Source organism: Dysidea avara, chromosome 8 (assembly GCF_963678975.1).
Source record: "Dysidea avara chromosome 8, odDysAvar1.4, whole genome shotgun sequence".
NCBI lineage: Eukaryota > Metazoa > Porifera > Demospongiae > Dictyoceratida > Dysideidae > Dysidea > Dysidea avara.
Genome location: NC_089279.1, coordinates 11,570,513 through 11,714,691, shown reverse-complemented (window position 1 = coordinate 11,714,691; position 144,179 = coordinate 11,570,513). Strand labels below are relative to the sequence as shown.

The 144,179-nt window shown below is 37.5% G+C and overlaps 13 protein-coding genes across 21 annotated transcripts in view; 3 read left to right on the top strand and 10 right to left on the bottom strand.

Annotated features, from left to right (window-relative positions):
- The window catches only part of LOC136263435 (uncharacterized), a 6,829-nt gene extending 5,176 nt beyond the window's left edge, over positions 1-1,653 (bottom strand). For 2 of the 4 annotated variants that reach the window (XM_066057946.1, XM_066057949.1), the window contains exon 1: positions 1,545-1,653. The gene's annotated coding sequence lies outside the window, so the exon portion shown is untranslated. Of the gene's footprint in view, positions 1-1,446 lie in introns of all 4 variants that reach the window. The other 2 variants (XM_066057948.1, XM_066057947.1) reach the window with 2 other exon arrangements.
- Positions 1-48,101, bottom strand: part of LOC136263440 (uncharacterized) — a 70,823-nt gene extending 22,722 nt beyond the window's left edge. Inside the window, exon 1 of the mRNA XM_066057962.1 lies at positions 48,095-48,101. The gene's annotated coding sequence lies outside the window, so the exon portion shown is untranslated. The remainder of the gene's footprint in view (positions 1-48,094) is intronic.
- LOC136263436 (protein NLRC3-like) lies at positions 4,449-8,036 on the bottom strand. 3 transcript variants are annotated; one of them, XM_066057954.1, is made up of 4 exons: positions 7,919-8,036; positions 7,014-7,123; positions 6,863-6,958; positions 4,449-6,805 (listed from the first exon to the last, which is right to left on the bottom strand). In XM_066057954.1, exon 4 carries the CDS (start codon positions 6,765-6,767, stop codon positions 4,515-4,517), a length of 2,253 nt encoding a protein of 750 aa, XP_065914026.1. In that variant the 5' UTR covers positions 6,768-6,805; positions 6,863-6,958; positions 7,014-7,123; positions 7,919-8,036; the 3' UTR covers positions 4,449-4,514. The 3 variants fall into 3 exon arrangements, with proteins under 3 accessions (XP_065914026.1, XP_065914025.1, XP_065914024.1); XM_066057953.1 differs by having other exon boundaries at positions 6,863-7,136; XM_066057952.1 differs by having other exon boundaries at positions 6,863-7,123; positions 7,919-8,030.
- Positions 9,759-17,564, bottom strand: LOC136264394 (uncharacterized). The gene is made up of 2 exons (XM_066059122.1): positions 17,491-17,564; positions 9,759-13,821 (listed from the first exon to the last, which is right to left on the bottom strand). Exon 2 carries the CDS (start codon positions 13,817-13,819, stop codon positions 9,881-9,883), a length of 3,939 nt encoding a protein of 1,312 aa, XP_065915194.1. The 5' UTR covers positions 13,820-13,821; positions 17,491-17,564; the 3' UTR covers positions 9,759-9,880.
- Positions 19,714-25,431, bottom strand: LOC136264124 (uncharacterized). The gene is made up of 2 exons (XM_066058819.1): positions 25,296-25,431; positions 19,714-23,829 (listed from the first exon to the last, which is right to left on the bottom strand). The coding sequence occupies exon 2, from the start codon at positions 23,825-23,827 to the stop codon at positions 19,880-19,882; it is 3,948 nt and encodes a 1,315-aa protein (XP_065914891.1). The 5' UTR covers positions 23,828-23,829; positions 25,296-25,431; the 3' UTR covers positions 19,714-19,879.
- Positions 28,837-35,842, bottom strand: LOC136263433 (uncharacterized). Its single transcript, XM_066057945.1, has 2 exons — positions 35,718-35,842; positions 28,837-32,977 (listed from the first exon to the last, which is right to left on the bottom strand). Exon 2 carries the CDS (start codon positions 32,971-32,973, stop codon positions 29,044-29,046), a length of 3,930 nt encoding a protein of 1,309 aa, XP_065914017.1. The 5' UTR covers positions 32,974-32,977; positions 35,718-35,842; the 3' UTR covers positions 28,837-29,043.
- Positions 35,827-52,670, top strand: LOC136263437 (pyruvate dehydrogenase phosphatase regulatory subunit, mitochondrial-like). The gene is made up of 19 exons (XM_066057955.1): positions 35,827-36,084; positions 38,413-38,546; positions 38,599-38,680; positions 38,739-38,820; positions 38,989-39,070; positions 39,235-39,356; positions 39,425-39,445; positions 39,492-39,564; positions 45,927-46,103; positions 46,576-46,700; positions 47,269-47,402; positions 47,608-47,724; positions 49,377-49,474; positions 49,524-49,651; positions 49,768-49,910; positions 49,962-50,163; positions 50,209-50,298; positions 51,468-51,647; positions 52,118-52,670. The coding sequence occupies exons 1-19, from the start codon at positions 35,888-35,890 to the stop codon at positions 52,475-52,477; spliced, it is 2,547 nt and encodes an 848-aa protein (XP_065914027.1). The 5' UTR covers positions 35,827-35,887; the 3' UTR covers positions 52,478-52,670.
- Positions 52,671-57,571: 4,901 nt separating this feature from the next.
- LOC136264218 (protein NLRC3-like) lies at positions 57,572-64,727 on the top strand. Its single transcript, XM_066058929.1, has 4 exons — positions 57,572-57,711; positions 61,648-61,713; positions 61,764-62,051; positions 62,111-64,727. The coding sequence occupies exons 2-4, from the start codon at positions 61,659-61,661 to the stop codon at positions 64,426-64,428; spliced, it is 2,661 nt and encodes an 886-aa protein (XP_065915001.1). The 5' UTR covers positions 57,572-57,711; positions 61,648-61,658; the 3' UTR covers positions 64,429-64,727.
- A 1,270-nt stretch (positions 64,728-65,997) lies between these two features.
- On the bottom strand, positions 65,998-72,813 carry LOC136264601 (uncharacterized). Of its 2 annotated transcripts, none has more exons than XM_066059373.1 (2): positions 72,727-72,813; positions 65,998-70,037 (listed from the first exon to the last, which is right to left on the bottom strand). In XM_066059373.1, exon 2 carries the CDS (start codon positions 70,033-70,035, stop codon positions 66,109-66,111), a length of 3,927 nt encoding a protein of 1,308 aa, XP_065915445.1. In that variant the 5' UTR covers positions 70,036-70,037; positions 72,727-72,813; the 3' UTR covers positions 65,998-66,108. The 2 variants fall into 2 exon arrangements, with proteins under 2 accessions (XP_065915445.1, XP_065915446.1); XM_066059374.1 differs by having other exon boundaries at positions 72,744-72,796.
- An 890-nt stretch (positions 72,814-73,703) lies between these two features.
- Positions 73,704-82,080, bottom strand: LOC136264155 (uncharacterized). The gene is made up of 2 exons (XM_066058860.1): positions 81,961-82,080; positions 73,704-77,733 (listed from the first exon to the last, which is right to left on the bottom strand). The coding sequence occupies exon 2, from the start codon at positions 77,729-77,731 to the stop codon at positions 73,805-73,807; it is 3,927 nt and encodes a 1,308-aa protein (XP_065914932.1). The 5' UTR covers positions 77,732-77,733; positions 81,961-82,080; the 3' UTR covers positions 73,704-73,804.
- A 1,564-nt stretch (positions 82,081-83,644) lies between these two features.
- On the bottom strand, positions 83,645-101,917 carry LOC136264461 (uncharacterized). 3 transcript variants are annotated; one of them, XM_066059209.1, is made up of 2 exons: positions 101,819-101,917; positions 83,645-87,666 (listed from the first exon to the last, which is right to left on the bottom strand). In XM_066059209.1, exon 2 carries the CDS (start codon positions 87,659-87,661, stop codon positions 83,801-83,803), a length of 3,861 nt encoding a protein of 1,286 aa, XP_065915281.1. In that variant the 5' UTR covers positions 87,662-87,666; positions 101,819-101,917; the 3' UTR covers positions 83,645-83,800. The 3 variants fall into 3 exon arrangements, 2 of the variants coding, with proteins under 2 accessions (XP_065915281.1, XP_065915280.1); XM_066059208.1 differs by lacking the exon at positions 101,819-101,917 and adding an exon at positions 93,272-93,337; XR_010705132.1 differs by lacking the exon at positions 83,645-87,666 and adding an exon at positions 96,111-96,353.
- An 11,073-nt stretch (positions 101,918-112,990) lies between these two features.
- Positions 112,991-114,617, top strand: LOC136264397 (uncharacterized). Its single transcript, XM_066059125.1, has 2 exons — positions 112,991-113,015; positions 113,069-114,617. Exon 2 carries the CDS (start codon positions 113,079-113,081, stop codon positions 114,051-114,053), a length of 975 nt encoding a protein of 324 aa, XP_065915197.1. The 5' UTR covers positions 112,991-113,015; positions 113,069-113,078; the 3' UTR covers positions 114,054-114,617.
- A 12,104-nt stretch (positions 114,618-126,721) lies between these two features.
- LOC136264041 (uncharacterized) lies at positions 126,722-135,671 on the bottom strand. The gene is made up of 2 exons (XM_066058722.1): positions 135,555-135,671; positions 126,722-130,850 (listed from the first exon to the last, which is right to left on the bottom strand). The coding sequence occupies exon 2, from the start codon at positions 130,846-130,848 to the stop codon at positions 126,976-126,978; it is 3,873 nt and encodes a 1,290-aa protein (XP_065914794.1). The 5' UTR covers positions 130,849-130,850; positions 135,555-135,671; the 3' UTR covers positions 126,722-126,975.
- Between the last annotated feature and the right edge of the window lie 8,508 nt (positions 135,672-144,179).

Genomic DNA, 144,179 nt, shown 5'->3' with positions numbered 1-144,179 from the left:
TTGGGGTCAGCAGTGTGGAACATTAAATCCAGAAACTTATACTGCACCACCATTTATGAAGTACATTCCATGTCAGTTTGCATTATGTGCATGAAATATAATTTATGTCTGTACACATGTACAGTATGTATGTATCTTGAATATAAATGTGGTGGCTAGATGTCAGTATTGTACTACTTTTATCACTATCATACTCACTTTGAATTAAAAACAAACAGTTAGTGCATAATATAGCAGTGTCTAATTTCCTATTATGCTACTTCAGTATATAGTTACCTATAGTATAGCTAACCATACACTCACTTGTCAAATTTTATGTCAACAATGTCTCACACATGATGCATCATAATGATAGCCAGAAAGAGAAAAAAAATCTAAACATGGCTATACCATAATACAACTGTTGTGTTCAGAAGTAGTGCTAGCACATACGCACACTTTAGGTATAAGTTGAATTTCTGAATTGCTACAATCCTGTATATACAATATTTATAAGACTGTGAGTAACCTGAGGTTGCATGCATCACATGTAGAAGTATATGCTGCCTGATCACAGTAAATAAAGTTCTATGGGACTGTATGCATAGATAAGTGTGCATGTGTTAGTGTGCGTAGGCCTTCTGGCCTTATGGTCCTGATAACTGAACACATAGCCTAGCTGTTAGTTATTGGTAGTTAAACTAAAGGATAGTCTCATGTTCTTTTCTTCTTTTGTCATCGGGTCAGGAAGAAAAGGGTAAAAGCTGTGTTCTGATACTGAATGAGGATGAACACCTGTACCTATTACTGTGAAGTAGTGTTTATTCTAGGGCTGTTGATGTTTCCCCCTCTAAAATCTTAGACTCATCCCCTAAAAATTTTGGGTAACTACTACATCATACAAGCTTGTGTATAAAATGGCACACAAAACTATCAGAAATGCCCTCAGATTCAATCTCAGAATAATTAATATGTAAAAATTTCCTAAGCTAAAAATGCAAACACAACCTTAAAATGCTCTACTTTCAGAGTATCAGATCATAAAATCTATCACATATATGACTAACAAAAATTCCCACACGTACACTGTAGTGTATTTTAATTTGCTAGTACATGTCTTGTGATGTCATACAATTATTGTTAATTCAACAGATTCAACATATGCAGTGAATAGAATAATAGTGTACATGAGGTACACATGATTGTCCTAGATACTATTTTACATCATTTTGTTATAATTACTCCACTCATGCATCAAGCTCTAGAATCTAGCTGGCTCAGATGACCCAATCACAAAAATCGCAACACGATACAGCCTTAAATGACTAGATAACTAGTTTGGAAACTATACATAGTTGTGAACTTGGGCAACTGTAGCAATTATATAGGTCACCCCCTAAATTCCTCAAAGGAGAAATCCTAGAATAAATACAGCCGTGAGGTAAAATCAATTAATTAACGCCGTACCAATCAAGCAGTAGCTCAGTGACGCCAATAGCAAACAATCAGTAAGCTGTTAGTATTGAGCTGTGTACGTATACACGATACAGCTACGTAAATTTTACCCCAAACTTGGTGAATTTTCACACGATCATCTTATCAATTTCTTTACTACAGTTGCGGTTACCTCATTTAGTCTCGCGTGGCTCTTCGCACGGCGCTTATCGATTAGAGATTATAAGCGCCTGATCTCGCAACAGGCGCTTATAATCTCTAATCAATAAGCGCCGTGCGGAGAGTAAGCCCTCGCACGTGCTCGTTATATGACATCATAGGCTTATTAAGTCTATCATGTTGTTGGCTAAACTACTGCATGATGGTGACATAAGGAGTCACAGTGGAGCAAATCTAGGTGCTTTTCCATGCAAACTACCCAGAGTATAGGAGCTCCTTCTTTGCATCACCCCACACTGGCCCACAGTTGATCATTTTAAAAGTGCTGTTGATAAATCAATAAAATGTTTTGAGCTTTACATGAGCTCCACAAAGAATTGCCATATTAAATATAACAGAATTGCATCCATGAAAGTGGTGGTAACAAATGTTTGCATTATCAGCTACACAACGAAAATAATTGCTTTGATCAGTTGTTGTTGTTGAGTATGTTTTGTTACCTCCAGACAGTGATATAGACTACCACAGAAATTTCCAGCAATTACATCATTTGTAGATACAGAAGTATGTATTATACGGTATTTCCTAGAACCGCCACTGCTTTGTGGCATAATTTTATATGGCTACTATTATATTATATATAGGTGAAATCTCATACATAAATGATTAAATTAATAGTATATAGTGTACAATACTTGAATTGGGACCATATGATTTATACATGGCTGACATTGCATTGCTGCATGAATCAGTAAAAAATTAATGTCTTGACAATGTATATTAAATAGCAACGTATACAGTATACAGTATACCAATAACAGTAACATCAAAGACTCAGACTTACTTATGAGCTTGTATATGTATCTAATTACAAAGATTATATACACATATGGCTACTGTAAAAGTGGGATATTTAGGGTGACTCCACTAGTGTACTGCATATCTTACAGCTAGGTTTTTAAAAATGACAGCCTACAGTATTATTCATAATTTAGGAAACATGCTGGTGTATGTTTTCAATACTTCCTCTGATTAATATTGTTACTAAAAAGTATTGTTCTACAACTAAGATGAGAAATGGTTAGAGTCAAAGTGGCCTAGCATTTAGGAGCAGTGGGAGGGAGTTTCCAAGGATTTCAGGAAAATTGAAATTTAGATTTCTAAGTTTGGCAGCACAAAGTATAAGCTCAAGTGAGCAATAACAGCACGACATTTTATAGTAGCCTACACTCATTCTGCAAGGAAGGATCTAGGCATGAACCCTCTTATCAGAATTTAAAGATTGAGACATTTTTATTAAACTGAGAATGATGCTTGGGAACAATGTGGTGCATAATCTCAGTCACCATCAGAAGGGAAATATATACAATTTTGAATCATTCAAGTGACCAAGGTCTCTGGGGTGCATCCCAAATCAGTAACTCAATACTATAGTTATACTGAATTTAAGGACAATTTTGAGAGCTATAATAGAACTAATTAAGAAACTGGGTAAACTTAGGCTCTCAGATATGGAATAGCCATCACTAAATTATGTAAGAATTTTTTGATTGTTGCATATGTGTACCTTTGGAGGTTTAAACCTGAGAGCATGCATTGTAAGGAATTTCTAACCTGGGAAAATTTTACATATATAGCTAAAACACTCGGAGATTGAAATCTGAAGGCACTTTTGATAGTTTTGTGTGCTATTTTAAAACAAGTTTAACCTAAGTATAGCGTATAACGTAGTCACTTACAATTTTTAAGGGGTGAGTTTGAGATTTTAGGGAAAGTCCCCCCCCCCCCAACGGCCCTAGAATAAACACTGCCATGTGGGCCAATTTTGAGCATTGCCATGTGCACAGTATAATTTATGGAAGTTGCAGTGCAGTGAACTGACCATACACATTTCACTTCATTCAATCATGTGTTACTTTTGTATTATACATTATGTAATTAGTGTTAACTCTTGGCACATTTAAGGTTGGTCACTGAGTGCAGTCTATGATGTCCAAAGTATACATGCACTCAATTTATTTTGAATGAATGGCTAAAGCAGCAGTCCAGTTGAAGTATGCTAGAAGCCCAGTGTGTGTGTTTGTGTGTGTGTGTGTGTGTTTGTGTGTGTGTGTGTGTGTTTGTGTGTGTGTGTGTGTGTGTGTTGTGCAACCACAGCTGCATAGCTCCACCCTCCAGACCGTGTAGATAAGTATAGATAAAGGAACCCCATGCATGCATGCAGCATATAGGGAACAATGAACTACTGGAAATTCCCCACTCTTATCCCCACACTAGATTACAAATGATATATACGTGCATTTATTTCAATTTAATGTTATTATTACATGATAAGGGATACTATACCAACTGAGGGTTTGGCTGCATGGCGATAGTGAGGACCTCAACTGTGCAGGAGTCAATGTCTTAATAAAAGTTTTACCTCACAATCTGCTACATTTTCGTAGTCATTAGGTATACAAACACAGTGGAAAAGCTCATTTGAAGTGTTTGGTGCAAGACTGCAAGGGAAACAAACACATCTGATGAAGGAAATGATCTGTTACATATGGTGTTGTGTTAGGTTATGCCCTCAACTCATGACCATATATAATAGAGATACCAGTTTTTCATTAGCTACACAAAACATGTATCATATCTCTATGCAGTGGGATTGTTTCTTCTCATTAGTTACCAAAAATATTAATATATTTAATCATCACAGGAGCTCATATTAACCACAAAGCCTGCATACACAGGCAGCATGCACAGTTAATTAATCAGCTAAGTATGTGAACTTTTATTAATTTTACTATAATCAACTGCAGGTAGAACTTTAACAATGTAACAGTATAGTAATTGTATGAGTACACAGCTTATATTATAGCCATACTGGTATATGTTTCTTAAAAAAAAATCTTAGTTGGTACATGTAAGTGAAATTACAATAAGTGAATTGTTAGCTTCTCTTCTACTCCTTGATTTCTGCGCTTTGTGTTTATTTCTTGTTCTATTGATCTAATCTTGTGCTTAACTGCTAAACGGTAACTGGGAATGTACAGTTCTTGTAAGGTATTGTTACCCCTCAGGGCTTGTAGTATAGTCACTATAGCTTCTCCACTAATGGGATTGCCCCACATCCACAGCTCTATAAGTGACTTGTTCATAGTTAGAGCTGTGGTAATTTCGCTGACCACATCATCAGTAATGGCATTATTGTTGATGGTGAGTCCCTTCAACTTTTTGGCATTCTTCACTGCAGTAAATAGTAATTTTGCTCCATTGGAAGACAATAAAGTGTCCCTCATGTTTAGTAGTGCTAGCATAGTGGAAGGATGGGTCAACATAGTGTAGAGCTCTCTATTCTCCCCAACTGTGTGGTTACCACTAATCAGTACCTCTCCTACTTTGCAGCTGAGGACAATATCACTGATGTAGGAGGAGGATGTTCTGGTAAGGCCATTGTAGCCCAACCACAGCTTGGTAATGGTGATGTTACTATGATTGAGGTATTTATGAATAATGTGAAGGCCACGATCTTGAAGATAGCAGCTGCGTAAGTTTAGTTCCAGCCACTGCTTGTTGGAAGAGGATGTAAGGAAAAGTGACACACAGTCAAGATCAGTAGCTGATAGACTATTGCTATGAAGATTAACCTTTTTTCTGCTAAAAATAGCTGCCTCTTCGATGGATTTACACATTATGTAGTCTTCTGCCTCCTTGAAGCATTGGTAAAGTCGGAGAGATTTTAACTCGTCACGGAGGAATTTGTTGGAAATGATCTTATCTTCTCCACCTGACAGGAACTTCTTAAAAGGATATCGCTGTCCCTTTGTAAGCGTGACATAAATGGCAAACATGTTTGTGTGAAGACTACTCCAGAACTGCTCATGAAGGAGATGAAGCTCTTCATCTGGTTGAAGGCTAGTTATAATATAGTGAGCTGCTAGGTATTCTTGGATGGTGAGGTGAAGAAAGTTGAATGTCATTGTTTTCCCTGTAAAATCAAAATGTTGTACAGCTTGTAATAGACCAAAGCCATTAATAGCTTCAGGGGTAGCTATGACATCTGGGCAAGCTGCTTCAATGTCTTCAGATGTAAATACTAGTTTGTTGCTGTTAAGGGCCTCAAGTGAAAGCTTGGCCAGTTGCTGAACTATTTTCTTGTATGGCTCTGGAAGGGTTGTAAGATTGGTTATGTTGTTTTTGAGTGGATGACCAGTTTTTGCAAGATGTCGACAGATGGTAAGACAGATGAAATAATTACATAGTTCGGTTGAATTCTTTGGAAGAGGAAGTCCATTTTTGTGTAAGAATAAAATGACAACCATGTTAAATGGAACAAAACACAGGCTATTTATTGTCATGTGATGCTGAAGATATTGGGTGAGCTCTTCAATTTTGTATGGTTGTCTTTTAAGAGCCTGTTTTATAAACTGTTCTCTTTCTTTTTCAGTGAAACCTAAGATGTCTACTTTGATACTTGCCCTTTCACGAAGACTTACTGAGGCATGTGGACGAGATGACACCACTAAGCCACAAAGAGGTAAAGTTGTTCGTTTAATAATACCAGCAATTAAACTGCTCTTTTTTAGATGCTCTGGGAATTCATCATAACCATCAAAAAGAAAAGTTACATCTTTACCGCCATTTGCAAGAAGAAAATCACTGCAAGTCATAGCAATTTCTGTAGCCTTTTCTTTTGTATCTCCTTTGCAGAATAACTTCAAAAGATCATGGACTGATGTTACTTTCCAAATGTTAGGATCTCGCAGACAAACCAGTAACACTATTTTAAACATTGTTAACATTATTTTCTTCCCCCACTGCAATGCAATGTGTTTCAGTAAAACAGATTTACCTATGCCAGGTGCGCCTTCAATTAATACAAACTTTTGGCCATCACTTCTTTCCAATGGGGTTAGAATTTCTTTGACTTCTTTAGTTACACTGCTGGTATTGAGGACATGTTGTAATATTTCACGATTATCTAGCTTATTATAGTGTTTAGAAGCCAACTGACCACTAGCTAGTGAGTCAATGTCACCTGTTTGAATTAGTTTGGCCATTTCACTGTCTTGTTCTTTAGTACGTTGTTCTTGATGTTGGATGAGAAGTAGTGGTGTGTATTCCTTCGGTTGATCTGGTGGCCATGTGTCTTCATCAACACTGTCTTGTGCATGCACGTTCATCATGGCCACCCTATTGGACAATAAGGAGACTGCCTCAGTTCCTATAGAATAAACAGCAACCAACTGCTAATCTGGAGTACACTATATAATGCAGTCACCTTTCTCCGCAGCTTGATCGTTGGACACAGCTGGTGAATGGATAACACTTAGTAACTTATTCCAACTAGCAGAGTGATCCACTTCAAGCCACTCTTCTAACATGGCATTACAACATGAAACAGCTTTATGATAGTTGTCATGTTCTATGACCTTCAGTTTTTCTTTAGATAGACCCAGTAGTGCTCCTATTACTTTCCAGTCTGTAGCATATTGTGGAGTGATATTTTCGTAGAGGTCCTTCAGTAGAGGAGTACTGGTAGCTATAGTGAATAACTGTGTCACTTATAAATACATTCGTCAAATAACACCCATGCACGCATTTAATAATGATGTAATTTTATGTACCTATTAATGGCATCCCCCCCTGCATATATGTTGGGCAATGGTAGGGATTTGTCATAATTTAATAGGTAGGACATTGTGGGGGATTTGTATTCATCAACACAGTATCTAAAATATTTAATTTTTATAGCATGCATTGTGAATACCACATACCTATGAATATGAGTATGCCAATAGCTATTTTTACATGGACTCACTGTGCTTTCTTTGTAAACTATGAATAATGACTCTAGCCCAGTTTTATAGTGAATTTGTATGTTTTCAGTATGCTGGCATGGATTGTACCTCTGTTTATGGAAATTTTCCCAGGGTGGGGAATATGCGGATGTTGTATGGGGATTTGTCATGAAAATGATGTCCCACTATATGGAGAATTGTGCACAAACAAGTTGGGAAAGCACACACACACACACACACGCACACACAGAGGTTGACGTATCCCCACTGGTGGGGGGTGTTATCGATAGGTACAGTTTAGATAACATTTGTAGCTAACTAATCATTTGTAAATAGCTAATTGTACATTATGTTCCCCGGCCCTTGTAATTATTCCCCACTTCCTTTGTAATTTTCTTCCCCCTGGGCATAATCAGTAAGCACTGCCAGCCCAGTAATATAATAATAAATAAATAGCTAGATAGTACTGAGGAAATACGTATATAGATAAAGCCGTTGGTTCTCTTTTTATGAAGTGGCCGGCTATACCCACGTACCATATTCTGCTGTTCTAAACTGTTCTAGTCCCTGAATACTCTGGTCCATACTGATGTCACAGATTACAGCAACTTCTGAAACTGCACTAATCGCAACGCGCCCCTCTGTATAATCTACCTACACATGCTATACGCTGTAAAGCCATGTACCACTTTGTTTACAATTTGAAACCACAACTGATCATGAATTGATTAGTCGCGATCGTAAATTTCGCGTAACATATTAGTACGTAGCTAACACTGGTGCCAGCATACTACCCATTCACACCCACTTTTTCACGAGCCATGAGCATACCCATTGCACCTTTTCAATGGTTATTTCACTAGCCTTAGCATAACTACAACCCTTTAGCTCAGTAGAAAAACCATGAACTGATAGCTGTATTTTTGCACAATGTTCATGAGTCTGCTGGCAGTATAGCTAGCTACTCAGGTCTTCTACTACAACAAATGCACCAATTTTGGCTGAGCAAGTTCTTCATGTATAAATCTGTCAAAGATCTGACATGTTTTTATAAATCCGGTTAAGGAAAGATCTTGGGAAAGACTGATGTAGGCAGTGTTTAGAACACAGTTTGATTGATACTATATATAGATTGAGTAGGTTGACTAATATAATTATGTATAAGTTATACAGAGCAAAAGAAGAATGCTGAAAGTGCGGAGTACTGGGATGTATGCATACAAGGCAGGTCAAAACCATGATCATGATAGTTTGTATTGCCGGGTCCATGTCCATGTGTGTAGTAGCTACTTTTGATCATTTCAAGCGTTGCATTCCTATTATTATGCTGATGATACTAACACTTTCATTAGAAATAGTGAAGACTTGAAGCTGGCTAGCTAGCCCTTAAAAGTAGCAGTGTGAAATTTCATACTGACAAAAGTAATTATAGCTTTAAATTTTTTAACACTTTACTGAGGTTTTAGTAACTTGATAATGAGACCATAACACTAGCATAGTTAGAGAGTGGTATTCTGGCTATAGTGGTATTCTGGTAGTGGTATTACCACTACCAGAATACCACTATTTACTGTATTCTTGCTACATAGCTAAGCTAAGTGGGGATTCGCCAACTTGCAAGAGTCAGTACTGGGACACAAATGTATAATGATTGAACCATCATTAAAGACAAAAAAATGCATGCAATAAACCATAATAAGCATGTATAAGCCCTTGGGAAACACACAGGACCTCAAAAAGGTAACAGTGCATGTTGGTCTCAGACACCCACTCCACAAGGTTAGAATACCAAAATGAGGACTGGACTACTAAATTCCTACATCATGCTGTATGTTAGTGCATCTTAACCTAATCCTTTATCTCTTTCTCTACCAGGGCCTTTGTTCATGATGCCTATTATATGACATTTATTATGTCATGATCATTCAATCAATGTGCATATGCAAACCTTAATTAGCTGGTGAAAACTGTTGTATAAATTTATAGATTCAATGCAGCAGAGGCTCTAGACTCCAGGCTACTTGGCAAGGGAGGATTTAGGGGAAGCTGGAGAAAAAGTATTAAGCTCTTTTTCTTGGGGTATCCTGTTTAAACTTGTATATATGAAATTGAACATTCCATATCCACCTAACTGTGTTCATTGATACAATCAATCCTTTAACCAAACCTGAAATTATAGTGAGCTACAGTAGAAAGCTTATTATTGTAAGTCTGTAATGCAGAACTATGTCAAATTCAATACAATTTATGCCATCTTACTAATTTTATGACTTATGCAACTGGGCCTCCCATCCATGAACACACTGCTCTAAAGTCACATAGTTTCAATAGATATTACTATACTGATATGTTCTAGTATCTTGCAGCAAATTGATATCAAGGAGATACTTGCAAGGTATACAACAAACAAGATTGTACAAGGCATTACTTAATATGTATGCATACATTATAGTATCAAAGATTTAGCCATGTTGGAAGACACCAAACAATCCAGTCAATTACATCTGTTCAAGTAAAGATTCCCGAAACCTTTCACTTTTAGGGATCGTTTCAAGCTCTACATAGGTATGGCCACTGGTGTAATGGAAGAGCTCAACTTTATCACTAGCTGTTGAAGTTATGAAATCAAGTTTCTCACCATGTTTCTTCATTTTCTTCTGAAACATATCAGTCAAGTAAATATTCCATCGAGTATGCCTTGTAATGTGATAAATATGGTAAACTACCACTATGCAGAACAATGCAAAACTAAGATAACCAAGAACTTTAACAACGATGTTAACTTTGTCATAACTATCAGTACTGGGGTAAAGGTACAATGTTACTGTTGCAAGGAGAAGAAATATTCCCATAAAGATTATGTCAAGAGAGTTGGTTAATTTACCTTTGAAAGGATGGAACGATGCTTGTACTATGGTGTAGAATCCCACAACAGTAATGCTTGACAACAACAATGCTTCTCTATAGGAGAAAATAATGGCTTCCATTCCAGAGAGGTAAAGCAACAGTAGTGCTCGTAATCCAAACCAATATCGATATTTGACTTTGTAAGGTGCAAAGTAGCAATCGAGTATAGGAAAGAAGTAACTCAACCTCCTTGATCTTAGCACTACACTTGGAAAAGTGAAACAAATGACAAAAGGAATAATGAAAACTAGAAGGAAGAATACTGCTATTACAAACAACGCAATATGGCCACCTGTGAAGTACTCCACATTAGGATCTGGTTGCCACACATATATGGATCCATGTTCAGAGGATGGCATTGTGTCAAATGCAAATACACTTATGGTAGTACGTAGCAACTTTGAGTATGACAGCAAAATCAGAGTGGCTAGAACTGGCAATGCTGAATAGGATGATAATTTGCGAGCACGAACGTAATATTTTCCCATGTAAATTATTATCAACATCAAAAGCCACAAGTACAGTGGAAACACAAATTGTAGTCCTGTTTTGACAAGTTGTGACATTCCATCATAAAAACATATTTCAAATCCCAGGTCCAGATTGATTAATGAAATAAACACTCGCAAAAATGAAAAGCTCGAAATCTGTGTGTTAAAAAATAATTGTTCATTTATGCTCATAACATTACAGAAGAATACCAATCCATTGATCATTCCAAGTGTGACAGTAAACTTCAATGCAAACAATATCAACACCAGTACAATTCCCAGAATAGCATACAATACTATTGTGGCTAGCCAAGCATTATCACATTTCTTACATGTATCAGAACCAAATACTCTACTAAAACCATCTTCACATCCACCACACACTCTTCCTGAATGATGGTTGGTACAAAGTACATCTTCTTCACTGAGATCAAAAGTTATCAATTTATCATGACAGTACGTAGGTGAACATATCCTAGCATATTGTAAGTCATTATCAATCACTGATAGCCAAGCTCGGCTACGATGACGAATGATGTTGCCAGTTGTAGCATCGCACTCAAACCGTCCATCAGTTTTTGCAGCAAAAAAATCATCACAAATGCATCCAAAAGACTCATTGTTGAATGGAAAAAGCTTAAATCCTACTGAACAAGTGCTGAAATTAAAGTCTATTCTTAAACTGTACTGCTGATCAGACAATGATATTTCCAGAGTACCATTATTAGGAATTTTAGGGTATCTTCCATAGACAACAAAATCTGCATTAGTGCATGTCTTGTTTACAACAGAAAAAGGTCTTACATCTTGACCATCGCCTAATATCAACTGCCCATCAACTACATTTGTGTGATAGACTCTACCATAGAGTGTTCTTGAATGTCCTATCGAACCGACAACATCTAAACTGACAATTGAGATATTAAAAGATCTTCCAGGAACTACTGGTTTGTTCAGATGTAGTCGTTGATTCTTTAAGCAGGCAGCAATGTTATAGTTAGAATTATCATCACAAATACATGGTATGTATGCTAAAACAAACAGGTGATCATCAACGCTACCAACTGGATAAAAGTCAAAAACATTACGATACACAGAAATACGTGTATCATCCACCACAGGTGTATGTATTCCCAAATTAATCTGGGTCAGCGTATCTGGATACCATGAACAGACATAGAAAACGTTGGCAAAAATTGACTGTAAGGAAGTTCGAGTCACAGCATAGTTGTTGGCAAAGCTAATACTAACGTTAAGACGTCTAATATCATTGAGACTAAATATTGCACTAGAATTGCCAATGAACTGAATAGGACAGATATCTTCAGTTTGAACGTTGGTATTAGAGAAAAGAACATCAATAGCCCCACCAGCTGTTGTGGCAAAGTTGTGCTCAAACCACAGCATAGATCCGGTGTTAATATAGACGACAGTGTCAAGTAATCGTAGTGCACCACCATACTTAGCTTCATTGTGTTCAAACATTGCTCTACCTGACATTATGATACCGGAATTATGTCCATAAATCACTGATGGTTGATTACCAGTAAAGTTACATTGCCGATCGCACTTGAAAAAAGCCTGGCAATTTTCAAATGAGAATACTCCTGTAACAACACGGCTGGTACCGTAATTGAGGATGGCTCCTGGTGACAGTTTGTTGTCAATCGCATTAACATCTACAATGTCAAACCGAATTCCACCGCTTACTTCAGATTCTAGTGACACACGAAATTCAGACAGTTGTGTGTAGATGGCAGAACCAGCATCAGCTTCATTCTCAATAAAATTGCACTGTTCAATCCTTATTACTATTGTTATATAATCTGGAGAGATTTTCTCCACGTGCATAGCTGCTCCTCTGGTGCCACCTAATCTTGTGAAGTTGCAGTGCAGCACAGTCAACATTTCTACATTGGTAGATTCTGTAATAGGTAGGTCGGGTAAATTAATTCCTCCCCTTATTACCAAATAATGAAAAACAATTCCACCTCTGCGGCTTAGGCTGATAAAGGTATCTTCATCAAAGGAAGGTAATACTCTGTTGTTATCATCAAATAAGCAATTTTCAAATCTAGTACTACTTAGTATAGTTCGTACGGTAGTTATCGACACAGTACCAGAATACGATCCATTGTTATTATAAAAAATAGTGTTATCTATGTCAGTAGCCACCTCAAAGTTACTCTGTAGATAATACAAAGCAATACAGCCTGCTCCAATAGCTGGAATTGGTCCATGAAAGTATGCAGTATCAATAAGGTCTGATAGTATTTGAAGTTCACCAGGAGGGACAATGTTCTTATTGTTTCTACAAGTGCAACTGCTTATTTTAAAATCAGAGTTTTTACTAAAGCCAGGAAAATCAGTGAAAAGAATCAACAGTCCACTACCAGAACAACTAAAGTCGGCACCATCTTTGTTATAGTCATAATTTACACACTTAGGATCATTTTCAAAGGTAGTATCTTCAATTTGTAGTCGTGATAATCTCACTGTTCCATGAGCATTCCAAGTCACGACAATATATCCCAAGTTGTTTCTTGCTATCAAGTTATCCAAAGTTATGTTGCTTGAGTTATACAGCATTACTGTAAATCTAGATCCTCTTCCAAAGTAACTAACAGGTAACAAACTTATAAAAGAGGCATTTATTCGATCATCAATGATGCCACCACAACTTAGAAATATAATGTTCTTGATAGTGAGGTTTTGCATATTTCTGAATAATACATTAAAGGAATGGCTACTGTTACATCTAATAATTGTATCCTCAGGTGAATTACCCACGCCAATAATTGCTACATTATTCTTGTCTGAAACTGTACATAAATCTTGCCTTTGAAGTGTATAGTTGCCAGGCGAGAGATACAGGGTTGTGTTAGATGAAATGCAATAACATAGGAAAAAGTCTAATGGTTTCCTGGGGCAGTTTCCCTCAGTGATTTCTTCCCCAGGATATATTGTAATGCTGACACCAGCAACTGCTACCAGCAGATAACAACAGATTACAGCCCATCTGGTGACCTGAATATCCATCTCTGTGGGAAAAAGCATTTGATGTTATCACATAACATAATGCTAAATTATAAATACGTATATAGCTTTAGAGAGTAAATCTGAGTTTGCAGTATACAAACATTTACTTGTAAAAAGCAGGGTTTGCTTTTGCAAAGTTAAATGCCAGGAGATTAAGTATAATTTTCACTGTCTAGGAACAGTGTACCACTAGACTGTGTCATCTTACGTGTACTGTTTATTGGCATGTGGACCCTTTTGCCAGCTGTTAAGCTCAACTTTGGTATGCACCAATAGTTGAATTTGATGTACAAAGCATAGGATGTCACAATGTATTGAAGGAAAAACAAACATAAAAGGTTCTACTAGTTAGTGATGTAGATATGGCCACTATTTAATGATATTCTGTTTTTTCATTAGCGCCAGCATGTATTTTTACTGCCGCACGTATTTCACCATTATTAAAGATTTTACCATTATTTCATCTGATTAACCAAATATTGAGGATGTGTAGTTTAGTTTTCAAGATTGCTACACTCACACAGTAGCTACCTTGCGTATTGTAGCCAAGAGAATGTGAAAGATCGGTGCAATGAAGTTTACAAGTAAGTTGATCCTCGAGTGTAGCTGATCACGTGATGAATATGTAAATAGGATAGGTGCCAAACTAGCTATGTTGAGTTAGCCAAGTTAGCAGATTGCCTGTTATGCAGAGAGTATCAGGCCCTTGGAGAGTATAGAGGTATTAAAATAAGTCTAACTAGCTATGTTGTGGCAAGTAATGGATAATGGTAATGACCAGCCTGCCCGCACTCTACATTTGCAATTTTCTGATGAAAAACAGAAAATCACCAAATAGTGGCCTAAGGAGAAGTATACTAGAATAAGAATAATTTGTGTAGTTGACATAAAGTGTACAACATACTGTAATAATATATGACAATTTCTGTGCTTTCCTTTACATTCCAAACCTACACCCAATGTAGGCATATATGCAAATGTTTTATGGCAGAGTAGGTGTGTCCTGTCACACTGGTTATTGTAAGCAGGAAATTATTGGTGCATGGCATATAACGCATATATGTGACCCTAGAGCTAATTAAAATGTTTTCTCCTTAGGTCAAGTCTCCACATTACTAAAGGAAAACGTACGAAGGAGAATTTCCATATGCACTGTAAATATGCAAAATTAATCTTGCATGCAGGATTTTTGCAGGTGAACCTTTACACTGGTTATTCCATTCTAGATATGCGAACAACTATTCTGTTACCATGTAGATGTTAAAACAGTCGTGTTTCTACAGATCAGCTGTGGGTGTGCACCTGGTTCCTGAAATTGCATGTACGTATGTTCTAATCTACCTATACCCTTGTCCGTACACACCCAGGTGAACAAAACTATTTAATAAAGGCAGCCAGTACATGAGAAAGACTGAATGCAATAGCATAGTATACTTTGTAAGGACAGTCAAATACTCTAATACAACAATCAAAATGCACTGGCTTATACAGCATTAAAAGTGTGTTTGTATAAGGTGGCTCAGAAAAGTTTTTGTATGGCCTTATCATGGCTTTATTAAATACCCAATTATCATGTCCTTTAGTTCAAATAATTTGCTATCCTGTTAATGTCATACAAAGATTTGAAGTGGTTTATAAAAATAATTACCACTACAAGCCAGAAAACCTTCCACACAAATGAAATCTTACGCTTCTACTTATCCATTCAAAATTTGACAGTTGTACCTTGAGAAACTAGCTGATCATTGCAGAGCTTGCAACAATGTTTTCATTAAATTGCTGTGATGACCCGAGTTATGTAACATTACTTACACAAGATAGGAACTTGTGGTCAACCACAGTAATAATTATCAATAAGCTGCACTGCTAAGTGATGGCTTCATTATGCAACATTGTTGAGATTGTACGAAAAGTATTCTGAGCCTTTTTACAGAAAAAAGGTCACTACTGAGGCATGGAAATGTGCAACCTGTATACATATCTAACAAGTAAGTACACAAAATATTTGGAATTTTCAACTAGAGTAGGGACCATAGCACATCGATAAAAAGTACTGAAACAAGCTGGAGTAGTGCACACGTGATATTAAAATACAGTAAAACAATAAGAAGTGTTATATTACTGTGCTCAAGATATACTATAATGGAAATGCACTATAGGGATAATTATATATGACATTTCTTATTGTTTTACTGTGATTCAATATCATGGACTACTCCAACTTGTTTCAGTACTTTTTATTGATGTGCTATGGTCCCTACTCTAGTTGAAAATTCCAAAAAAATTTGTGTACTTGTTTATTAACTTTTTTTGTAAAATAAAATTATTATGATTAAGCGTAACGGATACTTCACTTTTCAGATGATAATTCATAGCTGGGGTGTGCAGCACCATTTCTTTCTTTTGCTGCGGTATGCGTAGGTTCTCAGGCTGAAGCGACGTCAAATAGTGAAAAAATCAAGCCCATAGCCTTAGCCATTATCAAGTTACGCTTGTCTGAAGGTATCAGTCAGTCAGTCAGTCAGTCAGTCACTAGAAAATTCCATTTTCCGTAGCAACTTGTTGAAAGCGTTGCAGAAGGCTTGTTTGGGCTTGGTTTTACCTAACCAATACTGCTTTATCGTCGTCAGTGAATAGTGGGGCTGGTTTTTGGGTGAAATTATTCATGGGCCATGCCTACACCTTTGTGGTCCCTACTATACAGTACTATGATAAATGGAATGTGAAGGATAGGACATCTGCTGTGCAACCAGAAAAGAGAAATTTTAAAGCTGCACTATGAATATGATCACTATTATAGTGACTAAGATGATCATGCGACCCTTGACCAGACAGACCCTATCGAGCTGCATTAGTACCACTCCTATACAGTACATGGTGCTGTCAGACCTTCAGTGCTGGTCGCTGTAAAGTGTTAGTAGTAATAATAATAATAATACCACCAAAATCCATAATTGTACTGTAAAATTTTTTACCATATAAGCACTTCAATTAACAAAGGATCAATGCTAAAGCCATAGCAAGAAATTTACAAGGCAATAGGGAGATGGCGAAGTAAAGGAGGATGAAACAGCAACAAGGTATTGCTATACTGTAAGTTTCCGAAAATGAACATCTCATCAGTATATTAACACTGTCCAAACTGTATACCATGAACCAAGGATGAGTTATATAATGTGATGAAAATGTTTCAGAAGGCAGGCAAACAGTCTGTGCCGGCATTGAATAGTGCTTGCTTCAAACTAGTGTGTTGTTGTGTTAAGAGATTACATGTTTCGAGCCCCCTCGACATGTATTCATTGAAATGTGTTTATAATGGCCACCTATGCTAACTAGCAAAAAGCAGCCACACTTGCAACTTCATTGGGTATTAGCTATAGTGCTTGTGCGGATTGCCCCACCCACTAAAGTGGTATTTGTTTCTTATTAGTGAATACCTTAATCGATCAATTTATCTGTACCGAAAACCTGACGATTCTGTAAGCTTAAAAAAAATTGCCAATTCATCAATTATATTTAGCCAACATGGACTAGCTTGCATGTAGTTACAAATAGAATCACGGATACTACTCATCATAGAAACCAACGCAGCTGAACAATCACCGTAAGTTACTCTATACTGTGACATCAAACACAAGTAGACTATATATATATTAAGTGCAATAACTCACTGTCTCAGCACAACTTCAAGAGAGACGGACAAGGACTTTATTAACGCTGCTGTCACGTGTTGTAAAATCACGTGTTTGCCCTGTGTACTTAGCAGAATTGGCCCGCCCTTTTATCGAAGGAAAGGGCGTCGCTAGAGTTCCTTCGTAGTCACAAAATATAGAATGGCTCCAGCTACCCCTCGTTATACGTTATAGTTACTGCCAGCTAATAGCTATGCAGGTAGCTAACTTCTGACAGTGTGAAGGCAGTGCTCTGTTCAGTCAGTTTTGTCTTCTTGCAGGCCCCTCATTGCCTGGGCCCTCAATGGAAGGTATATTATATAATAGCGAAACTTTAAAGTACTGTGTACAATCACATGGTAGCTATGTACATGCACTTTTTCATAATGCACCTATCAATGTCATCCCCCCACCCCGGGTAGGGTGGGGGAATACAGGGGATTTGACAAAGTCTAGTGTCAAATTCCTCAGTACAGGGGCTAAGAAGCTTGTCAAAACCCCACTATGTCCCCACCTCGAAAGAGAGGCTTCTATAGGGGATTTGATTTACCTGTTAAAATAGTTTTTGGTTCAGCAAACTGCTGCTGTCAAAAGCCAGGGGTGGGGGAAGTGTAGATGTCAAATCCCCAGTAGGTGTATGGGGACCCTCCGGGGATGGGGCTTGACATTGATAGGTGCATAATGATGAAATCTCAATTATTAAGGCCAACAATTGTAAATTGTTTGTTTCCCATCCTAGTCAGGCGCAGTTATATTTAAATTTATTATAACATTGTTAAAATCTATTATTTAATATTAAAGGGAGCCCATTAACTCCTGATTGCCTTTACTCTCAGATTTAGCAGAGATGTAAGATTTGGTGTGATTTCACTGGGATTCATCAAGATTCAAATCTCATAGAAGGTTAGATTAGAAGTGTTGCAGACCCCTCATTTTCTCTGAGCATGCATGCAGCCACCAAATTTTGAAGGCTTTTATAGAGTTTGCTGGCTAGTTGTATCATGCTTATGGTCATAGCACTAATTTAGCCATCAACTGCAACAGTACGAATTTTCCATACGTATGTTCCACACACATTAGTAACAGATTGTCAGATGAGTGGGACTCCTGTTCATTGATGTATCTCGTTCACCAATGGCTACTTGAAGAGATAATCCGGCCTGAGGTTAGAATGGATTCAAACTACGTAGTTGTCCATGTTTTTTGGCACTAAACAGAGACTCACTACCTTTCCAATAATACGCCATGTGCTCACACTAGCAATTATAAATAAAAATAATTAGATCATGTGACTATCAAATGTAATAATAAATTTGCATGCGGCTCTAAAATTACTATGCAGGCGGGTGACAGGAAACAAGGAATCTACAATTGGTGGCCTAATCTTGAACACATGTACAATCTGACACTGTTCCTAATAAGACTTTACAAGCTGATGAGCTAAACATCCTGACAATTGTTTTTGCACTTTGATTGGTCTAGTGTTTCAATTTGAGAGATTTCACTGTGCCAAGTTACATTGCCCTTTGTAATGTTTTGGTGATAGCCAGAGTTACTGTGTTACTATGCTGAGAATGGAGTTTATATCAAGGGACGTATAGTATTGAAGGGCCGCTGGTTCAATTTAAGTCAGGTGATAACTACTGTCCTCATGAGCTGATTTGAGATGCTCCATGCCTTCTTTCTCTCACTGCACATGCATGCGTATGATTGTCTGTATTTTGTTGAGTACACTCAGGTGTCAATCACTCTGTATCTAAAAAGCCTGGATTTAGTTCTGGCAGAGTTGGGCAGAGTCTCAGTTTTTCACGGATGAATGCAGCCCTGATTTATCCAGCACAAGCCAGGAATGGGCAGTCCATCAAGCCAACCAAGGAAACAAAATATAGTAACAACAAACCAAATAAATATTATACTTTTGCCATCTGGTCATGGCCAGCTGCAGTCTGGCAAAGTATGTATGTTTACTTAATCTCTCTGGTTTGGACCATTTGGTCATATGCATGTAATCATAATCCTGTATGTGTATACCAGTCAGTGCAACTGTCATCATGATCATGTGTGGTGATGGTACATAGTGGCCATATGGTGTGCAGAACTGCACATACACATCTACTATGTATATACAAGCTATTGTTGCTGCTGTTACTATTTCTGCTTTTATTAGTTTATTTATAGATTACTATATTCAGCTCAAGTATACAAGTTTGTAGGTATAACAAAGACATTGTAATCATTTTTATACACACTTTTATAATTGAATACAAAAAGGAAAAACAATAAATAGAAAACATGAAAATTAATAGCAAAGGTAAGAATATTATAAATCACTAATTTCAGCACACAATCAATTACATATATATAATAGCACATAATTTGACTTGAGAAGTTACATTTGTTCAAGTAACGATTCACGAAATCGTGCATGCGGAGGAATACTCTCAAGCTTTCTATAGTTGTGGTCCCGTTGAGAAATATCTGACTGAGAACTATTTTGTGATGACAGGAAGTGATACGGCACACTAGAGTTGTTTACTTCATTCCAAATGATATCAGTCAAATACATGTTCCAGCGAGTATGCCTAGTGATGTGATAAGAATGATACAAAACTATCAGGCAGAAAAACACAAAGCTCAAAGAGCCAAGAACTTTAACAACAATACTGACTTCATCATAGCCTTCTGTACTGGGATAAAGGTATAAAGTTACTGTAGCAAGGAGGAGGAAAATACTCATGAATATTAAGTCAAGAAAATTAATCAGTTTGTCTTTGAAAGGATGAAAAGATGCTTGCACTATGGTAAAACATCCAACAATAGCAATGCTTGATAACAAAAATGTTTCTTTATACGTGAAAATTATTGCTTCCATTCCAGAGAGGAAAAGCAGCAATAAAGCTCGTAATCCAAACCAATATCGATACTTGACTTTGTAAGGTGCAAAGTAGCAATCGAATATTGGGAAAAAGTAACTCAGCCGTTTTGACCTCAATATTATGCTCGGAAAAATGAAGAAAATGACAAAAGGAATGATGAAAACTAGAAGAAAAAATGTTCCAACTAGAAACAACACAATATGGCCACCTGTGAAGTACTCCACAGTAGGATCTGGTTGCCACGCAACAATAGATCCATATTCAGATGACTGGATTCTGTCAAATGCAAAAACACTTATGGTAGAGCGTAGCAGCTTTGAATATGCAAGCAAGATTAGTGTGGATAGTACTGGCACGGCTGAATAGGACGATAGCTTATGGGCACGGAAATAAAATTTCCCCGTATAGATTATTATCAGCATCAATAGCCACAGATACACTGGGAACACAAACTGCAATCCAGTTTTAACAAGTTGAGACATTCCATCATAAAAGCATATTTCAAATCCTAAGTCTAAGTTGATTAATGAAATAAACACTCTTAAAAATGAAAACCTTGAAATTTCAGTGTTAAAAAATAGTTGTTCATTCATACTCATAACATTACAGAAGAATATTAATCCGTTGATGGTTCCTAGCGTGACATTAAAATTAAACAAGAACAATATCACCACTAATACAACTCCCAGAATGGCATACAACACTATTGTGGCTAGCCAAGCATTATCACATTTCTTACAAGTATCAGAACCAAATACTCTACTAAAACCATCTTCACATCCACCACACACTCTTCCCGAATGATGGTTGGTACAAAGTACATCTAGATCTTCTTCACTAAGGCTAAATGATATCAAATCTTCATTACAGAAGGTAGGTGAACATATCCTAGCATATTGTAAGTCTCCACCAACTACTGATAACCAAGCTCGGCGACGATGACGAGTAATATTTCCAGTTGTAGTATCACACTCAAACCGTCCATCAGTTTTTGTATCAAAAAAGTCATCACAAACACATCCATATGCAAATGATTCATTACCTAGCTTAAACCCAACCGAACAATTGCTAAATTTGAAATTTATCCATAAACTACGGTGATGTTCATTCGTTAGAGATATTTCCAGGGTTCCATTATTAGGGATTTCAGGATTCTGCCCATAGACAACAAAATCTACATTAGTGCATGTCTTATTCACACTGTATGTAAAGAAACTTCTTCTATTCTGGCCATCACCTAAGATCAACTGTTTTTCAATTACATTTCTGTGATAGACTCTGCTATAAAGAGTTGATGAATACCCTACTGAGCCGACCACATCTAAACTGACAATGGAGATATTAAATGATCTTCCAGGAACTACTGGTTTGTTCAGATTCACTTGCTGTTCATTTAGGCAGCTAGTTACATTATACTGCAAAGCTTCATCACAAGGACATGGTACATATGCCAGTATAAACAAGTGGTTATTGGCACTATCATTGGGATAAAAGTCAAACACACGTCGGTATACTGAATCTCTCGTTCCATTAATAACTGGAGTGTGTATTCCCAGGTCAATCTGGGTCAGTGTATCAGGATACCATGAACAGACATAGAAAACATTGGAAAATATCGACTGCAAAGAAGTTTGAGTAAAAGCATAGTTATCAGAAAAGCCAATGCTGACATTGAGTTTGTCAAGATTTTCAACATCAAATATTGCTGATGAATTACCAATAAATTGAATAGGACAAACATCTTCAGTTTGAACATTTGTGTTTGTAAAGTGGATATTAATAGCACCACCAAATGAAGTGGCAATGTTGTGCTTGAACCACAGCTTGGATCCAGCATGAATATAGACAATGGTGTCATGTAACCAAACGGCACCTCCATAAATAGCTTTATTGTGTTCAAACACTGCCCTACCTGATATAACTACTCCAGCATTATGTCCATAAATCACTGATGGTTGATTATCAGTAAATTTACACTGATGGTTGCACTGGAAGTAAGCTTGACAATTTTCAAATGAAAACACTCCCCTAAAAACACCGCTGGCACCATAGTTGAGATTAGCACCTGAAGATATCTTGTTATTTACTGCATTGACATCAATTAGATTAAATTGAATTCCTCTACTACCCTCATATTGCAATGATACACGAAATTCTGACAGTTTTGAGTAAATGGCTGAACCTACATCAGCTTCATTCTCAACAAAATTGACCTGTTCAACCCTTACAACTATTGTTATATAATCTGGAGAGATTTTCTCAATGTGCATAGCTGCTCCTCTAGTACCACCCAACTTTGTGAAATTACAACGTGTAAGTGTTATCATTTCAAGTTCAGTAAAGTGGGTAGTAGGTAAATCTGGTAAATTAATTGATACTCCTCCTCTAAGTACTAAATAGTGAAACACGATACCACCTCTTCGGTACAAACTAGAAAACTCATCTTCCACGAATGATAGTGATATTCTGTTATTGTCTTCAAATAAGCAATTTTCAAATCTGAAGATGTTTTCTACGGTGTGAATAACAGCGATAGCTACGCTAGCTGAATACGATCCATTGTTGTTGTAAAATAAGGTGTTATTTACTGTCGTTGTAACAGCGTAAGTAGTCTGTACACTAAATACAGCAATACCACCTGCTCCAATTGGTGGGATTGGACCATGATAGTATGCAGTATCAACAAGAAATGACAACTTTTTGTGTTCATTAGTAGGAATACTGTTTCTATTATTCCTAAATACACAGCCATCGATTATGAAATTACAACTTTCATTGTAAGTACCAAAATCAGAATAAATCAACAACAGACCACTTCCAGAGCAACTGAAATCAGCACTGTTACTATTATAGTCATAATTTGCACAATTAGGATCATTTTCAAATGTTGTGTTTTCAATGTACACTTGTGATAACCTCACTGTTCCATGGGTATTCCATCCCAAAAAGCCGTAACCTAGGCTGTGCTGCATAATCAACTTTTCAATAGTTACATTACTTGAATTGACTACCATCAAGACATACCTAGATCCTCTTCCAAAGTAACTAACAGGCACCAGTCTAACATATGTTTCATTGATGGAAGCATCGATGAGACCTCCACAGCCTATTATGCGAATATTTCCGATTGTAATATTATGTGTGTTTAAGAACAGCATATTGAATGGACCTCCATCACACCTAATTGTTGTATCACTGGGAGAATTACCTGTGCCAATGATCGCAATATTTTTCTTGCCCACAGTCATACACAAATCTTGGCTGTGGAAGGTGTAATCACCAGGTGAGAGATAAACTGTCACGTTAGAAGAAAGACAGTGACACAAGAAAGCATCTAGCTTTTGTGAACAATTTCCTTGTGTTATGTCTTCATCAGGATACACAGTGATACAAGTAACACTGACAATCATTATGAGCAAGTAGCAACAGATCATAGCTCTTTGAAAATCACAAATCTCCATCCCTGTGAAAAGACAGAAAACATAATGATAAAAAGAATCCAGTAAATGCTCAAAGGATTATTAAGGTGATTACTATCACAACTTTGTAATTACTATAACATCACAGCTACGAACTTATTCTTTATTTGATGGCTTCAAGATATTTACAGTATTTGTGTAACCCACGAAGTATTGTTTCACAGGAACTATTACACAATATTCTGTAATCTCTTGCTATATCCATCCCAAAAATCACCAACCCTGTTATGAATGCTCCTCTTAAAGTAACCGACCTACTCCAGAAGAGCACTTTTAGTAAGGATTAAAGTAGACTATTCTACAGAGGTTATGCATGGCCATAGACTTTATAGGAAAACTGCATTTCTTCAAGAGGTATACAGAACTAAAGCAGCTGACACTTCATATCAAGAACATTGGGATCACTCCATATCACCCACAGCGTAATGATATGGTGGAGTATATGAAATCCTAAACCCACTGCAATGTGGGTACTGGGAGCAACACACTTAAATTTGCATGGAATACCTACAATATATAGTGTTTACTTTCTACTACTGGCTACTTCCTTTTCTATTTAATGATTACCCTTGGGTGGCAAACTCATTTACCTATAGGCTATAGTTAAAAAGTACTGCCATACTTACATAGCATGAAGGGGATGTTGAGAGGCTAATGAAGCACGATGTAAAGCCAAGTGCTGTGACACCCCCCCTCAGTAAATGCATAGAGCAATCCAATGCATGAAATAGGTACTCACATGATCGAAATTCAAATCGAAACAAATCTCCATGAAATCGCTTTCAATTCTGAAAAGGAACCTTACAGCACGCTCCTCTTGTAAATATTTGTGTTGATTGCGTGGTCTGGGCCAGTGCAGGTGAGTCGTATGCTGTGATGTGGCATCATAGGGAGAGTCTTAGACTAAGAAAGATGCGACCATTTGAGTATGGTGCTTGGTTGGTATCCAGGTGATTTGTAGATCAGCTCACTCTTGAGTGCAACTTTAATTCCTTCGTATTAGCTGTCTATGTGTATAAGATAATATTAGCTAGTGCAATACCTTGTAGCTACTGTCTAATACATGCCATGCAGTCAACGTCTTGAAAAATTGAGCAATGTGTGTAACAGCCATCATCGGTCTGCAATTTCTTGGTCTTATAAACAGGTGGGTGCATTATACAGGTGGACACACAACTTGGGTATACATGACTTTATACTTCGGAAATGGCCGGATAGGTCTTTATAATACAAATCATGGCGTAGGTTACCAGCTAACTGGCTACATGATGGGTATATTCTCGAGGAATATTCTTCATCAACTAACATACACAAATAGCTACAATATACCATACAAGGTGCATGACGGGGCGAATTTATACTGAGGCCGGCAACCTTGGTCAGTCATCAGGGCGTTAAATATAACCTGTACTGATATGCCTATTTATAAAACTATAATGTTATAGTCTACCTTTTAGCACTCAGTAGTAGCTATAATAATCGTCTTTAAAACGGTAGTAGCCGAGGTAGTAGCAGTCTTACTGAACAGATGTCATAGTTTGGCTTTACCCTAGGTTTTGACAGACCCCCCCCCGCATCACGCTGCCGGAAATGGAGACTCAGAGTGAGACCTACAAGAAGCCTATTATAGTCTGGCGCCGCCCGCCCGCCCACCCATTTTTGCCTTGGCCCTACATCAAGTGGAGGATATAGCTAAACCCCAGGAATGGCCCCAGTAGGTCAGAATCAACTATGAAGGAAAAATTGATTTACACATTAAGTTGGATCAAAGGAAACATGTGGCCATATCATATAAAACCGCAAGCACAGCAAAATTAAAGTCATACACCCTCATTGTAGTTCTTTATGAAGTCAGATGCCTCATGTCATAAACATGTTATCAACACCTCAATTTAAGTTAGCAGTTGTGCGTATTGAAGTCAAGTGCTTGGGATAAAAGCCAGTTAAACCACACCTGCACTTGCTAGATATCTGTTATCAACATGCACCCAGAGTTCAAAATAACAGGTGGCTGTTGGCCATTCTCAGTACAATTTAGGCAAACTGCCATGCAAAATTGACTTTGGGTGGCTGCATTTACTGTACATTACAATACTGGTGCTCAGCGCTCAGTAAATAACTTGACAGTTAAAAAAATCGGCCACTCAATTTTCAACTCTTATTTTGACCTTTGAACACCTTGGCCTCTTGACCTAGCTCGGGTTGATAATAATGATATCCTACTCGTGGTGGGGCTTAACTATAACAAGATATTCTGCAAAAGTGGTGATTAATTGATTGATTGATTGTTTAAACTCCACGATCAAGAGCAAACTTCATCAGCACGAGAATTTAGCTACTAAGTTTTTATGCTAGAATCAATTTTAAAGTAAGGTCAAGCAATCAAATTGATCCCGGTGGCAAGTGTATATATCATGTGGTTAGGCTTGTACCGGCAAGCAGAGCTAATAGGCCATCAAGCATTTATATAATATGCCAGAATCGATTTCCCGTTACTTCAAGAACAGAAGTGACTTTACCACTATTATTTTGAATGAAAACTGAATGTGTATGGGCAGTATGGCGCTTGTTTCAAATGGAGGCAGGGGTCTGGGCCTTAAACATGTTTACATTTCACTAGATAACTGAAAAGCATTGCAAAAGTTGAACTGAAATCCGCTAGCATATTTGTATATATGAATATTTGGAATGGCTTGTCAAAAGTACCACTAACTAGAGAGTGGATTACTCCCTAAAAATTAACCTTGCAGGATGTTTAGCACAACTGGTGAGATCTAGCGTAGAGGTAGAGAAGAAGGGGTTCGATTAATGAGGTACTTGGCTGTATTTCTATTTTAACAACTTTAGTTTCAAGTTCAGCCTTGGCCACCTCTCAGTGATTCTTCTACTTTCTTCTATAGCTAGAATAATCAGGGTGTGTGGGATGGGGTGCTATAATTACCCAAGTACTTCCTAACCATGCCCTTATTCAGTAATAATTGAGATTGACACTAAATGCAATTTTGACTCAAAATCATTGTAACCCACACAGTACAGAAGGCTGCATGTCAACTGGATACACATACACACAGCTAAGTCATGTTAACACACTGACAGTAGTGCATGAATCATGAATGTCTGCAGTCTACAATTAGATGAAATCACTATAATAATTATTGTATGTTGACTGCAATTGCATGACATTTCAATTCAAGTGTGCATGGCTTTAAGTTTTAGCCAGTTTCTGTGGGAAACCTGTTGAATTTTGGTAAGCTGTGCAGAATCAGCTGTGAAAGCTTCTGGATTTAATATTTTAGGTGTATGAATGTATTTATTCTTCATGCTTTACATGTGTAATCAGCATAGGGCTGGAATGGTCATGGGCTTCAGTATCTTAATACTCCCTAGTGTTATTTAATGATCAAGTGTTCACAGTTGGTACCCATACAAATGTGATATATTTATACAGTGGCAGATCTAGGATTTTTAAAAGGGGGTTTCTGGAAGTTGGTATAGCTGAATAAGGTATCTGATGACATTTCTCCAGAACATTTTAAGATTTAGAAGTTCTGAGATTGGATTTTAGGCTACTTTTAGTTAGCAATTACAATAAATCCAATGCTTTAAACTGTAAATACTATAGCTAACTATAGGGAAAAGATGGTGACTATAAACTGTAGCTTTAATTGCTCTATTAGAGTATCTCGATTGTTTTTAATACAGTGGGAGATGAAAAGTGAAGTGTTGCTGAGGGTTTAATAGTTATAAATGGTGTCAGTTAAGTGCAGCTGCATGCATGCTACTGAAATACTGTGGTATATAGTTGTTTGATATGACAAATTGTCAGTACAACAATGTTAATGTATTTAGACTTCCACTAAGCTAAATTCAAAGGACCCATCCAGATCCGCCACTGTTATACAGGCCACCATATATATGATACTAATAAGCATTTTACAACTTTATTTTCTCAGTAACAGCTGATATGCACACTGTATTTAGTTAAGCACATACGTAGATGTTCTAACAAACAAAATTTGCCAAAAAAACTCCACAGCCTTCATGATGTCATGTGAGCTGGCAAAATGAATCATATAACTAATGGAGTACAAATACTGATTACCACAATAGTATTCATTATGGCTATTTGTTTAACTCCATGCAATCAGCTAAACCATTCTTCCTTGTAGAGTGGTAACAACGCAGTCATACAGTCACACAAAAACAAGACATTTAGGCACTAAAAAGTACAAAACCAGTGACAATTACACAAAATTAGGTAATTAATTACAAAAAACAACCATTACAAATCAAATCACAAATCATTAAGTAAATAAGATGGTAATTATGATGGAATTGTGTTTGTTGATTGACTGAAAAGTGCATAGTATAGCATTCCACCAATGGGAAGCTCAAACACGAAAGTGTTTTTGAGAGGCGAAATCTTTCAAAGTTAGCAAAAATAATCTTCTAGGTAGTACAAAACTATAGTTACACAAAAGTAGGTTATTTAGGCTTACAAAGAACAGTATACAAAAGATGCTTAAAAGTGACATGGCGAGGTACACTCAATATATTACACTGCTTGAAGTTTCTTAGTTTACTACAGTGGTATATCCCCAGTATATGGAACAGTTAATTATTTGTTATTTTAGTAGTTTTCTAGTAAACCCGCATTCACTGATGTTTTACTGAAAGCTTAAAACTTAGTAAAACAATATGTTCCATATACTTAAAGTTACTGATATTTTACTATAAGTATAACTGGGTATAACTACAGTAAAGCAGCTTAATAAATTAGTAAACTAAGAACCGATCAAGCAGTGTTAAGCGGAATCAAGCTCCAAAAGAAAATACTATTAACAAAAAGAGAACACATATGAATTTATTGAGGACTGGTGAATGACATGCAGCAATTAAATTTAATTGGAGGGGACAATGGAATGTATTTAGAGTGTTGGTATTGACAATACATGTAACACTTTACACAATTCCTCCGATTAAATGTTCTTGGTATAGAATAATCTGTTTACATTATGCTATTATATTATTTAAACATTATTACATTAGCAACATTAATTTTAATGTGTTAAACATATAAACAAGAAACAACATAATTATACCTATATGTATCATGCAGCATAGTAATTATATAGTTACAACTGTAGTATAAGACTTTTAGTAAAGCATAAACAACAACGATAAAACCATGAACAAATTTACATCTGTTCAAGTAGTGACTCCTGAAATCGTTCTTTCTGAGGAAAAGTCTCAAGCTTTCTGTAATTATGGTCCCCATATTCATAAAGACCAGAATCAGAACCACTTCGTGTTGGCAAAAACTTAAATTGATCCCGGCGTTTGTTTACTTTCTTCCAAAAGAGATCGGTTAAATGAATGTTCCAACGAGTATGCCTGGTGATGTGATAAACATGATATGCAGCAATTGTGCAGAACAACACAAAGCTAAGATAACCAAGAACTTTAACAACAATGTTAACTTTGTCAAAGCTATCAGTAGTGGGGTAAAGATATAATGTCACTGTTGCAAGGAGGAGGAAAATTCCCATAAACATTATATCAAGAGCATTTATTAGTTTGTCTTTGAAAGGATGAATAGATGCTTGCACTATGGTAAAAAATCCAACAACAGCAATGCTCGACAACAACAATGCTTCTCTATAAGAGAAAATGATGGCTTCCATTCCAGACAGATAAAGCAACAGTAGTGCTCGTAATCCAAACCAATATCGATATTTGACCTTGTAAGGTGCAAAGTAACAATCGAGTATAGGAAAGAAGTAACTCAACCTCCTTGATCTTAGCGCTAAACTTGGAAAAGTGAAACAAATGACAAAAGGAATAATGAAAACTAGAAGGAAGAATACTGCTATTACAAACAACGCAATATGGCCACCTGTGAAGTACTCCACATTAGGATCTGGTTGCCACACATATATGGATCCATGTTCAGATGATGGCATTGTGTCAGATGCAAATACACTTATGGTAGTACGTAGCAACTTTGAGTATGACAGCAAAATCAGAGTGGCTAGAACTGGCAGTGCTGAATGGGTTGATAGTTTGAGAGTACGAAAATAAAATTTTCCCATGTAAATTATAATCAGCATCAACAGCCATAGGTATACTGGAAACACAAACTGCAGCCCAGTTTTAGCTAGTTCAGTCATTCCATCATAAAAACATATTTCAAATCCCAAGTCCAAATTGATTAAAGAAATAAATACTCTTAAAAATGAAAATCTTGAAATCTCAATGTTAAAAAATAGTTGTTCATTGATGCTAATGACATTACAGAAGAATATTAATCCATTGATGGTTCCTAATGTGACACTAAATTTAAATGCAAACAATATCAATACCAGCACAGTTCCCAGAATGGCATACAGTACTATTGTGGCTAGCCAAGCATTATCACATTTCTTACATGTATCAGAACCAAATACTCTACTAAAACCATCTTCACATCCACCACACACTCTTCCCGAATGATGGTTGTTACAAAGTACATCTTCTTCACCGAGATCAAAAGTTATCAACCTGTCATGGCAGTATGTGGGTGAACATATCCTAGCATATTGTAAGTCTCCATTGATTACTGATAACCAAGCTTGACTGCGGTGACGAATAATGTTGCCAGTTGTAGCATCACACTCAAACCGTCCATCAGTTTTTGTATCAAAAAAGTCATCACAGATACACCCAAAAGTTTCATTAGTGAATGGATGTAGCTTAAACCCTACTGAACAGGTGCTAAAGTTAAATTTTACTTTTAAACTGTACCGTTGATTTGTCAAGGATATTTCAAGGGTTCCATTATTAGGAATTTCAGGGTACCGCCCAAAGACAACAAAATCTGCATTTGTGCACGTCTTATTCACATTGTATGTGGAGAAAGGTCTTACATTTTGACCATCACCTAATACCAACTGCTCATCTGCCACACTATTGTGATAGACTCTGCTGTATAGTGACTGTGAATATCCTATTGAACCAACCACATCTAAACTGACAACGGAGATATTAAAAGATCTTCCAGGAACTACTGGTTTGTTAAGATTCACTTGTTGGTCCCTAAGGCAGGCAGTTGTATTGTAGGTTGAAGTTTCATCACAAACACAAAAAATGTATCCCAGTATAAACAAATGGCTGTTGACACTACCAATGGGATAAAAGTCAAACACATGCCGGTATACTGAATCTCTCGTTCCATTAATAACTGGAGTGTGTATTCCCAGGTCAATCTGGGTTAGTGTATCAGGATACCATGAACAGACATAGAAAACGTTGGCATTAATTGACTGCAAAGAAGTTTGTGTCACAGCATGGTTTTCAGAAAAGCCAATACTAACATTAAGTTTGTGAAGATCTTCAAGTTCAAATATTGCTGAAGAATTACCAGTGAATTGTATAGGGCAGATGTCTTCAGTTTGAACATTAGTGTTTGAAAAATTAATATCAATAGCACCAGCAGCTGCAGTAGCAAAGTTATTTTCGAACCACAACACAGATCCAGTGTGAACATAGACAACAGTGTCAAGCAATCGAAGCGCACCTCCATAATTAGCTTCGTTAAGTTCAAACACTGCTCTACCTGACATTATGATACCAGAATTACGTCCATAAATCACTGATGGTTGATTACCAGTAAAATTACATGCACTACTGCACTGGAAATGCGCTTGACAATTTTCAAATGAAAATACTCCTGTGATAACACGGTCAGTGCTGTAATCAAGATTAGTACCTGGTGATAGCTTATTGTGTAATGCATTAACATCAACTAGGTCATACCGTATTCCTCCATTAATTTCAGATTCTAAAGATGCACGAAACTCAGACAGTTGTGTATAAATAGCTGAGCCTGAATCTCCTTCATTTTCAATAAAATTGCATTGTTCAATTCTTATTACAATTGTTATATAATCTGGAGAGATTTTCTCAATGTACAGAGCTGCTCCTCTAGTACCACCCAACCTTGTGAAATTACAACGTGTCATTGTTATCATGTTGATGTCAGTAAATTCAGTTATAGGCAAATCAGGTAAGTTAATTCCGCCCCTTACAACTAAATAATGAAATACGATTCCACCTCTTCGGTACAAACTAGATACAGCATCTTCTACAAACGTAGATGATATTCTATTATTGTCATCAAACAAGCAGTTTTCAAACTTAGTGCTACCAGATATGGTTCGTACAGTAGCTATAGCAACACTAGCTGAATATGATCCATTGTTGTTATAAAATATAGTGTTACTTACTGTTGTTGTAGCAAGGAAATAAGTCTGCAGATAGTACAAGGCAATACCACCTGCTCCTATTGGTGGGACTGGACCATGATAGTATGCAGTATCAACAAGAACTGATAATTTTTTATGTTCATTAGCAGGAACACTGTTTTTATTATTCCTAAATACACAGCCATCGACTATGAAATTACAACTTTCATTATAAGTACCAAAATCAGAATAAAGCAACAATAAACCACTTCCAGAGCAACTGAAATCAGCACTGTTACTATTATAGTCATAATTTGTACAGTTGGGATCATTTTCAAATGTTGTGTTTTCAATATACACCTGTGATAACCTCACTGTTCCATGGGTATTCCATCCCAAAAAGCCGTAACCTAGGCTGTGCTGCATAATCAACTTTTCAATAGTTACATTACTTGAATTGACTACCATCAAGACATACCTAGATCCTCTTCCAAAGTAACTAACAGGCACCAGTCTAACATATGTTTCATTGATGGAAGCATCGATGAGACCTCCACAACCTATTATGCGAATATTTCTGATTGTAATATTATGTGTGTTTAAGAACAGCATATTGAATGGACCTCCATCACACCTAATCGTTGTATCACTGGGAGAATTACCTGTGCCAATGATTGCAATATTTCTCTTTCCCACCATCATACACAAATCTTGGCTGTGGAAGGTGTAATCACCAGGTGAGAGATAAACTGTCATGTTAGAAGAAAGACAGTGACACAAGAAAGCGTCTAGCTTTTGTGAACAATTTCCTTGTGTTATGTCTTCATCAGGATACACAGTGATACAAGTAACACTGAAAATCATTATCAAAAAGTAAAAACAGGTTATAACTGTTTGAATCATCATGTCTCTGAAATAAAAGAACATAACAACTATAAATATTAAAGTACTTAACAATATGATATTAGTACAGTTAGCAGACAGTATTGCATGTAATAATAGTAAAAGCAAATTTTGGGCTGGATGCTTGTCATGGAAAAGTTGGTTTGGAAAATTATCCAACTCAAGTCGGACCATTTTTAGATGCCAAAAAGGTCTGGCCAGGCCAAAATTAGTGTATGATTTAGTGTCTAGACTAGCAAAATAAGTGTTGATACATGCCAAACTACAGTATGTAAGAGCAGAGAGGTAGATGTTCATATAATTTGTCAGCCAGCAGTGATACAGGCATACAGATAAAATAATAATGCATGCACATTTCACAAAGCCATATTGAAGGGTTTATGCCTGAGAGATTTTTTTTACTAGCTCTTGGGTGGTATTACATTACATGCACCGTGTTGCTACAACTACAAGCATTACGTAGTAATAATATATATATTTACTTTTTAAATGTGATTGTTCTATTCTATAAGAGTGCTTGACTGTACTTAGAGTATTATGTTGTAGGTCATGCTTACTCTCTGTTTCCACTAGCCATATGACTAAATCACTGTCTCATATCATAGGAACTAATGTACCATTTAAAATGCACTCATGTGGTATTATAAAGCTACTCTATTTCCATCCCATAACATGAACCAAACATGTTGCCTGCTGGTAGCTAGCTTTACTCTGTAGCCGTTATTTAGTTACTCTGACCGATATTGGCTAGCTGGACTAAATTTGGTTGCCAAAATGGTCCTGAAATGGACCAATTTTGGTTGATCCAACCAGATCATTTCTTTGCAAATTTTTTTATTACATGCCCACAAAATTCAAACACACATTGTATTGTGCAATAATAAATTATAAACAAGCCTACATGTAACGTATTGTGTATGCTATGGATATTATTGGCATGTGATTATAGGGCATTTTATCTGCAAGATCAAGCAACCTAAAATTGACTGTAATTGTATACTTCACATAACCTATAGATGCATCATCATAATGGTATAGTGGAATGCAATTGCTTGTCTAGGAAATGTGCCGTAAAAGGTAAGCATTAAGTCACATGTGTGAGTTATAAACCACAATTATGCAGGCCACACAAATACCAATCTAATGTATGATTTAGCAGAAGTTTTGCTAAGCATGCATACATCAGTAACTATATATGGGAGAAAATCAAGTGGCTAGCAGGCTGTCATCAATCTAGTTATTCACTATATTATACATACAAGTCACTTGATTGGACAAGAAGCTGCTGTTAGCCTATAGCCATCTGTAATTAGATGCATGGCTTGGTTAATTAAAAGTACCGTCTAATTATGGTGGTTGCAGGGTTCCATACAATGGGACGACATAGTCACAAAAATGTAGCTTTCCTTAAGGAAATACCTGGAGATTCCCAACTTCAAAGCTATACAGAGATCACTTAGCTCTCACACTCAAGCTATTCTTGGGATGGGAAAATTACTGCCTGAAACTCACTTTTCTCCAATCATCAGAGATATAAACATATTAATTTCAGACAGCTACTGTATTTTAGTTTTCTCATCAGCCATGTGTGCATGGTCACACTTTCCCACCTAGCACTGCTCCTACATGGTTCATTCTATAGCTATTAGTATAACTATGATAATTTAGCCTACATATAGCATTAGCTGGTAATTTTAAAGAAATTTCAACGTGGAAATTCAGCTCTGAGAATAAGTGTTACACTGTGCATCATTCACACAGATAGTTTTCACATTTGCATGCAAACTGCTAACATCAGAAAATCTAATAGAAAACTGGATCAGTGATCCCTGCAGTTACCTAAAGGCACACAGGGTCCTATAGTCACTAAACCAAACACTGCTAGCTATACAAATAATTTATGCTTAATTTCCTTTGATGTCTGGAGGCTTAATGAGGTTAGCACCTAAAATAGAAACCCACGTACAGCGGGTTACTAACTAGTTAGTCTGTCTAGCTTGTGGTTGTTTACTATATTCATTAAGCAAAAATCTGCAAAGCCAAAATTGAAATTGCCTTACTGTGTTAGCTACTTTCAGGTATCATTGGCTCTGATGCACTATTGTTACAGTGTATATAATGCTGATGAATGTTGAATCTATAGCAGTCAGTTTGCCACTTTCTTTACCTGCTATGATCAGGGAAATTTTCTAAACTACTGGGAATGAGCCGTCAAGGTTTTTATGCTATTTAGAGCCCCTCAGTAGATGTGGGCTCAGCTAACCACAGTTAATTTATACCTTGGCTACACTATAAAACTTAGTCTCTTCCTTATAAATAAGGGGGCCCACTACACCTGTAAGCTTATAAGAAAACAAAGCTTGACCCGTCAACCTGTTGACTTAAGGTTCACCTTCTGCATAATCGAGCTACTTCGATAGCTACTGCTGGAACAGTAACAGTTTGTCCTGTGCACCTCATTCTATATGCAAAATGATCTGTGCCATGCTCAGAGGTTGTACCGTGTTTGATACTAACATATCCAACTACTATAGCCCCACCCATCCTGTCTTTTGAAAAGTGTAAGCAACACAGCAATGCTCTGAACTACAGTATATCCGACTGCACTGTATCGTCGAAAATGAGAGCGATAGAGGTTCATCTATGCATTTGGGTTGAAGTTCTACTGGCAACGCATACAGTGACCCTGGCCTAGCAGTGACCGGGTATGGGAACCTGTTTAATGCATTAAACACAAAACGTTATACCTTTGCACTCAATCGTCTTTACCAAACGGTGTAGCAATCGTCTGAGACCAACGTGTTCCAAACAGTTGTTTGTGATCTCGCATGTAGAACTTGCTTTTTAACAGGAAGGTCACGTGCCGGTGCTGATTATTTCGACCTTTTCGTAGTCGTCCGCGGGACAGCTCTCATAGATGCTGGCTACTGTGATTAGACGTTTTCCGTACGCCTATAGTACTATTGGAACAACACAACTGACCAGGCGGCAGTACGGATCCTGTCCAGATCAATGCCAAGTTGTTGTGTGTGGAGGTGGAATCATCGGCTGTTCTGTAGCTTATCATTTGGCAAAACTAGGATGGACTGACGTGGTAGTTTTGGAACAAGGAAGGTGTGTATATGTGTAGTTGTGTACTGTAGAAAACAGAATTATTATGCGGTAGTGCATGTAGTGTGCTGGCTACTTGTCAGTACATATCGTACAGTATGGTGGCATGCTTCACCTAAAGGCTCGTGGAATTAACACAACAGTCTTAACTGAGTGGTGGAACTACACCAGTACATACTTCATTCCTCCAGAGCTTTTAGGGTGTACACATACTACATTATGTATTTACATCCGGCTGGCAGCACATAGACTACCAGTCTTACGTGATAATTTATTTCCATCCCAAGTTCCATCCATAAACGACAGTCCATAACCACATGGTAATAGAATTCATGCCTGTAGTGAGGATCACGAAGATTTGTGTTCTTTCACAATAAGCTCCTTTTAAAATTAGTAACTAAGAAAGTTGAATTCTGAGTCAATTAATGATAGCTATATTAGGCTCCGCAATCTGAAAAATCAACTTTCACAAATCGATCTCCCTACCATTGTGGGATGTTCATTGTAGTATCCCATTGCTAGATCCACCATGAAACCGGAGGCATGGTTGTTGTCTTCACAGAACTATCGATTTTAGTATTTCGTGAGATGCAAAAATTATTTTTTAAATTTCGGGCTCCACACAAAGAACAGGATAGAACTTGCTGCTTAGCTAGATATTATCTAGAGTTAATGTAGTTAAAAAGTATGCACAGTAATAAGCAAATGATTCACTGGGTTCCCGGCACAGGGTTGCTTTATCTCAAAAAGCAGAAAACGAAACACGAACTTTCGAATTCAAACTGCCCTACCAGCCAAGACGAGATAAGCCAACTCTTCCTCATAGTGATGTGATAAGGTTGGATGCATAGTCTGTCTATGCTGTTAGTTTGGAAAGGATCTGAGACTTCTCACCATCTGGGTGAAGAACGTCAAAATTTTCGCGCGTCATTTCAAGGGATTCTCTCAATAGTACCAAAGTGCTTTCCGGTACTTCTGATGCCACACTGGTCACTTAATTTTGTTTAGAATGATGATAAATGATGGTTCAAAACGTTTGGTAGTAGTAGTAGTTGGTGTTTCTGTGATTTCATATGATGCAGTATACCAGCAGCTCACCAGGAGCTCCACCCAGCTCTAATAAAAAATGAAAGATTTTGTGCATTTTTCGGTTTGTTTTTGGATGTTTTGCAGCATAATGGTGATGTAGGGTGATCTAGTGAAGATTTGAAGCTGCTGTGGAGCGTGAGAGGTGAAGTCAAATTTGGACAATTTTGCTGCCTCCCTTGATGCATAGCTTAGAGTGAGGCGTGGAAGCTGTGGATGAAATAATAATTGACAACCACTGTTACCAAACGTTCAGGGACATCTTTTGCCATAGTTTTAGTCTATAATTGATGATTGTTGTGGCTGCAGAAGCGCTGGAAATGGGTAGAATTCGCAACACAATTCTTTGATGCTGCAAAAAAATTTTACGCTCGTCACCCAGATGGTGAGAAGTCTCAGATCTTTTCTAAACTAACAGCATAGACAGACTATGCACCCAACCGTATTGAAACACTATGAGGAAGAGTTGGCTTCTCTTGCCCTGGGTGGTAGGGCAGTTTGAATTCGAAACTTCTTATTTCTTTGTCTGTTTTTTCAAAGAAAGCAACCCTGTGCTGGGCACCCAGCAAACCATTTACTTATTTCTGTGCGTAGTTTTCAACTATAGCAACTCTGGATACAATTTGGCTAAGTAGCAAGTTTCATCCAGTCCTTTGTGTGGAGCACGAAATTTTAAAAATAAATCTTGCATCTTGTGAGATACTGAAAATGATATTTCTGTGAAGACAACAATCGTGCCTCCGGTTTCATGGTGGATCAAGCAATGGGGTACTACAATGAACATCCCACAATGGTAGGGGGATTGATTTGTAGAAGTTGATTTTTTGGATTGCGGACCCTAGCTATATCTAGCTAAAAGCTTGCTCACATGCACAGGTGTGGTTCTATGGGGTTTTTGCCAGTTTCCAGTTTTTAAGATTAAAAGATCAATATAGGTCTACTCTAATAGAAAAGTCGGAGTAATCTAAAGCCAAAATTACTAAAAACGATTATTTATTGCACAATTCACAGTTAGGTTTTAGTGCTCAAATTTCATGAATTTCCCAAAATTGGTTCTCCCACATCTTCAAACCTCTAAAATAATTATCATGTTATTGATCTTAAATATCATTAGGGCTTCTCATGACAGTGCACAAAGTTGATTCCTTAGCTAAATACATTAATTACATACACAACCACAATTCCTGCAAAATGAATTGTTTGTGTGCAGTCTCGTGGACTGAATAGTTAATGTATTATCTGTAGTGTCAGTGGAGGCACGACGTGGCATGCCTCTGGACTGTTTGGACAGCTGAAGGGAACAGAGAATGAAACAAAATCTGTGTCATATACAATACAACTTGTTAGTAAATTAGAACAAGAAACTGATCTGACAACAGGTAAGTAAGTTCAAGTGGAAAATTGACTGCTTGTGATATTTCTTTGTAATAGGTTTTAAGCAGTGTGGTAGTATTTTATTAGCAAGGACAAAAGGTCGGATGACCTTATTGAAACGAGCTGGTGTTGCTGCTAGGTATGTCAGCTTATTTCATGCCATTTTAGTGGTGTAGTAATCATACACCCATATATAGTGCATTTGGTCTTGAAACTCACGTACTCTCACCAAACGAATGTTATGAGAAGTGGCCAATTATGAAGTATGATGATCTAGAGGTTTGTTTGAGTCTATCAGTTTCAGTCATGTTAGCATAGAAGCCTTTATGGCATTCGAGAAATCTTTTTCAATGTTGTATTGCATGTTTAGCTAGATGAGAGCAAACTAAATAACCAGTGTAGTATATGAGTTATAACAATGGACTATATTGTATTCTTATTGTATAGGGAGGTCTATGGGTTCCTAGTGATGGTACAATCAATCCAAGTGATCTATGTCAGGCCTTGGTAAAAGGAGCTACCCTAAATGGTAAACCCGCTATGTGAATACTACCGGATTAGTTACATGTTGATGTTATGCATCCATAGTAAATATAGTTCCCTGATACTCATACTCAAATGTTTAGCAGGTATTTAGTATTCCTGGTACATACCATAACTGTCAGGCTGTTATTATGATATATGTCACTATAGGAGTGAAGATAGTAGAGAAGGTGACTGTTGATAAAGTGTTGGTCAGTAATGATAAAGTGTGTGGTGTGAGGACTAACCAGGGAGATGTGAAGTGTGAAGTGTTTGTCAACTGTGCTGGACAGGTATGTGGTTGACTCTTGTGCTACTAATAAATTTACCATTTTTTGACTCTGTATGCTTTGTCTGATAGTGGGCAAGAGATTTAGGGAAGGTTAGTGAACATGAAACAATATTTGCATGTGATACCCCCATCATAGCAATCAAATCCTCAAGTTAACATACCACTTCATTCTGCTGAACATTACTATCTGGTATCTAAACCCTTTGAAGGTTAGTCACTTTGAAATAGATTAACTACACATAATTAACAAACAGTGTGTAAATAAATACATAATATGTATATGGCCATGGGCTTGTGCATCAGTGTGTGTGTGTGTTGTGTGTGTGTGTGTGTGCATGTGTTGTGTGTGTGTATGTGTTGTGTGTGTGTGTGTGTGTGTGTGTGTGTGTGTGTGTGTGTGTGTGTGTGTGTGTGTGTGTGTGTGTGTGTGTGTGTGTGTGTGCATGTGTTGTGTGTGTGTGTGTGTGTGTGTGTTGTGTGTGTGTGTGTGTGTGTGTGTGTGTGTGTGTGTGTGTGTGTGTGTGTGTGTGTGTGTGTGTGCATGTGTTGTGTGTGTGTGCACATGTGCATACAGTACTGCTCAAATGTAACGTCATCTCATGAGAGTGTGAGTGATAAAACTCTCTAATTAAAGGGCGTGGCACATATTTCGCTCTCGAGTATTCATCCCAAACGAAATGGGATGAATACTCGTAAGCAAGATAGGTGCCATGCCCTTTAATTAGATAGTTTTTCAATCACTCGCACTCTCGTGAGACGATATTACATTTGAGCGGTACCATACATGTGCACATGTGTGCATGCATGCGTTTGTATGAGAGGTAATACACAGTTATGGACGTTATTCCAAAGTTGCAACTGGCTTTCAAAGTGTGTCATTTGTGTGTTGCATAATTGAGTCACAAGATAAAATATTAGAGTGCCATCTTAATAAAGTACACGTACTTCACGGTGATCTTAGGATAGTAGAATTAGCTTGTGATTTTGTTCCAGTGGTGAGGCGACTACATAAGGCAGCTGTCTCATATAAAACAAGACAATGATATGGTATGAAGTACTGCAGAAAATGGAGATCTAAATAGAATAATCACACTGATCTTCTTAACTCTAATAGAGCAGTCATGAATGCCTCGTGTACATTTTGGCATTTCCTTGTGTTCCACATGATGTACATCTTTTCATGGCACACATAGATTTACTACTGGCTTTAACCCTTAAACCCGCATAATCCAGAAAACTGGATTTGATAAAAAAACAAATCAAAAAATGCACAATACTTTTGCCAATTTACATAGGTGGTTACAAAAAGGCATATCTCATGAAGTGTTCATCCGATTGCTTAGAAACACAGATTTTAATAATTGGCAAAGAGTAAGCTATCTAATTGTCTATAAACTTTCAACATGCAACAAAGAACTCACCCACTACGACGTGCTGAATCTTTTTGTGTCCTTTCGTCTTCATATCGTCATTGTGCTAGACTTAATCACGTGATGTCTATATATTTACTGAATCGCCATCACGTGATAACCAACGTGACACCAAGAACAAGTCAATACGATGAAGTACAGCTGAGTTATGGCCATTTGTACATCGCTATGTGAAGAAGGAAAATGGAGGGATTGTTCTTTTGCTCTTTTAAAGTGAAGTGGAAAGCTCTATAACAGCTGCGGGTTTAAGGGTTAATGGTACAGGTGTATGTATATGGTGCTTTGCAAGGATAGTGACTCTTGCTAAATCTATATGTAAGTGTGGATATGTGGTAATTTTCTGATCCAAAATTTCTATCTTTAAAGCTCTAAAACCATTAATGAATCCACACATGCTTCAAAATCTATAAGCTGTCGCAAGCAAAATGTCTATAGCTTGGCATACTTTGCGAGACGTACTTAATTATCTAATCAAAAACAGCCAAGCTGTAAAAAAAGGTGCGGCCCCCATAAAGGCCATGGTGAAAAAAGATGTGAAATCCAAGGTGGCGGCCAAGAAATGGCTGTGATGGTAGGTTAATGGTTACATTTTAATAACAACAATTCAGGTGAATTTGGTGCCAAGACCAAGCGGCACAAAATTCACCTGAATTGCTGTTATTAAAATGTAACCATTAACCTACCATCACAGCCATTTCTTGGCCGCCACCTTGGATTTCACATCTTCTTTCACCATGGCCTTTATGGGGGCCGCACCTTTTTTTACAGCTTGGCTGTTTTTGATTAGATATCACTTCTTTTTGTATTTGTATACTGCAAAGCCGGCCTATGGCTGGCTTTGGGGCTTTTTTAACCCATGTGTTTTTTCTTTACTACAGGAAGAAGAAAAGAACTTAAAGAAGAATTTTAGTACTTCAATTATTTTTGATTTTATTAGTAATTATACAAATTATATACGTATATTTATTACATGCTAATTATTCCCCACAGGATTTTTTTTACAGCTGATCTCTCTACTGGGTGACTTGAAATGTAGCTGAACTATATACAGGATGGTTTCTTTGTAGCTGAACTCTCTGTAACAGGTGATTTGTTTGCAGCTAAACTCCCTACATGGTGGTGTCTTTATAGCCGAACTCTCTACATGATGGTTTCTTTGTAGCTGAACTCTCTATAAGGTGACTTCGTCTAGCTGAACTCTCTACAGGGTGATTTTTTTGTAGCTGAACTCTCTGCAGGGTGATTTGTTTGCAGCTGAACTCTCTACATGATGGTTTCTTTGTAGCTGAACTCTCTACAAGGTGACTTCGTCCAGTTGATCTCTCTACGGGGTGATTTGTTTCTAGCTGAACTCTCTACAGGTGAATTGTTTGCAGCTAAACTCTCTACATGGTGGTTTCTTTGTAGCTGAACTCTCTACAAGGTAACTTCTTCTCTACAGGGTGATTTGTTGTAGTTGAATTCTCTACTGGGTGGTTTGTATGAGGCTGAACTCTCTACATGGCGGTTTCTTTGTAGCTGAACTCTCTACAGAGTGATTTGTTTGCAGCTGAACTCTCTACATGATGGTTTCTTTGTAACTGAACACTCTACAAGGTGACTTCTTCTAGCATGATCTTTCTACAGGATGAATTGTTGTAGCTGAACTATCTACAAGGTAACTTCTTCTAGCTGATCTCTATACAGGGTGATTTGTTTGTAGTTGAATTCTGTACAGGTGGTTTCTTTGTAGCTGAACTCTGTACATGATGGTTTCTTTGTAGCTAAACTCTTTACAAGGTGACTTCTTCTAGCTGAACTCTCTACGGGGTAATTTCTTTGTAGCTGAACTCTCTATTATGATGGTTTCTTTGTAAATGAACTCTCTACAAGGTGAATTCTTCTACCTGATCTCTCTACAGGGTGATTTGTTTGTAACTGAACTCTGTACAAGTGCGTTTTTGTGGGTGATCTCACTGCAGGTTGATTTGTTTGTAGCTGAACTCACTAAAGGGTGATTTTGCTTGTAGCTGAACTCCTTGCATTGTATCTAGTTTCTAGCTGATCTCTCTACAGGGTGATTTGTTTGTAGCTGATCTCTCTACAAGTTGATTTGTGTGTAGCTGATCTCTCTGCAGGTTGATTAATTTGCAGCCGATCTCTCTACAAGGTAATTTGTTTGTAGCTGAACTGTCTATAAAGTGATTTATTTGTAGCTGATCTCTCTGCAGGTTGATTTGTTTTAGCTGAACTCTCTACAGGGTGATTTACTTGTAGCTGAACTCCTTACATTGTGAGTAGTTTCTAGCTGATCTCTCTACAGGGTGATTTGTTTGTAGCTGATCTCTCTACAAGTTGATTTGTGTGTAGCTGATCTTTCTACTGGTTGATTTGTTTGTAGCCGATCTCTCTACTGGGTAATTTGTTTGTAGCTGAACTCTGTACAAGGTGCTTTTTTGTAGGTGATCTCACTGCAGGTTGATTTGTTTGTAGCTGAACTCACTAAAGGGTGATTTGCTTGTAGCTGAACTCCTTACATTGTGTCCAGTTTCTAGCTGATCTCTCTACAGAGTGATTTGTTTGTAGCTGAACTCTCTATAAGGTGATTTATTTGTAGCTGAACTCCTTACATTGTGTGTAGTTTCTAGCTGATCTCTCTACAGGGTGATTTGTTTGTAATTGATCTCTCTATAAGTTGATTTGTGTGTAGCTGATCTCTCTGCAGGTTGATTTGTTTGTAGCCGATCTCTCTATAGGGTAATTTGTTTGTAGCTGAACTCTCTATAAGGTGATTTGTTTGTAGTTGATCTCTCTGCAGGTTGATTTGTTTTAGCTGAACTCTCTACAGGCTGATTTGTTTGTAGCCGATCTCTCTACAGGGTAATTTGTTTGTAGCTGAACTCTCTACAAGTTGATTTGTGTGTAGCTGATCTCTCTGCAGGTTGATTTGTTTGTAGCCGATCTCTCTACAGGGCAATTTGTTTGTAGCTGATCTCTCTACAGGGTGATTTTTTTGTAGCTGACCTCTCTTCAGGGTGATTTGTTTCTAGCTGATCTCTCTACAGGGTGATTTTTTGTAGCTGACCTCTCTTCAGGGTGATTTGTTTCTAGCGGATTGCTCTACAGGTTGATTTGTTTGTAGATGAACTCTCTACAGGGTAATTTGCTTGTAGCTGAACTCCTTACTTTGTGTCTAGTTTGTAGCTGATCTCTCTACAGGGTGATTTGTTTGTAGCTGAACTCCTTACATTGTGTGTAGTTTCTAGCTGATCTCTCTACAGGGTGATTTGTTTGTAGCTGATCTCTCTACAAGTTGATTTGTGTGTATATAGCTGATCTCTCTGCAGGTTGATTTGTTTGTAGCCGATCTCTCTACAGGTAATCTGTTTGTAGCTGAACTCTCTATAAGGTGATTTGTTTGTAGCTGATCTCTCTACAGGTTGATTTGTTTTAGCTGAACTCTCTACAGGGTGATTGCTTGTAGCTGAATTCCTTACATTGTGTCTAGTTTCTAGCTGATGTCTCTACAGGGTGATTTTTTGTAGCTGAACTCTCTTCAGGGTGGTTTGTTTCTAGCTGATCTCTCTACAGGTAGATTTGTGTTGATTTGTTCATTGCTGATCGCTCTAAAGGTAATTGATTTGTTGCAGTTGAACACCCTGCAAAGTGATTTGTTTGTAGCTGATCACTCTAAAGGGTAATTTGTTTGTAGCTGAACTCTCTCCACAGTGACTTGTGTGTAGCTGAATTCTGTGTAACTGAATTCTCTAGAGAGTGACTTAATTGTAGCTGAATTCTCTACACAGTGCATGACTTGTTTATAGCTGAACTTTCTTCAGTGTGACTTGTAATGTTCTGAATCTCTATACTGGTATATTTGCTTAACTCTCCACATGGTGACTGTCTTCTTGCTGAACTGTCTATAAGATTAACTGTTTGCAGCTGAACTTCCTACAGAATAACTTGTGATGTAATAAAATTCTATAATGGAGTAAATAAATTAGCCGAATGCTCTATTAGGGTGACTGTTCTATTAGAGTATCTCGATCTCGCATTTGCTACACGAAGTTGGCTTTCGAATCATAACTCAGTGGTTTGTAATCTGATTCTTCTGTACTACTGCAAGGACTTTCTATGAAGATTATTCCAGATATACACCGATTTTCAGCTCATTGCTCCAAGCGGTTTGCCTAGTAGGCGTGAAAACTAATACTTTTTTTATTCATAAAAATCGATCGCGTAATTGTGACACAGGTTGGGTTTTGTGTCATATCTCCGTGGTCTTTATCTCGATTCCTTTCAAACCACCAAAAGGCACTCCTACGATGGTTACTCCATCTACATAGCAATTTTCAACTCATTCCATGAAGCGGTTTACCCTGTAGGCGTGACAACAAATCGATCTTGTTTTACGCGAATAATTGGTCATAACTCCTGAACCATTCATCGGATTTGTACCAAATTTGATGTTAGGATTCGCCTTTGGACTCCCTTTCTGTGTGCCAAATTTCAAGGCGATCGGAGTACGCGTTTGCTTGTTATAGCAATTTTTGCAAGTGTGCGAAAAGACGAAGAAGAAGAAGAAAAAAAAAACGAAGAAAAAAAAACGAAACTTTGGCAGCTCGTATCTCGGAAATGGCTGGAGCGATTTCCTTCAAATTTGGAATGTAGACTCCCTTGGCTGGCGGGCAACTGTGTAGCAAATTTGGTTCCAATCAGATAAGTGATCACCGAGATACAAAGGTGTGAAAATGACGTTTTCGTTCTTCCTGTCAATATACTCACGGTGTGGCACGCCGGCTTCTTGGGCCGCACGACACACTACCGTGTGTCTTGATCACGGTGTGGCGCGCCGGCTTCTTGGGCCGCACGACACACTACCGTGTGTCTTGATCATGAAGAAGTGATCAAGACAAACACTCTTTATGCATTTATATTTTAACCAGAGAGGTAGCTACCCAGTAAAAGTATGTATGCAATACGTGTACTAGCCCATTCACATTTTAAATAAAATCAATTCTCTAAATACATATGTAATCTAAGTTCAATGCCTGGACATATAGTTTGACACTTCAAATTGGGCAGTGAGTCATTAATATTGTACTAGCAAATAATATCAATGGTGGCAGGTTGTACATCATCAATGGCTGTGGTGTTTTTAGATCCAGTTAGCAATATGTTGCCAGTATTAAGAGACCAAGATGGATGTGTCTACTTCCGAGAGTGGAGTGGAGGAATAATGGCTGGAGGATTTGAACCAGTCTGTAAACCAATCTTCACTGATGGAGTCCCTACTCCATTTGAGTACCAACTGCTTCCTGATGACTGGAATCATTTTCGTAAGTTGAATAAATATTAACTATTAGTAGTATGACTATTCAATAGCAATATATACCACACTTAAATTGCTCCAAAGAAATAATATATAGTATATTAATGTGATATTGCAGTTCTTTTAGTAGTGTGGGATGTACAACATAAGCTATAAAATTCCATGAAACAGTATGAAGGATGATGAGATGCATGACGTCCATTCATTTGTATATATGGAGTTTTGGTTATAACTACCACATTGGGAATTGAACTTTAAAGCGTTGGACATGATAGCCAAGGCTGAGATTCATTGTATTTCAATTGTATGCATTCACAAAACAATAGGTACCTTTTTTGTGAGGCTGCTGTGAATACAGAATTTTAGAATCTGGATATTTGATTGTCTCAATGCAAAATTTTGTTGAATACCGAAACAAATTATGTGTTTAATAGTCTTTGCTTATGTCATACAACTATACTGGATGTTTATCACTACAGAACCACTGATGGATCAAATGTTACATAGAGTACCAGCTCTAGGGAAGGCTGAGATAAGACAGATGGTTAATGGACCAGAGTCCTTCACTCCTGATGGTTTGCCCTTCCTAGGAGAAGCTCCCGAGGTAATAATCTAACTTGTAATCAATGTTGTCTATTGGCTTATTATGGCTTTGTTTGTCAGGTGCTCACAGATCTATCAACAAAATGTTTAAATCTTTGTTATACCTAAGAATGAAATGAAGGGCTCTGGTCATAAAATGCTATTGATGTATCTAGAGTAGATGGCGATTGAAAATTATAAGGGCAGTATCTCATGAAAAATAAGCACCTTTAAATTTTTTAACACTGATATAAAGCACATGAATAAATTTTTAGTGGGCGACATTGTTTACGCATTTATTGCCCAAGTCTTGCCAGTGATAGGAAATCCACAGCGGATGTTTTGTGGTATTGACAAGTATAGTAGTAATATCTTGCATTGTACCATATCAGTTAATTCTAATTCACTCATAGTGAAGTGTTAACAATTTGTTTTGCAGAATCAAAAGACTTCAGCCTATAGAGAATGCCCTGAGACTATTATGTAGACATTGCTATAAGGCATTTAATTGCCTTTTTAATTGGAGCCTTTCAATTTGATTATGTACACATGTATATCTGCCTGCAAATTATTCTACCATTTCAATATAGGTGAAAAACTACTATGTTGCAGCTGGATTTAGTTCTTTTGGACTAACAAATGCTTCAGGTGCTGGTCAAGCTTTATCTGAATGGATAGTTCATGGACACCCTCCCTGTGATTTTCACCACTTTGACATTACTCGGTGTGTAAAACATACTGCAATAACCTACTGTGGTAGTGGGATCTCTCTAAGAGGAATTTCTGAATCTCATTTTTCTTCTGTGTAGTAAGAAATAAGGATTGACCCAAAATGTCTGATAGCGAGCTAAGATTAATATGTTAATTATCACAACATTTAAAAGTGCATTGGTGCAATCATAAAGTTGTATTGTGATGACATCTTGCAGCATTGGATCTCATGACATGAGCAAACGGTTTTTGTATGACCGTACTCTGGAGATGGTAGGAAAGAAATATGCAATAGTGTGGCCTAAAATGGAGTTCTCTAATGCCAGAAATGTTAGGTGAGTCATGTACTGTCTTCATTTGGGTGATATTTATTGAAACTAAATACACATTTGGTGTTTTATTCTTAATATATCTCTCTAGCTGTAGTATATATATATATGTGTGTGTGTGTACGTGCGTGCGTGCGTGCGTGCGTGCGTGCGTGCGTGCGTGCGTGCATGGGTGGGTGGGTGTGTGTGATCGGATTTGACAAAACCAAGCTTCCACTCACATCCAATTGTTGTTGACTTTAACTGCTTGTAACTTGACAACTCAGTATGCTATTGACCTGCAATTTTGATACTGTACTTTCAGTGCATTATGCAATAACAGGTCAAAATTTGAAATTGATACCTTACTTCTACATTATTAAATTATGGTCCTTTAAATATTCACAAATCTGGATGTGAGTGGAAGCCTGGTTTTGTCAAATCCACACACACACACACACACACACACACACACACACACACACACACACACACACACACACACACACACACACACACACACACACACACACACACACACACACACACACACACACACACACACACACACACACACACACACACACACAGACACACACACACAGACACACAGACACACACAGACACACACACACACACACACACACACACACACACACACAGACACACACACACACACAGACACAGACACACACACACAGACACACACACAGACACAGACACACACACACACACACACACACAGACACAGACACACACACACACACACACACACAGACACACACACAGACACAGACACACACACAGACACACACACAGACACACACACACAGACACACAGACACACACACAGACACACACACACACACACACACAGACACACACACACACACACACAGACACACACACAGACACACACACAGACACACACACAGACAGACACACACACACAGACACAGACACACACACAGACACACACACAGACACACACTCACAGACACACACACAGACACACACACAGACACACACAGACACACAGACACACACACACATATAGTAGGGTTGGAACGAATGTACAAATACATCATCCGAAGCTTCTTTTCAAAATGTTACCAAAGCTTCGAAGGTTTGTTGCAAATGTCATGTCAACTATTAATGACCACAATTGATGGTTCTTAGGGTGTACGTACACCATAGTACATAGCTCCAGTATAACCATTGTTTAAACTATAATTACATCAAAAAATATGTAAATGGCAGCTTCCACAAGGAGTGATAATACTTGTACAACTGGTTTAACATGTTGGTATCCATGGTAACGAAGCTTTGGTGGGGTAAACAGCATCCGAATGTTATGGGACCGAACGAAGCTTCGAACTATTTGTCTCAACCCTAATATATATATATAGACCCTTTGCAGGTGAGCTGTTGCCATAGCAACATCCACCATTTTGGAGTACAACCTGTTTTACAACCAGGGGAGAGCGTACATTTAACCTGGTTGACCTTTGCTGTGGAATGCAGCTCTACTTCCTGGGTATTGTTTTACTCTTATAGAAAGCAACGCTATCAGGGGTTGTACTCCAAGATGGCGAATGTTGCTATGGTAGCAGCTCACCTGCAAAGGGTCTATACGTATGTAGTACATCATGCATAATAATAGACTGTTTGTATTGCAGGTGTTCTCCTTTGCACTCAACACTTGACAAAGCTGGTGCTAGTTGGGAAGCCAGAATGGGATGGGAACGACCCAGCTGGTTCACAAGATCACCAGATGGTTAGTAGTAACTTGTACAGGCCATTGTTGTGATGTAAATGCTCTACAGAGTCTCGAGAATTTGTGGGGACGTTTGGTAAACCAAACTGGTTTGATAATGTGTGTGAGGAGCATACAAAGTGTAGGAATGAAGTGTGTGTGTTTGATATGACCTCATTTGCCAAGTTTGAAGTGGAAGTAAGCAAATCAATGTGAAATGTGTCTAGTAATAAAACGCACTCTAGTGACTTCAAATACCCTAATAGAACAGTCACATGTATGATTATTATGTAGACTTCTTACCACACATACAGGGTGATGGTGTAGTGGAGAGTATGCAGATGTTATGTGCTAATAATGTTGATGTACCAGTGGGTAAGATAGTGTACACTGGTATGTTGAATGAGAGAGGTGGATATGAGACTGATTGTACTGTCACCAGAACTGCACCTAACAAGTGAGATAATAGTCTTTGTCTTGTACAACCAATAATATTATTGTTGTACAGATACTTTGTAGTGGGTCCAGCAGCTCAAGCCACACATGTTGCATCGTGGATCAGTAAACACTTACCATCCTCAGTGCAACTAAGAGATGTGACCAGTCAGTATACAGTACTTGCTGTGATGGGGCCTCACTCCAGAAAGTTACTGAAACGAGTCACTTCTCATCCTCTTGATAATGACAATTTTCCCTTTGGAACATCACAGGTGGTTAATGTTATGTATTCAATACTTTATGTTGATGTGTTATAGGTAATTGAGATTGGATATGTACCATCAGTGAGAGCATCTCGTGTATCATATGTTGGTGAACTGGGATGGGAACTGTATGTACTAAATGAGGTGAAGATACTTACTACAGTGCAGTTCCTTACATATAACTACAATTACAGTATATCCCAGTGCGTATGGTTGTATCAAAGCACCTTTCTGGGTTATAACTCCCAAATAGCAAGCATGGGGTGTTTAACAACATAACTAACACCAGCTATATCAGATATAGCATTCCTATTTGCTGATGAAATACTGTATTGTTATTCCATGCAGTCATCCTTCGCTTTGCCTTGGGGCTTGTGTGTAATAACAATGATTACACTTTTAACAGAATTTATACCATTGAAAACAGTAATTTATGTACGACATTAGGCTGTCTTAATACAATTATTAATTTGAATACTGCCATGTTTGTATGTACCTGGCTGAGCGAAAACCAGTTGTTTTTGCAAAATCATATTTTGCTATAAAAATGTATTGAAATAAACTAGGTAAAAATATGCTTGCTAAAAAAATTGTGTTTTATCACTTTGGTGCGCACTGAAACAAAGCTTAAATCAATACAACCTATATACCATTAGATTCACTTGGTTATGGAGAGTAACACAATCTTTGTTTCGTGAGCATGTTTATACAACAAAAGGAATGTAAGTTATGGGTGCTTACTGATTTGCAATGTGGTAAGAATAAAATTTATATGTTGGAATGGCCTTCTTGCTTGTCCACAAGGAGGAGTACAAGAACAGAGCATAGTTTTGTTAGTTTAAAAATTGCTGTTCCAACTGTTTAGCACTCTAAATCCAAGACTATTTGCCATAAAAGGTTGAAACTTTAACCGTCCACTCCCTTGTTACCATAGATACCACAGAAGCAATACATGGAATTCAAGGAATGTGCAAAAACAACTGAATTTTGATTAGCCAGTCACATATCAGTTACTGTATAGACTAAATATTTTGAGGGGGAAATTTTTTGCTGATTTTGCAGTTTTGGGGTTACCAGTAAAAATTTTATCCTCGAATATTTAGGCATCCATATATAACACATTTTGGGAGTGTTTGCAAATTCGCGAAAATTTTAATTTTGGCAACATTGCTCAACCTCAAAAAAATTGCCCCTCGAAATATATACTTAGGTATGTTTCTGTCCCTCAAAAAGTACACCCATTGTGTTGGGTGGTTACTTGATAGTGTTGGCTCATTGGAGCCGCATTTGTTATTGTAATTCTTCCGTTACAGTATTCCTATGGACTATACAACAAGTTGTTCAGTGTTAATGGTATCCATCCACACAATGGTGGTTTTTATGCTATTGATAGCCTCAGAATTGAGAAAGCCTATCGTCACTGGGGAGGTGAAGTGGACACAGCAACTACTCCATGGGAGGCTGGACTAGGATTTACTGTAGATATGAAAAAGGTAAAAAGAGTATACATGACGGAAAACCGTTGATCTATGCACATAAATAGATTGTGAGATATGTGATTTCAATAGCTTGGGAAGGTCAAAAGCTTCACGTTTGAACTTTTCACTATATAAATGCATAGTGTTTATCTCACTTTAATCCATAGTAAGCTATTGATATAACCATGACTTTGAGTACCATTTTCACGACGGTATCTGTAACACAAGCACAGATAAACTGGCCAGTGGCAGCCAGAGTGAATCAGTGGTGCAAGTGTGTAGTGTATTAGTTTGACTATCCATTCATAGTAAAAAGTGGTGTGTGCGTAGATTGACAATTAGGTCACACATGTACATATAGTAATGTTCATACAGTACATATAGATACACCCGAAGCATTCATGTTTGCTCCATCTACCCTTGTGCCATGATGTAATATGTGCTGAATTTCTAAATGTAGAGTCACAGTCCTGTTTATTTCACAGAACCATTTTATTGGCAAACAAGGACTAATTGAGCAAGAGCAAAATGGTATTAAGAGTCGTGTTGCTGTTTTCACTTTACAAGAATATGACATGGACAATCTCATGTGGGGTGGTGAGGCCATTGTGAGAAATGACAAGATTGTTGGCTACCTCACTTCAGCTGCATATGGCTATAGTATTGGTAGACCTGTAGGAATGGGACTGGTCAGAAATCCAGGGAGTAATGGAGAACTTCTCCCAGTCACTAGAGATTACATACTAAATGCTAACTATCAGATCAACATTGCTGGTGTACTGTATCCAGCAAATGTCAGTCTATCAGCTCCTTATGATCCCAAGTCACTACGTGTACATATGTAATATACAAAATTACACAAATTCTATAGATTCAAAATTTACTGCATGCATGTATACATTATGTATACATGTTAATATATTTTGGTGATGTTGTAAAGGTAATTGCAATGCTTTTCTAGGCATGCACATTTATTTATTTATTTATTTATTTATGTATTTATTTATTTTATTAAGGGTTTTTAGTGCAAGAAGGTACAAGGTGAGCAACAGCAGTGTAGTTGAATGAAATCCAAATGGTGAACTGGAATACACAGCAAATATAGTTTTCTATGTAAATTGAGGTTCACTGCATGGGGTAAGAATAACCATCCCTGATTTTAAGTAGCATAGTATATCTTGAATTTTCTTAAAATTAAAAGACGGTCTTAAAAATTAGAGTGTACAAGGAGTATTTGTGTCACTCTAAATTTAAGCGTAGAATTTCTATAGGAATCTGAGGAATGCAATTAACCATACAATAATTATCATCATAATTAATGTAATTGCTTTAGACCATACGAACACTTATGTTATAACCAACTAACCTGTTGTTCTTCACTGAAACAGTGTTAGCAAAATGTATTTAAAACCTGATCAACATAATTATTAAGTGTAACATTACATTGTGAATGTGGGATTAATGTTTACTAAATAAGAGCACTTTTTTATAAATAGATGCAAATTGCTAGTAGCTAGCTTAAACACTAAGAAATATACGTAAGATTATTTGCTAGGTTAAATGCTTGTAATAAGAAGTATGTGCTTTAATAATTATGTTTAAAAAGTGCTTATAAAATTAGAAGTGAGGTTTACACTTAGAGTAATTGTACTGAAATTAGGTTGATAAATTCTAAACAGTTTTTGCTGTGTATAAATGGATTTTTGGACTAGAATACATTTTTATAACAATGGGAGCAGGTAAATTGATTCACATTTTATGTGCATTTTAAAATCAAGTGATATCTTGAATATGTAGTACACATTTTCACATCTGGCTTACACATAGAAGCCAGTAGAAGAGTGTAATAAGCTAAAGAGCTATTGGGGCTATTTGGGCTGAAACTCTAATATTGTGTACACTTTGGAATCTCAGCTCTTTTACCCGGTAAGATTGCGGTGCTCTAATACAAGTAGAAGGAAAAATTAGGAATTTTAAGCTGGATTAGGGATCAAAAAACAAAAAAGCAGGGAAACAAGGGAACAGCTGAAAGTTGTGAAACAAGGGAGGTTGCCTATACCTGCAGATATACTAGTGGACATCTAATCCCTACTCTTCAGTCTATAACCATGACTGAATTAGGGATTACATGTCCACTAGTATATCTGCAGGTATAGGCAACCTCCCTTGTTTCACAACTTTCAGTTGTCTCCTTGTTTCCTGCTTTTTTTGTTTTTTGATCCCTAATCCAGCTTAAAATTCCTAATTTTCCTTCTGCTCGTTTGCTTACTTTTTATAATAACACAATTATGACTGCAACTGCAGCTTTGTCACAGTGCAAGGAAGGTTTAAGAGAGGATGTTATCCATATGCCTAGATCTTTCTCAAAAGTAAGCAGAAAGTGGTCACATGGCCAAAAAAAAATCCTACATTGGACAGCGTATTTAAAAAATCATTGTATGTTAGGGTGATCTAAGACACAATTCTCAACTTAATAGTGAGGTGACGAAACTCCAAATTAAAGAGACTTGAATAACATGCAAGAATGGAATGGAATCTGGTTACTGAACCTTAAGGTTACGGTATAGTCACGGGTAATCATTCAAAATTTTGAATGCCTATCGATACTTTTTGAGAAGCACATAAAACCAGTCTAGCAGCGTGAAAAATTTTAAATGAAGGCGAAGCCTTTCATATTTAATGTTTTTATGTAGCTACAGTGTAGTTTGAGGCAGGTGGAACACTACAATTTGTTGTAGTAACACAAGTAAGCCAGCCCGTACATTGCTCAGCTCCAGCTGTCACTACCATGTTTTTCTGCTTAGTTTAAAGCAGGTTTTGTAATTTGTTCTGCCCACGCATTTTAAACTATTCCGTAACCTTAACTTAGAGAAGTGAAAAGTGATGCATATAGGTAAAAGCTCAGGTGCAAATTATCATGTGTACAATGGAAACTTTGGGGTCTACACAATCTAGCACTTGTTTGCTTTATTTGAAAGGTCACTTCATGTGAAAATCTCCAGAAACAACAAAGAGAAACGTATTCTTATTTTTGAGTGGAAACCTTACAAGCTGGATGCCCTCATGGATGCCAGCTACTCCACACTAATTTTTTTGGGTACACTTTCATTATTTTATAAAATTAAAGGGATCATAGATAGTACAGGGCAGCAGAGTGCTATCGTGCCCTCTACTATCTATGGAACCGATTCTCACAATTCTATATAGTAGTCCAAAGTCAGTTAGGGTTTGGGTTCAGTAATCCAAATTAGGGTTTGGGTTCAGCTTTGCCTCCTTAATATAGGCTGGATCATTGTTTTATATTGTCTTGCATTTAAAATAGCCAAAAATTCAGGATGCTGGCAGCTAGCAGCGGTAGCTAGCACAGTGGGTAGAATTTTGATGACTTGTGAAAAGTAGAAGCTATACAATGAAGAGCCACTAGAATGATTACCACCTGTCGTGGTTTGTCTTATGATCAATTTCACTATCTAAATTTACCAGTACCGAAGGCTCAGAGGAGATCTACTACTTTTGTACCAAATGATCAACAATTTCTATAGCATAAATATAGAGAACTTTTTAGCATTCTCCACATTCCAACAACAAGAGGACACAACATAAATTATTCAAGCCACATACAAATTGCTTATCAAGATCATCCTTTTTTTCAGTTAGAGTGATTAACGATTGGAATTCTTTACTCCAATCAGTGTTGATTAGCAAAACCCTTAGGGGTAACACGCTAATGTACAATTACATTATTAAGTAAATAAATATGACCTAAATGTGTCTGTGTCAATCTCATGAAGATCAGGATAGGATAATTAGGAATTCAATGGTTGTCTTGGGGAAAAAGGAGTTTTGATAGATTTCTATTCTTGATTGGTAGTGAGAAAATTTTAATTGGTGGTTAGCTAAAGGATGGAGACGGCAAGTAGTGGTGCGGAACAATAAGTAGATTATTTACTAATTTAAATAAAAGGATTAGTCTATTATTTTGTGTCGATCTTGTAGAGTTTGCCAATGTAACTGATGTAGGATTGCAGTAATAGCTACTGTAGTGGTGGTCTCTTCACCATGGGTTGTTTGTGACAAACCGTGCAGCTCTGTGTTGATTGCATTGTGATGGTAAGGGTCCCAGATGGAGGAACAGTAATCAAGCATTAGTAAAACCAATTGTTTATAGCTATGCTCACGAAGATGTCTAGGAAGGTTGTACATATTACCTTTAAGGAATCCCAGTGTGCGATTGGCTTTGTGGCAGAGTGTTTCAATGTGAGGATGCCAGGATAGTTTGTGATCTAGTGTTATACCTAAATATGGAGTGTTGAGAAACAATATTTAGTGTGGTGCCGTTCATGGTGTATTCATAAGTACTTAGCTATGGTTGTACTCGAAGAATGCTACACTTGGAGACGTTGAATTCCATATGCCAGTCTCTAGCCCAAACTGTTAGATTACTGAGATCTTGCTGAAGAATATCATGGTCCTGTGGTGTGTGTATCACTTTATAAACTAAGCAATCATCAGCAAAGAGATGTATCTGGTTCTGGATGTTATCATTGATATCATTTATGTATAGGAGAAAAAGAATTGGTCCCAGCACAGATCCTTGAGGCACGCCTGGGGTGACTTTACAAGGTGTTGAATGCGTACCTTCAACTACAACTTCCTGGGAGCGATTATGTAAAAACGATTGAAGCTAGTTTAATAAACAGCCTCTTATTCTAGTTTGTGGATAAGGTGGTGGTGAGATACTTTGTCAAAAGCTTTGGCAAAGTCTAGAATTGCAGCATCAATTTGTAGTGAATGATCAATAGTGATTGACTCCAACTCCGGAACTCCCCTAATCAATTAAAGATCTGCTGGACAGACACTATAATAAAATAATTATAAAGACTATAGCCAATGATTATATTACAGGTTTTTGCAATTGAATTCGTCGCCTTTGCAATTGAATTCGTCCCGTTTGCAACTGAATTCGTCCCGTTTGCAATTGAATTCGTCGGTATTGCAATTGAATTCGTCCCGTTTGCAATTGAATTCGTCGGTTTTGCAGTTGAATTAGTCGGTTTTGCAATAGAATTCGTCGCGTTTGCATTACAATTCGTCATAAACAAAACGGCTCCAAGAAACCAACCCGTTCATTAAGAGATGAACTATTTATGCCTTGGAGAGTTACACTTGAGACACTAGAAGGTAATTGAAGCTGGTAGTACGCGAAGCTGATAGCTGTCTGACAAGTTAATTAGCTTGCTCGCGAGTGACCACACCCATCGCGAATGGCGTAGTAGAGTTTGGAATGTTGTTGGAGAGGCTGTAGAGGAAGAATTATTGCCTTATAAAGAGTTGTTTACTACTGTTGTACTTGAACAAGTACTTGTAGCAGCTGCTACATCATGTTTTCATGTTTGTTCCAGCTGCCATTCTTGTTATGGACGAATTTAACTGCAAAAGCGACGAATTCAATTGCAAAAGCGACGAATTCAATTGCAAACGGGACGAATTCAATTGCAAAACCGACGAATTCAATTGCAAACGGGACGAATTCAATTGCAAACGGGACGAATTCAATTGCAAACGGGACGAATTCAATTGCAAAAGCGACGAACTCAATTGCAAACGGGACGAATTCAATTGCAAAGTCGCCGAATTCAATTGCAAAAACCTGTAAATGTTAGTCTGGCGCCGCCCGCCCCTTCGCAAAACCTTAAATCGGCGGGCGGCGCCATACTAATTAAATGTATGATTTTTGATGGGTATAGCTACTTAATTGTGTGTACGATTTGGATGTACATACTGGCTACGCCTCTATCCATTACAAATAGTGAGATCGAACTCAGAATATTTTTTAGTTTTTTTTCCACGTTTTAAGTCAAAAAGTGTGCCACCCAAAAATACGCCAAACCACTTGGATCACGTGAATTCCGATATTTAATTAGAGTCGAGGCCTTCGAGCGAGTTGGAATGCACTGCTAGAGGAATTAAGCTACTGAAACAGAAAAAAAAAAAGAACAAAGACATAGCCCACTAGGGCGCCTTGATTGTAGTCCTCCCGACAACCAACACCCAGTAAAGCCGGCTAGACTGAGAACAGGTGAGCTATTATTTCCATTAATTTCATATGTGGGTGGGCAATATAGTCCGGTGATCAATTTAATTATAGACGTTGTTGCTTCTGTTCCAGTCACGTGCAGAAAGCTAAAGGGGACCCCCTCCCCCACTAACCACAACTTGGGCCGCGCTTAATACCAGACTGATCCGCTATGCCATACTGCTGCCAGCTAAGGTTGTACCAGAACTGTTTGATACCAACAGCTGGCTAATAGCTTATTCATGAGCATACCTAGCATGAGTAAGGTCAGACTGAAACTTGAAGCTGTGGAAAGTGTTATGGTTACCAAAACTCATATTGCGCAGCTTTCACTATTCATGAGGCTGATAATGTCCACAGGAATGATGTATGAATATTGTTTGGCTATACAGTAGAGTATGTTTTCTATCCTTATTGGCAGTCACCTTGTTGTATTGTGGAACCTGTATTCGTCACCTTTGCAATAGACTTTGTCCCGTTTGCAGTAGAGTTCATCACTTTTGCAGTTCAAATTGCACCAGAATAACAAACTCACCAGTGGAATGTGCCTTTTTGGGTTCTGACGAGTGTGTGCCCTCTGCACATTGTCTTTCCTTTTATCTTCAATCAGGCTGGTCATCAACTTCCTCATGCAACGAAACCATATATCCAGGTGTTAATTTTCCATATTAAGACTTTCTTTGAGCAGCATATTTAGATGCCACAAAATTATTTTAAGCGCTTACACTATTGTAAAAGATACTAGATGCCCAGTAGATGCCTGCAACTTCACGATAGGTTTGAGATCACACCCATTAATGATCTTGGTTGATTGGTAACAATTGAGTGCAAAGACCACACTTGTTAACAATCTATTTACTCGAACATGATGACCACACCTCTTATTGGTTTAGCTGTATTTATAATAATAACACAGTGAAAATAAGGAATAGTGACCATGCCTCAGTCTTGGTAGGCTAGAGGCTGACTTGAGATACTCTAATACAGCAGTCAGTGTAATAGAACAGTCATACTTGTACAGCTATAGCGAGGATCCACTGTATAGCTATATGCTGTAACAAAAAAACAAAAACAAAAACTGAACAAACTTAAAAAATATTTTAAAAATGAAGTAAGATAAAAGGTAGTGAAACAAGAGATGATTGATGGTATTACAGCATAGCTTGGTAGAAAAATTACTACTTTGGCATTCAACAAAATAGTTGTTACAACATGCCAATGTAGGGATTTTCTCACAGAGCTATGCTATCATTTATCTCTTGTTTCACTACTGTAACATTTTATTGCTTGAATCCCTACTTTATTTTTAATTAATATTTTTAAAATATACTAGTTCAAAATTACGCCAGAATTGATAGGTGTGTATTCTTAATTTACATTCAGTGATGAATCTAAAATGTTAATTAATACAATTAAGCATGAAGTTACTGTTTTGTACAGTTGCTTCTTTAGGGGTATCCAATTGTAGCAGTAAGTTGACTTATGCATACATTTAGGTACATTGTAAGCCTACATTGTAGTACCTAAAATACTTTATGGGCCTCAGCCTGTATCCATTACTCTCTTAACCAAAAGTTGTGTTCTATGGGGTAGTCATGAGGTGTGTGTCCTAAAGTTGTGATGTATGGGGTAGTCATGAGGCATGTGTACGTATGGGCCTTTGTAAGGCCATACCTATTTGAAAAGTTGCTGCAAGTTTTTATCGGGCCAGTACTCGAAGAAGGAAGACTCAAATCAATTAAAACTATATACCATCTTATTCGCCTGTTCATGGGGAGTTCGAAAATCTTTGTTTCGCTTCTCAACCTCCAACAGTATGCGTGTCACGTGTGTTTGTTTATGATGCAGTAAACGTAAACAAAATTGTCATCATTTCTTCTACCAAACCGCGTTCACATCCATATGTGCAAGTATCTACAGGGCTAATACTATACCTTGGCTGATGTACTGATCCATGGTGAATGTTTTAAACCAAATTGTAATGTTGTAGACTAATCCAAACGGAAGTTATGGCTGAGAATGTAAGCGCCTGTAGTTTATTTTCAATATAGTCACTGTACAAATCGATTATCTTGCTCTTCCTACTGTCTAGCACTATAATTCCAAAACTACACACCACAGAAGGCTTAAACTTTGGTGGTCCATTACTTGGACACTGCAAATATTGCTGAGTGAATAAAAAAATTTTTTAATAGTGCGAACAAGTCAGGTTTTTGCTGAGACAGTCACACATTTCCTTCATAATGAGGGCGTGGCACTGGCCTAGATGGATGTCAATATATATATATCTATTGCTAGGACTTATAGTTTAGTGTGCTCTTCCTTGGGGTTTTACTCCTCATTAGCTTTATGAGATCAAACGTAGAAAAACTGACTGTTCTATTAGAGTATCATGATCATTTTGAAACAATTAGAAATTGAATTCTACGTTCATGTGACCTTAATATCTTAGTAAAATTGGGTTGGTCAATAACTATTTAAGTAGGCATGGCCTAAGATTGGAAATTCTAATTTGTGAATATTGAGTGAATTCTGATCCAAACACAAACAGTAATTATTAGCCAATGCTCAATAATAACTGAGTCATTTAAAAATTCATACTTTTCTTATAAGAAGCTTGTTAATAGATTCCATTTGTGTGACTATTTTACTGGAGTACAATTGACTGCTCTATTAGAGTATTTCAACCTTACCACAGATTTTTCCCTTGTAACCAATTGTGGACATGTTTACTCTTGTTACTCCTCAGAATAGAGGCTTGCACGTATGGCGACATGGACTAGCAATGGTTGCTAGGCGGCAATGCTTTGAGACAACTTTCTATGGTGCACATTGGGTCAGTGTGAAAGTAAATAACATTTATTCACTAAGAGCTGGATATAGTGACACTGGGAAGCAGGGCTAGGTTCGAAATGGAATTCCTCAACGTTGGCTCTGTGAAATAGGTGGCTAATTACATTATTCATCAATTCTAACTTCTTCACTGATTCTATAATGAGCTCAGTATTATTCATTCAACAACTCGATACTTGATCACTTCACTATAGACCATCGTGAATAGTGAGAAGGCACTTTTCAGTCACAAAATTGACCCAAAACATGGCTAACAATTGTGGTTGCTTACCAATTATGATGAATTATGTGACTGTGATATATGCCTGAAAAAGTTGATGTTTTGCTACTTCTAAAAACCAGGTGCCATGCAGCCAGCTATAGCCTCAACATTGTATAAAATAATGTTAAATACTGTGCTAATAATTAAAGGTTTTTGTTTTGTAATAATGCATGCAGAATAATCAAAATTAATTGTTGTAATTTTGTATTTCAAAATTAGTGAATCATTTGTAATTCTCTAATTACATTGCTAGGCACTGCTTGAACAAATCACTTTAAACAACATAGTATGCACAAAAGTATATTATATCTTCTCAATCTTTATAGTTTGTCTACCGTGCTTTTCCCCATAATTCTCTTGACAAAGCTACAAGACTGCCCTGCATTTTTGTTCGTGTAAGTATGGGACCCGCCCCTTACGTGCAGGCTGCTACCGTTTAATGGTTTTGCTCATGTGGGTGCATACAGATGAACATAGGTAGATAAGTACATGCACACACCACACACACACACGTGTGTGCGTGCACACACGCATGCATGCATGCACGCACACACACACTTTTTGGAAAATGGTCACTCACATGGTTTAAAAATGAAATGTGAAAATTGATGTTCTTAGGCTGTACACACTGTTCTATAGCCATTTTTTTCTATTGTCATAGTTTGAAATTTGGTGTGCCTCTCTAACTAAGTCTATAAACACAAATTTTGAAGGGAGTTTCTGGAAACCACTATCTACAATTTTGTACAGCACAGGTGTTGTATGATTATATTATATGTAATACTATACATACAGATTCTATAGTCTTTTTATTGTATGATTAGACCAAAGAACCATGTCAACTAAACAGTCTAAACTTTACTCTACTGTTATACCAGATGGAAAACAAAGTAAGTCTTGACATCTTTGAATTATGGTTCATGCACACAACCATTAACAGAGGGTGATACTCCAGACTGGCGTGATCTACATCACAATGTTGTGTCACAGTATGCAGTTCACTGGGAGGCTATTGGAGCTGAACTAGGACTGGAACACTATCACATTGCCAACATCTCTAAGGATCATCACAACAGGGCTGAAGATGGATGTGCTGCAATGTTGATGAAATGGCTACAGATGGGCAACTCACCAACATGGGGTAGATTGGATAGTGCCATTAGTAGAATTGTAAGAGGAAAAGTCTTATCAACTGCAGCTAGCATAAAAAGTAGCAGAGTGACGACAGGTGTGTACATATGTATAATTATATGATATTGGCTTTTATTTCATTCTTTTTAACCGTAGGAATTAAAGTAGACAGCAAACTTTCTGCTGATCTCAAAGAACGCTATGTTACTACTAGGTTCAGTGTGGAAAATGATGCTTGGCCACCAGAGCAGCCTAAAGAGTATACAACACTTGCTTTAATTCACCATAAAAACCAGCCCACGCAAAAACAAGTCATTGCCTTGGCTAAAGCAAAAGGAGCTGGTAAGGTTGAAAGCATCATTGCAGCCACTGGGGGTCAACCTTTTCCTAGTGGTTCAAATGAGGCAAAAGCTCTCGCTGAATGTTTTAAAGAAAGCAAAAGTACACGTAATATCGCAGATATCCTTGTCCCGTTGGATGACCCAAATGAGAAATTACCTAGAACTATATTAATAGAAGGTGCCCCTGGTTTAGGGAAAACGGTCTTGTTGAAGCAAATAGCTTACGAATGGGCGCAAAGCAAACAGTTGATTAAAAGCCAATTTGTTTTTCTATTACTGCTTAGAGACCCAACTGTACAAGCAATGTCCTCAATCACTGATCTTGTTCGGTACTTTTACATGCAATCAGAAATCTGCAAGATATGTGTGGACCTCATATCAGAAGCAAATGGAAGAAATGTCACCTTTTTGCTTGATGGCTATGATGAACTTCCTATGCAAGAAAGAAAGTATAGTTTCATATCTAAAATAATCAATCACGAAATATTGCCTTTTTCTGCTGTAGTAATCTCATCTCGTCCACATGCTTCTACTAGTCTTCGAAACAATTCTCTTTGTCAAGTTGACATCTTAGGCTTCTCTCCAGATGACCAGTTGATGTTCTTTAAAAATGCACTCAAGGGCCAACCTGGTAAACTACAGCATCTACAGAGTTATCTTGATATCCACCCAACCATAAGTAGTCTTTGCTATATCCCATTTAACATGACGGTATTGTTGTGGTTGTTCAAACAAGGAATCCCTCTTCCTAATAGCTCTGCAGCATTATACAACTGCTTCATCTGCCATGCAATACGGAGCCACCTTACCAAACACAATGTAACCATTGACACCATTACTGATCTTAACAGTCTCCCACAGCCTTACAAAGTGATAATACAGCAACTCTCTGTTTTGTGCCTCAAGTCTTTGGAAACTAGTGAGCTGGTGTTCTCTTTGCAGGACATTAAATCAGCTTGTCCAGAAATTGAAACCTTCCCTGGTGCAATTAATGGGTTTGGGCTATTGCAAACAGTTGAGCACTACAGTCAGGATCCCAAGTTCTTGGGTGCTCCAACAAAGACTTTAAATTTTATTCATTTCTCAATACAAGAATATCTCGCAGCTTATCAAATTACCTGTCTTCCTCCTAAAAAGGAATTGCAATTTATTCAAACAAATTTCTTCTCTGAATTTTACACTAACACTTTTGCTCTGTATGTTGGTTTGACGAAAGGTCAGCGTCCTTGTTTCAAAAAATTCTTATCCTCCTATGGGAAAAATATTATCTCATCTTTCTTTTCTACAAACACTAATAAAATTGCTTCCAAGTTTTTAGAAGATGACAGAAAATCACTAAGATTATTCCAATGCTTCTATGAAGCTGATGATCAGGAGTCATGTAGCAGTATCACTGAGAAAATGTGCAAATACAAGGAATTAAGTCTTCAAAATGGTGTGAGCACCATGCCATTATTACCTGGTGATGTGCAATGTCTTGCACTTTTTCTCCGTATGTCATCTAATAAGTATTGGTGGAATCTCTATCTTTCTGAATGCCACATTGGAGATGCTGGACTGAGGATGCTCCATCAGTCACTAGTCGATTGTGGTGTTACAATAGATAACATTGGCTTGTCTTTTAACTCACTGACATCACAGTCATCAGACCTCATTACTGAAATTGCAAGCTCCTGTAAAACGAAGCATCTAAGTATTTTCAACAACAGAGTTACAGATGGATTAGATCTATTGAAAAACTCAACGCTTGAAAAATTAGCCTTGTCAAACAATAAATTGTCATCCAGTGGAGCAAATAGGCTTTTTTCCTCGTTAGCAAGAAACAAGAATGTCAAATTAAAGGTAATTTGGGTAGATAATAATTCCATTGGTGATGAAGCAGTCAGCAGCATTGTAGAATTATTGGTGGTTAACAGTGTTCTTGAGCAACTCGACATATCAAGCAACATGTTCAGTGAAGGAGCCGTACTAACCATTATGCAGTCTTTAGTGGAGAATAAAACTCTTAAAAAGTTGAAAATCAGTCTCGGTGATTTTGCTAAACTGGAACCACACATCACAATGCTCAAAGAGTCAATAAACAGTAAGAGAGATAACGAATCAAAGTTGCAAATTACAGCTACATTTTTGTAACCAATACGTTTACAGATACATCAATATAACACCACATGTGGCTAGGAAATTTATTTGTTATATAATTCACATTATTGAACAAGTTACACAGTGTCTGTATATGTTGTCTTTATCATGCAATGTTATAATAGCTGCCCAAGAAGCTAGAAAAACAGTAACATTTTTTCATTCATGCAATTTTTTTGCTGTGTGCAATTTTTTTGTGTAGAAATGTGTTCAAGCACAATGAATTGTACTTGAAGAGTGTTTTATTGTTGATCATGTAAAACTTTTTGGTTCTTTGTTCAAATTTATTAATTAAGAATGTACCTACATTGCAATGGTGATTATGTTGTTATACTACCTTCCAAATTAGGAAAGAATTGAACAAAGCATGTAAAGTTATGGTATAAAGAAGACAAAAGGTCAACAAAAATATAATTATGTTGTAAGATCATTTTGAATGTCTCCTTCAAAGCTAGGATGACCAAGAGTCATGGAATCAGAGGTGGTGGCCTACCATCATTTGATATCATGATTTTCAACTGGAGTATATTTTCAACAAGGCCTAGTTTTCCCTCATGATCAACCACTTTGGATTTTTGTAGTATATATGCAAGCCTCAATCAAACGGTGGAAACAAACAGAGGCGGAGAAATAGGGGGGCAGGGGGCCTGAGAGGGGAAACTCCCCCCCCCCCCCCACACACACACAAGTGGAGAGGACTGCCCCCTCACTTTTTCCAATGCCATTTGCTAAAGTAAAACAACTATTGTAGTCATTAGCCAACTTACTTTGCCTTGATGTACTAGAATTTGTGCTAAAGGTTATGCAAAAATGGAATGCTACATGAATGAGTGCTGGGAGTGCACGAGATTGAGATATATACTCTAATAGAGCACTCACCTAACTACTCTAATAGAACATTCAGAAGAATCGGTTCTGCAATGCAATTAATTCAATCTGTCTCCATTAACACATTAAGCATGACTCTGTCTGAATTGCATTAATTTACTGCTGTATGTATCTACAGCTGCAGTCATGATAGTCATTGCTATATTATTATAGGAGTATCCTATTTGAGTGCTCATGTACCACTGAAAATACTCTCACATTCAATCTCAAAACATTAAAATCTCAAAATTTTCCTGTGGGGGCATGCTCCGACTCCCTAGTATTGGTATGCTTTGCATGCTGGTGTACTTCACGCACTAAGGTACAGAGAATGATTCTAAACACTTTATAACTTAGAGCCATTCCATATGACTTTGCCCCCCTGGTCTCCCACTTTTGAGTACTGTATGTTCTCCATCCACTGCCAATGAATTGCTGCAGTGATGCTAATATCAATGAAATAACTGTAGCCATGACATCACTACATGTTCTTTGTTTATTTTGATGGTTGTTTTTAACATGTGCCGGGTTTCTTCGGATTAGACTTGGCATTAGTGACACATAGTAGCACTATACCAAGAAAATCAATTATTTATGTATCTTGGAAGTTTTACTTAGCAAAAAAAATGTCATTAAATCTTTGAATTTTTTAGTATCTAGAAACAACAATGGTATATATACCACCAAACCCACACAACATTTTATAATTATTTTGAAGCTCAAAACCCTATATTTTAAAAGGCAAACTATGTACACTAGAAAAGCATACCAGCATAAAGCATACGAACAATCAGTACACTTATGTATTTAAATATGTTCAAGAAGAGATTCACGGAATCGCACCATTGATCCATTATCATTTCTATGATAAGCGTGATCGCTAAAGTCATGCATATCATGATTGGTGGTATTAACTGGTTCCCACAACAAACTGTATCTGTTCTTGTACTTGTTGATAACTTTCCAAGCACAATCAGTTAGATAAATGTTCCACAGCTTATGCCGGGTAGCAGAATAAACATGGTATACGACAACTAAGCAAAACATGAAAAAACTTAAATAACCGAGAACTTGAACAACTATGTTTACATCTTCATATCCATTGGTACTTGGATAGAGGTAAAGTGTTACCATAGCAATAAGAAAGAAAATTCCTATAAACAGTAATTCCACAGTGTTGTTTAGGGTAGTCTTGTAAGGCTGAATATACGATTGCATACACATGAAAACTCCAACTGTGATTATACTTGAGAGCAACAACGCTTCAGGAAGTGAAAAATTCACAGCTTCCATTCCTGATAGGTATAGTAACAATACAGCTCTTAATCCAAACCAATATCGGTATTTGACTTTGTATGGTGCTACAAAACTATCAAACACTGGAAAGAAGTAACTTAACTTCTTGGATCTCAGAACAAAACTTGGAAAAGTAAAACAAATCACAAATGGAAATATAAAGAACAAGAAGAACACAACTGCTATGATAAACAATGTAATATGATGGCCAGTGAGGTAATCAACAGTCGGATCAGGTTGCCAAACATAGATATTGTTTTGACTTGAAGAAGAAACAGTTGTAAGGGAAAACACTCTAATGATTGCACGAAGAATTTTCTGGTACGATAACAAAGTTAATGTAGCTAAAACAGGAAGAGCTGAATATGATGATATTTTCTGATCGTGAAAGTATCTTTTCGCTATGAAAATTATAACAAGCATTAGTAGCCACAGATATACTGGAAACACGAACTGCAGTCCCGTTTTAGCAAGTTGAGACATTCCTTCATAGAAGCATAATTCAAATCCCAAGTCTAAATTAACTATTGAAATATAGACCCTTAAAAATGAAAGTCTTGAAATAGTAGTGTTGAAGAACAAATGTTCATTTATGCTCATAACATTACAGAAGAATATTACTCCATTGATAGTTCCTAGCGTAACAGTAAACTTCAGCAAGAATAACATAAGTACTAATACAATTCCCAAAATGGCATACAATGCTATTGTGGTTAGCCAAGCATTTTCACATGTCTTACATGTATCAGAACCAAATACTCTACTAAAACCATCTTCACATCCACCACATGCTCTTCCTGAATGATGGTTGGTACAAAGTACATTTTCTTCACTGAGATCAAATGATATCACATCTTCATGACAATAAGTGGGTGTGCATATCCTAGCATATTGTAAGTCACCATCAATTACTGATAACCAAGCTTGGCGATGATGTCGTGTAATGTTCCCAGTTGTAGCATCACAACTAAATCTTCCATCTACTCTTTCAATGAAAAAGCTGTCACATGTGCAGCCAAACATGCTGTTTCCTACATCTTTTAGCATAAATCCTACTGAACAGTTACTGAAGTCAAAGAATATCTTCAAACTAAATCGTTGTGTCAGTGAAAGTTCTAGTGTTCCATTGTTTGGAAAATTTTCACTCCTTGAAAAGACAGTAAAATCTATTTTGGTACATGTCCTGTTTACTACAGAAAATGGTCGTACATACTGATTAGGTGCTAGTACCAAAAGTCCATCAGCAACATCAGTGTGATAAATGTCCCCAAACAGCTGCTCAGAATATCCTACTGACCCAACAATATCTAACGTAATTATTGAAATACTGATAGATCTTCCAGGAACAACTTGCTGACTCAAAGATGATGCCTTTGTTATTAAGCACTGTGTTGTATTATAGCTGTTGCCATCACTACAGAGGCACGGTAAGTACGCCAAAATTGAAAGGTGGTCATTTACACTACTCGCTGGGATAAACTTAAATATGCTACGATAGACAGAGGCTCGGGTGTCATCTATGACTTGAGTTTCCTCACCCAACTTTATCTGAATGATTGAATCAGGATACCATGAGCAAACATAGAACACATTAGCAGTAACAGACTGCAACAAAGTATGTTGGGCAGCATGGTTAGTGCTAAATTTTATTGTGATATTTAAGCGACCAATTTTTCTAACACTAAAGATTATTTTAAAACTTTTTGGTCCAATAAATTGAACTGGACAATGATCTTCTGATCGTTCATTAGTGTTAGTATAGTCTGCAAAAATAGCCCCACCAGTTGAGGTAGCAAAGTTATTGTGAAACAAGAGGTGGGATCCTGTATGGACGAAAATGAAAGCATCTGCTAAATGAATAGCTCCTCCAAACCTTGCTACATTGTTTTCAAACACAGCTCTTCCTGATATTATTATTCCTGAATTGTGTCCATATAGTGCTGACGGTTGGTTATCAGTAAAATTACACAACTGGTTGCAATAAATGAAAGCACGGCAGTTTTGAAATGAAAACACTCCTGTTGTTAACCTACTAGTAGCATACTCTAAAGTTCCACCTGGTGAAAGAGTATTGTTAATAGCCACCACATCTAACAAACTTATTTTAACCCTCCCTCCATTTTCAGACACTAAAAATTGATTGTCCTTGGCAAAAATAGCTGAGCCAGCATCACCTTCATTTTGAACAAACCTACACTGAAAGATATTTGTGACAATTGTTATATAGTCGTCAGATAGTTTTTCAATGTACATGGCCGCACCTCTATTACCTCCTAGTTTGATAAAGCTACAGTTTGATACTGTGAGCATTTCAACTTCATGTGGAACATCTTGGACAGGGAGGGATGAAATGTTTAGCCCCCCTCTTACAATGAAGTACAGAAGCACGATACCACCTCGACGCTGCGAACCATAGATTTCATTCTCGTCCATCGCAAGAGATATTCTGTTACTGTCTTCAAATGTACAGTTGTGAAAATTTGTTATCCCAAGTGTTGACTGCAAATGAGCTATACCCACAGTAGCAGAATATGTTCCATTGTTATTGTAAAATATTGTATTGCTTATATTTGTGGTGACTGTAAAATTATGTTGCACGTAATACAGAGCAATGCAACCAGCTCCAATAATTGGTACAGTTTCACGGTAGTAAGCAGTGTTAGTAACATCTGCAAATGCTTCAATGGAGTCTAATGGAGCAATGTTTTTGTTTCTTTGAAATACACAATTGTCTATTAACAAAGAGCTATTAAAGCTGGGTTTCTCACCAAAGTCAAAGTAAGAAAATAAGACTCCACTTCCTGAACAGGAAAAGTCCATTTTAGGATCATGGCCCAAGTCTCTACAGTTTATGTCCTGTTCAAAGGTAGTGTTCATAATTTGTACTTGAGATAATCTTACTACTCCCAGTGCATTTAATGCAATAATGCTATAACCTAAATTGTTCCTTACAAGCAAATTGGAAATGGTCACATTAACTGATAAAATGAACATCAGTGTAAACCTAGATCCTTCACCAAAGTATGATACTGGAATAGCATTGATAAAACTCTGATTTATCATATCATTTACAAGATTTCCACAGCCTACCATCTCAATGTTACTGATTAAAACATTTTGTGTATTGATGAATACCAGATTAAAATCATTGCAGCAGATAGTGGTATCATTTACAGAATTTCCAGTAATAGATATTTTGTTTTTATTTTGCAAAATACATGTCTGTTGTTGGGTAAAGTTGTATTGACCAGGTGAAAGGTTGATATCTATTGTATCATTGTAAACAAGGCAATTGCATAAAAACTCATCCAATTTTCCTGAGCAATTTCCATTACTGAGATTCTGCTGAGAGCTAACTGTCAAGCTTTCAGCAACATTGGTGATGATGCAGAGTAAATGAGTTAGCATAAATAATCTTGATAAGCAAAGGCACTCCATTGCTATAAAAAAAGGAATTGTGTTATACACAGCATTCTTATTTTATACCAAGTTAAAATACAAGAGTTAGGATTGTTGTTTAAGGTATTTGTTATATGGTACTTAGTATTTTATAGTAGGGATTCCCCTAAAGAAAATGGTATCCCCCTAAAATGCTGCTGCAAATCATCATAGCAATATTCGATGTGATGAAAAGAGTATCTAAAGTCAAATCTAGCATTACAAAACACTCTCACCAAGATTAAAATGAAACATTGCTACCCGTGAATTGACACCTTTGCAGTAATGGAGAAAAGAATGGGACACAAAGGAAAACAACCATTTCCTTGTTAAAAGTTTAGCTAGTGGTGATTCTCAACTCACCTACCCATAAATGAACATTGAGTCATGGAACTTTGCAACAGATGCAAAAACACGATAGATCTAAAATCACTACTTAGCTGGATAACCGGCTAGCCTACTGATATAAATGTTGTTATTAAGGATTTTAAATCAAATTAAATATTTACATTCCTTAAATTCTTTGGTGAGGCAAATATTGTGCTATCTTTTAGAATCATTTTAGTGCAAACCCCACCTCAATTGATGGTTCCTATCAAGAGATATTAGCAAAAGAAGTTGATAGATCAGTGATTTTAAGAGTACGGAAATTTCAGGGATTTCCTGTACATCATGTAGCACCAAGCACAATATCACAAGCACACAGAAAAATTTGGAATTTTCAACTAGAGTAGGGACCACAGCACATTGATAAAAAGTTCTGAAACAAGCTGGAGTAGTGCATGATATTAAATCACAGTAAAACAACAAGAAGTGTTATATCCCTACTGTGCTAACACTTCTTGTTGTTTTACTGTGATTTAATATCATGCACTACTCCAGCTTGTTTCAGAACTTTTTATCAATGTGCTGTGGTCCCTACTCTAGTTGAAAATTCCAAATTTTTCTGCATACTTGTCCGCAAACTTTTTTTTGTAAATAATTATTATGACTGGTGAACCCAAGCAAACTGCATCTGAAATGGCACCGTGTGCCCTGATTATCGTCTGAAAAGTGGAGTATCCATCACGCTTCATTGTCAGCTATGTTCAACCCGTTACGCAGCATTTCGAATCAAGAACCGTTCGAAAAGCACCTCTACAATCCACACATACCAAAAGAAATGGTTCCGCACGCCCCTATCAATTATCATCTGAAAAGTGAAGTATCCATTACGCTTGTTGTTGGTTATGTTCAACCCGTTACACAGCAGTATTAATCAAGAACTGTTTGAAAAGCACCTCTGCTATCAAAATAGCCACTGTGACAAATACGGACAATTTCCGTTACGAAGGGAAGCCATCACGTGCTATTGCCAAATCGACACTTTTTACTGTCAGCAAAGATGAATGGGACACAAAGGAGGACACTGGTAAGTCCATGAAGAATGCATTGTACGTACTGTGGTATGCCCAAAGGCACCTGCAGGGCCGAAGCGACGTCAAACAGTGAAAAAATCAAGCCTGTGGCCTTAGCCATTATCGAGTTATGCTTGTTTGAAGGCATCAGTCAGTCAGTCAGTTACTTACTCAGTCAGTAGAAAATTCCATTAAATAAAAAAATTCTGTAGCAACTTGTTGAAAGCATTTTGGGTCAATCTGAAAGCTTGTTTGGGCTTAGTTTCATCTAACCAATACTGCCTCATCATTGTCAGGGGAAATTGAGGCTGTTTTTTGGGTGATATTATTTTGTGGGCCACGCCTACTCCTTTGTGGTCTCTACTATATATACAGTACTATTGTACTGTATTATAAGTGTCATAAATTTGAATATGAAACTCCTAATGATATGAAATTTTCACCAGCAAAAATATACATGAAAATTCAAAAGGTTGAAAATCTCTATTGTTATGATCTCACCCCTAGAAAATTCATTGTTTTCCATTTCTCACCTGCATGCAGATTCTCTTCCCGCATGGTCATTCATTATTGCTGTCAACTCAAAATTAAGTTAAGTGCTCGGTTGACCAACCACTACAATTCCTGGCCAAGCCCCCAGCTGCTTTTACTGTATTTTTACCTGTAAGGTAGTTATGAGTTTCGAAAAGTAGTGGAAATATCTATAATGATGAACCGCCTGCCTGCATGTATTTTTGAGGTCAATGAAATGGGAAACAAGGAATTTTCTTGAAGTGGCCTTATGATTAAGCCACTTTCTTCAACAGCGACCTTCTGCCTTCATAAACTTTGTTGTTCACGTGAATAATACTTTGCTAGCCTTCAGGAACCACAGGAAAAGGCACAATGAAATTATACATACAATAGGTTTATTTAATACACTGTAGAACTGACTATGGCTGAAGAATTAGGCTAGATTATCCCTGTTCCTGTTAGTATAGTTTGTTCAATTTGGCATTAATTTTACAGAGCAACTAAACGTATTGTAACTTTACCTGTGAACAGTACTGACTGCCACATAAAAACTCGGTACCAACTAAGAAGATGCCGATGATTTTGATCCCTTGCCCAAGTTCTCGCCAGACCAAGCTTCTTGCTCGGAAAACCCGCCTTAGGAATACGTCTGCAGCGTTATCAAGTGTTCAGTTATTGAGGGCTTTTTAAGGGCGCAAAGCTGTACAAGGTCACCGGTCTACAGCGGCGGGGTCAGAGTCCACGTAAGTTCAATGTATGTGCCTATGAAGTGTAATCTCACCATATGCAGTTCCTCACTTGTGTCTTAATCGTCGTTCACCAGTAGCCGGATTTAGTAAAAATTGTTCACTTTCACGTGACAAAGTACTGTATCACATAAGGTCACGTGGCTCTTAATTGATCTCGCGGCGTCCGAGACAACGTACAGTGGAACCTCTCTAAACAAACTCCCCGAATTAAGGACACAATAGAAAAACCTCCATTTAAAAAAAAAATTGGTCCCAAAAGAAAGGAAAGCTTCTAAGTGGCCAAAATTCTGTATCCCAAAATGTCTATAGAGAGGTTTCTCTATCTAAAACACACTAAAAGAAAAGCGCCTTAAAGTGGCCTAGGTTTCAGTGTGTGTTGGTGTGTGCGTGTAGCTACATAGATATTATATACTACGTATGGTAGTTACTTGGTGAGGTGATACTAATGTCCATATAGCTAGGCCTTCCACAAGTGGCAAAAAATTAATCATATTTAAAATTTAGCTAAGCATCTCTTGACTCATTATGGAATGTCCTGCCTTTACCTATCGTTATCTAGAAAGAGCAAGGCTAAGATTTATCATTTGTATGGACATGTTTTTAAACTAACATTTTAGACCTGACAACCCATGCACCTAGCTAATCATTTTGTATTTCCGTGCAGTAGATTTAGTACTGTAACCCCAATACTGTTGATTACAATCCTCCTGCAACTGTACACAATGCATGCTGTAAAGTTTAAATCAAATCAAATAAATGGATGAAAACTAAAACTTATTCTTTTCTATGTATGACTAGTAGCTAAACTAGCTAAGTGTGTCAGTCATTTATACTTCCACTCAGATGAACAGTTTTATTGCTGAGTGCCACTGTTACATCTTTTCTTACGACAACAACAACAACCATAACACACTACAGACTACAATATCATGTTTGAATACAACATAAACATTTATTTATTCAGTTAGGCACTGGAGGGAGAGCACAGAAGGCATTAGACATTTAGGGATTGCTAAGACAGCTGAGGCCGCCAGCTCTTCTGCTAATAATAAAATATAATGAGGGGTTCCACTAAACACACTGCACATTCACAATGTTAGCTACTTATAGTTACATGTGTTCAAGAAGTGATTCACGAAATCGCACCATTGTTCCACTATTGTCAGTAACTCCTTGATATGTGTGACTGGTGAAGTTATGCATGTCATGATCAGATTTGGCATTCACAGTAACTGGTTCCCACAGCAAACCATATTTGTCCTTGTAGTTGTTGATAACTTTCCAAGCACGGTCGGTCAGGTAAATGTTCCAAAGCTTATGCCGGGTCACGTAATAACAGTGATATAAAACGACTAAGAAAAATATTGCAAAACTCAAATAGCCAAATACTTGAACAACAATGTTCACGTCTTCATACCCATACACACTTGGATAGAAGTACAGGGATATGGTGGCTATCATGAAGAAATTTCCCATAAACATTAAATCAGTAATGTTGTTGAGTGTTGTTTTGTAGGGATGGATATATCCTTGTGCAAACATGAAGACTCCAACTACTATTACACTGGAAAGCAAGAGTGACTCAGGATAAGAAAAAATAATGGCTTCCATTCCAGATAAGTACAATAACAATACGGCTCTTAATCCAAACCAATATCGATATTTGACTTTATAAGGTGCCACAAAACTATCAAGCACTGGAAAGAAATAGCTCAACCTCTTTGATCTCAAGACAAAACTCGGAAAAGTGAAACAGATGACAAACGGAAAAATAAAAATCAGTAAAAACACAACTGCTATGACAAACAATGTAATATGATGGCCAGTGAGGTAATCAACAGTTGGATCAGGTTGCCAAACATAGATATTGTTTCGACTTGAAGAAGAAACAGTTGTAAAGGAAAACACTCTAATGATTGCACGGAGAATTTTCTGGTATGATAACAAAGTTAATGTAGCTAAAACAGGAAGAGCTGAATACGATGATATTTTCTGATCATGAAAGTATTTTTTCGCTATGAAAATTATAACAAGCATTAGTAGCCACAGATATACTGGAAACACAAACTGCAGTCCCGTTTTAGAAAGTTGAGACATTCCTTCATAGAAGCATAATTCAAATCCCAAGTCTAAATTAACTATTGAAATATAGACCCTTAAAAATGAAAATCTTGAAATAGTAGTGTTGAAAAACAAGTGTTCATTTATGCTCATCACATTACAGAAAAATATTACTCCATTGATGGTTCCTAGTGTCACTGTAAACTTCAGCAAGAATAACATAAGTACTAATACAATTCCCAAAATGGCATACAATACTATTGTGGCTAGCCAAGCACTATCACATTTCTTACATGTATCAGAACCAAATACTCTACTAAAACCATCTTCACATCCACCACATGCTCTTCCTGAATGATGGTTGGTACAAAGTATATTTTCTTCACTGAGATCAAATGATATCAAATCTTCATGACAATAAGTGGGTGTACATATCCTAGCATATTGTAAGTCACCATCAATTACTGATAACCAAGCTTGGCGATGATGTCGTGTAATGTTCCCAGTTGTAGCATCGCAACTAAATCTTCTATCTACTCTTTCAGTGAAAAAGCTATCGCATGTACACCCAAACATACCATTTCCAGTGTCTCTAAGGATAAATCCTTCTGAGCAATTGTTTAAATTAAAGAATATTCGTAATGTGAATTGCTGTAATAGAGAAAGTTCCAATGTTCCATTGTTGGGATAATTTTTACTTACTGGAAAGACAGTAAAGTCTGCTGTAGTACATGTATTGTTTGCTACAAAAAAAGGTCGGACATATTGATTGGCCGCTAGCAGAAGTTGTCCATCTGAAATATCTGCATGATACACATCTCCGAACAGCCTGTCTGAAAACCCAACAGAGCCAACAACATCCAAAGCAATGATAGAAAGGTTGAATGACCTTCCTGGAACAACAGATTCATTTAAAACTAGTGATTTTGTGGTTAGACAGCTACCAATATTATAGCTGTTATCACTATCACAAAGACAAGGCAAATCAGCCAGAATTAATAGGTGGTCATTAACACTGCCTTTTGGAATAAATGTAAGTACATCATGATACACAGAAGCTCGTGTACCGTTAATGACAGGAGCTTCCCTTCCTAACTTAATTTGAGTGACGGTATCAGGGTACCACGAGCAAACGTAAAATACATTTGAACTGATAGATTGCAAAGAGGTGCGAGACACCGCAAAATTGCTTTCAAACACTATATTGACATTAAGTTGATTGATGCCACGAAGAGTAAATACTTTCTCAGCATTGCTAATTGATCCAACAAATTGAATGGGGCAATAATCTTCTGACTGTTCATTGGTGTTAGTGAAATCTCCACGTATAGCTCCACCTGATGAAGTAGCAAAGTTATTTTGAAAAAAAAGGTAAGAACCGGTATGAACAAAAATAAACGAATCTAATAAATGAAAAGCTCCACCAAACCTTGCTGTATTGTTTAGAAACATTGCTGTTCCTGATATTACTATTCCTGAATTACGGCCATAAAACACTGATGGCTGGTTTCCAGTAAAATTACAAAGGCGGTCACAGTTAACAAAAGCACGACAACTATGAAGGGAAAACACTCCTGTTGTTAGTCTACTAGTGGCATGTTGTAAAGTACCAGCTGGAGACAACATGTTGTTTATTGCCATTACATCAGTCAAGTTAATCTGTATTCCACCACCACTTTCAGTGACTATAAATTTATTGTCCTCTGCAAATATAGCTGAGCCTGCATCACCTTCGTTTTCAATGAACCTGCATTGAAGGAACCTTGCAACCACTGTCAGATAGTCTGCTGAGTTCTTTTCAATGTAAACAGCAGCACCTTTATTACCACCCATTTTGATGAAACTACAGTTTGATACAGTGAGCATTTCAACATTATTAGGAATGCGTGGAACAGGCAAAGGGGAAAACGTTAATCCGCCCCTTATAATAAAGTACAGAAGCACAATACCACCTCGTTGCTTTGAACCATATATGTCCATCTCATTCACACCAAGAGATATTCTGTTATTATCTTCAAATGTACAGTTATGAAAGTTTGTTATCCCAAGTGTTGACTGCAAATGAGCAATACCCACAGTAGCAGAATATGTTCCATTGTTATTGTAAAATATTGTATTGCTTATATTTGTGGTGACTGTAAAATTATGTTGTACATAATACAGAGCAATGCAACCAGCTCCAATCAATGGCACCCTTTCACGATAGAAAGCAGTGTTAACAACATCTGAAAAAACTGTGAAGGAATATAATGGTGCAATATTTTTATTGCCTATGAAAACACAATCATCGATTGATAACAAGCTATTGATAGCAGGTGCATTTTCCAAGTCAAAGTAAGAGAATAAGATTCCACTTCCTGAACAGGAAAAATCAGTTTTAGGATCACGGCCCAAGTCTTTACAATTTACGTCCTGTTCAAAGGTAGTGTTCATAATGTGTACTTGAGATAATTTTACTATTCCCAGTGCATTTAATGCAATAATGCTATAACCTAAATTGTACCTTACAAGTAAATTGGAAATGGTGATGTTAACTGATACAATAAACAACAACGTAAACTGAGATCCATCACCAAAATATGATTCAGGCACAGCCTCACTAAAACTTCCATTCGTTGCATCGCTGACAAGATTTCCACACCCCACCATTTCAATATTGCTGATCAAAATATTCATGCAGTTGACAAATACAAGACTAAAACCATTGCAGTAAATTGCAGTACTGTTGGTTGAATCACCAGTGATTGTTACTCTGGGCTTATTTCGTAACATACATGTTTGTTGGCTAAAATCATAACGGCCTGGTAGAAGGTGAATATCTATTGTAGCATTCTGAGCAAGACAGCTGCACAAGAACTCATCTAGTTTCCCTGAACAATTGCCATGGTTGAGACGTTGTTGAGGACTAACTGTCAAGCCATTTACAATAGCAACGGTAAAGCATAGTAGTAGTGTTACACATGTAGAATGGTTCATTGCTAAAGAAGTAAAAATAATGTTATCATCCAGCTCATACAAGTGTCCACAATATTTCACAATACAAGCAATATGTGGTTTACTATGACAAATATGTAATACTTTTTAAACTGATTGACTGCTATATTTTGTGAAAGTGTAACTCTATACCATGACTAATGCTGTTCACATAATTATTGTAATTTGATGTAACTTGAACCCCAAGATGTGCCCTTTTGTGTACAACGGTAGATAAGGTGCGTGCATAATTATGAACTAGAGTTAAAACTGGGTCAATACTGCTTACCTGGATGGTCCACTAACCTAGTAATCCAGATATAACCCAGATCTGACCCAATTCAAATTAAAAACTTCAAGCAGCAAGTATAGCCCTGCATTATTAGTATTCACAAAAGCAAGTTTTAAAGGGAAACTACTAAGGTTGGGAGATAATTTAGACAAAAAGATTATCTAGATACCTAAATCACCTATCATTAATAAGATAACAAATTTTGCTTATCAAGATAATAGTAAATAATTTATTATAATCTATTGCAAATCAATTACAGTCAGAATAAAAACTTGTGGAAAGGTGTCAAACTAGTTAGGAAGCGATAAAATTTCTGTACTACTTTTGTAAAATTGTATTGACAAAACAGTCCCATATGTCACATCATTATTGAGATAATCTCAATTGTCAAGATATAACAGTTGTTACTTATTGAGACGTAGGTTTTACCATTATTGCACAGCTCTAGTAGCTACATGCTAACCAATTAATACCACAGTTAAGCTAGTTATTGAGCTGGCTTAATGGTTATTAAGTAGCCGTGGTTCTATGTAGGCCTATACAGACATGCAGCAACATAAAAAGTTTAGTGATTGTTCACAATAAGAACTGACTGCTAGCTTGAATAATCAAGTTTCTATTCTTTGGTCTCGTTACTGAAAAACTTAAGTTCGTTACTGAAAAACTTAAGTTCCTTACATCTAATACCTTAAATGCCACCCTGGCAGGGCTGGAGGACTACATATAATATTAAATGTGATTCATTATGGCTTAAGATGCTGGTATTACAGTAACTCTAAAATTCTTTATGCGGGTAATAAAGACAACCTTATGTACTTGTGGATGAAAACACTGCATCATAGTTACAACTTTGCTAAAAGCACAACCACAACATTTTTGTATAAACAACAGGACTATGAATGGCTTTCATATTATGGTTGGAGTTTAGACTTGACACATGCCTCAGATGTACAACATCATGTTAGTCTCACCAGCCAACCTGTATTTTTTTCTTTTGTCATTCCACTCAAATGACAAAAGAAAAAATACAGGTTGACTGGTAAGACTGACATCAATTTTGGTGTCTGGGAAATTGGTAAACTTCTTGACCCCATTGAAAGATACAAACAGGTTTCGTGAAAAAAATAAGTGCTCCATGCTTACAATAAAAAGAGTGATTTCATTGGAAATTTGATAGTATCGGTTATAACCGCCTTACTGAACATTCCTGGCAACAAAACTTGATCATGCATTTACCAGGGGCGTCTGGACAAACACGGTAATTCAAAACAAACAAAAACAGTAAGTTCACGAAACGTGAAAAACTTTCTTAGTCAGAAGTGGGCTCCAAAAAAATCGCCTGTAGGGATGCCATGTATTGCGCTACCGCGAATCGACACCTTGGGCTGTCAGCAAACAGAAATGGGACACAAAGGAGGACAAAGGTAATTAAGTCCATGGTGTGTACTGCAGTATGCCAAAAAGCATGTCTTGGGACGAAGTGATGTCAAACAGTGAAAAGGAGGGAGGGAGGGAGGGAGGGAGGCAGGCAGGCAGGCAGGCAGGCAGGCAGGCAGGCAGGCAGGCAGGCAGGCAGGCAGGCAGGCAGGCAGGCAGGCAGGCAGGCAGGCAGGCAGGCAGGCAGGCAGGCAGGCAGGCAGGCAGGCAGGCAGGCAGGCAGGCAGGCAGGCAGGCAGGCAGGCAGGCAGGCAGGCAGGCAGGCAGGCAGGCAGGCAGGCAGGCAGGCAGGCAGGCAGGCAGGCAGGCAGTTAGCTAGTCAGTAGAAAATTCCATTGAAAAATCTCATAACAATTTATTGGAAGCCTTTAGGATCATACTGAAGGCACTTTTGGACTTGGTTATACCTAACCAATACTACCAAGGTGGAGTTGTGAAGCTGGTTTTTGGGTGAAATTTTTTTTGACTAGAAAAACCCAAATCTCCATGATCCTTAATATACAGTACTACCGTACTGTATGATAACCATCCAGATATTTAATAAAGCAGATATATGACCCACTTGGTTCAGACAAAATGCAACCCAAATGACCAACCCACTTACAATGCTGCATGGTCTGGGCTTTCGTCTGCAGTTTTTCAAAGAGGTAAGTTTCAAACTTCTTGCTACAAAGGCTATCAGTCACCAGCAGGTCCTACTGGGATTTTGATTAATAGTAGCTAAATGTACGGGAAATGTATACTGGTAGGTTGCTCATATCAAAACACATGTATGGGATTTGTAAAATCAAGCATTTCCAGGTGGCCAACATAAAATTTTTTCAAAACACTGGGTTAAACCCTTAAAATTAATTAAATAAAAGTTGAAACCTCAGCTTGGTAAAACAGGCAAATCTCATCATTCCTTGTCATTCGTTGTCCAATGGAAAGTACATGACAGGCTGTAGGACCAGGTATCCTACAGACCTTCAGCACTTGTGCTGTAAAGCCTTAATAAAAATAATAGACATGTATTTTACACTACATACAAAAACACTAATTTACAACCTTTAACTCACAAAATCTCTACAGCACACCACACAGCAAAAGAAAGCCTTTGCATTTCTCTACCCAATGCCAACCGTACAAATGGGAAAATGTTGCCATAGTGACAGTTATTTACTGCTGATGATGACATAGTACTCGTTCCATACATTAACCTACTGGAAAATTTAATTATCTTGGTGGCAAAATCCCAATTTACAAGTTGTCAACCTCAACCAAATTTGCTAAATTTGGTATCATTCTACACAGCGAAGGATGCTTAATAAGACTCCAACCATACAAATTGTTAAATAGGTTAGTTTACAGAGATATGTTGAAAAACACATGTTTTTTTATGGGCATTCTGAACACGCAAATTTTGCAATGCAAGGCTCCTTTTTAGCTTCCCCTTCGTTACTACACAAAGAACTTCCACATTAATCGAATCACCTTTTATCGAGGAATCTGATAAACCAAACTTTGTGTCTGTCAACTAGAGTACACGGAAGTTATGGCACCTTGTTTAGAAGATGGTGTTAATTTATACGAAACGGGTATATTATTCGGAAATCCGGAATATCTTACAAAAGTTTTGACATTTTAGCTTGATATTATCATCAACTAAAAGGAAAAATATGAGTTACTCACATTTCTTTTGTTCTGCTTTGAAATGTGTTTTACTTTTGTTCCAAAGTATACATATAATTATGTTAAATGACCCATAAGAATGTGGATTTCTATTAATCACAATACTGTTCTCATGTAAGTAGTTTACTTTAAGAACCTTGTGAGTTTAAGGTTCAGGACCCTGTCCTCTACTCAAGTGAAACTGAATCTGCTCCTGTAGCTATGAGTCACATGTAACCCATAATTGTACCTTGACATTCACTGAGATGCACATCTAGCTAAACCCGACTGTATAAAAGTGGCACACACTAGTCTCGGACCATTATTTTCTATGTTATTAGGAAGAAAAAGGGTTTGAACACCCACACTTGTTCTATGATCCCAGTTGTGGCTGGGAGATAGTCATACAGTAACATGCGCGGAAGTGATGATGTCACACTTGGAGGTGTGTCCAGAACAAGTATGGGTATTTGAACCAAACCAGACCCTTTTTTTCTCCCTACCCAATGACAAAGAGAAAAAAGCTGTAAGACTAGGTACACACATACACATATGCAACATTGTAGGCAAACTCTCAAGAGAAGGAGATCAGTGCACGATTGCTTATTCATAGCCAAACTAGAACCTCTATTTATTATGCTCGAGAGTTAGAGCATTACAGTTAGAACATATAGTTAACTGGCTAGTTAGTACCATACCCGGCTAACGAGAGCCACTAACAGTACTTCTAAACACTAAACTACGCTTCTTACGGAGGAACGCTTGGGTGACCCACCCCTGAAAATAAAGTTGAATGATTGATTGATTGATTTATTATAATCCTCATGACGTGACGTACACTTAGGATCCTTACCAAACTAGGTCGAAGCGTTCGTGACTGCTGAGTCCGATTCGGGATTTCTCTGTGTTGATATCGGCTACTTGATCATAATGCAAGTCACCACAATGGCTACTCTTCGACCTTTGATCCACCTGATTACGTAATAAAACGTACCCATATTTCTCCACTCAGTGACGTAGCATATGTGATACGCAATTTTTTTTTGACTGGATTTTTATTTATTTTTTTATCGCACACAAGAAAAGTTACACAGTTACATTTCATTCCAGTTCCAAACTGTGAAAACACGCCAAGTCGATGGCAGCATGGATTATATATGGCAGGATCTTCCAAATTGCATTGGTGATGGCTTGATCTTGATCCTCTCACCGCAGAATGAATCAAGTAATGAATAAGAAAGTTAGCATCTAATCCAAAATAGTGTTTGACTATAAGGATGTCCTCGTTTCTCAGCAATCAGTGTCGCAATTTTTTTGTTCTCTAGAATTACCTGTTTTCTTAGTGGCATCATCACTAAAATTTCAGTAATTTCTTGGGATCTTTTTCCTAGCCAGCTACATCTGCATGAGTTAATTTTAAACGTGTTAGACCTACATAGTGTTATGAACAGTAATAGGCAAGGCTGTAGTTAGCTATATTCATTATATCTCTGCTTGCAATCAGAGTGCTAACAGCTCTTCGGAGGAGTATTTGATTTGCACAAGACCTAAAATCCTATTTAATTACTATACATATGTGTTTGCTGTGACCACTCAACAGAATCTGAATGTTTTAATTCTCACTGCTCTTGTGGTATAGAGTATGCTTTCTTGTATCAAACATGCTATGAATAGAGTGTCACTCACTATGACAACAAAAAAATATGGTTTGGAGCAGCATGATACATGTATTTAAGTTGGACTGGCAACCTTTTGACTTATCATTGTGCTGTCTGTTTTCAAGATCAAGATACGTATGCAAATGATATTTAGTGTAGCAGTTTTAATTTACTTCCAAGCTAGTTGCCTTCTTCACCCACTACTAGCGTTATTAATAGTAAAAGTATACAAATATCATTTGGAGAAGGTGAGGGCAATACCTGTACATGTTCGATATCATTGAGTTTATATCATGGGTGCAGGAATTTCAACAATAGCTTACTGTTACCTTCCAGATTAGCACAAAGGAGTAGTTTTCCATTATGTTATGTAGCACTCAACAAATTTTTCAGTAGTGTTACTCAATATAATATAATGCCTCAGTTGAGTCAGTTCCCATGTTCAGTGACAAATTTGTGCTTTCTGAACAAGTTTGGAATGTGTTGGATTTGGGAGAAATTTTTTAAAAGTAAAATATTGCATTGCCTGTCTGGAAAATTTTAGCCCTTGCGAAGTATCAAACATGCAGCCATGTGTTCTATTAGAGTTAAAGCACTGAATGTTATATAAGGGCATGTCAATTTTTAAATGCATTATTCACAAGGATTTATAGTATATAGTATAATAATTCTGTTCATTATGCAAGTTTAGCATCATGCAGAATATTTCAGACACTCAAAATTATGTCAGCACCTACCACCATGGAGTTCGGATAGAAGAGTTGCAGTGATTTATCTGGAAGAATTTTAATCGTTTGTTTTAATCTTATCATGAGGAAAACCTTTCCCCTAAAGGCTACTGGCTGTAGTTTCCCAACATCTGCAATGCAAGTTAGCAAGTTAATATTTATCAGCAATATAGTAAGAACAAATTAAGTGATACAAAACAAAAGTAGAATACATACATGACGGCATACACTGTATAATATGTACGTGCAGTTTAAGTTTTACTAATACAGTATTCATATACATAAAACTATTAATTTTTTAATATCATCAAAGGTGCTCAAAGAGAGATTCCTGGAACTGCTCTTCTGGAAGTTGCGGTAGATCACCAACTTTCACATAACTATGATCCAAACTAAATGCATTATTACGAGGTGGCCTGGGAGGTGAAAAATTTGAGGAATTTTGTATCTTATTTACTGTCTTTTGGTATTGCTCAATCAACCACATACATAATTTAGTGTGCTTGCTAATTTGGTAGATATGATAGAGTACCACCAGCAAAAACAATATAAAGCCGATTGAGCCAAATACTGAGACTGCTATGTTGACTTCTGCATATCCACTTGTGGTCGGACTAAAGTAAAGGGCTACTGCTGAGAGCAAAAGAAACACTCCCATAAATGCCAAGTCCAGTATATTGGTGATTTTATTCTTGAATGGACGAATGTAACTTTGAATAACAGCAAAAAGTCCAACTACAGCAATGCTCGACAGTAAAAGAGCTTCTCTAAAATCAAAAATCACAACTTCCATAACAGATAGATATATAAGTACAAATGCTCTGAGTCCAAACCAGTGTCGATACTTGCCCTTGTATGGTGCAAAAAAGCAGTCAAACAATGGAAAAAAGTAGTTTAATCTTTTTGATCTCAGCATCAGAGATGGAAAGGTTAACCCAAAAGCAAATGGAAGTACATAACCAACAAAAAGAATTACTCCAACAATGAATAACAAAATGTGAATATTGGTCAAATACTTTATGTTTGGATCTGGCTGCCACACGTAAATTGAGCCTTCATTGGAAGATTTTACACGAGCAAGGGAAAAGGCACTTATAATAGTACGCAATACTTTTGAATATGCTAATAACAGCAAGGTGGCCAATATTGGTAGAGCTGAACGAGATGACAAAGTTTGAATTCTTCGAAAGTAAAGTTTTCTCACATAGATTATGATTAGCATCAAAATCCATAAGTAAACTGGAAATACAAACTGTAGTCCTGTTTTGGCAAGTTGTGACATGCCATCATAAAAGCATATTTCAAATCCCAAGTCCAAATTGACTAAAGAAATAAATACTCGTAAAAAGGAAAATTCAGTATTGAAAAACAGCTCTTCGTTTATCCCCATTACATTACAGAAGAATATCAGCCCATTAATTACTCCAAACGTGACATCAAACTTCAGTAGATAGAGCACCAATAGTAATAATAGTCCCAAAATCAGGTATAACAGAATGGTAACTAGCCACGTATTACTGCATCTCTTACAAGCATCAGAACCAAATACTCGACTAAAATCATCTTCACATCCACCACACATTCTCCCTGCATGATGGTTGGTACAAAGTACATCTCTTTCACTGAGATCAAATGTTATGATGCCAGTTTGACAATAAGTTGGTGAGCATATCTTAGCATATTCCAAGCCACCATCATTTGTTGATAACCAAGCTTGACGATGAAGACGTTTGATCATCCCAGTTGTAGCATCACAATTAAATCTTCCATTAAGTCGATCAAAAAATCGGTCACATGCACACTTAAAACGACCACCATCAATCTTTTTCTCTTCAAATCCTACAGGGCAATCTGAAATTTCAAACAAAATGTCTAAAAAAATTTGTCTATTAAGTGAAAGTCTTAGTAATCCATCACCAGAAAATTTAAGACGGTTGCTATAAACCGTAAATTCTACATTGCTGCATGTCCTGTTGGTGAGAGAAAATGGCCTTTCATCCTGACCATTATCAAGCAATAACTTTTGGTCAGAAATACTGTTCCCTCGGTAAGCTGTACTGTAAAGCTTTTCTGCATATCCAACTGACCCAACTAAATCCAAAGATATCAGAGAAATATTAAACAATCTCCCAGGAATTACAGTTTGGCTTAGATAATCTTTTTCTTGTCCTGAGCAAGCAGTAAAGTTGTACACTCTTTCATCATCACACAAGCATGCAAACAAAGATAGAATGTATGTATGGTTATTGCCACTGCCAGTTGGTAAGTATGTCAGCACACTTTGATATACAGAGGTTCGAGTGTCATTTTCAACTGATGTGTGTAGCCCATAATTGGTTTGGAGTGATGTTTGGGTGTAAAATGAACACAAATAAAACACATTGGAAGATATTGACTCAAGAAAATCATTATTAACTCCAACTGTATTGTTTTCAAAGGATACACATAAGTTAAGCTTTTCTAAGTCTGTTTTATTAACACTAAATACCGGTTCAGCAAGGCCAACAAACTGTATTGGACACACATCTTGTGACTGGACATTTGTGTTAGTAAAGGCTGCACTGATGGCGCCACCGTTTATCTGAGCAGAGTTATGAGCAAAATATACTTGTGCCCCAGTGTGAAAAAATACTACAGTATTTATTAGTCGTAGTGCTCCTCCAAAAGTTGCATGGTTATGTTCAAAAGACATATTCCCTATCAGGGTTAATTCTGAATTGCGTCCATAGAATACCGATTGATGATTGTACCAAAACTTACACATTGCAGTACATCTAAGATTAGCCTGAACATTAAATAGCAAGAAAACACCATTAATAAAATCATTGTCAGTAAAGAAATCATTCTCCATTGCATTTACATCAGTCATGTGAACCTTAATGGCACTAAAAGTGGTAAAAGTTGTAGATTTACGGAAGTTGTTGTCTAAAGCAGTAACAACTGCACCTGTGCTGGCTATGTTTTCTGTAAAATTACATTCTTGTATAGTTACCACAACAGTGAGATTATTGGCAGATAATTTTTCAACACGAACAGCACCAACCAATTTTTTGAAGTTACATTTTGCAATTGTGAGCATTTTTTCTTCTGTTGGTCCTGGCAATATAAAGTCTGGAATTTTGTTGTTTCCAATCTCAACCAAATTTAAATATAACAGTTTAATTCCACCATTTTGATAAGGGAAATTGTTTGGTATTAATGTTGACTCGTGATTGTTTTCTTGAAACAAGCAATTATAGAACCTAGTTTGGCCCAAAATACTGTATATTGATGTTACAGTGACACCTCCAGAATAAGTTCCAGTGTTGTTGTAAAACTCTGTGTTGGATATAGAAACACTTACTGGAAAATCATTCTGGGTAAAATACAGTGCAATAGATCCTGCTCCAACTATTGGGAGAGGGCTGCTATAATAGCCAATGTTGATGGCATTATTATAAATTTCATAAAGATTTTTGGGAAGTATGTTCACGTTATGTTTAAACGAACAATTGTCAATTATTAGTGTGCTATTGCCAACTGCTGTATAGTGATATACAAACATAACTCCACTACCAGAACAAGTAAAATCAGCTTCATGTGAGTCATAGTTATATCCTATGCAACGTTCATCATTGTGAAACTGTGTGTTCTCGATGTGAACTCCTATCAACTTTACTAGTCCATTTGTGTCAAAAGCAACTATACCATATCCTAAGGTGTTCTCCATCATTACATTATTTAAAGTGATATCAGTAGAATTAGCAAATAAAAACATAAATCTTGAACCCTGTCCCAAATAAAGGAAAGGATGAAACGAGACTTTGACAGAGTCCTCTGTACCACCTCCACATCCCTCTAATTTGAGGTTATTTATTGTAACATTTTGTGCTGACATGAACATGATGTTAAATCCATGACATTGAATTGTTGTTTCATCGGGAGAACTACTGGTAATCATCACACTGGTTTTGTTAGCTAGGGTACAGGAGTAGCTATTGAACACATAACGTCCGGGCAGGAGATATATATCGATTATATCATTAGAGGCCAGGCAATTGCACAGGAAGTAATCTACTTGACCTGAACAATTGTTTGCATGGATTTCCTGTCCAGGAGATACTGTGATACTATCAGAAATCACGACCAGTGCAAATGAAACAAATAGTAATAACCACCAAGTATCCATAGTATCTGCATGGAGAAACACATTGCAATAAACATACACACATTTACAGGCGACAGGTAACACAGGAAATATGAGGAAGTTGCAGTTACATCATTACAAATAAAATTATATTATATATGCATTCTAGTTATTGGACTTTTCAATGGCACTGTTCAGATACTTTCGTAATATGGGCTTTATAGTATAGTGGCACAACCAAAAAATTGTGCAATTTTTCATAAAGCCATGAAACTTTCCACATAAATAGTACTCCTCAATACATGTATTTTTAGATATAGTGCCATTGCTGATTTGACCTTTGGTGACCTTTACTGCCATTTTTGTACAGAAAATTGACCATTTTTGTCTTTAACTCCCTGAGGCAGTAATTAACTTGTAAAAACATGGTACCAAGCAAAAGATCTTGCTGACAGAAACAACTTGGTTATTATTTGAAGTCAATAGGTGATTTCATTCTTAAGTTATGAGTATTTATATTAGCTGCAAAATTTGATAAATTTATGCATAATTATCTGCCCACAGGTAATTCACACCTCGAGGGCAGGTAAATTTATCAAATTTTGCAACTAGCAAAAATGATCATAACTTTGTAATGAAATCACCTATTGACTTCAAATAAAACCAAGTTGTTTCTATCAACAAGATCTTTTGTTTGGTACCATGTTTTTACAAGTTAATTACTGCCTCAGGGAGTTAAAGACAATAATGATAAATTTTCTGTACAAAAATGGCCGCAAAAGTCATCAACGGTCAACTCAGTGATGGCACTATATCTAAAATTACATGTCATGAGGAGTACTATTTATGTGGAAAGTTTCATGGTTTTATGAAAAAGTGCACAATATCGCCAATTTTGGGGGCTACGCTGCTATACTATTATATCAATTGGCATGTATTTGCAAGTAAGTGAAGTAACAGAACTACACGTTTCGGCCCACAAACCTTTTCCCATATATGATGTATGGGTTGACAGTACTGTCACAATAAAGTCACCATAAGAATGGCTTAGTGGTCACCTCAACACCCATGTGTTAAATTGTTGGATAACCACCACACCATAAATTATGTCTATACAACATGTGCTACTATATGTAAATGCAAGATCTTTTTCAATGCCAACTGTATTGGTTCTATGTTAAAAATAACAACTGTTAATCTTGTATCAAGGATTGAAAATTGTGTTTCAAGTAGCCGTAGGTCAATGCACTTTCTAATATTTGATAACACAAATACATCTAAGAGATTATTTTAACAGAACCTACAGTAATAGGTTCAATGTAGGGAATACAAAGTCATTGAGAGCATATAATACAGCAGTTAAATGCAAATGATTAACTAAGCATGTAATTATATTAATCCAACAAGCGATTGTGTTACAATATAATACTCTCAATAACACCATGACATAATTATTATTTTGAAATACGTCAAGCAATTAACAAATAGAATAAGTATTACCCTTGTTTGTCAAGGTTCCTTGACAAAAACCTGTAATACTAATTTGATTGGTTAAAATAGTGTGGTGTGTTTCTATTATAAGTAAATATCTGACTAGACAACTAGTGTTACCATAGTGATAGATGCCCCATGGCATAGCAACAATATGGTTGCTAAGGTGAACATCATTTTGAGACCATAGAAGTGTGATTGGTCTTTTGCAGTGGTTATTTCTGAATTTCTGTTGCCTAGTGACAGTTGCTATGGTTTTCGGATTAATTTGCAATAGGACGGATGGCTGTGGTATTCGGGATTAATAGTTCTCACATTGTAAACAGGAAGGAAATAGTGCTCAGCTTTGTCTTGCACTATTTTTCCTCCTGTTTACAATGCTTGCACTATTAATCCCGAATACCACAGCCATCCGTCCTATTACATATACGAATAGGGAGTCTCTTCAATCTCTGTGTCCTAAGGCACAATGCTTATTTATCAAATGTTTATCATCATCATGCTTCAAGCCATGCTTGGCAGACAAGCAAAAATAAGAGCCAGCATCCATTGCAGTGTTGATGTGGCACGAGGATGTGGAGGTTTGTAGAGCCTGAGTTTAAAGATGGGTGGCTTCCTTCATTGCAGTGAGAATAACAGCCACCATTATTTGTAGGTAGCTATGGGCAAAGTTTTTAGTTCAATTTATTTATCTAGATGGAGACAGGGAAGAGCAGTGTTGGGAGTAACGCATTACTTATGCAACGCATTACATAATATTATTACTTTTGTGTTAATTAAGTAACATAAACAAAATACGCTATAAAACAGGTAATATAACTCAAATTACTTTACTCACAAATGTAACGCGTTACCTAAGTAATATAGTTACTGTAACAAATCTAATATTACATAATATCATTACTACAAGTAACGAAGTTACTAATCTCATTAGTAATCCACTGAGTAACGCCTAGCCTCAACGAAGTAATGAAGTCTACTGAATGAAGCTTATTCACCAGCTTCTTACTTATAACCAAGATTTGCACATTGTCCAACAACGCAATCATGTCACGTGATAAGGTGGTAGTTTCACATGTGACAGCTTAAGGCTGTGGACACAAAGTAATATGATATGTAATATTATTACAATTACTTTATTTTTGGGTATGTAACTAAATAGTTCTGTTGCAAGTAATATGTAACTAGTTACTTTTACAAGTAACTTACCCAGCACTGGGGGGTACCATTCATTGGAATTGAAAAAAAACTGATTCACAAAGTATTGGCTCCTCACAAACATCATAATAGACAGTACGCACACATATCCAACTCTATGAGCTCAGAAGACAGCGTTCAAGAAATATATTAAGCCTAAAATTTTGCCAGCCACTCAGCTATGATGGTGCTCACTATTACCCAAAATTTAGGCTAATAGCCATTCCAATCTGAAGCTATGAGTTGTCAAAGTTGGTAAATTGGATGTGTGCAGAAGACCCCTATTTGCAACTCCGGTCACTACTAGAACAGTCACTACAAAATCCTAATAAATTGTAGAATGTACTATGTTATAGAACACTACTGCAAATAAATGCAGGCACTAGCTATGTACAAGCAAGCGCAAAAGTATAAATACATTTGCTTTGGTATCAGATCAGTAGGTATTTTTCTATATTGGTAGAGCACTAGTTTGTCTTATACCATCTTCACTAATCTATAGATAAGTAGAACAATGATTTGTGTAAAAACAAACCTAAAAGTCAGTTTATAACTGGCTTAGGGGTAGCTATATATTTAAATGCAAAAAGTAGTAAAATCCATGCAAGCTATATAAAAGGTCGTACCCTTTTATACAGCTCAGCTGCTTTTGCATGGATATATTTACCACAATTTTATGTTATCATTGTAAGAAATTACTTAGCACATAGTTACACCAACATCAGACAATTAACATGAACATTTTAGTCCACATAGTTTTATACCAAATTTGCAACACAAGTAGTTTATCTGTTTAGTGCACCATTTTGGTAGCTATCAAGTAACTAAGAGTAAAAATATATAAGCAGCTGTAAATCAACAGTACAATTCCTTGTCTTGCACACACATTGTATTTTTGGGTGGTACAGAGTGTTTGCACTCAACCATGTGTATGCTGTTTTGCACAATGGTAAATTCATGCAACTATTTAGTGGCCTGCTACAGATATGACCTTTATTCAGTAAAGTTGTACTGAGGTCCATGTATAAGGTAGCGTAAGTCGCCAATTATCAATTATCGGCATTTGTAAAGTATAGTGGCTACGAGATATATGGAGGCTACCCAGTGCCACATTGGGCTGTTATACCCTCTAAAAATGTTTTACAGTCATTTTGATTTGGTAATTATTGTTGTTAAAGCACTATACAAGCTATAGTGATTAACCATGGAATTGCATAAAAGTTATTGAGAACCAGTATGCTTTTGTGTCTAACCTGAATATCTCTCGAACAGCTAGCCTCTTCTTTGTAAACTTTCTGTGTAGCAGAGTTATCCAAGGACTGCACCTCCCATAAAAATTTCACAAAGAACCAACGAGGCTTCATGGAGTTACGTACTAAATTGCACTTTGTGCCGATAATTGGTCAATCAGAAGTACAGGTGCCAATAATAAGTATCCCATGTCAATAATTGGCACACGATTCGTATTGCAATTTTCGTTATAACAAGACATTCACTCAGATAATTAAAATTTGGTGTGCTAAGAGATGAAACTGCTCTGGTAAATGGTTCAAACCAGAAGTTCATACATCAGGAATTACAATTGCATGATGAAATGGTGCCGATAATTGGCGACTTACACACTATTTATAACAGCAAACAAAAGCTCAAAAGATTTTGCAAAGCAAATTATAATCATTTGTTCAATTGTGCCATTTTTGGGATTTTTCAACAAAAAGATATGGAGACTGCAAAAATTCTTTTTAAAGGACAAAAATAAATTAATTGCTTATAACCACACCATCCTAAGATGGATTTTTAAAACTTAGAGATCCTAGGGATTATGTTAAATAAAAATCATTTCCATTAATTTTATAAACTTCTCCTGGAATCGCTAGTGGTAGTGAAATCTCATGAAGTACGTATATTTTCAGTAAATTTTATGGCCCTCTTAAACCCAAGATTGCTGTGTAAAATAGTATGGTAGGAATCATCCACAATGGATATGTTATAATTCGAACTTTATACTAATTATACTTTCTGAATGAATTAAAAGTTCAGCTAGCATGCCAATATGTTAGTCACTGCCATAAGCTGTAATACATTTTTTGACCAGCAAAACTTGGAGTGCATGTACAGAAGGTTATGGTTAAAATGGCCATGTCTTAAAAAGACAAGCTGTCAACATGTAATTACGATCTATAGTCCTTAGGTTAAAATGTTGCTGTCAGACCTTCAGTGCTGGTCACTGCAAAGCTTTTATAACAATAAAAATAATAAAACTACTGTACCCAAATAATTTGTACCACTTATGCAAACTACCAACAGATTGCTACACAACTTAGCTATGTCCCACCTACCTGGAGTGATGGAGTCATTTACAAAACTCATATACATGAAGACTAATTCACCTATCAGTACCATGCTCCACATGGGTCTACTGGGGATTTGACATTTCCGTATTTAGCCCCACCCAATGACAGTTTGCTGCGGATAAATAAAAAATAAATTACTGAGCTACGTAGCTATGTAGGCCGGGCAAACAAAATTAAAGAGTAAAGGTGGTGTGTCGAAGATAATGACTGATAAATCAGGCACGCTCCTACGTAGCTAGCTGCCCCATCCCGGGGTAATGCAGGAGATATGACAAATTCTAGCTACTGTACACTGAGTGTCAGATTCAGCTCGGTAGATTGCCGCGAGGGTAGGTTGTCAAATTCCCGCCATATCCTTGTCTTCTATAGGGATTCAGTATATAAGATCGTAGGTTATGATACGATGATACTCTGTACTGAGTCAGTGCAGCACTGGATAACTGAACAATAAGATTCCGAACTGAGACACGCCTCCCCCTTTTACCGGCGTTGTGACTACACTGGCACAACTCGGTTTGGAAACAGAATTATGCGTAGCTATAAGACTTATGATGCACAAATACAGTCGTGATACACATAGGTAAGTATTCTCAGTGCAAAAAGCACTCACATTACTCTTGAGTTCTTATCAGTTGAGTGCACACGCCCAAGTCTCTTTGTGAAACCTGATAGGGTGTTCTACGCACGTGATTTGTTTCCAAAAAAAGGTGTAAAGTACTAATTCACCCTCTCTCAACTTTTTGCACTCTGCTAGGAAACCATACAATTACATGTTAAGCATAGGCTATGAAAAGATGGAAAGAGTAAAAGGAAAGCTAATTAATGGTAAAATTATTCGATGAGTACTAAAGGGGATGGTATATATTTAGCGGAATCAGAGTGGCGGAAACAGCGAAATCGTTGTTTACAGATTATGGTAGCTATGTAGCTGTTACATGTTGCAGTGAGTAGCTGTTACATGTTGCAGTGAGTAGCTGTTACATGTTGCAGTGAGTAGCTGTTACATGTTGCAGTGAGTAGCTAACTGGAAGTGAGTGTTCTAAGGCTGTCCATAATCTGTAAATGACGATTCTGCTGTTTCCGCCATTTCCGCTAAAGGTACCATCATGCAGCTAAGGGAGAAACCATTATTATTATTATTATTATTATTATTAGTGCTTTACATTATAATATTACATATTACGGATGAAAACAGCATGGAGTACAATTACATAAGTGAGTAAGGTAAATCCTCGGACACACACTACCACAGATGGGCAGTATTACCCCACAAGTGGGTGTGGCAAGGAAAGAAAGTAAATTTCCAAAACAATAGCTGTGATTATAAACATCATAGTATCCTCTGACCATTCTGGGCAGTTCCTTGCTAAGAATATTCTCCTTGAAGACGAGATGGAAACAACAGCAGCCAATTAAAGTATTTGCTTTACAGTTTGATTTGTCAAGTTCTTTTCACCTTGAACGCAGTTTTTAAGGGATGCTAGTGATGATGGTAAGAAGTGGCCTCAGTTCTAATGTGTCATAATAACAGGAAATTCCAAACTCAGATATATATGTAATCTTTTGGTACTCCATTTTCTTGCTTGCGATCTCTTGCAGCCTCTAGATATTGCATTGAGCCCAAGGGACCAACATGGCCACTGAGTTGTTTCCCTTGCTGTAAATCACTAGGTTTGAATGATACTGGGTAATGAGTAGAGAAGGAGGAATAGTATAGCCTGTTGCTCGTATCGCAGTAAATCAGCATATAGCAAGATCACACCTGATCCAACAAAGAACAGTTCAGTGGCTAAACAATGCAGGACCTTATTGTGATGCTAAGTAAAATGGCCTTATGACAAAGCTATGGAACAGCCACCCAAAACATGAGCTGTTGTAGGCTGTCCCACATAATGTACACTTTGCTCCACACTGAATGTGCCAACGTTTTAAATTTACTGATGTAGGTATAATGTCAAAGAATAAAAGAAAACTGACCTGGATTACATCCAAGCAACAGTCTATTCCAGCTCCCAGAACTATAGATTCAAGTCAGAGTGTTATCGAGTCTTTCAATTTAGACTGAACAGATAGTGTATATAGGCGCCTAAGTGTTTGTCATAATTCGAACACTCGTAACTTCTTTGACTGCAAGTAAACATGGCAAGCCATTGGAAGTGGGATTAGGCTCCTAACAAGATGGAGTAATCAGAATTGTTAGTCTGTAGGTAGGAATCTCCTAAATGCGCCCCAATTTTTGGAGTTGGGTATCAGAAGTGGCAGTTATATGTACAGGAAAAGAGGCTCTGACTACATACTTGTGAAATACTAGAACAGCACATCTCTGTAGTATAAAATTGCACAAGTGTTCATGGGAGGCTCAACCATTTCTTAAGAAACCAAGTAGCCATATTTCCTATATGTGTATGTTGTTATTCAATACATGCTGTACATGCATATGAAAGGTGAATTGGCAGCCATCCTGGTAACTATACAGACATAAAGAATTTCACTGCAATTGGTGATTTTGCAATTGATGAACCTGATTGAACTCTATTAGAATTATGAATAATTCTAATACTATAGTGATTGCATGTTTGAATTTGAGTCAGTTATTACTCAAGGTCTGTAAAATATGCACCCCATTATTTTGACCACTTATATGATTAGCTGAAATAGCAACTTTCAATATCTCTTTGTGCACACGACCATATAACTATATAGAGAATTTCTCTCCTTGATCACCAGCATCTTGGCCTGGATGTGCCAATCCGTCAAGTCTCCAGCTCCTGGATCTACCCTGAAATAACCCTCACTCAAGACTAAATACAAACAAATCAAATTATTAAGTAAGTAGTTGATTTAGGTATTAATTATATACCATTTGTCCTTCAGCCCACTTTTCCAATTACACTGTCTTATTCTTTTGTATATACCGCACAGTAATTCTGCTAAATTTGAATAATGACTGTAACACTCAACACTGAGATTGAATACATACCTGCAGCAGTTGTGAAATTAATGTTAAAATTATTAATGCTTTGAAATTTTGCTAGACACTTAATCATATTGACACAACTCTGAAACAAAAAACTGGACATCCCTGTGCTACCAGAGAAACATCATTCAGCATGAGGTATATAATTAACATCTGACTCTATAGTGAATAACATAGCTGGAGGGAAGATCACTAGGGGTAACATGCACATCATTCAACAACTCACTTGTACACTACACACAGAAATTATCATTTAGTTGGGCAAGTGCAGGAAGTAAAAATAATGAGTATAAACAGGTAATTACAGAAAGCAGATCTAGAACTGGTCCTTGTGTCAGCATATAGGATTCTGTATTTTACAATTATATAGCCAACCTGTAACATTGATTATCACAACAACCTTGAATAAGATAATAGGCAACCAGTCAATTACAGGTTGTGGAAAACTGACAAAGTACAATCCACCATAAATATAAGCCATGACATACAGCAAGTATTATTGAAGGTGTTCAAATAATGATTCTTGATATTGTTCTTCTGGAAGTGCTGGAGAATTACCAGCACAGTGATAACCATGATCCATATGGTATTGATGATTGAGGTGAATAGCATTACTTGATGAAGGCAGTGAAGAACTTAAAACATTTCTTATCATTTTCTGCCAATTCTGGCACTGTTTAATAATGCTCTCACAAATTAGAGTTTGTTTACTGATCTGGAAAATATGATACAGAATAACCAACAAGAAAAGGGCAAATCCAAAATAGCCCAAAACTGATACAGCTATGTTGACATCAGTAAATCCATTAGTGCTAGGATTAAGGTAAAGGGTTACTGCTGACAGTAAAAGAAAAACTCCCATAAAAGTCAAGTCCAATAAATTTGCAAATTTGTTTCTAAATGGACGGATGTAGCTTTGAATTACAGCAAAAAATCCAACTACAGCAATACTTGATAGTAACAGAGCTTCTCTAAAGTCAAAGATCACGGCTTCCATTGCAGATAGATACACCAGAACAAATGATCTGAGCCCGACCCAGCGTCGATGTTTAACTTTGTAAGGTGCAAAAAAACAATCAAAAAGTGGGAAAAAGTAATTTAACCTTTGTGACCTCAGCACCAATGAAGGAAATGTTAAACCAAATGCAAACGGAAGTACATAACATACAAAGAAAAGAATACCAACTATAAATAAAAAGATGTGAGTACCAGTCAAATAATTAATGTTTGGGTCTGGTTGCCATACATAAATTGATCCCTTATTAGATGATTCAACAGTAGCTAAGGAAAGTGCATTTACGATGGCTCGCAATACCTTTGAGTATGTCAGTAACAGTAAAGTGGCTAAAATGGGTAGGGCAGAGCGAGATGATAGTTTCTTACTTTGAAAGTAATGCTTTCTTACATAAACTATAATCAACATCAATAGCCACAAATAGATTGGAAACACAAACTGCAGTCCTGTTTTAGCAAGTTGAGTCATGCCATCATAAAAGCATATTTCAAATCCCAAGTCTAAATTGATTAATGAAATAAACACTCGCAGAAAGGAAAACATCGAAATTTCAGTATTGAAAAACAACTCTTCATTTATCCCCATTACATTACAGAAGAATATTTGACCATTAATCACTCCAAGAGTTACATCCAATTTGAGCAGGTAAAGTATCAACAGCAATAACCACCCAAGACAGGTGTTTAACAGTATTGTAACTAACCAGACGTTACTACATCTCTTACATGTATCAGAACCAAATACTCTACTAAAACCATTTTCACATCCACCACACAATCGTCCTGAATGATGGTTGGTACAGAGTATATCTTCTTCACTGAGGTTAAACCTTGTCAAGTCATTATGGCAATATGTAGGTGAGCATATCTTAGCATATTCTAATCCACCATTGTTTGCCGATAACCAAGCCTGGTGATGAAGACGCTTAATGTTTCCAGTTGTATTAACACATCTGAATCTGTTATTAATATGGTCAAAAAACCTATCACATGCACATCCATAACAGTTGCTGTCAATCTCGTGTTCTTTAAATCCTACTGGACACCCTGCAATTCTAAACAACACATATAAAAACTGCTGCCTGTTTGCTGTAAGTCTTAGTATTCCTTTGTCAGAAAAATTGTAATAACTGCTATAAATTGTAAATTCTACACTGGTGCATGTTCTGTTTGCAACGGAAAATGGTCTTTCATCCTGACCATCACTGAGGGTTAGTCTGTGGTTTTCAGATATGGTGTTGCCTCGGAAAGCATCACTATATAGTCTTTCTGAGTGTCCAATAGATCCTACTATATCTACTGCTGCTAAAGAAATGTTGAATAGTCTTACAGGAATCACATCTTTGTCTAACTGAATTTTGTGCAGCCCCGTAGAGCAAGCAGTAAAGTTGTACACTCCTTCATCATTACACAAACACATAAACAAACCTGTAATAAATGTGTGGTTATTGCCACTGCCACTCGGTAAAAACGTGAGTATGCTCTGATACACAGAAGTTCGCGTGCCATTTTCAACTGGTGTGTGTAACCCATAATTGATTTGGAGTGATGTGTCGGTATAAAAAGAGCATATATAAAACACGTCAGAAAATATTGATTCTAGTAAGCTATTGACACCAACTGTGTTATTTTCAAAAGTAATACTCACATTAAGTTTACCAATTTCACTAAGACTAAATATTGGTTCAGTTAACCCAACAAACTGTATTGGGCACACATCTTGTGACTGGACATTTGTATTAGTGAATGCAACATTAATGGCACCACCAAATATGTCAGCATGGTTATGTGCAAACCATATATGGGCACCAGTGTGAACAAAAACAACAGTGTTTAGCAGTTGCAATGCTCCTCCATAGCTGGCTTGATTATGCTCAAAAGACACATTCCCTATAAGTGTTAATTCTGAATTACGTCCATAGAATACCGATTGATGATTGAACCAAAACTTACACATTTTAGTACATTCAAGTAAAACCTGAACATTAAATAGCAAGAAAACACCATTAATAAAATCATTAACTGTAAAGAAATCATTACTCACTGCATTTACATTAGTCATAAAAACTTTGATGGCACTAATAGTGGTATAAATTGCAGATTCACGAAAGTTGCTGTCTACGGCAGTAACAATTGCTCCTGTGCTGGCCATATTCTCAGTAAAGTTGCTGTCTTTGATGTTTACTGTTACTATTAAATTATTAGCAGCTAACTTTTCAATACGAATAGCACCTACCAATCGTGTAAAGTTACAGTCAGTAATTGTAAGCATATTTACTTCTGTAGGTCCTGGTAAAGTAAAACCTGTAAGTTGGTCATTTCCTATCAGCACCAAATACAACATTTTAATCCCACTATTTTGATAGGGTAAATTATGTGGAACAAGTGTTGACTCGTAATTGTTCTCCAAAAAAGTGCAGTTGTTAAAACTGACCTGGATTAATATGCTGTGAAATGTCGTGATTGCGACACCACCAGAATAAATTCCAGTGTTGTTGTAGAATAGTGAATTTGATATTGACACATTCACAGTAAAAGTAGTTTGAGTAAAGTACAATGCAATGCAACCTGCACCTATTAGTGGGAATGGATTGTGGTAGTAAGGAATGCGAATGGCATCATTGAAAATGGCATAATCACTTTTAGGAGGTACATTCACGTTATTTTTAAATAAACAATTGTCTATTATTAGTGTGTTACTACCAACTGCCGTCGAAAGATATACAAATATAATTCCACTACCAGAACATGTGAAGTTAGCTTCATCATCATCATAATCATATCCTAGGCAGTGTTCATCGTTCTGAAACTGTGTGTTTTCAATGTGAACTCCTAGAAACTTTGCTAGTCCATATACATCAACAGTAACTATACCATATCCCAAAGTATACTGCATTATTATATTTTCGAAAGTGATGTTAGCTGACCAAATAAGCATGAATACAAATCTTGAACCTTGTCCCAAATAAATAAATGAAAGAAACGAATCGTTCAAAAAGCTATCTATACTACCTCCACATCCCATTAATGTTATGTTGCTTATTGTAACACTTTTTACCCAGATAAGCATGATACTAAACCCATGGCACTCTATCACAGTGTCATCAGGAGAGTTACCAGTAATCATTACATAGTCTTGTTCCTTACAACACATGGGTGGTCACTAAACACATGATGTCCTGGCATGAGATGGATACTGATTGTATTGTTATGAGCAGAGCAGTTGCAAAGAAAGTAATTTACTTGGCCTACACAGTTTCCTGCCTGTATTTCCTGCCCAGGAAGGACTGTTATACCATTAGCAATCATAATAAGTAGATGAACATAGCTTAAAAAATACAGAATATCCATTGCTGTGAAAAGAAAAACAATTATACTAATACTACAAACAAGTGGAACTGCTCTAAAAAGGACACCCCTAAATTCTGGGCAACAAGAGACATTCATCCAGGTATGAAATCAACAGCTTTAGTAGTTTGTACACACCTTAACTGAGAGCACCACAGAAAACCAATAGTGTCCAACATAGAGGAGTTCCACTGTTTTACTTAATAGCAGTAAATTGTTGAAGCTAAAGCACATTATAATCAGTCTCATTGAGATGAAATTCATTTAACAAAGTTTGCAACTCCTTTTGTTTTATGCTCTACCCCACCAAATCACCGACATTACTGCAGCAATAAAGATAGAAGCATAGCAGTAGTCAGGCACACACATTTGTGAGCAAAACACATTGATTATTGAAATATTCATTGCTGTACTAACTATAGGCCAGCTGTAGCAGGAGCTCCTGGCTGTAGGCATGGGGGGGTAGCCACAATAGATAAAGGTCATTACCATGTATGGGGAAGCCATTGTGGGCAGAAAGTTCTGCAGTGTATGTGTCTTGTATAGATAATTCCAAGGAGAGCAGGCATTTATCATTTAAACAGGTGCAAACGGACTTGATGTGATGACCCTGGCATAATCTTCTAACACATGAGATTACTCGCATACATGGCACAGATGGACGTATACAATGTTATAATAACCATTCACACGCTGTGCTGAAATGCACTGACTGCTATGGAACACAGCTGCATTGGTACTACAAATATGGTAGGTGATATCAGTACATATCTGTTAAAGTGTTACGAGAACTACGTACATATTAAACATGATGATCCAATAATTAAAAACATTCACGCAATGTTACAGTAAATGTTTCATAAAATAGAAAATCTTGTCCTGAACAAGATCATGAGTTACTGGAAAGGAAGAGCAAAGGCAGGAATCAAGGATTTGTGACAGGGCAGGACCCAAGAACTGTTATTTTTGTAAAAGGAAATGAGATATCCATTACTATGATGCAACTGTACAAACCAACATAATAATTATAATGAAAAACTGGGTAGTTAACTATATGGTTTCCACAGAATATTTCGATTCTGAATTTATTTTAAAGATGGCTTGTCAAGTAATTATTCAACCAGGTCTGATATCAGGCAAAAGGCACAGGCTTATATAGCTACATGTATTAGTTTGGCTGCATACAGCTTCATCAATAATTGAATATAGTGAATCATATCTCAGTGAGTCCTCACTAATGCTTATAGTGCACCCTATGTCTTCTTTTGCATTAAACCTTCACCCACCACTCCCCACACTGATGCAGCTTGCACAACACACAAAATAATGAGAACACTACAATTACAGTATAGGCATCTTAAAATGGTAGAAAGCTTGGTAGATCATACCTGGCTGGGCCAGCTACAATATTCAAAACCCATTCAAATGGCAATTTCTCAGTATAGCTAGAGGCGAGACAATCACAATGTACCACTTTAATGAAATATAGCTAGCTATGGGAGAAATTCTGTAGTTTTGACATCCCTACAGCACTTCTTTATTTGGGATACTGAGGCAGATCATAGGACATGTGTAGGCAACAAGATGTTATACCCAAAGGCCCAGTCCAAAAATATATACATAATTTACTATGGGCACAGTTAGGACCGAAGTTAGGACAGGCGAGTAGACTTTATAGGAGACCCTTTACCCTGTAGCTACTGTGACATGCCGGGCCATGACTGACTCCACCATGATGAATGGCAGTATGTGTGCACACGTAGCTACACGTTATATACGTACATTTTATAGTATTCGTGATCACGCCCAGGGTCTCACCTTAAGCCTACTTCGTTTGTAAACTCGCGAAGGTGAATGGATCGACCAAGTCTGAGACAGTGGTGTAACTTTTCCGTAAATACATAAACACGCGAGACGTTTAAAGGTCAGAGGCCTGAGTCTTCTCACGTGAATTATCTTATAACTATCCAATACTGTAGCGTTTTATTTGATTAACTGATACTGCATGCAATGTCTTAGCTATTACAAGTACACGAAAAAATTTGGAGGGAATTTTCAACTAGAGTAGGGACCATAGCTAGGGTCCGCAACGCGAAAATTCGATATCCTCCAATCAACTACCTAAATATTGTCATGTGTTAGGCTAAGTGTAACTTGAATAACACCAGCGTGGCAGCCAAGTTTGTCACTTTCTTCTGGTAGAAAACGATACAAATGTCTTAAAATCACGTGATTTTTCGTTGCAGCAGTTCGTAGGGTTCTTCGTATGCCACGATATTCACTCTCAACATTGTTCAAGTAGTCTATCATCAACTCAAAGTATTAGTGGTTTGATTTTATTGGTCAGTTTCTGGTGGCAGCACGATCTGTGTGCCTTTTTGGCGACAGACAACACGTTTCTTGCTCTGGAGCACAGGACAAGCAGAGCAGCAACTGCGCCGTGGGTCAGCAATGACCAGTACTAGGTAAAGTACCTGCATGCGGAGTATGGTTATAATTGAAGCTTGTTAGCCATCTGGCTGAGCCATCTATATGCTGAAATTCGGCCAAAATGACGCGATTTTTGCAAACAAATACCAGAATGGTTGATACATCAGTGAGACAGTCTCCAACAGCAAGGATACGAAGCTTATAAACACCTAACAATACGGCTATCTCGCCCAGTAAACGCATAGATCAATCCAATGCATGAAATAGGTACTCACGTGATCGATATTCAAATCTCGGTAAATACAACCATAATCTATTCCAATTACATTTAAATCACTTAGAATCAAGTGACAATCAGTTTGTGTACATTAGGTTCAACATCTCGATTAGCCCAGTAGTCTGAGACTCTCCCTTGATGCCATCGCAGCATAAAACACACCTACACTGGCCCAGACCACGCCTGAGTGAACAATTAATGCAAATATTTACAAAAGGAGCACACTGCATGGTTCCTATTCAGAAATTAAAGCGACTTTATAGGTATTTCCGCGATTTGAATTTCGATCACGTGAGTGCCTATTTCATGCATTGGATTGCTCTATGCGTGTACTGGGCGGGATAGCCGTATTGTTAGGTGTTTTTAAGCTTCGTATCCTTGCTGTTTGAGACTGTCTCACTGATGTATCAACCATTCTGGTATTTGTTTGCAAAAATCGCGTCATTTTGGCCGAATTTCAGCATATAGATGGTTCAGCCAGATGGCTAACAAGCTTCAATTATAACCATACTCCGCATGCAGGTACTTTACCTAGTACTGGTCATTGCTGACCCACGGCGCAGTTGCTGCTCTGCTTGTCCTGTGCTCCAGAGCAAGAAACATTTTGTCTGTCGCCAAAAAGGCACACAGATCGTGCTGCCACCAGAAACTGACCAATAAAATCAAACCACTAATACTTTGAGTTGATGATAGACCACTTGAACAATTTTGAGAGTGAATATCGTGGCATACGAAGAACCCTACGAACTGCTGCAACGAAAAATCACGTGATTTTAAGACATTTGTATCGTTTTCTACCAGAAGAAAGTGACAAACTTGGCTGCCACGCTGGTGTTATTCAAGTTACACTTAGCCTAACACATGACAATAGTTAGGTAGTTGATTGGAGGATACCGATTTTTCGCGTTGCGGACCCTACCATAGCACATCGATAAATAGTACTGAAACAAGTTGGAGTAGTCCATGATATTAAATCACTGTAAAACAATACGAAATGTTATATCTCTACTGTGCTCAAGATACCATAACGGAAATGCACAGTAGGGATATAACACTTCTTATTGTTTTACAGTGATTTATTATCATGGACTACTCCAACTTGTTTCAGTACTTTTTATCGATGTGCTATGGTCCCTACTCTAGTTGAAAATTCCAAATTTTTCGTGTGACTACTTGTTTGTTAACTTTTCTAGTAAATAATTTTTATTGTGACTGGTGAACCCTAGTCTCGCGTGGCCAGACCGCTTTTTTCCGTATACTGGGTGGGGGAAAAAAGGGTCTGGTGCAACTCCAATAGCTGTTTACTTCTGAGCCGTCCCCACATTCCGGGGGACGTTAATTGAATAACATTGGTCACAAAGGAGGTGCCATGACGTTAGTAAACTACGAAGTATTCCTACACTCCTGCTCCGGTTGTGAGTCTTGTTACACGATGAGAATTAACTTTCAAGACGCTATAAAAGAGACATCGGAGCAAATTAAGATTCGTTTAAAGGATAAACAGATCTCTAGTTAACTTACTGACGTCATGGCACCTCCTTTGTGACCAATATTATTCAATTAGCGTCCCCGGAATGTGGGGATGACTCAGAAGTAAACAGCTATTGGAGTTGCACCAGACCCTTTTTTCCCCACCCAATATACGGAAAAAGCTGTCTGGCCACGCGAGACTAGGTGAACACGGGAACACGCATACTCATCTGAAAAGGCACCGCGCGCCCCAGCTATATCAATTATCGTCTGAAAAGTGAAGTATCCATTACGCTTCGTTGTCAGCTATGTTCAACCCGTTACACAGTATTTCGAATCAAGAACTGTTCGAAAAGCAACTCTACAATCCACGTATACCAAAAAGAAATCGTGCCGCGCGCCCCAATCATATTAATTATCGTCTGAAAAGTGAAGTATCCATTACGCTTCACTGTAGGCTATGTTCAACTCGTTACACAGCAGTATTGAAAAGCACCACTGCAATCGAAATAGCTACGATGAAAAATACAAACGATTTCCGTTTCGAAGGGAAGCCATTACGTGCTCGCGCCAAATCGACACCTTTCTCTGTCAGCAAAGATGAATGGGACACAAAGGAGGACACTGGTAAGTCCATGAAGAATGCATTGTACGTACTGCGGTATGCCAAAAGGAACCTGTCGGGCCGAAGCGACGTCGAACAGTGAAAAAATCAAGCCTGTAGCTTTAGCCGTTATCGAGTTACGCTTGTCTGAAGGCATCAGTCAATCAGTCAGTCAGTTACTCAGTCAGTCGGTAGAAAATTCTGTTGAATAAATTTTTTTTTAATTCTGTAGCAACTTGTTGAAAGCGTTTCTGGTCGATCTGAAAGCTTGTTTGGGCTTAGTTTTACCTCACCAATACTGCCTCGTCGTCGTATGGGAAAATCGAGGCTGGTTTCTGGTGATATTATTTCGTGAACCACGCCTACTCCTTTGTGGTCCCTACTATACAGTTACTATCGTACTGTAAGATTAATGCTGTTAAGAGGTTTTATTTGGTGCCACGTTATTTAATACTTTGTTCGCGTGTTGTATTTATATCATTTAAAAATATATTGTTTGTGTGCTTTTGTCTTTTGTACGTGGCTAGCTATTTTGTATGTCTATATGTAAGGTGTACTGTTGGGGAAGCAGGCCTAGCCTTTGGTGTCACCCCTCCTCTTTGGCAGGGCCACCCACGGGGGAGGGGCAACTGGGGAATTTTGCCCTGGGCCCCAGCCTGAAAGGGGATCCAGGGGTCCCTTGAATATCTCTTTAAAAGATTTTTTTAAAAATTAATTAGCTAATTAATTTTTTAATCCCAGGCTAGATGTGCTGCCCTTGCCTACCACTCCCAGCACCAAGGAGCAAGTGTGCTGGACAACTGAAAGGAGGACAACTAAAAGTCCCTAGGGCCAGCAATATGGCCCAATTCCGGGGAAGCATTGTTGGAACGATGAAGGATGGATCGTGTTCCCCGGATGCACATTGTAGCAGAACGAAGCAATGAAAAGGACACAACGAATCCACGCCAGAGTGCCACTATTATAAGATGTTGAGCTGTGGCAAGAAAGTAAGTCGGCCAGACGACGATAGAATGTTAGTGCTTCTCTTCCCATTCCGCCGGTTGTGGAAAATACTAAAGGGGTAAAGAAAGCCTAGCTGTTTCACCTCCCGGACACGTTCGCCATACTCTCGCTTCTTCTGTAATTCATGACGACGATATACAAATGGTATGGTGAAGTTACGGTAACTTGGTGTTCCACCCTTACGTCAAGGAAGTTGTCGCCGTCCCCAGAAACCACGTGCATGAATATCTGCCCTGGCATCATCCTGCCGGTTGGCAGACTAGCAACATCTGGACCATAGGCGGCGGAAAGGGGGGCTAGGGGGCTAAAGCCCCCCCCTCAGAATGATACCACGCCGAAGTTATCCTTCTTGGAGTGAGGCTGAAAACCGCGATAAAGATCGAGATACTCTAATAGAGCAGTCACTCTAATAAAGCAGTCACATTATTAGAGCAGTGTGTAGCGAGTTTTGTAAGGATTTTTATGTAGTTTATCAGCTATGAATGTATAGCTGGTGAGGTGGGCAGCTATTGTCAGCTGGTTGCGACTTTTTTTTGTCTCACCATACTAAACCAGAGATTAAGTCTGGGTCAGCCCAGCCCCCCCTCATATCAACGACTTCCTCCGCCCCTGATCTGAACACACCCTTGACATTAAACCTGCCGTAATGTCACGCAAGTCATTGTGTCGCGCCCCGTGTTGACAGACCATGGCATGGTCGATGGTAAAAGATAGTCTCGTGCCCAGACCGCTTTTTTTTCTTTTTGTGTATAGGGGCGGAGAAAAAAAAGGGTCTGGTTGATCTCCAATACATTTTTTGTTCAGCCGAATCTACAACTTTTGGGGATCGTTGACTAGTGGTGCTGAACAGCAAAGGCCTGTTCACGAAGCAACAATAGGAAATACGGCGCGCGTACCTAAAGTTGTACTGTTGATTTCATTTTCGTTTGAACATTCCGTCCGCGCCGTGAATTATTCCGTGGCAGTTTTTTTAGCAACCAGCATCTTACGGATTGATCACAACCACTCATAAGAAATCACTGTGACCATACAGTGGCAAACCTAAGCTGAAGGAAGGTTTGAGCTTCACCTTATACATAACACGGAACTTGTATCGCGGACGGAACTGTTCAAACGGAAATGAAATCAACAATAGCCTTGCCAAGCAGACGCGCGCCGTATTCCTATTGTTGCTTCGTTAACAGGCCTTTGCTGTTCATCACCACTAATCAACGATCCCCAAAAGTTGTAGATCCAGCTGCACAAAAAATGTATTGGAGATCCACCAGACCCTTTTTTCTCCGCCCCCACACAACAGAAAAAAAGTGGTCTGGTCACGAGACTAAGTAAAAGAAGCCCCTCAGACACAGTGACTGGGAACATTCAGTAACTTCCATCCGTAGCGCAGATGGACAGCATCCCAGAACTCTTGTTTGTTAAGATGGAAGCCCTGCTCCTGTAATGGCAGGGCCAGTAACCAGGAAGATGCACCGGGTTCACTGTTCAAATCAACCACCCTTTGAAGTTGGGAAGACTAAAGATGGACCGCTTACATGCATTGCGAGTTCTTCGCCGATTAAGATGAACCTGGGCCTTTGCAGAACGAACATCAGGGGGCTGAGCACAAACTGACTGCTTGATAATCAGATCTTTCAGGGAGGCAGTAATCAGTAGTGATGCATCAAACTGAGAATCAGAAACCTTCGTGGGATTTATGAGCCCTAAACCACCGAAACAACAAGGAAGGGAGAGCAGGTCCCGTTCATCAGCAGAGCAACCAGGGTGTCCAGAAATAGAAGGAAGAAGTTGCATTCGTATGGCATCCCCTAGTGGTTTTAAAAAGAGCTTATATCCGGGACTGTTCTCATCAAATAAACCCATCGTCCAATCAATTCATGAGTGAAGGCACTATAAGCAGCATGTGGACAAGGCAGAAACCTCAGAGACCCAGGACTGCACTTTGTTGGCCACATATTCCTCTGCGAACTCTCTTGATCCCAGCACAGCATCAAGATGTCTTTGGCCACGAGCAGTTATCTGAATGTTGGTATCAGCAAAAAACTTTTGTGCTCGAGTGAGGTGTTCTGGCTTGACAATTAGAATAGTTTTAACAACATTTGTAAAATAGTCATAGGCTGGGCCATAAGATGAAAGTTGCCGCCACCAAGTCAGCAGTGAAGAGAGTGAACCAACAGCACTGGCATCATCAGCAAAGCAAACCTGAGGCATTTCAGTACATAAACGACGAATCAGAGGAACCATAGCCAGTGCATACATGCCTATAGCAAGGGGGTCACCTTGTGTTGTGCCCTTAGTAGATGAAATTTCACCTTCACCCGAGGGGTCCGACACGAAGACCTTAGATTCAATATTAGCTAGATTCAAGCTAAGATTTGGGATTTTGAACAGGATTTGGAAGGATTTGATGTATTTCAAATCTCTTGAAATACCACACAATTCACATAAAATTTAATTTTGCGTGCTGATTAATAACTACTTGTACAATTTTATCTATTAGTAACACAATTACATCCTATAATAGTTTTAAAGCTATTACAACTGATCAGTTTATAATATGCACAATCAACCAGTGCTAAACACAGTACAAAAGCTACTTTACATGGGTCTTGAGTCATTGCTGCATCCTTCGCAGAACCATTGCTCTTTCATATATGTCATCCAACACTTGCATGTTTTGGAGGCATGCTACATGATACCACTTCCTGCACCTGTTGCACTGAACCATTTTTCAACATCTGCAAGTACAATAGACATGAATTATTATAAGCTTTGAATTTTTCCTCTTTGTTCTTGCCACTGGAAATAGTGATATTTCTTTATGCTCAATGCATGCTATAAGATGGTCTCTCATGTTTTGCTGATCATAAACAACAGTAGATGGATCCTGTCCATGTGTCAAGCTAGAAATATATGCACAGGTAAACAGTCCACAATCAGATATTCAACTTCTTCACCTATTATTACTACAGTATCTTCGATGCTACCTTCCTTCTTGAATGCTTGTGTAGCTAATACACTATCATTGGTAACTGATGCAAATGGTTGCTTTAGTCTGACCCTAAACAATCGGTCAGCTGAAATTCTTTCAGTTTCTTAAAATAACCAAATTGCTGTGGTCTTTCTGATTAATATGTTCAGTCCCTTAACATTGACTTCAATAAAATTAATGGTGTATATACATAATTGTGTTGGTCACTCAACAGCTTGGGATTAAATTCTGGGTCCCCGATCTTTTGCTTATGGACAGATGTCATGTTAGATGGTAATTTGTTGACTCGTATTTCCTTGTGTATGAAACAAAGTGTCCAAGGTATCTTCATTCCACCTTGCAGAAGGTCACTGGAAAAACCTTGCCGTCCAGTCACTGTGCAGTAAATGGAGCCATGTTGTTGAATAAACAGTGAGCACAATGCTGATATAAAGCAAGGTATGTGCCCTATTGTTGCTCCATTCTTTATAATTATGGGTAAACACTACAGCGGAACTATCGCCAAAAAAGAATCTGCAATTGGTAGACCATCTTGGTCAATAGGTAAAACAAACCCAACACATCTATCGGTCTCAGGATTGTATTCTACTCTTCCAACCACTCTAGTGGCATCTTCTGCAATGCTTACAATGCTTGGAGCACTATGATTCCTTATGTGAGTTGCTAAATCGTTAAACCTGAAGACACCTTTATCTAGGGTTTTGTATATTGTGCATGAATTGCAGGTTGTACACTCCTAGGTGTGGGTAATCCTTGTTGCATATTTCTTTGAATTAACTCATAGCCAAATGGCCTACTGAATATAAAAAAAGCAATGGTAAATTTTGTGATGACTTCAGTGTGCCTCCTTTGTGTGGGATATGCATGGGTATTTTTCTGAGCATTTAGTATTACCTGCTTTAGTATAGGGGTTAACCCATATCCACAAAATTGATTAGCTTGCAAGTGCTGCTGTATACGTAGCAAATCAGACAACTTTTGATTTTCTCTTACCAGTTTATCAACATAACTTATTACGTGATCATAGTAATCTGTAATGTGCGTTTGACAAGGATCTTCTGATGGATTTCTTTGCTTTCTAGATATATATACAGACATATCTGTATTTAAGTTAACCCCTCCTTTCACTGCAAAGGAGGGGGTCTCCAAAAAACCTGATTGTCATTAGCGTGAGTGTCTTGTTTGCTAGTGTGGTGCTGTATACTTAAGGAAGCACTTAATTCAGCCACTGTACAAGTCTTACTTACAGTAGTGCTTGAATCTTTGGATAACATCTGTTTCAAAGTCTGCTGGTTATCAATTCTGCTTTTAAAACAATTGCGTACATGTTTAGTCCAGTTGGAGAGCTGATAATGGTCATTAACCTTTTTAAGTCGGATAGCTTTATGTTCAGGACAATGCAGACATGCAACTTTCACAGCAAAATTTGTACCTTCCTCATTAACAAGGATTAAATAATGTTTCTCATTCTCAAGATACCTATACTCTTTGTTCTTGGGCTTTTGAGTCCAATCTTTTATAGAATCATGGACCTGGGACGTTATCTCTGCTGCTGTGAGCATTTTGTGTGAGTTGTCAGGATTGGCTTTGAGCCTTTTTGCTGTTGTGATTTGGTCAGTACTTGCATTGAGTGATTGTTTAAGTGAAGAATTTACAGATTCCTTAATATTTTTACAAAATTGCATATTCTATGCCCAGGTGGAAACATGAATGGTAATTCTGGGTGTGTGTTTGAGACTCCTGGTGATACATCTGGGTCATGTTTATGCCTTTGGTCAATGTATTCCTCAATGATACTAATTCAATTACCTTCTTTGTTGCTAGTGTCCATTGACATTATTACCTCTCTTTCATCATAGCCTGCTAAACTGAAGCACTTCACTATATAGGAAGACAATTCTTTCTGCATTATTGCAATGATATCAATATCTGGACCATCACCTTGTATCGTATCATCCCTAGACAAACTCCTGTACAAAAACACAATAGATGAATTAATACATGCAATATGCTTCTATGTTAACATACACGCACACATAATTGTATGTAACTCACATTTCTGCTAAAGATGATGCTGATTGCTCATAGGACAGCTACAATACTTACGATGGTTTGATCTGGAAGATGACAAGAACTTGCAAGTAACTATAGGGACAGATGGATTAATTGGTATAATTGCATCAACATACAAGATGTGAATTATGAATCAGTAGTTTCACTACTTATGCAAAGCTATCAATGATACCCATGCAGAGCATCTCAATAATTAAACAGCTGAGGAGACTCTGGATGTCTATATGTAACACATGCATGTACATGCACATGTTAAATCTTCCTTTTGTGTACTTCTGATGACTGTATATGGTATGGTAATACATGTCAATATCTATTATTGTCATGACTTTGTCCCACTAGCTAGGAATCTGAGGCCATAGGGATGTGCCAATGCTGTGATGCCATCCAGAAACTCAATTTGTACACAGAAAAACTTAATATTGATATCAGAGTATGATAAAGATGTATGATAAAAGCGTACACACAGTTGTACTGTGTAGTGGTTTAGGGCACAAAAGGGCAGCAACTCATGGTAATCCCCTGGGCTAGCTGTACTAATGCTTAACAGTTGCTATTAGTAAGAAAAACAGCCATTGAGCATGTAAACCACAGCCCTTAGGCTCCATCCTTATTCTTTTATGTAACCCAAACTCTATTATTGTTAGCCAAATAGCTAATTATCAAATTTAAGGCCAGGTCAAGTTGCATGCCCGGATCATACAGCGTAAGCTAACAGTCAGAGGATTTCATTATGTATCAGCTGACTGCACACCTCTCAACTCTCACGGTTTCACCGTGAGACTCAAGTTTTTGGGCCTTTTCTCAAGGTCTCACGGTTAGGTGTTAATTTCTCAAGGTCACGCTCCAGATCTCAAGAATTCTCAAGGTTTACGCCTATAAACGAAACTCAAACCCACAATCGAAAACTTTTCGTAAACTTAATATAAGAAATGGTAATCATGTGATAAATATTTAAAATTTATGTCGCTCAAATCTATAAAAGACGAGATCAGATGAGATAAAAGACTGGAGCCAACCTGTAACCCAAGGCTGTATTACTGCATGGTAAGGTGACTTCTCGTTTTTGTTTAGTAGTAAATAAATTTTTCTAGCATTAATCAACTTTGAATGGACTTGGTTATATAATATATCACGTGCCAGATTTGGACCTAGTGATACCTACAATCATCGCATTAAGTCGAATAAGCAGACTTACGATTCATGTGATGCTACACCGTGCTTGGAATTCCAGGTTACTTAGATCCTATGTGTAGATTAACACCATAGAGCATAGAAATAAGCTGCAAATAACAGCAGTATACATGCAGTATAGCTAGTTCGTGCTTGTTGACATTCTTTATTAATAAAATGTGTGTGCGCGTGAGCCCCACTGTTGCATGAGGCCATGCACTTGGGATGTCTCAAGGTAAACTCCAGTTCCAAGTTGAGAGGTCTGTGACTGTGTGATTATGTCGTGATAGCGAGCATGATAACCTTATGGGGTGGCTAAAATACTCGTATTATTAACCCTTGATTATGTTAGCTACTTAAGCTATATAGCTATAGGCGCAACATGCACTACGACTCAGCTAGTACCTCGAGGAAATCCACACCATTTAGATACATGTAGTGCATGTCGCTACACCTCGGGCTACACAATTAAGACATGCAGTGTAGCTCGCCAAGGATGACAGAAGATGACTGACACGTGACGAATCGCAAGGATATAAAGCTAGCTATATACAGCCATAGATACTCTACCCACAGAGTATCTATGATACAGCATAGCTAATTAACAAATTAATTCACCCTATAGCTTGACTGAAGTCTCAGGGAGATGTTGTTATCGCCCAGTGTTATCCGCCCAGTGTTACTATATCACTTCAAATATTGGCAGCGTTATAGGAGACACGACACTCTTTGAGTGCAACTAAACGGAAAATTGTGGAACAAATACAAAAATTTACGGATTTCTTTACGTTGTTGCAATGGATTTAAACACTTGATTCAAGATTTAAGGATTTGATGGGATTGAATCCAAAGAGATGTTAGATTCGGTACGTGTAAACCAAGCCAGGCTGATTTTAGCCGGACGGACGTGACGTCTCTGTCACTGAAGATCCTGACCCCCAAACGCGTACGCTGTTGTACCGTGGCTTAGTTTCTTTTAACGGTACCACCAAAGGTCAGAAAACCATTGCACTTTAACTGTCTGCTCTCGTGTTTTATTAATACTAGAATTGTCACCATGGCAACCCCTCGTACTAAGAGGAAACGACCTCCAATGAACTCTCCAGGTGATACTTCAACAATTTGTCCAATTTGTTTGGATCCTATTATTGATGCCACTGAAGACACAGAGGGGCACGAGGCAATTTACTGTGAAAGTACTTGTAATGCTTGGATCCACCGGCAATGTGCCGGACTCTCACAGACACTGTACAAAATGTTGCAAGAAGGAGAAGATCCTTTTTACTGCCCACACTGTCGTCTAAGCATTCAAGAAAATCAATTGCAAGAATTAAAATCTACCATTGATAATCTCACTCAAGAAGTGACAGCTCTGAAAGTTCCAGCATCTCCAATCAACGAGGTTATTAACCCTCAAGGCTCTTCCCCTAAGTCACAACTGGACACACAGTCAAATCCTGTTGTGTCTGTCACCAACAGGCAGACACAGTCAGCAACGACCGCTAAAAAGTTTGACAAGGCAGATGATAAAGCACAAGGAGATCGCAAGTTTAATGTAGTAATTTACGGAATAAATGAATGTAGTAAGGGAACTCCTAGGAATGAACGGCTCACTCACGACTTAGATAAAGTTACATCCATTGTTACAGAAGGTGAAAACTCCATCAATCCCCTATCTATTCGTGATCTACTGAGACTGGGAAAGTATCGTGACCAATCTACAAAACCACGCCCAATACTAGTTAGACTAACCCGAACCATTGATGTATCACTGCTCTTATCTAAAGCTAAATCACTTTCTAAAGATATCAGAATCAAACCAGACATGTCACAAGAAGAAAGACTAATTGAGTCACTTCTTCTAAAAGAGAGGTGGTCTCTAATCCAAAGTGGTATTGAGCGTAAAGTCATTAGAATTCGTTATAACAAGATCTTTGTCCAGAACAAACTACATGACCAAATCATTAACTCCTCATTCATCCTTTCCCAATCTCCACAAACTGAAACTGCAATGGAGTCCTCCAACAATTGACTAGTTCCTGGTACACCCTACAACACTTCTCTTAACTTAATAAATGATTCAAATGCTTTTACCAATGATAACTCTGACATAATTTCTAGTGACGTCAATACTGGAAACAGCATTAATAACTTACATGATTTCAATCAACATTCTATCCCACATGACACTCAACCAAATGATCTGCACATTTGCTTAATGAATACCAGAAGTCTTGTCAACAAACTATCCAATTTCCAATCTTTTATTTGTTCATCTGATTTTAGCATTTTGTGTATCACTGAGACTTGGTTATCTAAAGATATATTTGACAATGAAATAATACCCAGTGGCTATACCATTTATCGTAAAGATAGAGATTCTAGAGGTGGGGGTGTTTTACTTGCTGTAAAGGATAACATCACTAGTAGTCAATTGTCATCCCCACCTCATGTTGAAATTCTAACTGTTCTCATCTCTACATCAAATCCATTTATAATCAGTGTTGTTTACATTCCTCCAAACTCTTCTGATACTTACCATGAATTGCTGCATAGTTAATTGGCTTTAGAGTAATCAAAGATAACTGGTGGAGTGTGTGAGGGTATATGGTCTGCATGTGACTTAATACTTAAAGTGACAATAAAGTGATCAGATGATATCGGTTGGTAATGGGGATGAATAGATATGTTGTACACAATATCTTCATTGTTAGTGATTATTAAGTCCAGAGTATTTCCTTGATTGTGGGTTGGCTCATCAACCAGTTGAAAGAGATTTAGCTGAAACAGTAAGTCACAAAATTTGTTAGATTTTGGTGAGGAACCACTATAAGTGGCCCAGTTGACATCAAGGAGATTGAAGTCTCCCAAGAGAATAATTGGACTTGATTCGTTGACTAGGTCGGTAAGGTATCCTGGCCTCATCAATTATCTATCTCATATTGACTATACTACCTGTGAACAACTATCTGACATAGACTCTATCTGGCTCTTTATCAAGAACAATATCACTAGGGGAACGGACCTGTTTATTCCCAAAATTAGAACCAGCTCTTCTCAGTTTCCTAAATGGTACACTTCAAATATACGTCATCAGATTAAGTGTCTTCGGACTCTACGAAAGAAATACAAATCTCATCCTACTGATCACAATTTGAATCATATAAAAACAGCAGAAGATAACCTCCAAAACAGCATCCAACAAGCCAAGGCCAACTTTGAAGCAAATCTAGTCCACAATTTTGCCTTCAGTAATGACTCAAAAATATATCAGCATGTAAGAAACATCACTAAATCTGCTTCTATCCCTGCTACAGTCTTCTTTGATGATAGTTCTGCCACCAATGACATTGATAAAGCTACTTTGTTCAACAAGTACTTTTACTCTGTGTTCTCTCAGAGTACCTACTCCTTACCTCTATTTGAGGACATGCCTTCTACAAATTCTACCATTGACTCCATCAATATCACTGAAGACGAAGTCCACACTGCTTTACTATCTCTTGACTCTTCAAAGGCAACTGGTATTGATGGAATTAGTCCTGCTGTCCTAAAAAATTGTGCCATTGTTTTAATCAAACCTTTACACTATTTATTTTCATATGCCATTTACCATTGTTGTCTTTCTTCCGAATGGCAGATACATTGCATCACCCCTATTTTCAAAGCTGGCAACAAAAATTGTGTTACTAATTACAGACCTATATCCCTACTCTGCATTGTGTCCAAGGTACTCGAACATATTATTCATGAAAAAGTTACAAAATCTATTTCTAGTCGTATCTCTACCTCACAATTTGGATTCATGAAAGGGCGCTCAACTTTGCAACAACTTCTTATCTTCCTCAAAGATATTTATGAGCACAAAACCCAAACAGACGTAATCTATTTAGATTTTTCCAAAGCTTTCGACCGAGTTCCTCACAATGAACTACTCTTAAAATTGTGGCAAATTGGCATTACTGGCAACTTGTGGTGGTGGTTCAAATCATATCTCTATAATAGATACCAATGTGTACGACTCAATGGTTCCTACTCAACTCTACTTCCAGTTTTATCAGGTGTGCCCCAGGGGAGCATCCTTGGCCCACTTTTGTTCTTAGTTTTCATCAACGATTTGTATCTATCCATTCATCACTCCAATGCTTTATCTTTTGCAGATGATACTAAATGCTATAAACTCATCTTTGAACTACTTGATTCCATCAAACTCCAGGATGACCTCAACTCCTTATTTGACTGGTCTCAAGACTCAAACCTATCTTTTAGCACTAAGAAATTTATTCACCTCTCCTTTAATACAAAGTTCCCAACTTCTTACAACATTGACGACTCCTCAATAATATCTAGTAACACCCATCGTGACCTTGGTATCATTCTATCTACTGACCTGTCCTGGAGAAACCACTATCACCACATTTCATCCAAAGCTTATTGAACCCTAGGATTGCTTAGACGTACATTCAGCCATTCTATTAACACTACAACTAAAAGAACTCTGTACATAGCACTAGTAAGGTCTCAGCTTCTGTATTGTTCCCCATTGTGGCATCCCTACCTTATCCAAGATATCTCTGCTCTTGAAAGAATACAGCGCCGAGCTACCAAATACATCCTCAATGATCATGTTTCTGATTATAAAACTCGCCTTATTAAGCTCAACCTACTACCATTAATGTATATTTATGACCAGTGTGACATTCTGTTTTTCATAAAATCAATTCAAAATCCATCTGATCATTTCAACATCCAGACCTTCATCAAATTCTGTCATCATTCTACTAGGTCTTCTTCCAGTAACAAACTTGAACATGTTTTTACATCATCTAATCAACAAAAAAACTTCTACTTCAACAGACTTCCTCGAACCTTCAACAGCTTGCCAGTAATTGACCTAACTCAACCCTTTGTTACCATTAAATTTCAACTAACTAAAATCCTATGGCAGCATTTTACAAGAAACTTCGATCCAGACAACCAGCATAGTTTCCATTTTACATGTCCTTGTAGCATCTGCTCCAAACATCCCAAGCCACCTAACTTTAATGCATTCAGCAGCTAATTGTAATTATATAAGTAATGATAAGTACTTAATTTAAGTTATGGGATCTGGTACTTACCAGATTACCTTTAGTGCAATTGTATATAAACTCACTTTTATTGTTGTACAACCATGTACAGCTGTAACATTGCACTATAAAGCTAATAATTGAAAAAAAAAATTGTGTCGGACCCCTCGCCTTCACCAACAACAAAAAGACGAACCGGGACACGATTAGTATTCTGCAGGATGGTAGAAAATGATGGATAAAACTTGGAAATATTGTGAAGTGCAGCGTGACGATTGACACAGTTAAATGCATTAGTAGCATCAACAAGAAGAGCAGCTTCACTTGTGGCAGCCCCAAACAATTCCTTCATTGTATGAACTGCTGCTGTTTAAAAGATCGATATACTCTAATAGAGCAGTCAGATCTTGATACTCTAATAGAGCAGTCACAGTATTCATCAGAGGAGCAGTGTAACAAGCTTATAAATGAGGATAATATATAGTTGGTGAGGGCAGCTATTGTCGGTGTCAGCATGTAATGACCTTTTTTTTGGTCTTTGACTTATAGCTAGGCTGAAGTTGTGCATTCAGAGTGGAACCCTCCTATACCCTGGGGCCCCACTTTAACTTTTTTCCCTGGGCCCCTTAATTTCTCTGGGCGACCCTGCTCTTTGGATACATTAGATAATAAATAAACAAATACTTAGGTCATAGATATACTAACCCCTTGGGTGCACCAGCAGACAGCACCCACTCCTCTACAATTCACAATAGAGCAATACTTGAACATGGCTAAATGATCAATCAAAGCAATTCAGCGGTGTACTGAAAGAGGGATGGGGCTTAAACCAAGGGAATTTGTCCTCTCCCCAGTCACTACCTCTCCCATAGATACTTTAATAGAACAGTCAAATACTTGCGTCATCTGATAAATGCGCAACTTACTAATGGAAACCAGGCACCACTGTCACTGATGCAACTCATCTTTAATAAAAGCCACTCAGAAAACATATATTTTAGGCTATATAATTTAATCATTAGTTTCTCATCCACTAAATCAATGTGGGTTGGCAGAATTTTATACACTAGATGGCAAGAATATAGATTTTTAAGACTGGTCTAGCCAGCTACTAACTTACAGTGGCTGCAATCATCATATATACAAAAAAATTCATTGATGCAGAAAGAATACCAGTGAGGCGAGCAGGAATAAGACACGAATTATTAAGTTTATGTGGTCTTACTAGTACAACTTAGAGGTATTTTGCACACTACTCTATTCATTGTTAAACGTGTCTATAACTACACCCCCAGACTCCTTTGTTCATGTATTCTTACTACCCTTGTACATCCCCACTTTCCAAACCTTGGAACTTTTGAATGGTGATGATTGTTTGCTAAAAATTATAGTTTTGCTGGCATCAGGACCTTCCCACACAACTAGAGCTTTCTGTTTCATATTGCATAATATAATAGCAAGATCTGGAGTCTCCATTGCAGCCTTTGGAATTGTGGTTGAAGGTGATCTACTGGCTGTAAGTTTTGCAGGTCAAAAAAGTATTGAAAATACTTGATTGATTTGATCTGATTATGACCTTACAGTACTGATACAGCTGCAGGTATACAATGTTGATCACATGTCCACTAACCTCAGACCACCATCTCCAGCTGCAGTCAGCTTGATAACATAAACAGAACAAAATGGCAATCCATTTAAATATTCTAGCCTTTATGAAACACTTAAAATCAGTGTATTGGGTTACTATCCCACTTCTGTATAAAGAACTTATGGTCCTCTTATTCCCCATGGATACGTATTTATAATAATATTATGATTGTATCAGTATAAAAACTACAGTTTGGACAATACTTCAAGGCCTTATATCACAGTTAGTTTCAAAACTTGGTCACCAGACTGATTGCATGATTTTAACTGAATGCATAGTACATGCATGCATACTGGTTTATATGTGACCGGATTTGACAAAACCAGGCTTTCACACACATCCATTTCTTCAACTTTAACCGCTTGTAACTTGACCTCTCAGTAAGCTATTGACCTACAATTTTCACAAAAGTGTTTCACTGCATTAAATAATAACAGGTCAAACTTTGAAAGTGATAGCTTACTCCTATACTGAGTTATGGTCCTTTAAAGTCGCAAATTTGGATGTGTGTGGAAGCCTGGTTTTGTCAAATCCGGTCACATATGGTGACACATGAGGATAGTTATATCATAATAGGTAACTGGACCTGCGAAATTGGGAATATGGGCACAAACTACACCCCATCACATAATAGATCATATTGCAGTACTGGAGTAGCATATATCTAATCCAAAACATTTAGAAAGATCAGCCAGAAGAAGTCACCTTGTAGAGAGTTCAGTTACAAAGAAACCACCATGTAGAGAGTTCAGCTATAAACTAGTGACCTTGTAGAGACATCAGTTAGAAGAAGTTACCTTGTGGAGAGTTCAGCTACAAAGAAACCATTCTGTAAAGAACTCAGCTGCAAACAAATCACCTGTACAGAATTCAGCTACAAACAAATCACCGTGTAGAAAGATCAGCTAGAAGAAGTTACCTTGTAGAGAGTTCAGTTACAAAGAAACCGCCATGTAGAGAATTCAGCTACAACAAATCACACTGTAGAGAGATCAGCTAGAAGAAATTGCCTAGTAGACAGTTCAGCTACAAAGATACCAGGGTAGTGCTAAAAGCCGGAATGGAATGGAACGGAACCAATTAGGGCGCGCGCCAAGTAGAAAAATCGTTTGAGACGGATTTTGCATCGTTTCCTACTGCCACATAGTGACTAGAATTGTGCTAGAGTTGATTTCCTTCTACTTATATGTAAGCTAGAAATCGCGCTCTCGAAGTTTCTATTTAATGCCCGCCACGTGGCATGTTGTGCTCTTACCATTCCATCAGATTCTGTTTAATCCTGATGTAGAATTGCTTCCTTATCATTGTAAAAGGTAAACTACTGTAGTATTTTCATGTTATAGTCGTGTCCAACTCTTTAGTAACAGCGAGGATGGTTTTCTGAAGTCTGCCAGCATGGGCAATAATTTACGAGAGTTAACCACAGTGCATGTTAGTGGCTGTGAATTATATGCTTATAGTGCTTACAAAATAATAGTTTAGCAGGTTAAATGATAGTTTTTCAGTGTAGGTAATTGCAAAACGCTTTCGTGCAGTAAGCATTAAATAGAAACTTCAAGCGAGCGATTTCTAGCATACCTACAAGTAGAAGAAAACTAACTTCAGCACAATTCTAGTCACTACGTAATGGTAAGAAATGGTATACAATCTGCAAAAACGATTTATTAACTTGGCGCGCGCCCCGTTCCATTCCGTTCCGGCTTTTAGCACTACCCAGGAAACCACCACGTAGAGAGTTCAGCTGCAAAGAAATCACCCTGTAGAAAATTCAGCCACAAACAAATTGCCCTGTAGAAAGATCAGTTAGAAGAAGTTACCTTGTAGATAGTTCAGCTACAAAGAAACCATTCTGTAAAGAGCTCAGCTGCAAACAAATCACCTGTACAGAATTCAGCTACAAAAAAATTACCCTGTAGAGAGATCAGCTAGAAGAAGTTACCTTGTAGATAGTTCAGCTACAAACAAATCATCCTGTAGAGAGATCAGCTAGAAGAAGTTACCTTGTAGATCATTCAGCTACAAACAATTCACCCAGTAGAGAGAGAAGCTAGAAGAAGTCACCTTGTAGAGTGTTCACTTACAAAGAAACCACCATGGAAAGTTCTGTAATAAATATATGTATTATATATATATATATATATATATATATATATATATATATAATTTGTACATTTACTGATAAAATCAGAAATATTTAAAGTACATCTGCTTCATCTTTTCTTCTTCCTGTGGTAAAGAAAAAAAGATGTGTTAAAAAAGTCCCAAAGCCAGCCATAGGCCAGCTTTGGGGTATACAAATACAAAAAGAAATGAAATCTAATCCAAAACAGCCAAGCTGTAAAAAAAGAGTACGGCCCTCAAAAAGGCTATGGTGAAAAAAGATGTGAAATCCAAGGTGGCGGCCAAGAAATGGCTGTGATGGTAGATTAATGGTAAAAATTTTAATAACGACAATTTTGGTGCCGCTTGGTCAATTGGCACAAAATTCACCTGAATTGTCGTTATTAAAATTTTTACCATTAATCTACCATCACAGCAATTTCTTGGCCGCCACCTTGGATTTCACATCTTTTTTCACCATAGCCTTTGTGAGGGCCACACTCTTTTTTTACAGCTTGGCGGGTGATTTGTTTGTAGCTGAACTCTCTACAAGGAAACTTCTTCTAGCTGATCTCTCTACAGGGAGATTTGTTTGTAGCTGAACTCTCTACAGGTGATTTGTCTGCAGCTGAACTCTCTACATGATGGTTTCTTTGTAGCTGATCTCTCTACAAGGTAACTTCTTCTAGCTGATCTCTCTACAGGGTGATTTGTTTGTAGCTGAATTCTGTATATTGGTGATTTTTTTTGCAGCTGAGCTCTTTACAGAATGGTTTCTTTGTAGCTGAACTCTCTACAAGGTAACTTCTTCTAGCTGATCTCTCTATAGGGTCACTAGTTTGTAGTTGAATTCTCTACATGGTGGTATCTTTGTAACTGAACTCTCTACAAGGTAACTCTTTCTAGCTGATCTTTCTACACGGTGATTTGTTTGTAGCTGAATTCTGTACAGGTGATTTGTTTGCAGCTGAGCTTTTTACAGAATGGTTTCTTTGTAGCTGAACTCTCTACAAGGTAACTTCTTCTAGCTGATGTCTCTACAACATCACTAGTTTGTAGCTGAACTCTCTTCATGGTGGTTTCTTTGTAACTGAACTCTCTACAAGGTGACTTCTTCTAGCTGATCTTTATATACGGTGATTTGTTTGTAGCTGAACTCTCTGCAAGATAACTTCTTCTACCTGATCTCTCTACAGGGCGATTTGTTTGTAGCTGAACTCTCTACATGGTGGTTTCTTTGTAGCTGATCTCTATACAGGTTACTTGTTTCTAGCTGATCTCTTGAATTCTCTTCAGGGTGACTGCTCTATTAGAGTATCTCGATCTCGCACTTGCTATATCAAGTTGGATTTCGTGTTATAACTCCGTGGCTTTATGTCTGATTCTTCTACACCATTGAAGAGCCTTTCTAAGATGATTACTCCATCTGTACAGCGATTTTCAAAGCATTAACCCAAGCGGTTTATCTGATAGGCGTGGCAAGCAGTCGTTTTTTATTAGCTAATCTCGATTGCGTAGTTGTTACATAGTGTTAGTTTTTTCGTTGTATCTTCCTAGTGTTTAGCTCGATTTCTTTCAAACCACAAACGGTTTAAGGTTCAATAATTAATCTATTCACCCACCGAGTTTCAGCTTCTTCCCATACGCGGTTTACCCTGTAGGCGTGACAACATATTGGTGTTATTTTTCGTGAATAATCGCTCATAACTCTTTGCCTGTTTATCGTATTCCAGCCAAAGTTGGTACCGAGATATGCCTTTATACTCCCCTTCTGTGTGCCAAATTGAAAGGCAATCAGATATGGCGTTCGCGTTTTATAGCAGTTTTTGTAAGTGTGCGAAAAGAGGAAGAAAAAAAAGAAATGAAACGAAGAAACTAAGCCAATTTTTGAAGTCGCATATCTCGAGGGTGGGGACTATTCTACGGAACGGAAAGGAACGGAACGGAACGGAATGATGGACTAAACTGCGGAACGGAATGCTTTCTCAGATTGAAGCTTGCAGCTTACCATTGCTGTACAAGTTATCAGTGGCACTTCCAGCAGGTAATCAAACGTACCCCAAGAAAGATAAAACGAATTTAAGGATCGATTGTGGGTTCTTGTTGGTTGTCATTAGTAACGAAGTACTAATTGTGGGAATAGCTGACTCAGTGATTTCATCTTCGGATATATCAAGTAGGGAACTTAATGCATGACTTTTTTTTACTAGTATGCGAGTTATTTTTACTTACTTGACTTTAGAATGTACAGTCTGAGGCCCAGCCTTTCTAATCGGCATAAATCAGTATGTGTATAGCTACACTACAAAGGGAAAAAGTATGGTGACAAGCTGAATCAACTCAGTCTAAGTAGAATCTAAAGGAATTTTGTGCAGTGTGTGAGGAGCAAACATTCAGATACCTCTAGGAGGCTATATTGTGTGAACATCAGTGATTCATTAACAGAGTAGTGGACTATTGTCAGATATCTCAGCCTGAGTACTGAGTTGAATTCTGGATGGGGCCTATTTTACAGAATGGAGTGCTTTCTGAATCAATTTGCAGCTTGGCTAGCTGCTATCATTGCTGAAATTGCATTTTATCAGTGGAACCTCCAGGAAAATGGAATAGGATAATTATAAAACATTAATTAAGTGATTGTTTAGGTAATCATGACTTTATTCAGTCTAATAAACAGAATATATGGTTGATTGAGTGAGGTATCACTTTCAGAGTGTTCAGACGACCAGTGATGAGATGCATGGATTCATCGAATTTTTGTTGTGGTTGGAGACATTAAATATCCAAAAGCAATCTGACTGTATAATATTAATTCACTTTCTTTATATTTTCTCAATTTTGAGCCTGTATACAAATAATTGAATTTTCCTTGTCAATAGAAATCCTAGAATAAGATGGGAGAGAAACTTATCTTTGTTTACCTATACTGTACAACCAAGAGTTCATAATACTGATTTGTATGGGGGAGAGCGTCTAACTCTCAGTATGGCCTGTACAAAACACCCTGCGTAAAGTTCACCTTTCATCAAATCAACACCTTTACTGGGGGATAGAAAACTGTTGATTAGAGTTGCTGAAGAAGGTAAAGCCTTTGTTCTGAAATAAGGCCGAGGTGTTACTTTAAGCAGGGTGTTTGGTGAATGCATTCAAGTTAGACACTCCCCACCTTATTATGAACTCTTGGTACAACTTCAAAGGAAATGAAGAAAGCATACAGATGAATCAATAAAATCACTACAGTAAGGTGAATTACAGACTAGTGAGATCTTGGTTAATTAATGACAGTGGTTGGAGATTAAGTGTGGTAGCTTCTTGCTCTTGAATATGTTGCAAAGTGGAAGTACAAATCAAAATGGGATATCAATTTCATTACGAAAAATTTGTATACATAAATAATCTAGCATTATTATTTCATTTGTCCTCCACTTAAACATGCTACAACAGTACTAGTGTCAGTAAATTGGCAGTGAGTCTACCTTGAAATCTCAACTCTAGAGTACATCCAACACAGGACAGCCCGCACTGTAACAAATACATGTGATCCCATTGTAATTTCATGGACCAGCTGGACTGGGAATCACTTGAAAATAGACGAACAAATTTAACCTGTTTTGTTTGAAGTGAAGCATGTGAAATGTTACACTTAAGAAATCCTAGGATTCTTAGGTGGTATGTAATTAATGTAAGTGTTCCATTTCAGGTCTGACTAGATACATTGAAATTACACACACATCCTGGTCCAAATCACGTTTGCCTGGTGGCTACTACGGGCATGGTTTCACATGCGGCTTATAATAGAGATTTGGCTGATCTTGGAGTTTTGACATTTAGCCTGATTCAAGGCTAGCAGTCAGACACATCCTTGAATTGTGCAACAGATAAAATCAGCTCACTATTGAATACGGCATTAGTCCACTGCACCAGCTGTTAATATATAAATAACTCCATGCATACACTTCAGTGATGTTTGCAGAATATACCCTCCTTGCGGTCTGCCAAAATATTTGCTCCTCACACACTGCACAAAGTTCTTCAAGTTTTAATTCAGCTGGCTCTTTCCTGTTACCAGTATCTTCCTGCTTGCTTTATTTATACACTGACTTATGACTTGAAAGACCGGCCCAGACTGTTTTGTAAAGTCTAAATAAGAAAAACAGCTCACATAAAGTTCCCTTCCGTATGGATGAACATCACTGATACAGCTCATCCCACAATAATACTTCGTTACTAATGACAACCAACAAAAACCCACAATCGATCCGTTAATTCTTTTTATCTTATGTTTAACCATAGATAATAGAGTAATAGGGATAGGAAACGCAATAACGTGACGTCACAAAATACGTACATTTCTATTGGAATTCCGTGTAGTACGTCACGAACATACTCGTTACGCTTGATGCGCTTGTATCAAAGAGAAACAAAATGTTGTAACGACAGAATTTTGTAACCAACGACTGTGAAACTTCGCTACAGTGAACTCAAGTAAGTAATCGAGGGAAACAGGATGGTACCAACCCTCAAGGAAGTTATACGCAAAATTAAAGGAGATTGAAAGTGAAAAAAACGGCCCAAAAATTACTTTAAACCACTTTACTTTCTTCGTAAATATATTCTATCCTTTTAACTGTGATAAACCTATTCCTTACCATTTAACAGAGGGAACCAGAGGAAATATCGGAGCAAAACAGGAACTGTTGCTTGAAGAAACGACTAAGTATCTTCCATTTTTAACCAAAGGCTTAAACCACCTTGCAGTACAACGCAACGGTAAAAGACTGTGTTGGTGACACGCCTAGCTTACCACAAGATTCGAAAGTGGAACCGGCTATAAAAGAAGCGGTATGGACGAGGCATGAAGTTACGATGAGCGAAAGTGTGACAGCGTGTAACAATCACGGTTAATGCGATACGCTTTGTTACAAAATCTACGGTCTGAATTCTCTCCCCAAAATCTCTCGCATAGGCCTAAATACTTACTGTAGTCTGTTGGATTACTATTTACGCTGCTTAGAACACTAATTCTCACAAAACTGTCTTGTCCTTTCAAGTCACGCGTAACGGAAATCAAACCGGAAATCGCTTGCGTTTCCTATCCCTATTACTCTATTATCTATGGTTTAACCACCCACTGGAGATGCCACTGCTAACTTATAAGGGAAGTTTCAGCAATGGTAAGTTGCAAGCTTCAGTTTGAGAAAGCGTTCCGTTCCGTGGTTTAGTCCATCATTCCGTTCCGTTCCGTAGAATAGTCCCCACCTATCTCGAGAACGCTTGAAGCGATTTGGCTCAAATTTGGAATGTGAGTGCTAAAGTTGGAGGAAGTGTCCACAGCAAAAACCGTCTTGTTTCATCAAGGCAGCACAGAGCTACGGAGGTGCGAAAATTGCGTTTTCTTTCTTCCTGTCAATATACTCACGGGTGTTGCGCGCCGGCTTCTTGGGCCGCACGACACACTACCGTGTGTCTTGATATCTGCATTCTATAACCTGTTTTATATAGCAAAGTAAATGGGTAATACATGTTGAAAGTTTCATTGCCATAGCTTGATGGTATCAAGTTATAAGCCATGAAATCTTGAAAAAATTGGTAAATTTGATGTGCCTATTTTCATAGGCCCTGTCACACAGAAAGGCGTAACATATCAACATCCTGATTTGCTTATATATCTTGGAGTGCTGATTCTAATACTTCAACCATTCTATATAATTCTCTCAAACATCTTTGGTTTCCTTACATAAGATCATGCACAAAGCACAGATTTGGATTATCTTACAGGTTCCCATTGTGGGATAGTGTGCATTAGAGCATATCTGCATGAATCTTTATAATGCACACTTTGGGACCAACTGATTAACCCATCTAATTGCTAGTTGTCAACAGTCAAGTCAAATATTTATAATATGTAGAAAGCACATTATTGTAGATAAATACATACACACAGATAAATGAGTATATATTGCAGCTACTATAGTGTAATACAACAGCATAGATGTATCTAGCACAAACCCAAGAAATCTTTTACAATAAAAAATTTATGTTATACATATGCAAGATGGCTTGGTTTACATATACACACTTACAAACAAAAAAACGTTTGCAACAAATATTATATAACACAAAAAAAAAATCATCAGTTACAAATGCTCAAGAAAAGATTCACGAAACTGCAGTTCCTCTGGCATCTCTGCAGAATTATTGACCCTTCGATAATTCTGATCTTCAGTAAGATTGTTTTTATAGTGACCACCACCAAATACAGGAAATGAGAAACCAGTGATCATTTTTGCAGCCTTCTCATACTGCTTAACCAAGCTCATACAAATTCCTGTATGTTTAGTGATTTGGAAAATGTGGTACACAACCACCAGCAAGAAGAACACAAAGCTGACATATCCCAAAACTTCTACTGCTATGTTGACATTCCTGAACCCATTGGAAGAAGGATAAATGTACAGAACTACTACGGACAGCAACAGAAAAATTCCCATAAATGTTAAATCCAGCAAATTAGCAATTTTATTTTTGAATGGACGAATGTAGCTTTGCACCAAAGCAAAAAAGCCAACTACTGTGATGCTAGATACCAATACAGCTTCTCTATCATTGAAAATCACAGCCTCCATTATTGCTATGTACAGAAGTACCAATGCTCTTAGCCCAAACCAATATCGATATTTGACTTTGTATGGTGCAACAAAACAATCAAATAGTGGGAAAAAGTAGCTCATTTTTTTCGACCACAGTATTAAAGATGGAAATGTGAGGCCAATCGCAAATGGTAATACAAACAATAGTAGAAACAGAATTCCAATAATGAACAGAACTATGTGAACGCCAGTTAAATATTCAATATTTGGATCTGCCAACCACACAGTGATCGATCCTTCACTAGATGATTTCACGTGGCCAAAAGCAAGAACATTAATAATAGTACGCAATACCTTTGAGTAAGCCAGTAGTAATAAAGTAGCCAAAATGGGCAGAGCAGAACGAGAGGAAAGTTTCTTGTGACTTCTGAAATAGAACTTCCCCACATATATAATAATGAACATTAATACCCATAAGTAAACTGGAAATACAAACTGCAACCCTGTTTTGGCAAGTTGAGACATCCCATCATAAAAGCATATTTCAAATCCCAAGTCCAAATTTATCAGTGAAATGAATACATGTAAGAATGAAAATTCTGAAATCTGAGTGTTGAAAAATAATTCTTCATTAATGCTCATTACATTGCAAAAGAATATCAATCCATTAATCACTCCTAGCGTAACATTGAAATTTAGTAGGTAAAGTACTGATAGTAAAAGTAGTCCCAGAAAAGCATATAGTAGTATTGTAGTCAACCAGGCACTACTACATCGTCTGCAAACATCGGAACCAAATACTCTACTATAGCCATCTTCACATTCACCACACACTCTTCCTGAATGATGGTTGGTACAAAGTACATCTTCTTCACTAAGATCAAATGTTCTGAAATCAGTATGGCAATAAGTAGGTGAACAAAACTTGAAATACTCCAAGTCACCATTGTATACACCTAACCAGGCCTGATGAGAGGAACGTCTAATACTTCCAGTTGCAGTATCACAACTGATTCCATCACTACTGTTAAAAAACACATCACATATACAGCCGTATGCTCTGTCAACAATTACCTCCTTTTGAAATCCTACTGGACATCCCACAATTGTGAAACTCAGATACAGAAAGCTAGGATTTACGCTGTTAAGTGAAAGTTTTAGAACTCCATTATTAGAAATAGTACGTCCAGTACCATATATAATAAATTCTATACTAGTGCACGATCTGTTTACAAGAGAAAATGGACGTTCATCCTGACCAAAATCAAGCACTAATCTTTTACCAGAAGTAGAATTTTCATAAGCACTGCTGTAAAGTGTTCTTGAATATCCCACTGACCCAACTATATCTACTGTAACAAGAGAAATATTAAACAACCTTCCAGGAACGACAGTTTGATTTGAACTGATTGTTTGCATCAAAGCACAAGCAGTGAAGTTGTACATTCCACTATCTTCACAAGGACATGGCAGATAAGCTTGGATATAGGTATGATTATCAGCACTGTTGGGTGGATTAAACGTGAGTACTCTACGATAGACAGCAAGTCTCCTGTCATCCTCAACAGGTGCTTGTATCCCAAGATTTATTTGCACCACTGTGTCAGTAAACCATGAGCATCTATAAAACACATTGCAAAATATCGATTCTAGTATGCCATTATCTCCAACGGTATTGTTACGAAAACTGATGCTCACATTAAGCTTTTCTATTTCTGAATCACTAAGATCAAATATTGGACCAATTGATCCAATAAATTGTATTGGACATATATCTTGTGTCTCGACATTTGTGTTAGTAAAATCTATATTGAAAGCCCCACCACTCAACTTAGCATGATTGTGAGTAAACTGCAGCTTGGCTCCAGTGTGAACAAAGACAACAGTGTTCAGAATGTGTAGGGCTCCACCGTTAGTTGCGTCATTATATTCAAATGACATGCTCCCTATTAGTGTCAGTTCAGAATTGCGGCCATAAAATACTGATGGATTATTGTTCCAGAACTTGCACTCTTTGTTACATGTCACTGTAACCTGGACATTATACAGTACAAAAACTCCAGTGACAAACTCCGAGGGAGTATATAGAACATTACCCATTGCATTGACATTAGTCATAAGAATTTTGATGGCACTAATAGTGGTATATTCTGCAGACAATCGAAATCTATTGTCTAAAGCAGTAAAGACTGCACCTGTTGTAGCATTGTTATTAGTAAAATTACAGTCACGTATTCTAACTGTAATAGTGAGATTGTTGGCAGCCAGTTTTTCAATATGAATGGCACCTCCAACCTGAACAAAGTTACAATGTGTGATGGCAAGCATTTCTGACTCTGTTGGCCCAGGTAATAGCAAATTTGGAAATTGCTCATCTCCTATTACAATCAAGTACAGTAATTTAATGCCTCCATTCTGATAAGGATAGCTCAAAGATACTAAAGTCGAGTAAAAATTGTTGTTCATAAATGTGCAGTTGTTAAACCTTGTTTGGCTTAACACACTGTATACTGATGTTATAGCTACACTGGCGGAATATGATCCAGTGTTATTTAGAAATATGGTATTAGTAATAGATGCACTCACTGGGAAGTCGGTTTGTGTAAAATACAATGTAATACACCCTGCTCCCACCAATGGGATTGGATTTCGATAATACCCAACATTGATGGCATCCCTGAAAACTCTATAGGGCTTTAAAGGAATAATGTTAACATTGTTTTTAAAGAAGCAATTGTCAATGATTAGAGAGTCATTGCTAGTATTTATGAAGCGATACACAAACATAACACCACTACCAGAACATGAAAAGGTAGCTTCATCACTTTCATAATCATATCCTATACAAACATTATCATTCTGAAAATTTGTGTTCTCGATATGGACTCCTAGAAGCTTTACTATTCCATATGCATCAAAAGAAATTATACTATATCCCAATGTGTTTTGCATTCTCACATTACTGAAAGTGATGTCAGCTGAGTCTATGAACAAAAAGACAAATCTTGAACCTTGTCCCAAATAAACAAATGACTCAAATGAACTATTCACATAGTCCTCCATACCACCGCCACACCCCTCAAATGTAATGTTGCTTATTGTAACATTTTGTACTATTGCTAACATAATACTAAATCCATCACATAATATTGTAGTATTATTGGGAGAGTTACCGGTAATTACCACACTGGTCTTGTTGGTTAAATAACATGGGTAATTATTGACTCGGAACACATGACGTCCGGGCAAGAGATGGATATTGACTGTGTCACTATCAGCACAACATTCACATAGGAAGTCATCCACTTTACCAGAACAGTTTTCATCTCCTATGATATCACCAGGATTGACTGTGAATTCATTACCAATCACAATTGGAATAATAAGATAAATAGAGATCAACGAGTACCAACCAGTCATATCTGTAATAGATAAAGTCAAGTGTACACAATGTATGCAAATAAACGTTTTCATACAGTACAGTAGTATTGTGTAGTAGGGATCACAAAAGATTGTGTTTTCCTGCCAAAATTATACGGTTTATCAGTCTCACTTTGACCAAGCCTAAATGTGCCTTCAGAGTTAGTTTCTATAAAAATGTTACCTTAGTTTTCTACTGGCTGACTGACTAAATAACCGATGGCTTCAGCTAAGTATATAGACTATGGACAAGAGTTAACATTATAACTTTTACTATGGATAATGTTATGGACTTGATTGCTATACTGTTTCACATAGTTTAGGATCAAAATATACACTTTTCCTACCACACAAGCTACAATGCTTACATCATGTTGTCTTCCTTTAATTTTTCCACTTCTCTTCTTTCATTTGTGGCTAGCAAATCAATGGCTAATTAATGTAGTAATTGCATTATTACAGATCAGAGGAGCTTCTTGTACTGTTCTTTATTTGTAATGGCTTGTAATGGGTGGAACTAATAAAGTAAAACAGCTATTTCACTTTTCAAAAATACTATTGATAACTAGAGCACACGTCCAAAATTTTAAGAGTTATGTATGCTGAACTGTCAACCTAAAGAGTGCAATTTGTAGTCAACAAGTTAAACATGTTTAGCATGAATAAGTTTACAGTCAGTCAGTAGGCAGGTTGAATACAACTGTGACACTAGTTTTGCAGCACAGTGACAGAATTTTATAAAGCTGTTTAAGATGTTTACAAAAGCAATGCAACCACAATGTTTACTTAGACCCTGTGGTCACCACTAAAACCACTTAATTACATTCCAGAGGTATCATTATTCAACAAGTCAATGCATGCTCTTTGCAAGTGGTTACTGATTATTACACAACAGTTGGCAAAATCTGATTATCAATCAGTCCAATAATCAGTACAGTGTAGTTCTACCTACATTACACTGTAACTGCATGATGAAATGGTGTAAATCTTGATTATCTTATAGTACAAAGATTGCATGTGCAGCTTTTTGAGCTTTTGTTCAACACATTTCTAGCAGTGCAAAGTGTGTGACAATTATACAGATACCTCATGGTAATCACAGCATATAGTGATAATGACAGTTGTAATGCTCCAACCATTCAGCTGGTTATGGGATACACACAAACTGTTGGGTAGCGTCAATATGTACAGCTTACTATCCTCTCGCATCAGCAAGGGTAAATGATTGAAGCATGCATGCATGCTCAAGATGAAATACTCGTATTTCATTCCCTGGTTTGTGTCTTAATATATCCTGTCTCTGGGGTGATACAAAACATGGCAACAACACATAGGTGTTTAACTGGATAGCAAGTGTCATTATAAGTTACAGGGAGGTGTATTAGGTTTGTGTCTACTAATGAACACTATATTTCTCGTGTCACAAGTAGCTGTGAAGGTACAACAAGCAGCAGTGAAGATATACAACAATGAGCTGTGGTATAAGTAAGTTAGACATTGAAACACAGGGGTCTATGGAACTTAGAAACCCTCAGGTCCTGTAGTAGTGCCCTTGCTTTGCTTGGGCACTACAGGACCTTTCAGGCTACTAAATTCCATAGAACCCAGTGTTTAAATGTCTAAATATTATATAAAACTTTACCCACTACTTTATTATTGGTGTGTTACCAACTTAAAATTGTATCATTAACTCAAATGGCTTCATGCACACAGTTAGTGTGTCTTTACATGATACCAGCAATACATTATTCTTGTAAATGCACATCAAGCATGTGATGATGGTGCCTGGAATCAAGAAAGTGTAAAATATTGAACTCGCATATAAAGTTAAGTAAGAGCAACATCAGATGTATTAGGTTGAGAAGTATGTGATTAAATACATCCCATTATTTAGTGAAAAATAAAACTACTTTTCTTTGTTTGGCACGTTCTACACATTGCACAGCTTTAAAGTAAGTCAGTAGGAGCATTTTATCTGGTACATAACTTCCAAGCAAAACACATAGTGAACTTATGCAACACTGTATCAAAGCAAAAAGTATGAGGCTATAATTGTACACGTCCCTATACTATTAAAGAAAACCTGTTTTGCTTAGTTTTAGACTATGCTTTGCCTGCAATACAGTCCTAAACATGGAGAATGATACATGAAGTTAGCCTAGAATCAATTTGTACTTCCAGATGTTGGAGAATTATGGGCAATTTCTTTGCAAAACACAAAGCCATTGATTACTATCATGAATTGCTATGTGCACTGTCAGCAAACGTAAATGAGAGAACAAGGTAAGTCCATGATGGATGTATTGTACACACTGCCTTACGCCAAAAGGAAGCTTTCAGACTGAAGCCTGCAGCCTAAGCCATTATAGTTAATCTTGTCTGAAGGAATCATTTAGTCAGTCAGTCATTAGAAGATTATACTAAATAAAATTATGTACATCTTTATGATCCTATACTATATGCAGTACTATCATACTGTATGATAGAGTCTTAATTACAAAACCACTTAAAACATAATAGATTGGACAGATTAATATAATAGATTTAATCGATCGCTTTTGTCATAAGTTGCTGAACATGTGACAAAAGCAATCCAAATTGTATAACGGGCCAAAACCAACTATATACAACAATACCAATGCTATACTACTTGCCAGCCAAAGCATTCCTTGAATACATGAAGGAGAGCTGACTTTTCTGGGTGGTGTGACAAACTCAAATGGTAACTTCTGGCCTTAGTATCTGATGGCAAGCAGCATTAGTAAAATGGAGGATGGCTTTGTGTACAGTTGACCAGTCATTTTCTCTGTTGAATTTTTGGGACCCAGCTCAGGACTATAATTTAATCTTGAGCTATCAAGTTTATTATTTGAAGCCTAGTTGGCATTCATACCTGGAGTGAGTACTTGTGACACTACTGTACTACACTCTTGAAATCTTCTGTCTATAATGCAGGAAGTTCAATAGTCAGCCATAAAACATCTTTAGTGTAGAATTTCATAAGCATGCATACTCACTACACTGGTGAGAATTACTGCTAAAGTTTTAAAACTGTTCTCTCAAAACTGTTGATGTAGAGCTTGGATCCATTAATACTAAGTCCATGCAGTGACATGTACACAATCAGTTTATTACATTATATTTTTATGGTTTTCAACAGGTGCTATTCTGTAGCTAAAAACTTTGACCCACTAAATTGACCACCTTACAAGAATTTGTTTAACCTTTGATCTATGACCTACATTATACTGTACCATTTGATCACCAGATAAAGTGTTTGTGGCCACTATACAACTATGTAGTTACTCTCCAAATGACATAGCTAGCAGGATCGTGTGTTTAATGGTAAACCAGTTAGTAGGCCACTCCAAATAATTATATGTGACCGGATCTGCGAAAACCCAACATAATGGTACATTTTGCAAATTCTTTATTATTGACTATTTATAATCTACTTAGCCAAAGTTTTGCCTTGTGTGCCAACAACTTTTGGAGTTACAGCCCTACAAAGTAGCAGCAACAGAAGATTGATTTGTACAGCAAGTATTGAGAAAATAAATTACAGGCACCTACAAAAATGGCTGTAACTTACATACACAATGCAGTACAGATCTATAGAGTTGCAACTTGCATCATTGTGTTCGCCATGAATAGGGGAGTCCATTACTCGGTAAATTTTCCTTCTATCACCTTTCTTCACTACATACAGAGATGAAATCAGTGCTTGACCGCGTACTATCGTTTCGATGTGATGTAAACAAATGCCCATAACTCACATATCCTTTAGTCTTCTGCAACGAAACAAACTCTCGAATACAATGATATCCATGTTTTTATCATTGGAACCTCTCTTCACAAAAAACAAAGCATTTAAAAAAATATGGATTTGTTTTTCAATAATGCAAATATTTTACCCATTGCAATCAATGGTCTTATACTGAAAATTTTAGGCTTGCGCCATTATGTCGGGTTCTCGCAGATCCGGTCACATATTCTCTGTTTCCTGTCCACCACCTGCATCTGTTTACTGTCAGCATTAAATATTCCATATTCCGGCTTTTCTTACATATATAGGCTCAGTAAAATTGATATTGTAGGAGTGTCACCTCATGTCAGTGATAAAGTCAGCACTAACTCGTGCAACTTCAAACTCAACTTTGTGTCGTTCCTGCAACTTAAAAAATGAAGGTGCAAACTTTAAGCTTTAACTTTGACTAGACAAATAGCTAATGGCTTGTAAAGCTAGCGCTACCAATCTTTTAATGGAATAATGCAAATAAACCATATAGCTATACCTGCCCGCATGCAAATATGCGTCTACTCTTGATTGTTATCATGCTGGACTTGTCAGCTTTTTTTTTGACCAGGTCTGTGCTCTTGGAAGCTCTCTTTTGGGGGCACGACGGGAAATTTGAAGTGGTCTTACTGCCGCCATCAACCTCAAAGTCACCCCGCCCATCATTGTCTAAACTAAAGTGTGATTATACGTAGCCTGAATACCGCACAAAAACAAAAATAATGATGTTGTCATTAGCTACCGTAGGTGGAAAAAGAAAGTGCTGAGTTTCCTTTTACAGGCTGTATGCATGGCTCTCGTCAAGTGAAAAGGGCGTCAGTCAACGGAGTCAGATAGCGCCGGATCTGAAATTGTCTTGCAAAAGTAAATATCCCGATCCCCACATTGAATACATATAAAGTGAACTTACTAATTGTCTTTTACAACGGCTAAAAGTTTGGGCGACTACACGATACCTGCAGTACCGTATTCACAGTGAGATCTGACCACTAGTCTTACGGCGTCACGTGTTCTAGCTGATCTCGTGCGCGGGTTTTTTGATTGGTGTAATGCAATAATTTCCGGGGTAATTGCAATACAATGGGTGTAATAATTAAGTATATATAAAAATTTGCAATGTATAGTGTTATTCAAATGTTCCTTAAAAGTGTCTATGTTGTTACAACTTATAGTATCTCCAGGTAGATTGTTCCATAATCGGACTGAAACAGGAAAGAAGATGTACAATAACTTATTTGTATGAGTCAGTAGTTGTGTCTGGCTGTATAAATCTAAGATCACTGCCCCTGGTATGATATAATTATAATATTATTGGAAAGACAGCAATGAGCTAATACACATCCAATAATATAAATTGACTAAAGTTGTACTCAGCTAAACATGTTGACTCGGAAGTTCATCATACAGAAGGTGGCAGTTCATTCCATTCTTTAACACTTCTGTAGAAAAAACATTGTTGGTAGTGTGAGGTGTTAGTTGTTGGTAATATGAAATGTAATTGGTGGAATTGTCTGGTGGTGGAGGTCTGTGGCAAAAAGATAGTCAATTTGCATGGCTGGTTCTTGGTGGTTAACAATTCTAGATAAGAGTGTCAATCTGTTAGCATTCTATATGCTATATAGCTAGATAGTGAGGCATCCACGCTACTGTAAATAATATTTTGCGCAACATCTGAAGTCTTAGATGCTTGAAGTGTGTTTCCATGGTATTTCAGTTAAGAGTGACATATAACATGTTTGATACACTGCTAGTTTGATAATAATTATGCATCACAAAACGAGCTGTGCATCTTTGTACGGAGTCTGATTTTAGTTTGTTAATTGACTGTCTGCTGTAAGGTGCCCAAGCTGTAGCAGCATATTCCAAAGTAAGTTTGACGTGATCGAGCAAGATACAAATCTTCTTTGATTTTACATGTGCAGTTTGTGAAGTTTCTCCTTACAAAACTTAATACAGAGTGTGCCTATTTGCAACTTAGGGAGAAAGTAACTAGATTTTGTAGTTAGCAAATGATTCAGCTGCTGATTGCAGTTGCAAATAATTATTGTGTGGTTAATATTTTTAAAATCTTAAGCTTTAACCTCTCATTAGCATGTGATAATATGGGCAATGGGGGATGAAGTATGTGATTCTGTTAATTGATGCCATTTCCCCAATTCAGTTTAAGAACCTGCTGGAGAGACATTATATAAATGTAATTAATGGGTAAATTGTGCATGACTAGTCTGTGTATGATTTGGATGTACACGGTTGCACTTCTATCAAAAATTTACCATTAATTTAAAAATTGCATTAGTCTGTGGTAAGCCACTTGTTATTCATAAACTATCTGTTATCATATGGCTTTGCTATGAAACTGTATGTATGCATAAGTTACAGTTGCTAATTATAAACAGTATGTATATATATATATATATATATATATATATATATATGTTACAGGGTGTACAGTGGGTATGTTGCAATACATGTGTTACCCCTTAATTGCTACCAGACATTTTATGCTCAATTAAGCTGCACATATACAAAATATAATATTATTATCTAATTATAAGTTAAGTTTCTTAGCAGTGCAAACAAATGTGACCAGCTGTAGTGCATAATTATAGTTGTCCTTTCCACCTTGGATATGTACTGCTAAGAATGCGGCAAAAGGTGTGGGGGAGGCTATACACTGAGGTAAAGCAGTCATATGCATTTAGGAGTACAAAGGGACCTGTTCTATTTAGAGAGCAGTGAGCTATTCTATAGATTAGTTAAAAGTTTCTACTAGTGCATGATGGCCGGCTGTTCATCCTGATTGATTGATTATTTCAAAGTACTCAACAAAGCTGTTCTTCCATACTGGAGTACACAAGACACAACACATGTATACATAGCAATGCCATAATATACAAACTTCACACCACACTAAGAACTAAGAACTATTGCAACTATAATAATTATTATCAGAACAATTCAAGATATAACTCATTAAAGTGCTGGAGCAGCTAGAGCATCACGAAAATTACCAATATCATCAATAAACTAGATGGCAATGAATTTCACCACATTGTAGCTTGGTGTCTAAAGTAGCACTGACTAAAGTTCTTCTTGTTACGAAAAGTTCTTTTTGTAAGTTCTTCTTCCTGACCATCACCAAGCATTAGGCCACTAGCTAATCTTTTTTTTATTAATAGTGCAACAAACATTACTCTGTACAATTACAAGTTAAACGGTGTGTGGCAACAGATAGGAGTTGCACTAAAGGTAACTGGTAACTTGTACCAGCACCTGTTATACTTACTTACTTACTTACTTACTTACTTACTTACTTACTTACTTACTTGTTACTAGGCAGGAGTCTAGTATGCTTTTTATTCTTCCAATTATTCTTTCTGGAAATTCTTTTTAAATTGACCTATTATTCCCAAAATTATTTCTGGAATTTGTGCAAAAGAAAGCATATTAGTGAGAGTTTTACATAAGTGACTGCTATATTATTAGACTCAAAGTTGACTGCTCTATTAGAGTAAGTGACTGCTCTATTAGAGCATCTCGATCTTTTCAACCGTTTTTATGCTTGCACTGTTTCAGTGGTGTATTCAAAAGATTTTTGTATCACCCTACTTATAACTTTGCACTAATTATTCCTAGAACTCATCCGATTATTCCGGAATATTCCCTAATTCTTTTCACTACCTATTATTCCCGAAATTATTCCGGCATAATAGACGCGTCCCTACTTATTACTACTACATTAAATTAACTACACTAGTTTATAAGATTACAAGTGTTGTTCAAGTAACATTAGTTAAGGGAACTGAAGTTGGGTGTATGAGGACGCTTGGAACAGATGTAAATGGGACAAATAAAATGGAGGGTGTGTGGATCGTCTGGAGTAAAATTGGTTGTAAACTTGAAGATTCCAAAGAAACTGCTTTAGGTATGCCTTGATAGTGATAAAAGATTGATTCAGATCTAGAGCAGGTAAAGTGCTGTATATTCTTGGAAGTCTGTTAAAATAAAAATTGCTTTGCTTGTTGGTAGATGAGAAAACATGTTTTAGTTTGCTTTTGACAGATGATCTAGTAGAAAGCTGACAGAAATTCACATAGTTTCTAATTTTGAAGCTTTCTGAAGGGTTTTGATTAATTTCAAAAAAGAAGAATGCCATACAGATCAAGCAAGTACATTAGTGGTAACAAATTGAGATTTATAAGACGTGTCCGCTTATAGTCAGATGTAAAATCGTTAAGAGTGTATTTAGTTGCCTGGTGTTGTATTCTTTTAAGCAGAGTAATATCACTAATCTGGTAGGGGTGCCATAGTGGGGAACAGTAAATAAGTTGTGACCTTACTAAAGCCAAGTAGAGTGACTTTTTGCTCAGGATGTTTGTAGTATGACAAAACGCACACCTAAGTAAACCAAAAGTTTTGTAAGCTTTAGCAAAAATGAGACTATAGTGGTCTCTCCAAGAGAGATCTGTAGATAAGATAATTCCAAGGTCTTGGTGAGTATTGTTTGTAGTGATTGGAGGGAATCTTTTACCAGAATTATAACCGCTTTTTGTCTGCATGGCACTTATCAATTGGAAATTATACAGAATCTATGTTACTTCTTGCAACAGTAGAAAGCCAATAGCGTAAAGCTTGGTATGGGGTCTAGCACGTTATTTAATTACCCACAAAAATGCATTGTCAACTCCTTTGCTTACTGTTAACATTCCTTATTATGCGTTCAACAACAAGATTCTGTGGCCAATTAAGGAAGCCATGTGACGCCTTACGCATTTTGAATTTCATTGCTATGTTGCGAGAAGTAATTGTGGTGTGATCCAATACTGAACAACATGCACACACATACTTTGTATGTAACCTTCTAAGTGTAATGTATTAGCTAGCTATAATTGACTTATACTGTAATGATGTATGACATCATGTGTAGTTGTATGGTTGCCTCTATATATATATATTGTGTGTTGTACTTACTATTTATTATTCTGCTATTTATTGTGTTAACTAACTGGCTATTGGTAATAACTACGAGTAACACAGCAACTAGCTTCACACTACATGGTGTCAGAAGTGGGATGGCAAGCAACATATCGCTAAAGCCCCCAGCAGCATTCAACTTCCGAAAACCAGATGAATGGCCACAGTGGTTGAGAAGATTTGAACTGTTCCAACTTGCATCTGGTTTGTCAGAAGAAAAGAGTGAAGCTAAGCAAATCAGCACTCTACTCTACTGTTTGGGTGAAGAAGCAGAGAGCGTATTAGCCTCTACCCACATCACATCAGAAGAGAGACAAAAGTATGAAACTGTTGTAGCTAAACTTAATGGTTACTTCAAGGTTCGCAAAAATGTCATATTTGAGAGAGCTAGATTTAACCGCAGGAACCAATTACCAGAAGAATCCGCAGAAGAGTACATCACCATACTCTACAGCTTGGTAGAAAACTGTGAATATGGAGATTTGACTTCCCAAATGATCAGAGATCGCCTAGTTGTGGGGATCCGTAACACTGCACTCTCTGAGCGTCTGCAGATGGATTCTACCTTGACCCTAGACAAAGCTATGCAGATGGTATGCCAAAGAGAAGCTGTACAACAGCAGTAAGTATTCCTAAATCAAACCACCAAACCACAATCATCAGTTGACCATGTGAAAGGCAGGAAATTTAAATCTCTTCCTGCTAAAGGTGCTACATTGAACAGAGACAAACAAACTCAAAAACACAAATGTATCCGCTGTGGAAACAAACCTCATCCTCGCAGTACTTGCCCAGCCAGAGACTCAGTTTGCCACAAGTGCAAGAAGAAGGGCCACTACAGTAGCCAATGTCTGTCAAAACATGTTCATGAAATGACTTCAGACAGTCAAGAGCCAGATGAAGACCTAGATGTGATCTATCTCGATGCTATCGAAAAAGCTCCACCTGGAATGCTACAATTGATATTAATGGTCAACCTGTGATATTTAAACTAGACACTGGAGCAGAAGTCACAGCTGTTACCCAAGAGACACTGACCAAACTTAGCAATGTTGTGCTTAAACCAGCCACCAAGTCTCTGTGTGGACCAGATAGGAAGCCACTAAAAGTCCTGGGTAAGTTGACTGTAACTTTGTCCTCCACACACCACAAATGTGATCAGGAAGTTTATGTCTTACAGCAGCTAAAACACAACTTGTTGGGCTTACCTGCTATTCAACAACTGCATTTACTAGCTCAGGTTAATCAAATTAACCAAACTCAAACTGACATTGTCCAAAAATTTCCAAACCTTTTCACAGGGCTAGGATCTTTTACAAAACAGTTTGAAATCACACTCAAGCCTGATGCTAAGCCATTTGCCCTTCACACTCCCAGAAAAGTTCCACTCCCACTTCGTCAAAAAGTGAAAGATGAACTAGACCATATGCAGTCAATTGGGGTGATATCCAAAGTTGACACACCCACACAATGGTGTGTGGGCATGGTAGTTGTGCCGAAAAAAGACAAAACTGTGAGAATTTGTGTAGACTTAAAACCTCTAAACACAAGTGTCCTAAGAGAGATTCACCCTCTTCCAAAAGTGGATGACACACTTGCCCAACTTTCTGGAGCTAAATTTTTCACTAAATTGGATGCCAACAGTGGGTTCTGGCAAATTCCCCTAGCAGAGAAATCTCGCCACCTCACTACATTTGTGACCCCATTTGATGGGTGCCATCCACTTTTGGAAGAGGGTGAATCTCTCCCGTGCCTTTAACAAAATGCCTTTTGGCATATCAAGTGCCCCTGAACACTTTCAGAAACGCATGAATGAGGTAATTAATGGCCTTCCTGGAGTGTTATGCTTGATGGACGATGTTCTTGTGTATGGCAGTAACCGACATGAGCATGACACCCATCTTGATGCCGTTCTCACCAGAATCCAAAATGCTGGCATAACCCTCAACAAAGACAAATGTGAATTTGCTAAGAATTCTATAACATTCCTTGGTCATGTCATCAATTCAGATGGAGTATCCCCTGATCCAAAGAAAACCTCAGCTATCAGCAGTATGAAACAGCCAGCAAATGTGTCTGAGCTACGACATTTTCTTGGCATGGTGAATCAACTTGGCAAATTTTCTCCAAACATTGCAGAGCTTTCACAACCTCTAAGAGAACTGCTTAGTACCAAAACTGTTTGGGCTTGGGGTCCTAGTCAAACGGACGCCTTTAACAAGTTAAAACATGAGCTTACCTCCACCCCAGTCCTGGCCTGGTATGATCCTACTGCTGAAACAAACTCACAGCAGATGCATCAGCCTACGGCCTAGGTGCCGTTCTCATGCAGAAAACTATCCAACAGTGGAAACCTGTGGCTTATGCTTCAAGATCTATGACTGAAACAGAAACTAGATATTCCCAAATAGAGAAAGAAGCTTTGGCCACAACATGGGCTTGTGAAAGATTTTCTGATTACATCTTAGGAATGAAAATTCATATTGAAACTGACCACAAACCACTTGCTCCTCTCCTTGGTTCAAAGTTTCTAGACAGTTTGCCACCAAGAATTCTCCGTTTCCGTCTCCGCTTAATGCAATTTGATTATACAATTTCACATGTGCCAGGCTAGTTACTTTACACTGCCGACACTCTCTCTCGCTCACCACAACAATTTTCAGAATCTGATCAACAACTTGCAGAGCTTACTGAAAGTCAAATGACCAGTACCACTTTTCAATTCCCAACTACGAAAGACAGTTTAGACAAGTATCGAAGAGCTCAAAGAGAAGACCCAATTTGCTCAAAACTCATCAAATTCTACCAAACAACTTGGCCAGAAAAACATGTTATTACTGGAGAGCTTAGCAAGTACTGGAATGTTAGAAATGAACTGACTGTTTGTGATTCTTTACTCCTTTACAGAGCTCGTATTGTTGTACCTGCAAAGCTTCAACATGACACCCTATGTAATATCCATTGTGGTCACCAAGGTATCGAGAGATGCCGTCTTCGAGTAACAACCTCGGTGTGGTGGCCGGGAGTATCTTCAGAAATGGAACAATTCATCAAACAATGCCCCACTTGTGTGAAAGTTACACCTCCTGCCAGAGAACCAATGCTCAGCTCAGAATTGCCTAAATATCCTTGGCAGAAAGTGGCTACAGACCTCTTTGAACTGAATAAACAATCATATTTGTTAGTAGTAGATTACTACTCACATTATCCAGAAGTCATCAAACTAAATTCCACCACTTATGCAAGCATTGTAAGTGCCATGAAGACAATTTTCTCCCGACATGGAATACCTCAGACAGTTATAAGTGATAATGGACCTCAATATGACTCTTCAGAGATGAAACAATTCTCCTCAACTTATGGGTTCAAACATGTTACATCCAGTCCTTATTACCCGCAAGGGAATGGTCTTGCTGAACGCATGGTTAAGACTGTGAAAAGTCTTCTAAGGCAGACTTCCGATATGGCTTTGACCCTCCTTAGTTACCGAGCTACACCACTTCCATGGTGCCTCTTGAGTCCTGCTGAACTCCTGATGGGGCGACGGTTGAGAACAGATGTACCACAAGTTGCAAACCAACTAGTTCCTAACTGGCCACATCTACAAAGCTTTGCAGAGAAGGACAGGCAGTATAAGGAACAGCAGAAAGAGCAATATGATCACCGCCATAGAGTAAGATCTGCAGCACAGCTTCCAGCAGACACAGATGTATGGGTAAACTCCCAAGGTAAACAAGTGCCAGGTACAATCACTTCAAACTCTACCACACCAAGATCATACATTGTCGACACACCATCCGGCAAAGTTAGAAGGAACCGATCTCATATTACAGAACGACTTACTGACGAAACAACTACAATTAATACACACCAAACAAGTGATCCTGACAGACGAATCACTAGATCTCAAACTGGCACACAGATTAGACCACCTGAAAGACTTAACTATTCTTAAGACTTAAGAAAGGGAGATGTGGTGTGATCCAATACTGAACAACATGCACACACATACTTTGTATGTAACCTTCTAAGTGTAATGTATTAGCTAGCTATAATTGACTTATACTGTAATGATGTATGACATCATGTGTAGTTGTATGGTTGCCTCTATATATATATTGTGTGTTGTACCAGTACCTGGTTGTACTTACTATTTATTATTCTGCTATTTATTGTGTTAACTAACTGGCTATTGGTAATAACTGCGAGTAACACAGCAACTAGCTTCACACTACAGTAATGAAACTTCTGTAAGCGTCTGCTCCGAAAAAGGGTCTGGAATGGTTAGCATAGGCAACTCGTTCCTAACACCCCCATCCACTATGGAGGGTGTTAATGGATTCCAACAAGCTTTCGCCCACATTTAGCATTCAATATTTGAACTAAATCTTTTTGGCACTTGCCAGTTGATGACTCGTGCACCATTTGAAGCAAGGCATGGATTTGGTGACAAAAGCGACTGACACTATGCCTAACAGGTAAACATATTTAGTGTTTTAAACCATACCACTTTTTCTTCACGGTACTTGCCAGTGAAGCAGGCCCTACAGGCAGTCATGGC

Coding starts and splice junctions, on each gene's coding strand:
- LOC136263436 (XM_066057952.1), bottom strand. CDS start 7,967: ATGGACCAGAGTATTCAGGGACTAGAACAGTTTAGAACAGCAGAATAT. Junction 7,124..7,918: donor GTTTAGAACAGCAGAATATG/GTACGTGGGTAT, acceptor TATTCACTATAG/CTACCAGTACTCCTCTACTG. Junction 6,806..6,862: donor CGATCAAGCTGCGGAGAAAG/GTGACTGCATTA, acceptor TTTATTCTATAG/GAACTGAGGCAGTCTCCTTA.
- LOC136264394 (XM_066059122.1), bottom strand. CDS start 13,819: ATGGATATTCAGGTCACCAGATGGGCTGTAATCTGTTGTTATCTGCTG.
- LOC136264124 (XM_066058819.1), bottom strand. CDS start 23,827: ATGGAGATTTGTGATTTTCAAAGAGCTATGATCTGTTGCTACTTGCTC.
- LOC136263433 (XM_066057945.1), bottom strand. CDS start 32,973: ATGATGATTCAAACAGTTATAACCTGTTTTTACTTTTTGATAATGATT.
- LOC136263437 (XM_066057955.1), top strand. CDS start 35,888: ATGCTGGCTACTGTGATTAGACGTTTTCCGTACGCCTATAGTACTATT. Junction 38,681..38,738: donor CGAGCTGGTGTTGCTGCTAG/GTATGTCAGCTT, acceptor ACCCATATATAG/TGCATTTGGTCTTGAAACTC. Junction 49,911..49,961: donor ACCAGAACTGCACCTAACAA/GTGAGATAATAG, acceptor ATTGTTGTACAG/ATACTTTGTAGTGGGTCCAG.
- LOC136264218 (XM_066058929.1), top strand. CDS start 61,659: ATGTCAACTAAACAGTCTAAACTTTACTCTACTGTTATACCAGATGGA. Junction 61,714..61,763: donor TATACCAGATGGAAAACAAA/GTAAGTCTTGAC, acceptor AACCATTAACAG/AGGGTGATACTCCAGACTGG. Junction 62,052..62,110: donor AAGTAGCAGAGTGACGACAG/GTGTGTACATAT, acceptor TTTTAACCGTAG/GAATTAAAGTAGACAGCAAA.
- LOC136264601 (XM_066059373.1), bottom strand. CDS start 70,035: ATGGAGTGCCTTTGCTTATCAAGATTATTTATGCTAACTCATTTACTC.
- LOC136264155 (XM_066058860.1), bottom strand. CDS start 77,731: ATGAACCATTCTACATGTGTAACACTACTACTATGCTTTACCGTTGCT.
- LOC136264461 (XM_066059209.1), bottom strand. CDS start 87,661: ATGGATACTTGGTGGTTATTACTATTTGTTTCATTTGCACTGGTCGTG.
- LOC136264397 (XM_066059125.1), top strand. CDS start 113,079: ATGGCAACCCCTCGTACTAAGAGGAAACGACCTCCAATGAACTCTCCA.
- LOC136264041 (XM_066058722.1), bottom strand. CDS start 130,848: ATGACTGGTTGGTACTCGTTGATCTCTATTTATCTTATTATTCCAATT.